We start from the raw sequence: 144,179 nt of genomic DNA on the forward strand, positions 1-144,179 counted from the left end.
GTAGATAATGGAATGATGGATGGATGGGTCATTGAATCAACGAATGCTTTGCATTGTCTTCTTGGGTATTTTGCAAAACATTTTGTAAAATTTATCGTTGTAAAGGAATCTGTATAAAACTAACATTGATTCATTGAAAATAACAATATGAAAGTGATAAATATGCATGCATAATGAAAGAAATGCAAAAAAAAGATATTATGCATTGTACACGTGAAAGAAACTAACATGTTTAAAAGAATGAGATATCATTACTAATTAGTATTGATTGGCAAAATTTGACAATGCGTTTTTTTGTAGCAAATATGCTGTGGTCTCCAGTGTCCTTGTTCGCCAAATATTTTCCTGGAAATTGGGAAATCATTTTTCCCAACACCCCAAAATGATTTTTGAAGCCAGGATGACATCAAAGAGCTGTAGTGGCCATGTGCAAAATGTGCACACATGCATATTGTAAATGTACTCCACCTCACATTTTACATCACTGCCCGATATGCTTGGCACATGCATGGTGTTAATGCATGCTCAGTTAAAAAAGAGAGATTTGCTCCCCGCATGAAATTAAAAAAAAAAAACAAAACTTGCAGGATTTTCTTTTGAGTGGTACATTAGCTGACCATAATGAAAATATTATGAGTACTGTTTGTGAATATATAATATATATATCCCTGCGCGCTTGCCGCTGTGTTTCATGCCTAATTTTCTATGCCGACCCAATTCATGCTCAGTTAGCCATGCAGCACTGCAACAAGTCAAAATAAACCTTAAATGAGCCCTTCTATTGCTCCCTCACCCTGAGTCAGAAAACACAGAAGACCCTGTGAAATAATAATAATAAAGAAAGGTTTATTACTATTTACAGGGCATTTAAATTTTTCTTGATTGAAAAAAAGTATGAAGTATCTACAGAGATAGAGAAAGAGAAGTGGAACTTCAAAAAATGCAACGTGCCAGCCCAATCAGTGTTCTGAAGATTGAAACTCTCAGAGCACAATGATATTTTTTAATTACTCATTGCCTGTTTATGACCATTTTTCATATTTTATTTGTGGTTATCGTTCCACCTGAATGTTTTGTTGTTTGAGGCACAGTGGTACAATGGTTAGCACTGCTGCCTCACACCTCAGGTTACATTTTTGGCCACAATAATTCATCCAGCATAGTTGGCAGAAAATGACATAGCCCTCAGGAACACTTTAAACACCATTGCGCCACTAAAATCCACTCAAATCTACCTCAAATTTTCCATCCCCTTCAATGCATTTTGCAGAGTTCAGAAAAGTTTCATTTGACTTTGCTAAACTTACAGCAAAGTCAACTCCTTGGGGTTCACTCATCACTACTATTACCTACTAAGAGTGATAGAGAACAATTAGTCTTAAGAAGCTGACTGGCAGTCCATACAGAGTTCATTCTTACCCTGAACCTGATGATACTGAGGTTGATCACCAGTGACTCGTTATTGCAGTGACAAGTTCAGAAAACTGGATGAAGTGATGGTTGGACTAAAATCTTAAAGGCTGAAAGTTGGACTTGGGTCCTAAAGTGAGACCCATGGCCACCAGTCCCTAGAAAAACATAAGTCTCTGAAACTGTTTTGAGATGTCTATTATCAATGAAAAACACTAGATTAAACAATAATAATAATGATTTAATAAATAATAATATAATTGGTTATAAGCAGCTTGAAAATTCAGTTGTGTCCCTTTTCAAAGGAAATAACAACACCATACTATAACTCTTAAAAATCTTGTATGCTTTGGTCAGGAAAACAAAATTATTCTGAGCCAGAAAGGTGTTGCTGAGGTTAACTCTGCTTGCTCACAGCTTAAAGTGAATGGACTCAAATTCCATCTTGGTTACTATCCTTCTGTGCCTGCTCGGATTATCCTATGGGCTTTTAGACTTTTCTCCCAGATTCTGTAGTATTAATAGTAGTAGTCGTATAATCGCATGGTCAGAGTACAGAGAAATTCTTTCTTGCATGTCTGACCAGCATGCAAAACATGTCCACTTTCTGACACCATAATAAATAATATATTCAAATACATAACATCATTCTATTTAGTAGAAAACACAAATAAGCTTAACAGATTGTTTTGTCTTGGTAGATTACTCTACTTTCCCCTTTTGTATTATTAATATGTAGCCTTTGTCAGAATGCCTCAAATCTCTCTGTTTTCATGCTTTTAATCCTTCAAGCCCCCTTCCATTTTGTGACATGCTCAGCTCAGCTTCTGCTTTCTCTACCTGAACTACAGGTTTCCATTTCCTAGCTTTAGCCTGCTTGCCTCTGCCATTCCATTGGAAGATGGCTGGCTTTAATATAAATTTAGGCATTTCTGAGTCTACAATGCTACTCTAAAACAATTTGTCAAATTCGTTATGGATTGGCCTACTTTTGCCCCTGTAAGCAAACATACACATACATATACAATGATCCTAAATGAATAAGTGCCGTATGAATGATGCATGCATGTCCCACGACTCCCTAGTACTCCAATTAGGGACTCACTACCACCAGCACTAACAAACATGCGAGTGTCCTCGTGACACACATGAAGTCTCTACATTTTGTTGGTTATATTCAAACCAATTGTAAACCAAACAATGGTTTACTTCCACTACATTTGTACACTCGGTGCCCTAACATTCACATACATAGACACACACGTACATCAAAACAGTATTTGCAAACAGGGTGCAAAACATGGTTACCCCAAAATCCTCCTGACTAAGCCAATTGTTTTGTCTTGGTTTAGGTTTAGGTTTAGGTTTCTTTATTTAGTCATGTATACACAAGAAAACATGAAATTTCCCTTCTCAGTTGCATCTAATAACAGTTAACAGACAGAATGAAATAAAACAGACAAATAGAAATAAGAAAGGCTAAGGTAAGGCAGTTAGATAAAACATATTTACACCAAAAAAAAAAAAAAAAAAAGGTAACAGGATATATATCAAAACCTTAAATATTATCTCCGATATTTCTTGTTGAAAAGTCGTATGGCACTAGGAAGAAAGGAGTTTCTGGAGTGATTTGTGTGGGTTTTCAAAGCAACTATCCTTCCTGATTTACTGGTTTAGTTCTACATGTAATGGATGTCTGTCATCAGTTGAGATGATTTCCAGTTTCTTTAGCATTGCCCTCTGATACACACTAGTCAAATCATCTACATCAGCCCCAATAACTTTAGCTGCATACTTCGTAATCTGCTGGAGCTTTTTTGAGTTTTGGTTTGTCAGACTATTAAACCAGGCAATGAAACTGAAAGTGATCACAGACTGAATCATACTGCGATAGAAGGACAACATGAGGTCCTTGTCTACTTTAAATAGTTTGAGTTTATGGAGGAGAAATAAGCGCTGGTTGCATTTAGAAAATATTTTTTTTGTATTTGTATTCCAGTTAAGATTGTTATCTAGGTAAGTTCCTAAGTATTTATATTCATTCACTATTTCTACCTCCTCTCCCAGAACTACATTAGGTGAACATACAGATTTCTGTCTCTTAAAATCAAATATCATTTCTTTGGTCTTTTTTACATTCAGAGTGAGAGAGTTTTTATTGCACCAGTTTACCATACAGTCCACTTGATTTAGATAGTGGCTTTCATCCTCCCCAGATATGCATCCTATGATCATGGTGTCATCCGCATACTTGATAATGGAGCAGTGGTCATTGTTCTGTCTCAGGTCACTTGTGTACAGAGTAAACAGTAATGGTGATAAGACACACCCCTGTGGACTTCCTGTGTTTGAATGAATGGCTATTGAAAAAGTGTCCTGAACTTTTAACTGTCTGTGAACGATTTAAAAGAAAGTTCTGAATCCATAGTGTGATAAATAGGTTTACATTCATACTGTTTAATTTCCAAATCAGTATATGAGGCTGTATAGTATTGAACGCTGAAAAAAAATCCAAAAATAGTGCTCTGACATATGAACCAGGCTGATCAAGAAAGGTATAGATTTGATGTAAGATAACAAGTAGAGCATCTTCCACACTTCTGTTTGCACAATAAGCAAATTGATTGTTGTCTTGAAAAGACTTTGTCTCTGTCATTAAAATGTTTTTCACCAAATGTTCAAAGCATTTCATTGGAATAAATGTAAGTGCCACTGGTCTGTAATCATTTAAACAGCTTGGCCTAGAAACCTTAGATACAGGGGTAATGATTGATTGTTTCCACAGATTTGGTACAATACCACAGGTCAGAGACCAGTTAAAAAGCAAATGAAAAACTGGGGAGAGCTGCTTAGAGCAAGACTTTAAGAGTCAACCTGATATGCCGTATGGTCCCACTGCACTATCTTGGTAGAGAAATATATTACTGTACTTACCCCTTTTATATTATTAATATGTATCCTTTGTCAGAATGCCTCAAATCTCACAGAATTACCACTGTTTATAAAGTACTGTACCATATAACTTCTCCCCACCTTCCCTTCTACATCTATAGCCTCTGACAATAAATAATAACAATATGCAAAGTACATTTTAATATTTGCAAACATACAACCTGATAAATGCTGATGTGTAGTTTCAGGCAGCACACAGACTTGTTAGGTACTTAAAATGTCTCAAGTTAAGGCATCATTTGTGGTCAGCTTTCTTCAGAACAGTCCGCATGCCTGTCTCAATATGGCCGCCGAGCTGTGCTCTTCATTGTGTTGTCCTTTTCAGTTCATGGTGTGTGATGGTCTTTCATAACTTGGTAAGAAAGAGAGAGCGAGGTAAAGCAAGCAAATTTTTAGGTTTTCTGTCCAACCCCTAGAGCCAATAGGTCGACATGGTACTTAAAGGCTTTTGATACAAGCCAGTTCTAAACAGCCATACTTCAGACCAATGGGGGGGACAGAATGCCCTCACACCTGCCCTCCAAACTATGTGTTAAGGTAAGGCTTGGCAGTTAGGCAGCCTGGCTTTCCTGTGGGGGTTGACTGAGAGACTTCAGCAGAGAATCACAAGCCAAACTTGTTTGAGGCACTTCCCCGACCATGTCGTAAAATTCAGAGACTCATTCCTAAAAGGGGGGTAAACATGAATGCTTCTCACTAATGTAACACTAATATTACATTGCTTTCCCTAAGTTACCAATAAAGACATACAAAATATTTATCAACTTGTATGCAAAATTTCACATCACAACATAGATGAATTCCTCTTTTTTTCCTGTGTTCCTCGTGAGATACAAATCAACAGAAATGAACACAGCAGTTAGCTGAGAGGTTCTTAGCTTTTCTCCAGATGCTGTCAAGAGTCTGCTAACATTTGAAGGGTGTAAGGCTATGGGTATGGAGGGTCACAATTCAAAATCCCAGGGATAAGAAAGCCAGAAATTGAAGTGCTACGTTGTCTTCAAGTATTCAGCAGTTGTGGGGTCTTAAATGATGGTTAGTGGAACCAAACAGTGTCTAACTAGAAGTCTTTACTCCCATTCTAAGATTGTTTCTTGGAAAAAATCTTTATCAGCATTTCTCCTGGAATAGCCCAAAAATATTTTCCAGCATTCAGATAGCACATAATAGAAACAATAAGCAAAAATGTATAATAAAAAGGAAAAGTAAGAACTGTCACATTATAACAAAATATATATAGTACATGAAAGAATAATATTTCATAAGGCAGTTAGAAAAGTGGAAATCTTGTTAAATGCACAAACCAGAGTGACATACTGAACATTATTGATCTTCATGGTGTAGTGGAAAAAAACTTTTCTCTGTTTTCAAAGAAGACATTCATAAGACCAGATGAAAATGCAGAACGGTTCTTTATTTGCACATAGATATGCACAAATGTCTCAGTCCATGGAATCAGCCATCATTAATAAAATTCATTACCTTTTATACTTTTCTATTATCATTACCTTATCTAATACATAACGTCATCTGACTCTTAATATGCCGAATTCTATCATCTTAGCCAATCGACTACGGCCATCAGTAACTTTGTATACTTGTCAATTCTTCCATTATTTAATACATTACTTTGATAACAGGGGTGTCCTACAGGCTTTCCCATTGATCTTATCACTGCTTCATGACAGGGGTGTTTGGGCTCTCTCACTAGTTTGTTCTTGCTTGTTAACAGTGTGTTCATTACACATCTACAGGTACTTCATTTTAACCTTAGCAACTATCTTGGTGGTTCCTCTAGATGAGGAAAAAGCCTCACGTGCCCAAGCTTTAACACCTTAGTTACCTTTGTCCTTTTCCTTATGCTTTTAATAATCCATTGTTATAACTTCATTTAAGTATATGCTTATATTAAATTGTAAAAATGATCATGTATTGATTAGAAATATTTGATTAAAATTCTATGAGCTGGTATTGATTTCATATCTTTATAACAATATAATGGGTATGGTTGCCTGAAATAAATTCAATTAAATACATGATGACAATCCATCTTTACTTTTCAGCTTAAGACACGCATCCTATGTGTGATGAACACTGAACCCTTACCCTAATAAAGCTCAAGAATGAAGATGAAAAATGAGCTTGAGTCAAAAAACACTTTAGGGGACTCTGCAAATTCTCCCTTGTTAAAAAAAAGGTGGCACAACTTAGTGACCCCTTAGTAGACCCATAGTAAAGTATTTTGTCTGCCTACCTGGGAGTGCCGATGAAGAAAGTGTGTATTAAGAATGGCGCCCAAAGAGGAACATGGGAAGTCATAGTGGAAATTCAGTTCTGCCTAAATGTGGACTCTCCCATAAAATTCAATTTATTTTTGTATAGCACTGTTCACTGTATGCAGGCTCAAATAAGAATTAAGTTTAGTTAAGTTTATTTGTAATGTACATTTAAAACAACTAATGTTGAATAAAGTGCTGCACATTAAATTAGATTAGATTCGATCAACTTTATTAATCCCATGGGGAAATTTAGATGCATATAGCAGCAGAAATATTTAAAAACAATGATCCAGACTCACAGGACAAATAATTCAATCAATCAATAATAAATAAATAAACAAATAGATTAAAGTATATTGTGCAAATATTTAAAAATTAACTTCACAAGTACATCAGGAGGAAGCATTGAATTGCCTGATAGCACTGCAAAGAAAAGACCTCCAGAGGCGCTTCTTAGCACACCGTGGTGGAATGAGCTTATAGCTATAAGTGTAAGAGAGCACCTCCTGGAGGGAATGGAGGGGATTTTTCATAATGGCATCCAATTTTGCCACCATCCTCCTAGGTAGATAAGAAAATAAATAAATAAACACACATACTCTGGTCTGAAAAAAAAAGTGTCACATATGAGCACATGGGAGGCAACCAGTGGGCTTGGTTTGGTGTGATATGCAGAGACAGGTGTTGGCAGGATGCGCTAATGCCTTTATCTCTCTTCCCTCCAGACCTCCCGAACAGATGCCTGCATAATTCCAGAACCTTCCCTCTCGGTGATACCACTTCAGGTTCCTGCCCCTTGGACACACCCCTTCCTCCGCAGCAGCTATAAAACATCCAATTTTTCCTTACCCCTACAGTCCCGTTTTGGACACAGTCAGCAGTGACACCTCAACCCTTCCTATTTTTTAGTGAGAGAATTTAATATACATGGTGAAACCCCCAAAGTCTTTTTCTTGTCTTTTTTGGTCTTCATACAAAAGAAAATTAAAATGTCATGGTGAGGCATTATGCAGATGTTTTGCTGTTTGTATAAAGGAGCCTTCATGGTGTTTCTTGATACACTTCTGCTCAGTAATTCATTGGCTGGAAGTCCTCAGTGTTAGTGTGTCAGATAGAAGATGTACAGCTTTGTTCATAATAGCACTGCGTTTTGTTTTAATTCTCTCCTCTCTCTTCAGGGTGTCCAGAGTACATCCCATAACTGAACTTGCCTTTTTAATTAGCTTGTTGATTTGGTGGACTCCTTTGGTACTGTGTTTTTCTGGAAAATCCTTTATACCATTGTTTTCACTTTGTGTCGAATGATGACTATGGCGGCAACCGTGCAGGCTGCGGCTTACAGAGCTCCCGAGTCCGCGGTGTTTAGTGTTAATCTTTGTTCGTCTTTGTGAACTAGTATAAGTAAAAAAGTAGATTTAAGTGATAGTAGTACACAGACATACATTTACGAGTGGCAAATCCTGCTCGATTTCCGAAGAAACTGCGCTGAAATATCCAGTGAGGTGACAGAGACGCTCCACAGCCTTTGCTTACTTCCGCAGCCTGAGAAGCTGAGCTGGCAAAAACACAAGTGCAGCGATCGGAATCAGAAACGAGGTAAACGCAGAGGTGTTAGCACAAGGCTAAAAACTAACCCAACCAGACCTGCGATACCATCTATTCTGCGTGCGAACGTCCGATCGCTGGACAACAAGCTGAATTATATAAAGCTGCAGCGGGCCAAGCAGTGGGAAATGAGAGATTGTTGCATCTTTATTTTCACTGAGACATGGCTCCAGGACAACATTGCAGACTCGGCCATCCAGCTAGATGGACTGACCATCATCCGAGCGGACAGAGACGCCTCCTTGTCTGGTAAGACCCGCGGAGGGGGACTGTGTGTTTATGTGAACAGAGAGTGGTGTACAAACGCTGCCTCAGTTGTGTGACACTGCTCCCCGCTGATAGAGGTTTTATCAGTAAGGTGTCGGCCTTTCTACCTGCCGAGGGAATACAGTTGCGTGCTGGTGGTTGCTGTCTACCTCCCACCTAGCGCAAATGCTAACCAGGCGCTAGCGGAACTCTACAAGATCATCAGCAAACTGCAAACGATGCACCCCAAGGCATTTTTCATTATTGCTGGAGACTTCAATCATGCCAACTTGAAGTCAGTTCTCCCAAAATTCTTCCAGAATGTGAACTTTGCTACTAGAGAGGGAAGCTGTCTGGACAATGTTTACACGAGCGCTGCTGATGCCTACAAGGCCCTACCCCACCCCCACCTTGGCTGTTCAGATCATATCAGCATTTTTATGGTCCCTGCATACAAGTCCCTGCTGAAGCGCACTAAACCAGCCCACAAGAGCATCAGAGTATGGCAAGATGGTGCTGTTTCACCTCTCCAAGACTGCTTCGAATTGACAGACTGAGACATTTTCAGAGAGGCTGTTATGAATGGTGACTCCATCAGTCTAGAGGAGTACACAGACTCTGTGACTGGCTACATCTCCAAATGCATAGAGGATGTTACTGTTACCAAGGATGTTACCACAAGAGCCAACCAAAAGCCCTGGATGACAAGAGAAGTGCACAAGCTGCTCAAGATCAGAAATGCAGCCTTCAGATCTGGAGACAAGGCCATCCTCAGGATGACCAGAGCCAACCTGTCTCGCACTATAAGAAGAGCTAAGTGGGCATACGCACAGAGGATCAATAAACAATTCAGCAGCACCACAGACACACATCATATGTGGCAGGGCGTTCAGACAATTACAAACTACAAGCCCAACCCACACAGCAGCGATGGTGATGCCTCCGTTCCGGATGAGCTGAACAACTTCTTTGCACGGTTTGAGGCGCAGAACAAAGAGCCTGAGAGAAAAGCAACACCTCCCTTCACTGACCAGGCACTCTGTCTCTCCATAAATGACGTGAAGAGGACTCTATCCAGAGTCAATCCACGCAAGGCTGCAGGACCTGACAACATACCTGGTTGTGTGCTCAAAGAATGTGCCAGTCAACTGGCTGGTGTCCTCACAGACATCTTCAACACATCTCTGAGCCAGTCGTCAGTCCCAGCATGCTTCAAGTCGACCACCATCATACCAGTGCCAAAGAAGTCATCAGTGACATGCCTGAATGACTACCGACCAGTTGCACTCACGCCAATCATAATGAAGTGCTTCGAAAGGTTAGTCATGTCACACATAAAGACTAATCTCCCTTGACCCTCTTCAGTTTGCATACTGCTCAAACAGGTCAAATGAGGATGCCATATGCTCTGCCCTTCACCTCTCCCTGACACATCTGGATAAAAAAGACACATATGTCAGGATGCTATTCATAGACTTTAGCTCTGCCTTCAATACAATCATCCCTCAAAAGCTGGTTGTAAAACTGAGAAGGTTGGGCCTGAACACCACCCTCTGCAATTGGATCCTGGACTTCTTGACAGAGAGGCCCCAGTCAGTTCGGATGGGCTGCAACACTTCCAGCATCATCACACTGAGCACTGGAGCACCGCAGGGCTGCGTGCTTAGTCCACTGCTGTTCACCCTGCTGACTCATGACTGCACAGCCACACACAACACCAACCACATCATCAAGTTTGCGGATGATACAACGGTGCTGGGACTGATAAGAAGGGATGATGAAACAGCATACAGAGATGAGGTGGAATGGCTGTCTGCATGGGGTGAAGACAACAATCTATCTCTCAATGTCGACAAGACAAAAGAGATAATCGTGGACTTCAGAAAATCACGTCCTGCCCACATCCCACTCAGCATCAATGGTTTAGATGTGGAGACTGTTAGGAGTACCAAGTTCCTTGGTGTGCACATAACTGAGGAACTTACGTGGACACATAACACTTCATCACTAATCAAGAAAGCTCAGCAGAGACTACACTTCCTGAGGCGGCTGAAGTGAGCAAGTCTTCCCCCTTCCATCCTCACCATGTTCTACAGAGGCACCACTGAGAGTGTTCTGACCAGCTGCATCACGGCCTAGTATGGCAACTGCAACATATCTGACCGCAAGCGCCTGCAAAGGATAGTAAAGACAGCAGAGAACATTATTGGTGTGCCTCTCCCTTCACTACAGGACATATTTTACAAACGCAGTGTCCGCAAGGCCTGCAGCATTGTGCAGGACCCCTTACACCCCTCACATGGACTTTTCACACTTCTGCCATCCAAGAGAAGATACTACAGCATCAAAGCCAGATCTGCCAGGCTGCAGGAGAGTTTTTACCCCCAAGCTGTTAGACTCCATAACACCAGGCTGCCCCCTGGGACCTTCCACATGGCCTCAACCACCTCTAAAAAACAGAACTTTTATACATGCGAGCCACTGTCCTGCAAAGACGAGTGTGTAGGTAGAAAAGAACTGAAAACCTCATATTGATCTTTAAGTATTTTGACACTCTTGTTATCCTTTTGCTGTGAAACATTCTGACCTGTCATTGTTTACACATGTCTTAAACAACTATTATCATACACTGATAATTTCTGTATTATCTATATCTATTATTTATTTATTATATTACATATCTTACACATCAATATTGCTGCTACTTCTTTGTCTTGTCTTTGCACAAGGTCTTGTCTTGTTTGTGTTTTAATTTCAAATTTAAATTTTAATTCTATTTTTAATTTATTATTTGCACGTCATGTTGTTACACTGTGGACCCTGAGCTTCGCAATTTCGTCAATCTGTATACTTGTATATGGCTGAGATGACAATAAAGTTCACTTTGACTTTGACTTTGACTTGAATGAGCAGTTGCTCATGAAGTTCCGAATGAGGCACATTACCTGCATTGTGAGGGACGTCAGTTATGGCACTACGGCCATGTGGCGTGATTCCCTGAGGGCGATCCGGCTTAGAGGATCCTCATTGCTAAGGACCCATGTGGCTGGACCAGGCCAAGGGGCCACCCACGTAACACCTGGCTGCGGCAGATAGAGGGTCATTTCCGGAGGGAGGGACTGGACCACTTGTCTGCCTGGGGGGTTGCAAACCAGGATTCCGAGTTGTTTCATTGTGTAGTGGGTGCGGCAACACACTGTACCAGTGCATGCTCCCCAGCTTGATTTGACTTGTTGATTTGGTGGGCCTCTCCTGAAGTGTTGTTACCAGCCCAGCACACTACAGCATAGAAAAACAGACAGGCCATCACTGAGCTATAGAAGATGTGAAGATGTCACTACCCACATTAAAGGAACGCAGTCCCCTAAGGAAAAAGAGTCTGCTCTGCCCTTTCTTATATAGTTCCTCTGCGTTTCAAGCCCAGTCCAGCCAGTCATTAATGTGGACCCCCATGTATACTTATATTAGTGTACCATGTCTACATTCACTCCTTATATAATTACCAGACTTAGAGGCTCTTTGGTGCTTTGAAAGTCAGTAATCACTTCCTTGGTTTTGTTGATGTTAAGATACAGACAATTCTTTTTGAACAAGAAACAAAGTTTTCCACCTGACTCTTGTACTCTGTCTCATCCCCTTTATCAATATACCCCATAAGTGCAGAATCATCAGAGAATTTCTGCATGTGACACAACCTGGTGTTATATTTATAGTCTGAGATGTACAGAGTGAGGAGTAAATGAGACAGAACTGTTCCTTGTGGTACTCCAGTGTTGCTCACAGTCGCATCAGAAACACAGTCCTTGAGTCTCACAAACTGCAGTCTGCCTGACAGATAGTTCATTATCCAGGACACCATAGGCTTATCCACCTTCATATCTCTTAGTTTACCCCTTAACAGGAATGGCTGGATGGTATTGAAGGAACTGGAGAGAAATCAAAATACATAATCCTCACAGTGCTGCCAGTTTTGTCCAGATGAGAATAAGCCTTTTGCAGCAGATAGATAATTGCATCCTCTACTTCAATCTTTGTCTGATAAACAGACGGTAGTGGGATCAGGTAGTCTGCCACAAGAGGACTCTCTCAAAGATCTTCATAAAGTGAGATGTAAATGCCACTTATCTGTACATTAAAATTGTCTTAATATTTAGTATCTGGCGAGAACAGAAATGACTGCATAAATGGAGTTCAAGTTTTACTACTACATTTTTCACTTTATACTTTTTTAGTTCATTAGCTGTTCATTATATATATGGCACTTAAATTAATTTCATCTCATTAAAAATGTGATTTAATTAAAAGGCTATAGCATAATATGTAACTCATTTCCTCTTTCTTTTAAAAGTGTATAAGTCTGATGCAGCAATAAGCAAAACAGCATGGATTTGAATTACCCCTGGCTAAGGACAGGGTGTTTCTAAATGAAGAACTGTGCAATTCTATATTGAGAAACTAAGGTTTGACAGCAGAAGTAAACGCATTTCCTCTTCAGTATGCTCCGGCTGGTGCAATCTCATATTCGTGCAATGGTGTGCTTGTCAGGTTTCAACATTAGCACTGTATGATTTATTATGGGAGCAGGATGCAAAACTAGCACTGCCTCTAACTTCCCTCGCTCTAGTGGTGACTGCAGAAGACCACGTCCAGTCTGCTCCCGTAAGGGTAGGTTGTGATTACTCTTTTCTGACTCAATCAATCTTACTTTAGCGTATTTGTATATTTTAGACAGTAAACTGTACACATGCCATGGACATGTAATATTTCTAAAATAGCGACTTGGCAGACCAGCTAGATAATAATAATCTCCAATGACTGTCTAACAATGAAACTCTATGGTTTCACATAAATATTTCCTCTTTTGGGGGGAACTGTGAACTGTTAATGTAAACTAAATAAATATAACCTTTTATCAATCAAAATTAACTGGAATGGAGAATAGCATTGCTGTACCGCAGCACTTAGTTGAGGCTTTACATCCTGGCAGAGGTGCCCCCTGTGTGGACATTACATGTTCCTTGTTTGTTTACCCAGCTTCCTTTGGTTTTCTTAAATATGGTGGGACTGAACGGGGTCTCTAAACTTGTCAACTGTGGGTGAGGGAATGTGTCATGTGCTGGACTGACATTCAAAGTGGACTAAGGTCCTGGTTAATACCCATTGCTACTGAATGGAGTTCATCAGATTTCACTCTTAGAAGAAAGTTTACTGTCGATGGGTGCATGGTATGATGAAAATGCCTACTTGATCCCAGTCATGAGACGATTAAGCACATATAAGCACTTTCTTATAAAGTGTTCTTTTTACTTTCAGAACCCCCAAGTTTTTTTCAATATATTTTCATGTTGTGTGAGAGATTTTACATTTATTTGCCTTGTCAATTTTCTTTATGTCTATTTTTTGTTAGTATAATATTTACCATTCAGGGATAACTGCGTTTAGCTTTGACCTTGAAGTTTATATTTGTTTTCTGATTTTTATTTGATGGCATGAATGCCAACACATTTGTGCTGAACAAACTGACCTCTTGCTGGTGTTTTACACACAAAGCCAAAAGGAATAGAGAGAGAGACAAGCCTTTTTTGACTTTGCATTTTGGGAGCAGAACTCTTTTTTTATTTTTAATTCACATATTGACCAGAGTCATAAGTTAAGGTAAGGCAATTAAGAACTAACGAGTAAGTCTATAATTTTTTGTTTCTTCATGAGGCCTTACATGACAGCTTGTGAAAAATTTCATAGTTAAAAACACCTACAAACAATTCTCTGTAGCTCATTTGTAACTTTAAGGTCAAGATGAACGTTACTGTTATGTATAGATAATAAAATTAAATACTCACTTGTATGTCTCCCTGAGACTAGTTATTGTAATACAATACCCACAACTGACAAAAGTAGGAAATGCATACAAGAATATGTATTTGGAACTATAAATATACTTTGGATAAAAACTGCAGCTAAATCTAGTGGTCCTGTGTAGAGGAGGGAGAAAATTGGCTCTGCGAAATGGCTGAGGTCTTTAATAATACTGTTTGACTTTCTAAGACAGGGTGTGTTATTGTATATACAGCATGTCTGGGAAAGAAGTGAATTATGTGCCAGTCATATTCTGTGCTGACGTTAGTCTCAGTAGTGCTTTGAAGCCCTGGGCTGAGCAGGTGCCCTACAAGGATGTGATGCAGCATAAAACACGATGATCTAAATACTGCGCAACACATCAAGAAGACTCACCATCCCTTTTACTGAGGACAGACTTCAATAGGAACCTGCACAAGTCTGTGAGCATACATGGAGACATCCAGGTTTTCCTCAGATATCTAAGGAAGTAAAGGTGTTGGTGAGTCTTCTTGATCATAGCAAAATGTGATATGTGCACTTTAGATTATCAGTGATGGCAGCTGCAAGAAGTTTAAAGTTGCTGACTTTGTCAACAGCATCTCCGTAGAAGGGAGTGTGACCTGAGTCTTACTTCCTGAAGTCTATGACCAGCTACTTGATTTTGCTGACATTAAAGGAAAGATTTGTGTCTTGTATCTCAGTGTCAGAATGAGCACCTCTTCTCCTTAACTCATCTCATCATTGTTGGTATTTACTATAGACCTATTCTGGTTGTGTCATCAACAAATTGAATTGAGCTCTGGCTACTTGGTCTACTCAATTTAAGTCAACTAAGCTTTAATTTTATTGTTCCATACAGGGAAATTTGTTTGGTTTTTCATCAACAATAAGCTTATATAGACATAGGTTTTTAAGTATAAAAAGACAAGGAAGGAGAATATAATATAAGGAACCACATATATCTGAACACCAATATGCATGCACATATTAAGCATAAATACACACATATGCATATGCATTGTGGCAGACGACTGGGGACCTTGCCCCAATGGGATGCCTGGAACAAGGAAGGACTGGGAGAGGGGCAATATATTCCCCTGAACGAAAGAGGGCAGTCCCCCTGGATTCCATCAGGGCCGCGGATACAGAGCTGGGAAGTTCATCCCTGTGGGTGTCCGCACCTGGGTACACCTGGATGGTTCTCAAACCATGGGCTGCAGCACTTCCACCACACCAGGAAGTGCTGCTGGGAGATCATCAAGGAGCACCAGGAGCACATCCGGGTGTGCCATAAAAGGGGCCACCTCACTCCATTCGGAGAGCCAGAGTCGGGTGGAAGAGGACGGAGCTTACGAGGAGTGGAGCAGAGGTGGCAGAGGTGATGAAAGGACTGTGAACATTGTGGCTAATTGTGCACTGTGGTATTGTGTTGAAGAATAAAAAAGTGTGTGATTTGGACATCTGGCTGTCTCAGTGTCTGTCTGTGTCAGGGGTATCTTTCACAACATATACTAAAAAACTTTACATCTATCTACACAGTGGCACCTATGAATCTGCCATATCAGTAATGAACTTGTATTCCAGTTAGATACAAATAATCTCTTATATCTAGAAGATTTTATTTGACATTGTAGTGCCGGTAATCGTTGAGAATCCCACATAACCACTACATTGCAAATTTAATTTTAGCTTTTTATCACCAAACAGGAAAAAGGAATACAGCCATGTGGCTTGGCGCTTTATCTCATTGGATGTCTGTATTGAGGATCAGCATGGAGGAAGCGATGCTGCCAGCCTGCAAATGCTAAGGTCTGCCAATTAGGAAGTTCAAAGTCCATTGGCAGATGGTTTCATCCTGAATCTAGGAGTTTAGAGATTGGTTTTGATGATACATCTGATTTAAATCTTGATCTGTAACCCATAATCATTATTCAGGCATAGAAGTTTTATTATCCAGATGTGCCAGGGTGATATGAAGTGAACGGAATATGGCATCCTCAGTGTAAAACCGCAGGTGGTCCAAACTGCTTGGAGTATTCTGTTCAGTATATTCTAGCACCAGTGTTTTAAACACTGGGATTCAGAGACATTGGTTTGTTGATTGTACTGACTTCCGCAGTTTTGAATGGAACTGAAATCAGGAGAATGTTTAAAATGCAAACCTAAAGTTTTAACCCAGAAGATGAGAATCAAATACACAAAGCTCAGAATATGTAATAAAAATCATATTCAGCAAACAGTGCAGGGAACCCATAAACCAAAAAATGAACATTTTATGATATTACCTGAAGTGTTAAGAGCAAACTATGCAACTACTGTAGGGTTTTAATGGTTAAGGTTAAGGTTTTTTGCCTTAATGAATAACATTTTTGGCCTTTTAAGCTTTCTCTTATGCCATGACAGCATTTTTTTAGTTATGGGCACTGCCAATTTGAGATGTTACCATTATCATTCACCACAACACCATAAGGAATAAAGGGAGAAGATAAAGTAAGTAAGTAAGTAAGTAAGTAAGCATATTGGTTACTGTAGTGATCTTCTCAGAAGGCCCCGGGAACATGCAATGCATGACGTCATCAAAGTGATGGCATAAAAACAGAGCTGGGGTGTGATTCTTGCAACAAAAACCTTTCCTGGTTAATGAACTTGCTATTAGTATTAAGGTCTTTGATTTTTGATATACATTTTAAAGTAGAGGACAGATTGATTAGACTTTTGCTAACAATGTTGGCTTGAGTTTTTCAACTACATCTCATCTCCTCATTTTCTGAGTCAGAACAAACACATAAACAGAGCCAAATCGTAAGTCTTAAATTGTAGTCAAAGAATAAGAATATGTTTTGTAACCAGAATATTCAAAATACAACAAAAGAACAAATACTATAGGTTTGAGTGTAATCCACAATTTTGGATGAAGTGTTCCAGCACAGAGATGGCTTATATGTGGTCATGCTGATGATGTCATAAAATGCAACTTCCAGAACACAACCCCTAACAACCGGCTGTTACACAGGACAAAAAATAAATCAAAAGTAAATGGCATCATGGAAAACCATGATTACTTTTTAAAAGAATTAAAAACACTTTGAAACACAAAATAAATATGACCAACGGATTCCTTGGTCACCATAACTCCCGAAAGCAATATCAAAAGAAAATTAAGAGACCAAGGAACAATCACAATTTGCACATCAGATCTTGACATAGTTCTGATACCATTCAGTGCTAACACCAGTAATTCAGCATGTATCAAGTAAATATGTAGTATTTTTGTTCCTCTTTTATTTTCCTGAATATTTTCTCAAAATAGCTCCCTCTGGGCCTACTCTTGTGCTCTCTCACCTCCTTCCGGCTACTTTTTTGTTAAAATTCTCCTCTTATTCCTCTTCCTTTATCTCTCAATATTGAACTCTCTCTGTGTGTGAGGATTTTTAAGGTAATACATCCAGTTTTCCTTGTATCAATTTCCAAAATCCTGCAGTGGTTAGAACCTTTACCAAGGTATAGGCTTAAAAGTGTCAAGTAAAATTTCCTGTAGTTTATACCATCTACAGCAGCCGTTCTGATGTACCTGCATATTAACTACTGTATATTTCCAGTCTTACAAAGTTCTGTTTTCTTTTTCATGGTTGTGTAGTTAATAAGATCAGAGGATGTTCAGTTTACCCACAACTGTTTGCCAAAACATCACATTGCTTTTATCAGTCCATTTCTTTTCTAAATAAGATTCTTATTAATTAAAGGACCACACAGAGCCAGAGTGTATGATGGAAGCATCTGATACAAAGCAAGAGACAACTCTGAGTGGGTGTGATGCCCCATGTCTTTGACTCCAGCATGTTTTAAACATTGAGAGACACAGACACTCCAGACAGTTTTTATAGTGCACAACAAAATGGATCTTTATTAAATTAGGTGCCTTGAAATATCAAAAGTCGATTAGCTTGTGCACTTAATAGAACCAGGCCTCAATTGCATAGGCTAAACGAAAGTGAATTGAAAAAATCAAAATACTTTTAAAGTCTAGATGGGCATCCTTCTGAGAATAAACAATAAAAATAAATTGTAAAAACAAGGTCAAAATGAACTCAGCACTCCACCCTGACTACAGTGCTTAGTTCCAAGTCTCCATTACTTCAGGATATTTAGAAGCCAATAACCAATAAACGCTGTCTGTTATCTTTACTTCCTGAAACTTCTCTCAGTTTCCTGTTCACACGATTCCCAGATCTCTCATGCACCACTGGTTCTCCTCTTCAATGTAAATTGGGAATCAGTCTGTGTTGCTCCGTCTCCAATGAGTTCATCAGGTCAGACAACGGCAAGCCGAATTAACATTTAGTCAAGCAGACGCAGACTATAACTCAAACTTCAACCACACCAAACCACATGCTGGTGTCACTCTCAGGCATTAAATACTGCCTCCAGAGAATCATCACCATCACTTTCAGCTGTTTCTGTCTGGCTTCTCTAATTACACCACACTGGTATGATAGCAGTACCATGCGCTACTCACTGGTTCCCCTCACCAGTACGCAATACTATTAATTAGAAGAAGTATCGCCATAGCTCTCTTCCATACACAAACACACACACCCACTCTCCAGTGGATCACTTTCATTCACTCTGCTGGCAATTACTTAACACCACTGAGATACATACCAGCAACGGGAAGCCACTTGTGGCACAACCCGCACCAACTCCCCTCTCTAGGTAAGTGTACATATTCAAACGTTCCAACATCACAGTAAAACTCAATCAGGCACACATAGTAACAAATATGCTGTGATTTATTTAGCCAGTTTTAGACTCACCACTGATTCTAACCTTGACATCATTGTAATGTGGGAGGGAATGTGTGAATTATGTGGCTTTGTGGGAAAGAGAGCTGACAACCAATGAATGCTAATCTGAAATTACAGTGTATATAATGCAGTGATGAGAAATAAGGAACACAGGTGTTTTGGACCTCACAAACAGCAGAGAAACTCATTAGCCTGATGTATCATGTTTTATGTGCCATGACAGAATGGAAAATAGAAAACAAGTGAAGAGATTGCGGTTAGGCTCGCTGTACCTCTTAACCCTTTACACAGCACCAGCTCTGTCAGCTATCGGCTGCTGGTAAAAGTGGCCTGCAAGACTGAGCTGGAAAATATTGGCCATGTCACGGTCTGCTTGAGGTTTACTTATTTCTTATGTATTTGCATTTTGCACTCCAAAAACATACCATGCTGTGTACAAAGCTGAGTGTTAATCAGCCCACCATGGTGTGTTGTGATACAGTGGTATCTTGGATTATTATCTGCCTTGTGTCCAAGGCAGATGAGATGACCCTGCAATATATAGATGGATGATTCTACAACTCTTCTATGTATTGTTATTTTTAAAAAAAGTCAGAATTTTTTGCTTAGGATTCCATTGTGCAAGCACTAGATACAAAACCTCAAAAATAATAACATTACAAAAGTAAATTAATTGTTTTCATACAGGACCTTTAGATAGATAGATAGATAGATAGATAGATAGATAGATAGATAGATAGATAGATAGATAGATAGATAGATAGATAGATAGATAGATAGATAGATAGATAGATAGATAGATAGATAGATAGATAGATAGATAGATAGATAGATAGATAGATTTTTTACATTTGGAAAACATGTATGTTGATTGGTATGCTCAGGGTCATACAGCACCAGTAACCTTATGTTTTAAGTCTAGTTCTACAGCCAAAACTTACTAATAAAAGAATTTCTTGATTATGACTTTTAATAAAATACGTCAACATCAGTTGCTGAAATGGATTTATCAACCAATGAAAAGTTGTAATTTAGGGTACTGTAAAAATTTCCTATAAAACATTACAAATTAAACAAACTAATTTTGCTTTCTCTGCAGCTGTATCTTCAATATGATGGCAAACATCACGTCTCCCAACGTGAGCCTCTCCAGCACAACCAGCAGTGGCCTTGGAACTGGCAATATCATTGGTATCACCATACTGGTTGTGGCCTTCGTATTTGGCTTCCCCGGCAACCTATTTGTGGTATGGACAATTATGTGCCGCATTACTCGCCGTTCAGTCACCTGCCTGATGGTTCTGAACCTGTCAATAGCTGATGCTCTGCTGCTCCTCACTGCTCCCCTTTTTATGCGATTTTTGGCAGCTGGCACTTGGGAATTTGGACCAGTTGTCTGCAAGTTGATCCATTACCTTGGTTGTGTCAATATGTACGCTTCAATTTTCCTCATTTGTATCATGAGCCTGGACCGTTATGTAGCTGTGAACTGGCCTGTAATCTCACAGCAACTCCGAACAAAGAAGTCCATGATGAAAATACTGCTGGGCCTTTGGAGTTTGGCTTTTCTCTTTGCCTTACCCATGCTATTTTATCGCAAGTAAGTTTTAAATTGGTGAAAAATAATGGATTGCAGGAACTAACGCAGATGTTTGTGTGATTTGTGTTGTAATATAGGACTGTTGTGAATCTAAACTGTTATTATAGTCTACAGTAAATGAGGTTATTGTTGAATCTTGAGTAGATGGGGTCTTAATCCTGATTAAGTCACATTATACATAGAATTTGCATTTCTCTCATATTTTCTTAGGCTTCCCTGGGAACTTTCATATCCCAAAACATGCAGCTCCAGAAGATTAAAATCCTGGCCTTGCCTCTCTGGTTAAATGTCCTGCATTATAAATTCAAGGGATTTCTGTTGACACAACATTTTAATCAATTAAGTGATGTGTAGGATTGATTAAAAAGGCATATAAAATGTTAGATTATATCATTAAAACTGTTGAGATGTTATGCTTAGACTATATGATGCACTAGTGAGACCACATCTGGAGTACTGTGTGCAGTTCTGGTCACCACACTCTTGAAACTGTGAAGAGGAGAGCAACCAAGTGCATCCCGGGACTTAACTCTTTTAGGGCTAATTATGTTTTTTCTTTTCTCGCAGCGCTGAATATTTTTTCAAAAAACTCAGTTTTCTAAAAAGCATTGGTTTCACACATAAATCAACATAAAATATTTCACTGTGTTTTATGTTCCATGAGTCTCTACAGTATGTAAATTCACATACTTATTACATATATGTTTGTCTTATCATTTTCTGAAAAAAAAAACAGCTACCTGTCTTTTGCTTTCAATTTTCAGAACGCTTGCATCAAAATCGGAGTTTGATAAGTCAGAGTCCGATTCAGCAATAATACGCAAAAAAACAAAAAAATAAATCAATAATGCGTACAGAGTATTTTGCTTTGAGCATTCGCTTCACTCTCTCGCCCAGTGTTGAAGCTATACCAGACATTGTTTTCTCTATGCTACTCACTCACACGCATGGATTCAACATCAATTCAACAAGTCCAAAAGTCCTTCTAGTAAAGAAGGTCTACCTATAATGTAACTGTGAGTTTTGTCAACATTTACAGCTGATTATCACACTCTGCCCCTGACATCTACCCTCAACCCCTGCTGTTGACAAAAGTCGACATCCGCATTAAAAGAGTTAAGGACATGTCCTACTCTGACAGACCCAGAGAGTTAAACCTGTTTAGTCTCAAGCAGAGAAGACTGCATGGGGACATAATCCAGATTTTCAAAATTGTCAAAGGCATTAATAAAGAATATCCAGCAGAATTCTTTTAACTCAACAGTGAATTACGTACCCAAGGGCACTATGAAAACTAAAGCGAAGTGCATTTAAGTCTGAAGGCAGAAAGCACATCTTTATTCAAAGAGTTGTGGAAATCTGAAACAAACTACTGAGATATGCAGTTGATGCAGCAGCCTTGACAACTTTAGGAAAGTGTTTGGATGAGATTTTGGGAAAGCTTAGCTATTAGCTAAACACATGAGCTTATTGGACTTAATGGTCTCCTCTCATTTGTCAAATTTCATATGCTTTAGTCTGAGTGAGATATTTTACAGTTTTTCTCCTGCATCCAAATGATGTGCATGTTAAGTTGACTGGCAACTCTAAATTCGGCCCAGTATGAGTAAGTGAAGGTATGTGAGTGAGTGTGCCCTGTGATTGACTGGCACATTGCCCGGGTCTGGTTTCTGATGCTGCAGGGATAGCTTCTGCCCTCTGGACTGTTTGTTTTATAGTGGATGGCTGGTTAAGCTCAAAACATGTAGGTGTAGATCAATGAGTGAAAGGAATCTGTAACAACAATTTATTTAGCCACATAATATTTCACAATTTACTGTTCAGATGGAATGTAAGATGTAAGTGCGACTCCTTGTAAGCTAATTGACATAATGCGTTATACTTTGTCTGTTTTTATTTGTAAAACATAATTTAAGAAAGGAAGAATCTAGAGGTTTTAAAGGTAATACCCACATCTGACTAGTCATACTTGGTGGTCATGCTCAGGTGGGTTACATTTTGGTCACACAGAAGTACCCTGTAGTATGTGATTCACCATTTATTTGTAAGAATTCTGATGGATTTTCTTTATTAACGCCTTTGAGAATTTTGAAGACCAGGATTAGGTCCCCACACAGCCTCCTCTGGAAACACACAAGTTAAAATTTCACTGTACCCTACATGTGTGAAAATAAATTGAACTTGGATTTGTCACAGTGTACTCATTTCTGTTTGTCTTCTCGTTTTTTTGCAGGGATCTTCAGCCATACCTAAACAAAGGCCTCACTATTTATATTTGCATGCCTTATCACCCTTCCAGCAATCACAAAATCTTCCAGTATCTGATGGAGTCCATTTCTGGTTTTTTCTTACCTTTCATCCTCATTGTATTCTGCTATACTAATGTAGGCCGCAAGCTACAAGACGCCAGATTTAAGAAGAGACAGAGGACAAGCAGACTGATTCTGATCATTGTTGTGGCTTTCACAGTTTTTTGGCTGCCCTACCACATTGTCAACATGATGCTAGTGTCGGGAATTTTGAACAACTCAACAAGGATTTTGAAAGCCGCTCAGACCATGAAGCCTAACGTGACAGCCTTTGCTTTCTTAAGCAGCAGCATTAATCCAATCCTCTACGTCTTTGCTGGGAGCTCCTTTATTCGCTCTGCTGGTGTGAACTTCATGGCGAAATTGTTTGTGGCCACTAATTCTGATGGATCATCACGGGGTTTTTCACGCACTACCAAGATCAGCCGCAATGACTCAGTTGAAATGACCAAAATACCAGATACTAATTCAATCAAAGACAAGACTTGTGGAAAACTCATGCTCTCCTAATGTCTTCAACATCCTCTTTTCAGGCAAGTTTATATTTTAGGCACATGTAGGGCATGAACAACAGAGCTGAGAAAGACAGTGAACCTGATGCTGTATTGTAGAACTAACTTTGCTACCCACCTGAGATAGGTTGAAACCTAAGTAATCAACTTATGTAGCCCTCATTGTTAATGTTTTCAGGACACCATGTAATGCATACGTCTCTGTTATATGCTATTTAGTATAAGGACACCCAGACAGACGCACAGGCTCTTATTCTATCATTAAGATGGATACCCTCCCAGTGGTAGTTTAGAAGACACAAATCTACTACTCATTTAGTTTAAGTCCAATAGATAAACATTCACCTCAGAATCCATGGGTTCTAGACTGGTGTCACTGTGTGGGGATGCGAAATGCAGAAGAAGATCATAAGTGGTTTGTGCTGGTGACATTATGTTGTCTACAAGATAAAGAAGCAGTTTGTTTTTATAGAAATAAGAGGTCCTATTTTTCATTTATGAAATAAATGTGAAGCAAAAAACCAGTCACTTTTTTGACACTTTACTTTCTCCCATTCAAATACCACATGCAATATGAAGACTTTTCTGTTTTTCTGATGTGATGTTAATTTCACACATTTTAAATTTAAATCATAAGCAGTAGGGTGGGGTTGGAACTAGTGGCGTTGCCTATCAATTCCATGTAGGGTTAGAATCCTGGCCAGTCACTCTCTCTTTGGAGTTTGCATGTTCTTCCTGTGTCTGGATGGGGTTTTCTTTCACGCACTTTCAGAAGATGGGAGGCACGATGGCACAGTGGTAGCGCTGCTGCCTCGCAGTAAGGAGGCCTGGGTTAGCTTCCCGGGTCCTCCCTGCGTGGAGTTTGCGGGTGCTCTGGTTTCCTCCCACAGTCCAAAGACATTCAGGTTAGATGCATTGGCGTTTCTAAATTGTCCTTAGTGTGTGCTGTGTGTGTGTGTGCCCTGTGGTGGGCTGGCGCCCTGCCCGGGGTTTGTTCCTGCCTTGCGCCCTGTGCTAGCTTGGGATTGGCTCCAGCAGACCCCCGTGACCTCGCAGTTAGCATATAGCGGGCTGGACAATGACTGCTTTTAGAAGATATGCATATTAGGTTTGCTGGTGACTTTAAATTGTCCCTATGCCTTCTATGGGTGAAGGAAGGTGCAGTTAATCATGCTTACTGTGAAACAGGCAAGTTTCTATACATATACAATTTTGCAAAAGTGGCTCAAAATTCATTTTGCTAGTCATTTTGCAGTAAACAGTTTTATTTTGGGGTGATAAACAAAGAATATTGTTCCTAGACACCTCCTACATACTTCCGAGTTTAGCTATGTTCCTTTCTGCGACTGTGTAAAGCATGTAATCCATACCACACTTTCTAAATAGAATCATTTCTATTTAGCTTCCCATAAACATCACTGAGTACGAGTGCATTATGTTTTTCAGAAATATGACATGCTGTGTATTTTTCACACAAAGACACATTAAAACACATCATCTTGCACATTACTGCCCAAGGAAATACTCATTAATGCATGGAAGCCTCCCCCACTCTTACCTAGTAACCTTATCCTAGTAGAGGATATGCATATTTTTGGCGATTGTGTTCACTAGAGATCTTCCTTTAAATACTATATGACACATATACATGCAGAATTAATGCATGAAAATTGCTTTCAGACAGGAGCTAAACGTCTTTCTTCTTGTATGAATAGCACAAAATTTTTTGTGAAGCATAGCATTGTTTCAAATTCAATTTTGCATCAATTGTTAAATGCTGCCTCAAAGTTCTAGGGGACAGGGTTCAAATCTAACACCTGGTGGCTGTCTGTAGGAAGTTTCTGCACAGTTTTGTTTCATGTACTCCAGCGCTCTTATGACTGTAGCCTGTGACGGGCCTCACGCCTGGACAAACTGGAGGTGGACAGCTTGACATCCATGGCAGAGAGACAGGCGCTGAGCAGGCTCCTGTCAATCATGGAGAATCCACTGCATCCAGTAAACAGTATCATCTCCAGACAGAGGAGCAGCTTCAGCGACAGACTGCTGTCACTGTCCTGCTCTACTGACAGACTGAGAAGATCGTTCCCTTCCCAAACTATGCGACTCTTCAATTCCACTCTGGGGGGGGGGTAAATGTTAAAATTATACAAAGTTATTGTCTGTCTGTATACCTGCATTGTTATTGGCATTGTTATCACTCTTTAATTTAATATTGTTCTTTATCAGTATGCTGCTGCTGGAGTATGTGAATTTCCCCTTGGGATTAATAAAGTATCTATCTATCTATCTATCTATCTATCTATCTATCTATCTATCTATCTATCTATCTATCTATCTATCTATCTATCTATCTATCTATCTATCTATCTATCTATCTATCTAACGCTTTAGAATTAGGGTGTTTAAAAAGTAAATGGTGTAAGTGCCAGGCAGGATTATTCAACATCCTGCCTACAAGAAAAGGGAGATTGTTGCATAGAAAGGATAACGGAATGGAAGCACAGCAATGAACTGGTATCCCATCTGGGATGGGTATGGGACCCTTACCCAGACAGGAGGACAAAACAAAGGAGCAAAGGGGAATTCCTATTCTGGAATATGTTTATCCCCAATCTGCTAGACGGCAGCATCTCAGGACCTTGGTAATCAGTTGGACAACTGCAAAGCATGATGGGAGTTGGAGTGGTGGGATCAGCCCTGCTGGGATCCATGGGTGCCACCAGGGGGTGCTCTGGGGATTCATAATCCATGTTTTCTGAGGCTTCAGTTTGACTTCAGTGCTTCCAGCAGGCTATATACTGGCACTAGAAGTACTCTGGGGTCTGACATAAAAGGAAGCCATCCAGCCTCCTCCAGTTGCATCATAGTCGGAGGAAGAAACCCAACACTCACTGGAGGGAGGTGGTTAGAGAGAGAAGAGAAGGAAGGAAGATGATGTTTTTGGTGTTCTGCTTCTGCAACAGTTGGAGAAACCATTGAGAGGTATTTTAAAAATAAAAACCTATGTTTTAAACCCATGACTATATTTTTGTTGGTTGTGTCAAGGGTTGGGACTTGATGGTGCCCCACATCTGTCACAAAGGACAAAAGCATACATGGACTTTTAATGATGACATGGTAGCACTAGAATACATTTTAGATCAGTGGTCTCAAACTCCAATCCTGGAGGGCTGCAGGGGCTGCAGGTTTTCATTCTAACCCTTTTCTTAATTGGTGACCAGTTTTTGCTGCTAATTAACTCCTTTTCCTTTCATTTTAAATGACTTATTTTTTAGGATTGTTGCTCTGAATTGCTTCATTTCTTTCCTTAAATGGCATCCAAACAGAAATTAAATGTGACGTGAGTGAGCCAACAGAAGACCAACTAAGTCAGGGCCTCAAACTCACACCAAGTTGACTCCAGTTGCTTAATTAGGCTCTGAGCCTTGTTGTTAATTAAACCCGTTCTTTAATTCCATGGCTTGTTGCTGCTCTCATTGTGCATTAGCAGACATTTCTGAAATTGTTAATTTTCTCTTTTCTAAGAGCACTGGTCATATGTTTTGTGGACCTGAGCAGATCAACATTCCTGAGACCTTCATCTTTCTTTATTTCCAGATATTACATGATGGTCACAGTTTGCTGGTCATGTTTTGCCTCATTTTGTATCTCGTTATTGTTTGGCTGCTAATGAAGGGAAAAGAAACAATTAAGAGGTCTGAATCTTCAAGAGCAGGTCAATTAAAATTAATGCAAAAGAAGTTAATTAGCAGCAAAAACAGGCCACTAATTAAGAAAAGGGTTCGAATGAAAACTTGCAGCCACTGCGGGCATTGAGGTCTGGAGTTTGAGACCACTGTTTCAGATGATCATTTTGTGCTATGATAACAGAAGAAGCAGCAGTAAACACTTACCTGTCATTTGCATGAACCTGGATCTGCTGTAAATTCCAGTCAAGCCACTGCCTGTGTACAGTCTGCATATAATTTCTGTGTTTGCATGTCTTTTTTTTCCTGGGGTTCTCTGATTATCTGCCATTTCCCAAAGACAAGCGTGTAAGGTGTACTGGTGACTGTCACCTGACACTTCATTATTGAACTGGTGTGTCTGTGTGTGTGTGAGAGAGTATCGCCTCCTTGGATTAAGAATGATGTCGCCTCTGACATCATAAGAAAACTCAGGAGATGGGATAAACCAGTCTGATATATAGCAGGGAGGAGAAAATAAGTGAGGATTAAGAAAAAGGCAGAGAAAAAGACACAGTCAAATAAAGCTTGTGAATGGAGGAGCCATGCCATCTGTTAGAGACTGGTAGCCATTCTGGTGGCTTCCCATTCAGGGTTCATTTCTTCTGTTAGAGACTGGTAGCCATTCTGGTGGCTTCCCATTCAGGGTTAATTTCTTCTGTTAGAGACTGGTAGCCATTCTGGTGGCTTCCCATTCAGGGTTCATTTCTTCTGTTAGAGACTGGTAGCCATTCTGGTGGCTTCCCATTCAGGGTTCATTTCTTCTGTTAGAGACTGGTAGCCATTCTGGTGGCTTCCCATTCAGGGTTCATTTCTTCTGTTAGAGACTGGTAGCCATTCTGGTGGCTTCCCATTCAGGGTTCATTTCTTCTGTTAGAGACTGGTAGCCATTCTGGTGGCTTCCCATTCAGGGTTCATTTCTTCTGTTAGAGACTGGTAGCCATTCTGGTGGCTTCCCATTCAGGGTTCATTTCTTCTGTTAGAGACTGGTAGCCATTCTGGTGGCTTCCCATTCAGGGTTCATTTCTTCTGTTAGAGACTGGTAGTCATTCTGGTGGCTTCCCATTCAGGGTTCATTTCTTCTGTTAGAGACTGGTAGCCATTCTGGGGGCTTCCCATTCAGGGTTCATTTCTGCTGTTAGAGACTGGTAGCCATTCTGGTGGCTTCCCATTCAGGGTTCATTTCTTCTGTTAGAGACTGGTAGCCATTCTGGAGGCTTCCCATTCAGGGTTCATTTCTTCTTTTGGGGTGATTCTTACCTTGAGGGTTATGAAAAGAAACAGCTGGATGTGGATACATAAATGGAGGTTTTTTAATTCATTCATGGCATCACTACAGTGAACAAATAATTATAGACCAGCGTGTTGGCCTCACAAATCCAAGCACATGTGTCTGAATTCCAAGTCATTGTTTTGATCGTCTGCATTCATTTTTTTTGAGTTCACCATTCTGATCCAATGTCCCAGAGACATACATGTTAATTGGTGAGTGTAAATTGCCTCAATACGAGAGTCATGAGCCTTGTTCTCGATGAATAAATGGAAATTAATGCTATAGGACATCCAGACAGAAAGAAGGCATAGGATCTGAACTTAGGAGACTGTGCCATCTAGAAATAACACTTAAAATAATTATTTCGTAACATTATGTAAAACACAGGCCTTTGTCACGCAACGGAACAATGTTTCAGTACAAACTGGTTTTAGAGAAGAAACCTGGGAGTCATTTGTACTCTTTGTCAATCGCATTTCCTTCTGCAATATTCTTTTCACAGAAGGAAATGTGATTAAAGTGCACTTCTTATAAGATTTATGTCTTTAAATTATGCAAGAACTTTTGCTATCAGTGAGAATAAAAAAAATAGTGCAAAAGAAATCTCTCAGCAGAGAGAAAATATTACTTTTTTACCAATTGAATCATGATCCTCTTACTTTTGATTCTTTCAGATGCCACTGAGATGTCAATTGCAGCCAGGCTGTACCTCGATTGCTCAACACTTTCAGGAAATGTTTGCCCACAGGGCACAGCTCAGTTTCACTTCACTTTCCTCAATGGAAGGAGCTGCCGGGTTTATCCTAAGGTTCAAATTGAAGCATTGTGCCAAACTGCATGTGTTAATATTTTTGAATGACTGCTCTCCACATATACAGGTGTAGAATGACTGCTAAATGACTTTGAGCAGGTCACTTGAAGTGTCTGCGCATTGATTGTAATAAATAAAAGGGAACAATTATACTCCAGTTGAAAAGTACTTCTTAAAATAAAAATTGTTTTGAAATAAACACAATCTGAATGTAATGATCAGGGATTATTAAAACAGTTAAAGTTAAAAGGGTGCTAAAATGTTTATTAAAAAAACAAAATTATAAAACATGTATTCATAATATACTGTACATAGTCTTCTAGCGACTTCACATTGCAGGCATCAACAGCAATCTGAATATTATAATACAATTAAAATACTGCCAGCTGTAGCATAATATTTGGGAGAGGACATTTTGGTAATAGAGTATATGGTTTTCACTGTAAATAGTGTAATATTGTAAATATTTCTTTCTTATTTTTTAAATGTCTGTTGCCTTTCCTCACACTGTCTGTATTTAGCTTTTTGTGTATCAAATACTCACAATTTTGTTACCTACAAATCATTGTTCTTTTTAACAACTGTAAATAAAACATGTACATTTATTAAAAGTGAGGTTGTCTGGTTATTTGTAGTCTTTCCCTTGTTTGCTCCCATTTCCTCTCATTATACGCTGTTAAAAAATCATCCTTACTGATCAGATATTAGAAGATAGGAACCTCTGGGTCAGCAGCTTGCGAGTATCTCTGAAATGGCCGCTACTTGTGCATCATGTCGGAGTATTATTACATTGTCTAATTTCATAATAATTCTGAAGAGGTGTTGTGAACAGGGAATTGAAGGCTCCAAAGCTGATGTCTTACAGGGATGTGGTTCTGCAGCAGTCCCTCATAAGGAAGGATATGTGCACTGGCTGGAACAACGTATGACGCCCTGAAGCAAAAAGAAATGACAACCCCCAGGAGGCAATATGCATTGTGGATGTACTACTTAACCCAGAAGAGCCATAGTTGATAGAAGTGCAACCTTGGGTGCAAGTATATAATCCTCCCTCAGGCCATTGCATGTACACACAGTCCAGTAAGGAGATGTATGAGACCATGCCATCCACAGTAAAAAGATCTGCCCTCAAGATCTGACCCTTTAAGTACAATGGATGGGACTCCAGAGCCTGCTGGAAGGAGCTCAACCATAATGTCTTTGGTTTAAGAATGATGTCGCCGCTGACATCATAAGAAAACTCAGGAGATGGGATAAACCAGTCTGATATACTGTATAGCACAGAGGAGAAAATTAAGGATTAAGAAAAAGGCAGAGAAAAAGACATGGTCAAATAAAGCTTGTGAATGGAGGAGCCATGCCATCTGTTAGAGACTGGTAGCCATTCTGGTGGGCCTGGGTTTGCTTTCTGTTTCCTGTTGTTTTAATATATTACAGTACTCCTTGTTTTAACCCTCCTTTGCGATTAAAAAACTGCCTTATATTGTATATGATGGCCTCTTTGGATATTATTGTGATAAGAGACTGTGATGAGAGAATTCCCTAATCACCTAAGTTGCATAATCAGATTTGTTTTCATATGACACAGCCAAAACAACAAAAAAAAATTAAAAATTAAACATATACAAGTAATAACAGCCAGAATTTTTACATACATTTCATTATTTAAATATTTGCTGCTTTTCTTCCAGTGCTTTGTCATCTGCTAATTCACAAGCGAGATTTGATAAATAAAACTTATTTGCTCTGTCTTTCCTTATACACATCCAGTTGGCCTCTTCTTTAGCCAAGATCTTCAGATTTTGCTTAAATACCCATGATGTTCTAAAAACATTCACCTACAAAAAATAACAAATAGCCATATTAACAATATTAGTTGTAATAATAGTTATACATATTACTATTAGAAACACAATTGTTATGAGCTACTGATACCAGCTTAACATGCACACATTTGGAATGGTGGAAGAAAGCACTTTGTAAAATGAGTATGATCACCAATCTCTATGCAATCAAAAAGATAAGGATAAGCAAGGAATTACACATGATAAAAAATAATATGTATTCATGATAAATAACAAAGAAAAATAGTATTATAATAGTGTGAAAGGTTCTCACCACAGCAGTCTCTTCAGTTTTGCAATATGTGTGGGTGAGCTTCACCCAACAGTATTAAAAATACGATCAGAGAAGACAACTCGAAGTGCAACACACTGAAGTAGTTGATACTGGTTGTGCCAGTTAAATCAAATAATTACAAATAATCTACAAATAAGTACAAAAAATACTAAAAAGGCAAATGAAGAATTAAAAACTCCCGCTCCCACCTTCCACATGTTTGATTGATGTACTTGGCTTGCCACAATGTGATCCCATGGCAGAAAAAAGATGTGCTTATTGCAATTTCTTGCATGTTTAGGCAGTTTGTTGGGAATCAAAAATAATGTGGCTATTATTTTCTGTTGCAATCAGTCATCAGACCCTCAGGGAAAAGTCTGTGCCCCCCCTGTTAAATTTGTCCTGACACCGATCTTGCTTCCTGGTTGAGTTATTAACGTATTGTAATTATCATAGCAATGGGCAGATGGGGCACAGATATCAAAAGAGTCCTGTTTGCTGCACATTTTTATTTTGATAATTAACTTAATTATAGGGTGGCACAGTGGTACCACTGCTGCCTTGCAGTAAGGGGACCGGTGTTCGAATCCCTGTTGGCTTGCATGTTCTCCCCGTGTTTTTGTGGGTTTCCTCTGGGTGCTCCAATTTCCTCCCACTGTTCAAAGACATGACGCTTAAATGAATTGGTGACACTAATGTGTCTCTGGTGTGTGTGTGTGTGCGTGTGTGTGTGTGTGTGTGTGTGTGTTTGCCCTGCAATGGACTAGCACCCAGGGTTTGTTCCTGCCTTTGCACCCTATGCTATATGGGATAGGATCCAACTCCCGTTTCCCTTGTGTGATAAGAGGTTAGTGGCAAAATGTGATTTTTAATAAAATAATTAGACTCTGGAGTGTGTAGGCTCCGAACGGGTGTGAGTGTTCACATGTCACTTCGGGTTGATTGGGATGCTTGGCTGATTGCACATTTACATGTAAATGTGAGCAGATCAGACAGGTGCCTCAATCACACCTCTGGGTAGGTGAAGGATGACACTTGCACCCAATTGGGCAATATACAGTATAGAGAGCCACCATGACAGAGAGGACAATGAGATCAAAGTAAAAAGTGAAATCAAAAACAAGAAGGGAATCAGATCACATCAATGAGAGAGAAAAAACAGAAGTTACTGGAGGAGAAAGTGGAAGGATGGTGTGGAGCTCGTGGGGTAAAGATTGGAAGGAGGTGATCACTGGAGTGTGTGTGGAGTTGGTGAAGGGATGCTTCAACTGAGGAACGCAGACAGGAGTAGGAGTGGCCCCATTGTACTGCGTCTCCCTGTTGACGCAGATGGACTGGCTGAGGGAGATGTGAACGGTGGGGTCTGGTGGGGAGTCCTATAGGTGCCGTAGCACTTGCAATAGAACCCCGAAACCTGGGACTTAGTGGATCACTGTACCTGTCAGCAGGCATCTCCTCATGCTGCAAGGTCCTGATTGGATAAGCTGAGGAGACGCCAGATTTTCAAAAGAGGTATTGGGGCATGTGTCTTTTTTAAAAACAAGAACCTGTCTGGGATTTTCATTTTATGGAAAACATTTATTGTTTGTTTTTCACCTCCATCTGTCACCTTTGATTTTACAGATTATTTATTTATTTATGGAAGATCTTGTACTGCACTGTTGGACACCATTTGTCTGTTGGATTTTATTAAAAGCACTTTGCACATTTACACCAACCCCTTCTGACTGTGTGTGTCCTCATTTGCCTGACTCATCTTGGTTAACAACTTTTGATGATTCAGGGGAGCATGCACCTGGGAGCATACAGCCAACCTGGATGGTCAGACCCTAGTAGCAAATGAACATGACGTAAAAATAGTAATGCAATTCTATTTCTAGTACTTTTCTTCATGACTTTAGACAGCAAGGTTTCACAGAGTATAATATCTTAAAGTAGGAAAATGCAGTGCTGAGATTAGTATTTTAGTATATAGATATACTGAGTAAAATAAACAGAAAAGTAATATGAAAATAATTATAAAAATGAAAAAGAAAAAATCAGAAATTAAATGAAAAGGAGTTTGCAAAAATAACTTTGAACATAAATATCGAACTCAAAATATGTTATTTAAGAAAATAAAGTGAACATGACATATATTAAGTAAACCATAACGTTAAAAAACTAATTGTCCAGAAGAAATAAAAGCAAAACAGCTGGTGTTAAGTGGGGATGTAAAAGCTAGATACATATAAAACAAATATATACATAAACAAATAGAGGACCAACTCAGACAGGAACTATTATCCAGGAACAACAGAGGCAAAAAAAAGGTTAAAGGGAATGCAAAGGTTATATACATTCACTTAAATACATGAAAAGTCATGTACATACACCTAGAATCTAGGTCACACATAGGACATATTTCCATTCAAATAAGGACCCAAAGAAAATGTCCCAAAATAAGATAACAAAATGACAAAATAAAAAGTAATATGTAAAGAACACTTCTGGAAAAAATCTGAACAGTCAGCATTAGCTTAAAATGTAGTCCAAAGCTTAAGTGAAAAAGTAAAATAAGTAACGCATTAAAATGGCTTAATGCTAGAAGTATCAAAAATAAAACAAGTGAGTTGGAGTTGTATGTAAAGGAACATAATAATGATATTATAGCAATAATAGAAAACTGGCTAAATAACAAAGATGGGGTGAATATAACATAGATGGGTAAACAAGTTAAGAAGGATAGACAACAGAAAAGGAGGGGGGATGCCATTTATGTCAAACAGAATTTAAATGCATCTTTTCTACAGTTGGCAGAGGAGCTACTTCTTAGTGAGGACGTCTGGATTTGACTGGAAATCATTAGCAACACAGGGTTTATTTAAGGAGTGTGCTATACAGTAGACACCCCAATGCAGACAGTAACTTCAATGTACATTTTTAAATTATTATTATTATTATTATTACATTTAAAAAGACAAGGTTAGAGAGGGATATTATAGTTATGGGGAACTTTAATTACCCAAATTTTAACTGAGCTAACTATACAAATAGAACACAAGAGTGGGTGTTTTTAGACATAATCAACGGATGTTTTTTAACACAGTCTGTTAAAGCACCAATGTGGAGAGAAGCCAGTCTAGATTTAGTATTTTTATGGAAAGGATAGAATTGACGGTACAGAGGATTTTCAGAATTGGGTCAAATTAACAGTGGTGTCACTCAAGGATTCATGCTGGAGCTGCTGCTATTTTTAATACACATATATGATCTAGATATGAATATAAACAACAAACTCTTTAAGTTTACAGATGATATCAAGATAGGTGGATTGGCAGATAATCTAGAATCCAATGAATCATTCCAGAGGGATTTGGATAGCATACAGGGCAGATTTGTGGTAGATGACATTTGATGTAAATAAATGTAAGGTATTAAATGTAGGAAGCAAAACAGCTAGATCTGAGCACAAAACTAGAGGCCTGAAAATTGAAAGTACTGTACCTCTTTTGAAAAAGACCTATGAATCATAATGGACTTATCACTATTAACCTCCAGATGCTGTTTGGAAGGGATTAAGAAGTCTTACAGAATGCTAGGTTATATAGAACCATGATGTGTAGAGTACAAGTCAAAGGAGGTCATGCTGAAGTGTTAAACTGCACTGGTATTCCCTCAACTAGAGTACTGTGTGCAGTTGTGGTCTCCATATTACAAAAATAAAATACAGCAGCTCTAGAAAATGGCCTGAGAAGAGCAACTTGGCTGATTCCAGGACTGCAAAGGATGACGTTGGACTTTTCGGTTTAAGGAAATGGAGATTAAGAGGTGACATAATTGTTTAAAATTTTGAAAGAAATTAATACAGTGGATCAAGACTTACTTTACACTGAGTTTAACAATAACATGGGGGCACACTTAGTAACTTAGTAAGAGCAAATTTTGCACAAAGTTTTTCTTAACACAGAGAACTACAGTATGGACACATGGAATAAGTAGGCCTTTAGTGACGTTCAAAACTTGACTTGATGTTGTTTTTGACGAATTTGATTAAAAGGATTGGTGGGTTTTGTTGGACTGAAAGGCCTAGCCTTGTCAAAAGCTTTTCTAATGGTCTCATGTTCTAATTATGGCCAGATCCTGACAATCACAATAGTGGTTTCAACTATTTCAGTTGTTATCACCAAGACCATTACTACAAGATGTGATTGAAAGTGAGTGTGACTAAATTAGTGAATTGGTGAGTGATATCGAATGTAGCAGAGAAATATAGCACTGCGAATGATGTGGTACTGTGTCATACAGAAATAGCCAAATAAAAGTATATGGTATAATGACCCAGATGGGTTCCAGGTGCTCCGTCTGACGAGACTTCTTGGTGTGGCGGTAGTGTCAGGAGAGCACCCAGAAGCACTCTGGGATTTCTTCTGGCAGCACTTTCTGGTGTGGTGGAAGTGCTGTCATCCAGGGTTCCATAACTGTCTGGGCGCCTCCTGGCAGTGGCCACGTCCTCCCATAGGGATGAGTTTTCCAGCTCCGTTCCAGTGGCCCCCAAGCAGACCCAGGCGGCTGCCCTCTCGTGGAACGTCCAGGCGTCCCGGCTGGGTAGGGTCCCCAGCCGTCTGGCACAATATATATATATATATATATGTGTGTGTGTGTGTAATCTCCATAAAGTAAACAACATAACACAATGAACTTCCTCATTATAAGATAACTTTAAGAATTAAATTTCTTTAATTAGTTATCCTAAGCCTTGTATTGCTTTGTAATTTTTCAGAAAAACTAGCTGGGGTTTAGCAAAGATGACTCTGTAAATTCTAAAAGTCATAAAATTGTGTTAATTTCACTGCAGGAGGTAAAGGCTGCACAACAGAAGTTTTTTCAACATTTTAGCAGATATTATAGTGGAGTTTACCAGTGCTCTCATGATAAAATCTGACCTACGGCATTATCAGAGATGCTTGTCTTTTCATAACAGGAAAGTAGCAGTTTGCCGTACTGCTTGTGCTTAAAAGCATTAAAAGACTGTGGTACAGGTGAGAAGATGTTAATATGATACAGTTTTCTAAATGGGTCAGATTAAAATTCAAAAACACATAGAGAGAGGAACTAAACACCAGAGGTGTTACTGAGCACTTAACGACTTCAAAAATAGATGGAGATTTAAATTAAAAGCAGAGCTTATGTGCAGCAAGAGGCTGGAAATCACTGTACTATACATGGCAACTGGACATAAAGGCTAAAGGAAACGCTTGTCCAAAGAGGTAGAGTTCAAGAAAGGTCTAAAGGAGATGAAGAAGCAGTTCTCATTTAACTGGACATTCATTTCAAAACATTATTTACATCAGAGCTGTATTGTAGCAGAATTTACAAAATAATATTTAGGAGATGAAAATGAGAAACAACACTTAAGGGAGCAGTGAAACCCTGGCTATTTCATTACACAAGTAAGCAGTGACAGCTTAGGTCGTCTTAAGTGCTTATTGTTAACACTTTCTATTTCAAATTCATGTGAAAGAAATGGAGATTCCCATCTGAAATGGAATATTGTGGTCCAAGGTTCAATATACAATACTATCTATAAAGAATTAATAATCTACAGTATATTCTTTCATGTCTGTCTAAAATACTTGAAATACTCTAGTCTTTATTAATAAGAGTTTAACCTTAAAAACAATATTTTCAATTTTCATCTCATCACATTTTCTGAAACCAATTTTCCTGGTGATGGTTGCAATGGCAGCATGTCAAGCAGGTCAGCCAAGACTTCCCTGTCCACAGTTACAGATTCCATCTCTTCCTGGGGAATCATGCAAGCATTCTTAAACCACTTGAGAGATTTAATCCCTCGAGAGTGTCCTGGGTCTTCTACAGGGTCTCAGCCTAAGGAGACATGGGAGATTATAGGGAGCCGCCTGATGGGGCATCCTTACAAAATGTCCAAACAACCTCAACTTGCTTCTTCCAATATGGAGAAGTGACTCTACTCTGATGCTGTTCTGAATTGCTGAACTTCTCACCCTATCACACAGTGTCAACCCAACCTCCCCGTGAAGAAACATCATTTCTGCTGCTTGTACTTGTGATATCATTCATTTTGTCATTACTCACAGCTAATGACCATAGGCGAGGACAGGGACGTAGATCGACTGCTAAACCAAGAGTTTTGTCTGCATACTTAGCACCATGAACCAATACAGCTCTCACAGGACAGCTGATGTTGCTCCAATTTGTTTGTCAATCTCACTTTCCCTTTTTTCATCATTTGTGAAAAAGATCCCAAGATGCTTGAAGTTCTCCTCTAAGGACAGTTGTTCCCAATTGACCTGGAGATTGTAAGACTCTTTTCTGAGAGAGAACCAAGACCTTAGACTTGGAGGTGCTCATCCCCATCCCTGCTGCTTCACACAGGGCAATTGCTTGACTGTGTGCCAAAGGCCACAGTCAGGAGTGGCAAACAGAACAACATTTTCTGCATAAAGTAACAATGCTACCCCTAGCCTCCCCAAATGGACACCCTCACATCCTCGCCTGCACTTGGATAAGCTGTATAACAAAGAGATTTCATAAAGCTTTTGTTTTTAGTCAAATAGATTATTTTAATGCACTCTTATGAGGGCTACCAAGAGGTCTTAAATCAGCGATAGCTTGTTCAAAATACATTAACGAGAATCTTAAGGAAAAAGAAGAATTTGAACACATTTAACTGTAATTTGCATCTATACATTTGTGGACTGTATGTTTTAGAACTGAATTTAAAATACTCTTTACTGTGTATACATTTCTGAACAAGCATGTTTATTGCTATATGTCTCAATACATTTTACAAACAAAAATACGTCAAAGTAATACTGTTGAATATTTAAAAAACATGCCAAAGGCACACTTATTTCAGTTTTGCCTTTTCATAACTAAATGTTGGTTCTCTTGTAAATAATCAAATTTAATGCTGCATCATTAGATATTTTGATTTTTGTAGGTATATCTCTTTCTTGGAGTAATATTATTGGATAATCCTTATTATTAATATGTGTCTTCAGTTACTAACCCAACCACTTCCTTTGATTTATCTTTTTGGTATCCTGCGGTGGCACTCGGCATCACTGCCTCCTGACCAAAATACTATGTGGCTTTTTTGATGGCTGAAAGAATAAAGGATGTCATTGCTAAGATGATATCTGAAGCACAGAGTTTTCTAGGACTTTTTATATGCTTAAATAATAAAGAATAATTGTGTCTTGTTTAGCAATTGCTTTTTAGTTTGAATTTGAGATTTTATATATGGTATAAGTTTTACACATGAAATTCCATTCAAACGTGAAGCCTATTTTATAAATGAAAAAATAACTAGCACACTCGTGCACTTTATAACACAGTTGAAGGGTACCGGTGTCCTATTATAAAGAAAAGCCTTAACATTTACGGAATATGACAGTTTTTTAAGCCACAAATGTTATTATGTAGAGACCCACACCTTGAGATTACATGCATATTACAAGACAGCTTGTTCATGTCATTTTAGAAGGAAAAAAGCAAACCATTGTTCTGAGATTCAGCCATTTTAAAAGGAGACTGGCTGTGCATCTCACTTCGCCAAGTTCATCTTTCTCCGCACCATAATTCAGCACCAGGAGCATTAATTCACCTCAGAAAGTCATCGCCATGTGTCAGTATTGATTTGAAATATGGATGTCCAGATGTGAATTGCTGTCTGTAGACAACTAGACAATAATAACTGAAGAAAATTACATGCTGCTGTTTTGTTATTTTTACCAGTCCCATCCATCATCCACACTGACTCTCAATCACTGTCTGCTCTTATAAGTTGAGAATTTCTTCTTTTTGGGGCCGATTGAATTCCAGAATTGTGGCAACTCCTTGCTGGTTTGTAACCATGACCACTGTCATGCCTGACTTCTTTTAGTTCAAGGTGGGTAGTGCATAGTTCTTAAATTATGAAGAAAAGCCAATAAAGCAGGAGCTAAACAACAACCCTTTGATTTGCCTTTGTGCTGCGCTGGACTTCTATTCAGGATCAAACCTCACCCAACACCCCCAATGCAAAAGTGCAGAATACCCCTTTCTATATTACAATAAATAGATAAAAGCAGCACAGCGTTGCACAGGTAAGTGATGTTAAGGTTTGGTTATTTTGTCTGCTAGCCTGGAATTCTGTTTGAATGTTTCATTTGCTCTGAGCAAGCAGGTGCAACTCAAATTTTAGGTTCCAAAGTGTTCTATCTATGGTCCTAGAGAGCAGCTAGGCAAAGTTTCTTCCATATCATTCAATAGATATATGTCAGGCACTTCGGGTTGTGAAATGGACGCTGTATAGTGCCTGACCCGACAAAAACTTGACACTGAGGCACGTGTAAAACTCAATAAAAGACTTTTATTTTCTTCAGCTTGAGTGCACGTCTTCCCCGTGAACCCCCCCCCCCCCCCCCCCCCCCCCAGCCACAACACAGTCCCAAGTACTAAGCACAACACAAACCACAACCCTTCTTCTGGCACCACCACTCCTCCCAGGCAACCTCGTCCTCTTCCTCCTGATTCTGGCCCTGAGTGGTGGTTGCCAGTCCTTTTTATAGCCCACCCGGAAGTGCTCCAGGTGCTTGATCACCTGTTCCTGATTGCACTTCCAGGTGGGGCTGTAGAGTTGTCCAGGCTGGCTCCGGGATCCATGCAGCACCCCCTGGCGGCCACCCCAGATCCCCACAGGGCTGTGGAGAACTCCATCTCCCATGGAACGCTGCGGGAAACTGAGGCACCATCGTCAGCAAGGGAGGCTGTCACCAAGTGTTCCAGGGGAGGTACTGAGGAGCCCATGGCTGCTCCCCCGGAACATAAGTAGAAGGGGCGTCCCAGCCGGGCATGGGACCCAGTCGCCCGCCACAGGGTCTAACTACGTCAAAGCACTTTGAGTAGTTAGAAAAGTGCTATATAAATGTAAAGAATGATTATTGTTTACATATCATTCATGCATTGTTGTCCGGGTGCAAACTGAGCTGATGTTCACAAAAAAGCAAAAATGACAAAGAGCTAAAAATTAATCAACCACAAAAATGTGTGTATTTTACTTGTCAAGACATGTGCAACATCTGTGACAAAAGTCTGATTGAATTCATGCATCCCTTGACTGAAAACCAGAGGCTGCGTTCTGGCCTAACTTCGTGGTTCATAAAGTGTGGGTGGAAGCAAAGTGGGATTGAGTTTGGTTTTGTTTTGATGAAAAATATAGAAACCCAGGAAAAGAGAAAACACAGCCCTCTATTTCAGAGCTAACATGGCATAAAGTAAATAAATAAATCAATACGTTCACTTGAAAACTGCGCCCTCAGGTTCTGTCATTGAAGAGCTAAAAAGACCTAAAGAGTCCCTAATCACTATTATAAGTTGGAGATAAGGCGGAAACCACAAGTGAGCAACTAGAATAGCTCCTAAAGAGTGCATACCAAAACCACAATGCTGAAAAATGTCACAACAGACAATAAAATATTAAAAATAAAATGCTAAAAAAGAGAAAAAGAAAAAACTAGAAGAGAAAGACACAGATAATTAGTGCTGCTTTTTAAAGTGAATCAGAGGAACTGACATCTTATGAGAGTTTCAGTTTTAAATCTGTTGTTAGAAAGTGACTAAAGCCACACAGGGCAAAACGCTTTTTTATCAGTAGAGGACAGTACACTGACCCAACCCAAGAATGACACCAGTTTGACCTTTTAAGTGTGAGCTCAGCTAGTTGTTGACATATTGTGAGTTATTTTTTTTGTAAGAAAGACAGTTTTGTTATCAAAGCTTCTTTTTTATTTACGTTTGGGTTATTTATTCATTTAAATATAAATTTTGTTTAATTTCTTTTATTATGGTTTTATTTTTATTCCCCCTTGTCATTTTAATAACATTAATTTTTAATAATGTTATGCTTTGTTGTGTTTGTGCAATGCACAAGTGACCATCAAGTGACCTCTTCTATCACAATGATGGCAAACCAGCAGCTTCCTATAAAAATGTCGGTCTGAACACCTAGAGTTATTTCTTGGTGTATAAAGAAAAGAAGCATTACTCGGTAGCTTGGCTTATACAACAACTACAGCAGTCCATTTCTTGTTTTATGACATAGCATCATTTAGTGAAGCTAATACATATAAAACATCAATGCAGATGTATGGAGAACAAGATTACGAACAGCACCAATCATCATTCTCCAACAACCCACAAACAGCCAGTATAACATAAACATACATAGCCATATTTGTAAGTGGATAGCTCAAGGATTCACCGGTTCCAAGGGTGGCCAGAATGGCCTAATGACCCTGAGGCATTACACAGTGACTATGAGTTAAAGCTTAAAGCCTCCTCAATCGCAGAGGTGAGTTGAGCTCATAGTTAGGAAGTGAATCAGGGCAATGGCTCAACTAGTATAAGGTAAAGAGGCCAATGATCGAGAAACAGGAGATAATCCTTGATAGTGTATTGTTTTAATTTGGTGGGCAACTGGACAAGCCATCCCACCTTGAAGATGTAGTATTACACATCTTTACAGGATTTTGAGATATATTTTATTATTTAATTTACTGTTGTACTTTGTGTAAATGCAATGCAAGTTGCATTGCATGATTATAATCCATTAATGATGTCAGAGCATCTTCCACTATAAATATAGCAACAGCAAAATGTAATGCTACCCTTCGGTTGGAAAAAACTCAAAAATATTTTGGGGTAGTTAGTTTCATTTTCAAGTAGGCCGAGTAGGTTTCATTTTTGGTTTTTGATTTCTTTTTAGGATTAAGTTCTTTTATCTGAGTTTTGCATTTTTTTCTGCATCAGTTCTGGTAAACAGGTACTCATTAATTTTTGAATCGCTGACTTTGGTTATGACATCCATTTGTGGAAATTCTCCTTCATTTTGTTGGTTAAATTATTTTTGTCTGCCATTCTGGCTTTTAGGTTTGCTGCCATTTTGAAGAGGGTGTCGTTAGGGCAAAGGCACATGACACAACGCAATGGGTTAAAAGGTCCTCCTGGAATCCACTTCCTCATATGAGCTGAGAAGTCAAAACTTTATTCTAATAACTCAAACTCTTTTTGCAAAATAAAATTTTGGTTAACAACTTCTTAACTCTTGTTTTTTGACTAAGAATTTCGTCTCTCGTTTTGTCTTTGACACTCATATATTTTTGATCTCACAGTATTCACCTTTTTTTTGTTTTGTCTATTCTCTTGGCTTGTTCCCAAACTCAGTCAGCTTGCAGACATAGCATCTTCTTTTAGACCTTAATTTTGATTTATGGTTTGTCTTTGTATTTTGTTCTCTCGACTATGTTTTTTGATTCTCTGACTTTGATTTGCCTAGCCTGACTATAATTCTCATCTCACATTGTTATAGCCTAGTTCTTTTTCTTTCTCTTACAATAATTCCTGGAGATTCTGTCTCACAACAGTAGACAGATGGCAAAAATGTTTAAGGAGAGGCAGCAGGATTGTTTAGTTGTATTAATTTGTACTTTGAATTTATCCCTTTCTGTAATTATTTTCCGTAATAAAAGAGTATTTTGAAATACTTTCTTAGTGTGCTCTTTCCATTTTGCTGGGTTAATGTCAATTAATTACTATTATGCATTTTTCAAAAAATGGCTGAATTAAGAAAAATACATTACTTACCTGTTGTTTGGTAATGGATAATAATAATTACCTAAACATTAATATGTACTAGGGGGCTCTGCCCCCTGCTCGCTTTGCATGACAACCCCCGGGCAGGTATTATTCGCAAGCCACTTCGTGGCTCTACCACTCGCTTATGGGGAAGCGGATGTACAATTTAAACAGATTGTTATTTTCATGGGAATTGTTACATATGCATAATATAACTAACTATTTTACATTACAGCAAGTAATTAACCATACTAAAAAATAGTAAAGCATAATAAATTGAAAGAAAATTATGTTTCATGTTGTGTGAGAGGTATTTGTTGCATTATACGTTTTCATTCTGTTTGGCTTTGAAATTAACATGCAAATACTTTTTAAACTTACACTTTTACTGTAAAACTTCAGTAAAAACAATATTTGGAGTTAACTTTTCGTCAATATTGCATTGAATTTTGATTCCGTGTTTGGAATTACATCGTGACAGCGCAACGTATAACTGCCTGTGAATGAATATTGTTTCTTTCTCTCTTTTTCAATTGTTTGTCCCTGTGATTTGTTAATTGACAGAGCAAAAGCTATTGTAACGGGAAACTGTAAATGTTTTGATACAAATGGCATATCAAGATCTCCTTTGGTGTCTAATGTTATCCGCAGAAGATGTGCTACATTACCTTTCTTGTCGCCTGTTAAAATTTTACATGTCAGAATTTTTCAACTAATTTTCAATACAACTAATCTTGCCCTATTGCATAGCCCATCACTCATACATAAATTATGCAATAACATTACATCCTTCTTTCAACAGTAATTCGGATGGTGTTAACGGTTGTAGATATTCTACGGGATATTGTAAGGATGTTTTCATCACATCACCAACTGTTTCAGCATAGTCTATTGATACACATTTAACTAATTTGCCAATTTGATCGTAAAAATTTATAAGAGTTGAGAGTCCAGGAACTGTGTCTAACAAAAGCATTCATATGAATGAGAGGTCAGAGAACTGTGGGCGTGGGTTGTTAACATGAAATGGTTGAGAGGAGGACAGGACTTGAAAAAATCTCTTGTCGATAGTCTCGTCTCAAGATTTTCTTTTATAATAGAGAGATGTGCAATAGCTTCCTTTCTAAATGAAGGCAACAGAGTAAATAGGACCAAGAGATGAAAATTTAGCTAGAGGACAGACAGTGGTTAAAACAGGAAGGACTGAAAATTGTTTTTGTTAATCCAAATACAAGAAACAAAAATCAAAAGCTCAGAAAAACCTAGCCAGAATGTGGTTAATCCAAAAGATAAAATGTACTCTAAAGGTTTTGTGAGTTTTATAGAAACAAAAGAAAGATATATAACACAAGATTAATTGTACTGTGTCACTGATCTCACTGATCACATTACTACTGTAATGTCGGACATGTAAACAGAGGCCTACGCCATTATAAACAGAGAAGAATGGTGATGCCTATAAAGTAAACATTGTGAAATAACGATAAAATGTGACAAAATGAAGAAACACAACAAAAGTAAAATCTAAAAGATCAGTCTCCAATACCCTAGACAAGAGTTAATAAGTCTAAAAAAATTAAAAATTCTAAGGCAACAAAAAATGATAACATGTACAAATACAAACCATCAAAACGAGTACTCTCTTCGATATCTTTACTGTCGTAGGTGCAGAGCGTCTTCAGTTCAACGATCTTCTCATTTGGCACACCATCATCTTTTGTACTGATGTTATCTTGATATTCATCTTGCTTTCCAAACTTGACTGGGAACACAGAAAGCTTTCTACTAAAAGAAACATCAGTTGAGCCACTGCGGGTAGACCGGGTAGACCTGGAGAAACGCCTGGATCCACTGCTTTCTGAGTATGTGCCTTCAAACAATTTGGTCATGAAGTTGAGACCTGCACTCCGGATATAGGAGCTTCCAGCGAACACATAAAGCATTGGATTGACACTGCTGCTAAAGAAGGCAAATGCCGTCACATTTGGCCGAGCAGTGCGTGCAGCCTTAAGAAGTTGTTCCTTCATTTGACCTTGGCTCAGCCTTCCAGCAACCTGGATTATATTGACAATGTGGTAGGGCATCCAAAACACCACAAAGGCTGCAATGATCAGCAGAATGATGCGACTGCTTTGGTTTTTGTTCTGAAACATGGCTCTCCGCAGTCTACTGAACACATTGATGTAACAGAAAATAATTATACTGAAAGGAATTATAAAACCAGTGAGGGATTCCATCAAATACTGAAACACTTCATGTCTATCATTTTCGTGGCTGAAATGGCACAGTTTCACTTTAATGTTTGGCAATGTCAATTCTCTGAAGAAAGAGAGAAAAAAGAAACAATAAGCACATTAACATCTAAAGTATCACACATACACTATTAAACATGTGGAATTTACTGTAAATGTTTTAATTATGCATTTTTATATATGTTTAACTTATGTATGTCTTGTCATGCAGGAGTGTGTTGGAAGCTCTACTCAGAAGGTAAACTGGGGGACTGCTTTGGGTGACATGCAGTTACTATCTCTTTCTCTTCCAGTCCTAGGAGGGAGGAGGAGCAGCAGTCCGAAAAGCAGTGACATCACTTCCAGTCTGTCCTAGAAGTCCATCCCCCTCTGATTGCCATTATATACATAAAATGACATAACCGTAAGTCAGCATTCATTTATCGGACTGCATCTACCATACCCAGACAGCCCCCTGCAGCACTTAAAGGGAGATTGCAGAAATAATCCCAGAATGACTGTTTACTATCGTTTTGTGTTTATTTTTACACAGCATTGTCACTATTAAACACAGATCTCCATAGAGACCCCAAAACTTCCTTTTCTCCCTTTCAAAACCTTTCACAGTCTATATAAGCTTAGGATAGTGTCTAATCATAGTAGCTCAAATAGGACAGAGAGTTCATTTTCCATTCTACAATAGATCTATCAAGTTAAAATAAACAAAACAAATATCCATCCATCCATTTTCCAACCCGCTGAATCCGAACACAGGGTCACGGGGGTCTGCTGGAGCCAATCCCAGCCAAACAGGGCACAAGGCAGGGAACCAATCCTGGGCAGGGTGCCAACCCACCGCAGGACACACACAAACACACCCACACACCAAGCACACACTAGGGCCAATTTAGAATCGCCAATCCACCTAACCTGCATGTCTTTGGACTGTGGGAGGAAACCGGAGCGCCCGGAAGAAACCCACGCAGACACGGGGAGAACATGCAAACTCCACGCAGGGAGGACCCAGGAAGCGAACACAGGTCCCCAGATCTCCCAACTGCGAGGCAGCAGCGCTACCCACTGCGCCACCGTGCCGCCCTAAAACAAATATTATATATGTTATTTTGCATACCAAACACTTTGCAGAGAGACTTCTGAACACTTATTGAACTGCTGCCAACAATTGAAGGGCAGGTTGCTTGTTACCACAACCAAAGGGGTGGAAAAGGCATTGGGTTTAGAAAATATACCGTATATAGTCACGTATAAGTCGGGTCTTGAAACCTGAAAATCGATCATAAAGTCATACCCTGAATTATACGCCTGTTCAAAAATGTGACACTTAAATTTTTTTTTTTTACATCTTCTTGCCTCCTCCAATCTTGTATCAGTTTGTCAGACACTTCAACAACGTTTAATTTAAAACCAGCTTTATATTTTCTTCTGATCGAACGCTCCATCGTAGATAAGGGATGTTTTTACACTAAAGGTGTATGAGGGTGTGAGGACACAAAAACAGTGCAAACATCGCTTCGGAATAGTTTGGGTATTACCGCGTGGTCACGTAGGCACAATACATAGAAAAAAAAGGCCATGTGCTCCGTGGTTAGCTCTCTCAGGTGGGCGTTAGCATATCATAATCACTTGGACCAATAGCGTGAGTTTTCCGCATTCAACTTATACGACCAACATTATAAAATACCGGAAATTATACGGTAAAATCAAGTCCTGGCTTATCCGTGGAAGAACTTATTCGCAAGTATATACGGTAGATGAAACTGGATTAAGCTTCACTTTGTAATATTTAAACATCTCTAAACTCTGGCAAATCTTGCAGCAATCTTTATAGCTGCTATACTTAGTCCATAGTTTTTTCCAGTATTGATGTTTAGCAAATAAAACTGCTTTTCTGAGGTCATATTTGCCTTTCTTGTATTTGTCTATATCAAAGTTTGAAAAACATTTCCTTGTCCCTTCAGTAAATGTCTGATTTCACATGTGAGCCACGGTCTGTAGTTAATGGATATGTATGTGTGTTATATGTATTGTAGCCTACAGTATATAATTCTGTATGAACAAATGCAACAAACATTAGCTTGAGATTGATTTTTAAACAAATTGTATGTTAAAGGTTTTGATTTTCTGTCCAAGTTTATTTTTTTTCTAAAAAGTCATGTTGATTTTAAATACCAGAATTGCTCGGTATAAGAAGGCAAGAGTAAGTAAGTGTGTCGTGTGATGGATTGCTGTACCATACAGAGTCCCTAACTTGTTTCTAGTGCTCCCAAGAAAGGTGGTTGACAAATATGAACTACCCCATAACTAGAAGTTGAATAATGTGGCATTGGCTTAAGAAAAAAACATTCAAAGACAATATTTAAACTGCACATAGAATATTATTAGACTTGGCTTAAAATCCAGAACTCTGAAGCTGTTAGGCAGCAATCTAGATAGATAGATAGATAGATAGATAGATAGATAGATAGATAGATAGATAGATAGATAGATAGATAGATAGATAGACAGACAGACAGACAGACAGATAGATAGATAGATAGATAGATAGATAGATAGATAGATAGATAGATAGATAGATAGATAGATAGATAGATAGATAGATAGATAGATAGATAGATAGATAGATAGATACTTTATTAATCCCAAGGGTAAATAAATTTAAATAAAATTAAAATAAATTTAAGCCCAGGACTTAGTATAAATTATAAGAGTTCTCACTTTGTCTTATGGTGCCAATCCAATTTTTCAGATTGACAGCCTCATGTTTGTTATGTCTAAAGCATATGAAGACAAGAATACCTTTACTTTTTGATACTACATAAAATAAAAATAACTAATATTTTGCAGATTCTTAAAATAGTCTATTAATTTCAGCTTATCAATGAGATATCTTACCTGCGGTAAAACGGCATTGGAATGGAAAAAAGCAATGCCAGTACCCACAATACAAGTAGTATCTTCACCAGGGATTTCCTTGTCCTTAAATGGTGTGACGCAAAAGGCCAGAACACTGCCACGTAGCGATCTAGGCTCATAACGCAAATGAGAAAGATAGAGGCATACATATTGACACAACACACGTAATGTGTGATTTTGCATACAGTATTTCCAAATTCCCAGCCTTGGCCACCTGCTAAATATCGTAGGAAAAGGGGAGCAGTGAGAAGTACAAAGGCATCAGCTAAAGCAAGGTTCAGGACCAGGAGACAGGTGATGGATCGTTTAGAGATGCGGAAAATGATAGTCCATGCCACAAACAAGTTGCCAGGAAAGCCCAGTACAAAGGCAGAGACGAGGATAAAAATGCCAACAATATGGGAGGTGCTGAGCCCAGCAGGGGCAGGTATTTTAGTGTCATTCGAAGATATCGATAAATTCATTCCAGCTGGATTCACTCTTTGAAGAATCTGTAGAAGAATAGATAACACACTGATTAACACAACATAGCTCGTTCTAAGTATTTAATTGTCCAAGGCTTACCCAGGGGAAAATGCCACCTAGAGGACTAGAGAAAAGTTCTAGGCCAGCAAGAATTCAGGTATAAAGAGTTGTTCTGTACTTGAGAAATTAAGCCTTCCAGAAGCTTCTGTAGGCAGCATTGCTGGGGCTAGTCTTGGACATTTTAAGAGAACCAGTCAAAGATGAAATACAAGAACAGTAGTTCTAGGGTTATTGCAGAAGACCTTGCTGTTGGTAGTGTGTGTTTAGGAATTGATACCAATCCATCAATTCATCTATTTTACACATTTTGTTCATCTATCACAACATCACTTCAAGCATATTCTTAAAGCACAGCTTAAATGGTACTTCAGACTCATACCACCATAACCACCACCACTCATTCTGAGACAGTTAAGAGTTTTTATTATGCCTCTAGAATGTGGGAGGAAACTGAATAAATTACTAGACAGTTTTAGAAATAAAAGCTTACAGTTATTGTATAATGTAAGCTTTCATACTTCCAGTTCAACTCCAGGTCAAGCCCATATATAAACAACTGCAAGAAGGTATAAAAACTGAAGCTTTCATAGTTTTGCTTTCAACTAAAACCTTCCACTTGTCTCAACTAAAATCTTACACGTGTTCTTGACCCAGTCCCTACAGGCTTATTTAAAGAAGTCTCAGATATGTGAATTGATAGTGTAAATGACATAGTGAACTCATCATTAGATACAGGGGTCTTTTGTCTAAAGCGGGGGTCCCCAACTCCACTCCCCTTTCATTCTCACCCTTTTCTTAATTAGAGATCTGTTTTTGATGCTAATTAACTTCTTTTGAATTAATTTTATTTGACCTCTTAATTGTTTCTTTTTCCTTAATTAACAGTCAAACAATAATGAGATACAAAATGAACCAAAATATGACCAGCAAACTGTGTCCATCATACAAAAATAAAGAAAGGTGAAGGTCTCAGGAATGCTGATCTGCTCAGGTCCACAAAACATTTTACCAGGGCTCTTAGAAAAGAGAAAATCAACAATTTCAGAAATGTCTGCTATTGCACAACGAGAGCAGCAACAAGCCATAGAATTAAAGAACGGCTTTAATTAACGACAAGAATCGAGCCTAATTAATCAACTGATTGGATTGAAATTGGATGGAGTTTGAGGCCCTGACTTAGTTTGTCTTCTGTTGGCTCACTCACTTCACATTTCATTTCTGTTTGGGTGCCGTTTAAGGAAAGAAATAAAGCAATTCAGAGAAACGATGAAGAAATTCTGGGGAACAAATCTTAAAAAACAAGTCAATTAAAATGGAAGGAAAAGGAGTTAACTATCAGCAAAACAAGTCATTAACTAAGAAAAGGGTTAGAATGAAAACCTGCTGGCATGGGGGCCCTCTAGGACCGGAGTTGGGGACCCCTGGTCTAAAGACTACACTAGGTAAACCCCTGCTCAAGAAAAATAATCTTGACTGCTCTGTACATCACAACTGTAGATCTATTTCTAACATGCATTTTTAAGCAAAATTCCAGAAAAAGCCGCCTTTCTGCAATTAAATGACTATTTAAATAACCTTTCTATTCTTGATAAGCTTCACACAGGTTTTAGAACAAATTATAATATAGAAACTGCACTGCTGAACATAGTTAATGACTTAATGTGGACGGAGGCTACACATCTGTTGTTGTTCCACTAGACCTAAGTGTCTTAAATTGGTTTCAGTCTTATTTAACAGGTAGAAAATTCTTTGTTAGTTGTAGTGATTGTAGTTCAGGGATTCATGATATTGCATGCAGTATACTGTGGAATAGAGGGTCCGTGGCTTCAAAAAAAAAAGGGAGTCTGCAGGGGACTGGCATCGTCACAATTTGGTGGCAGTGGTGGGATGAGCTGGCAGTGGGTACCAAAGAGCAGGAGACCAATGAGCCAGATGGATTGGTGACGGGTGAATTGGACCCTAATTAACCCACGGACCCAAGCTGGAGGAGGACATTTTTAAAGGACTAAGCTTTTTTAAGAGACATTTATTTATTGCTTATTTTATTGTCTTTTAAAAGTTCTTAGTCTTTTAATGTCCTGTTTTTACAGGAGGGAGCTTGGGTTGTTTTTAGTGTGGGATTGTTTTAGTGCTTTTATTATTTATTGGTGGTTTTAATGCAGTGGTAGTGTAGCTGAGCCGCAGACCTGGGCTGCCAGTTGCACTGGGTTGGTAGTGGCATAGAACCTTCCCATGCAGCTGGTGCTTAACGGGGGAGGTATGCGGTATAGCGGGTCCGCGGCTTCAAAAAAAAAATATAATGTGAACTGCCATAGCTGTGCGGATGACATGCAGCTTCACCTATCTGTAGAACATGATGACTCTGACGCTCTGAGCTTTCTGATCCAATGTCTTACTAGTATTTCCAAATAGAGGATTAGTAACTTTCTCAAACTAATTAAGGAAAAAACAGAAATCTTAGCGGTTGTCAAAAATGGAGATAATGAGGGTATTGATCCCTTAGCATTAAAAGCCAATGCAGAAGTAAGGAATTTGGCTGAAATCATGGGCTCTGACCTAAGCTTTAATTCCCATGTTAACCAGATTACTAGGACTGCATTCTTCATTTTAAGGACATTGAAAAAGTTAGACCTCTCATAATATTGCAAGATGCTGAGAAATTAATTCATGCTTTCGTTTTTACTGTAAAACACTCCTAACAGGTCCACCTGAGAAAAGCATCAATCAGCTACAGTTAGTTCAGACTGCAGCAGCAAGAATCTTAACCAGAAAATGAACATCTGAGCACATCTCACCAGTTTTAGTGTCATTATATTGGTTACTCAACTTTAAAATACAACTAATTGTGTATAAAGCTTTAAAAAATGTTGCTTCTTTCTATATTTTGGAGTGCCTGGACCTACATTCCAAGTCCTAACATTAGATCATCTAATAGTAGTCAGTTCATTATTCCAAGAGTCAAGCATATTTTTGTTGAGTCTATATTGTACTGTGAGCTTCAGTTCACAATAGTTGTGGATATTTCACATTTATATAGCACTAGCTGAAATACCCAGCGAGAAGGGGGTGGGCTAGGGTTGATTTCACTGTAAAATATTTTTAGTCAGCCAATGAGAAACATGTGTACCAAGTTTCATGAAAATCATTCCAGCCATTCGGAAGTGATGCTGGAATATACATACATACACATACGCATACATTGACTTATATATATATATAGATTAACATTTAGAAATACCGTAGAAAGTCCAATCTGTGAGGGAAAAAGACAGGTGAGAAACTGCAAGAAGGCAGGAACAAGGATGCTAAAAACAGTATAAAAGGAGTGCCTAAAAAAAGCAAACACTAGGCGGTATTTTAGGAGAAGAGATATAGTCAAAAAGTATGCAAAGATTGTTCCCCAATAATCAATCATTCCTTTACCAAACTATTTGGAAGGAAGTTCAAAAGGTTGATATCCATAAAATCAAAACTAACAAATCCATGCACACTAGTCTTTACCCTTACAAGTGAAAAATCAAACAAGAGACCTCCTTGATATCTTTTTTGTTTCTCTGAGACAACAATGAGATCAGAAAGAAATAAAATGGGGGCACTTTGTTTTTTCTAATGCTTCTCGGATTTTTTCTCCTTAGAAAAAATACTTCAATATTTGTCACATGTATCTCTCAGCAAAGTCACACAACAGGCTCAGATTTTGTGTCAACATTTTTTTTTTGTAGTTTGAAAGGATGTGCTCAGTAATATCTGCTGAAATGTATGGACAATTGATTGTGGTAATAAAACACTTGACCATAATTGCAATACTGTAGTCCTTGCTTCTGAATATTACTATTAATTGCTCTAATGTATATTGCTGTGCTCCGATTAGATCATACTCACTCAAGAAAAAAAGGCAGGCAATGTGGCATAGTGGTTAAGACCTTAGGCTGCAAACCCTGAGGTTGTAGAATCAAATCCCACTACTGACACCTGTGTGACCATGACCATTTCACTTCATCTGCCCGTGCTCCAATTGAAAAGAAAAAATAAATAAAATACATGTAGGCAGTTGTATCTCAGATGTTGTAAGTCACCTTAGATAAAGGTAACAGTCCAATAATAAGTAAAGAAATAGGAACTCTTGGACTTAAAGAGATCTCACAAAGTGTAATATGCTTTACAAACTCAATTGTCAATTTTGACTCCTTTTACCTGAGTTGTATCTCATGTCTTATACATTTCCAAAGGAATTTTAGGTGAAACATCTGTGAGAAAGTTGATTCTTAAATTACACATAATTGAGGGTATTATGAGCCATCAAAGATCAACATTGCGTGTCCCAATGATCCTAGGAGCTCTGTTGTCCGGGGCTTTATGCCCCTGGTAGGGCCACCCAAGGCAAACTGGTCCTAGGTGAGGGATGAGACAAAGTGCGGTTAAACAAAACCTCCTATGATGAAAAACAATTTTGGACGGCGTTTTCCCTTGCCCGGACGCGGGTCACCGGGGCCCCACTCTGGAGCCAGGCCTGGAGGTGGGGCTCGATCGCGAGCGCCTGGTGGCCGGGCCTGCACCCATGGGGCTCGGCCGGGCACAGCCCGAAGAGGCAACGTGGGTCCCCCTTCCCAAGGGCTCACCACCTATGGGAGGGGCCAAGGAGGTTGGGTGCAGTGTGAGTTGGGTGGTGGCCGAAGGCGGGGACCTTGGCGGTCCGATCCTCGGCTACAGAAGCTGGCTCTTGGGACGTGGAATGTCACCTCTCTGAAGGGGAAGGAGCCTGAGCTAGTGTGCGAAGTTGAGAGGTTCCAGCTAGATATAGTCGGACTCACCTCGACGCACAGCTTGGACTCTGGAACCAATCTCCTTGAGAGGGGCTGGACTCTGTACCACTCTGGAGTTGCCCCCGGTGAGAGGCGCCGAGCGGGTGTGGGTATACTTATTGCCCCCCGACTTGGAGCCTGTACATTGGGGTTTACCCCGGTGGACGAGAGGGTAGCCTCCCTTCGCCTTCGGGTGGGGGGACGGGTCCTAACTGTTGTTTGTGCGTATGCACCGAACAGCAGTTCAGAGTACCCACCCTTTTTGGAGTCCCTGGAGGGGGTGCTAGAGGGCATACCTTCTGGGGACTCCCTCGTTCTGCTGGGAGACTTCAATGCTCACGTGGGCAATGACAGTGAGACCTGAAAGGGCGTGATTGGGAGGAATGGCCCCCCCGATCTGAAACAGAGTGGTGTTTTGTTATTGGACTTCTGTGCTCGTCACGGATTGTCCATAACAAACACTATGTTCAAGCATAGGGGTGTTCATATGTGCACTTGGCACCAGGACACCCTAGGCCTCAGTTCGATGATCGACTTTGTGGTCGTGTCGTCAGACTTGCGGCCACATGTCTTGGACACTCGGGTGAAGAGAGGGGCGGAGCTGTCAACTGATCACCACCTGGTGGTGAGTTGGCTTCGATGGTGGGGGAGGATGCCGGTCAGGCGTGGTAGGCCCAAACGTGTTGTGAGGGTCTGCTGGGAACGTCTGGCAGAGCCCCCTGTCAGAAGTAGCTTCAACTTCCACCTCCGGCAGAACTTCGACCACATCCCGAGGGAGGTGGGGGACATTGAGTCCGAATGGGCCATGTTCCGTGCCTCTATTGTTGAGGCAGCTGACCGGAGCTGTGGCCGTAAGGTGGTCGGTACCTGTCGTGGCGGCAATCCCCGAACCCGTTGGTGGACACCGGCGGTGAGGGATGCCGTCAAGCTGAAGAAGGAGTCCTACAGGACCCTTTTGTCCTGTGGGACCCTGGAGGCAGCTGATAGGTACCGGCAGGCCAAGCGGAATGCGGCTTTGGTGGTTGCTGAAGCAAAAACTCGGGCGTGGGAGGAGTTTGGGGAGGCCATGGAGAACGACTTTTGGACGGCTTTGAGGAGATTCTGGTCCACCATCCGGTGTTTCAGGAAGGGGAAGCAGTGCAGTGTCAACACTGTATATGGTGGGGATGGTGCGCTGCTGACCTCGACTCGGGACATTGTGGGTCGGTGGGGGGAGTACTTTGAAGACCTCCTCAATCCCATTAACATGCCTTCCAATGAGGAAGCAGAGCCTGGGGACTCAGAGGTGGGCTCCCCCATCTCTGGGACTGAGGTCACCGAGGTGGTCAAAAAACTCCTTGGTGGCAGGGCCCCGGGGGTGGATGAGATACGCCCGGAGTTCCTCAAGGCTCTGGATGTTGTAGGACTGTCTTGGTTGACACGCCTCTGCAACATCGCATGGACATCAGGGACAGTGCCTCTGGATTGGCAGACCGGGGTGGTAGTCCCCCTCTTTAAGAAGGGGGATCGGAGGGTGTGTTCCAACTACAGAGGGATCACACTCCTCAGCCTCCCTGGAAAAGTCTATTCAGGGGTCCTGGAGAGGAGGGTCCGTCGGATAGTCGAGCCTCGGATTCAGGAGGAACAGTGTGGTTTTCGTCCTGGTCGCGGAACAGTGGACCAGCTCTATACCCTTATCAGTGTCCTGGAGGGTGCATGGGAGTTTGCCCAACCAGTCTACATGTGTTTTGTGGACTTGGAAAAGGCATTCGACCGTGTCCCTCGGGGAATCCTGTGGGGGGTACTCCGAGAGTATGGGGTACCGGCCCCCCTGATAAGGGCTGTTCGGTCCCTGTACGATCGGTGCCAGAGCCTGGTCCGCATTGCCGGCAGTAACTTGAACCCGTTTCCAGTGAGAGTTGGACTCCGCCAGGGCTGCCCTTTGTCACCGATTCTGTTCATAACTTTTATGGACAGAATTTCTAGGCGCAGCCAGGGCGTTGAGGGGGTCCGGTTTGGTGGGCTCAGGATTGGGTCACTGCTTTTTGCAGATGATGTTGTCCTGTTTGCTTCATCAGGCCGTGATCTTCAGCTCTCTCTAGATCGGTTCGCAGCCGAGTGTGAAGCGGCTGGGATGAGAATCAGCACCTCCAAATCCGAGACCATGGTCCTCTGCCGGAAAAGGGTGGAGTGCCCTCTCAGGGTTGGTAGCGAGATCCTGCCCCAAGTGGAGGAGTTCAAGTATCTCGGGGTCTTGTTCACGAGTGAGGGAAGAATGAAGCGTGAGATCGACAGGCGAATCGGTGCGGCATCCGCAGTAATGCGGGCTCTGCATTGGTCTGTCGTGGTGAAAAAGGAGCTGAGCCGCAAGGCGAAGCTCTCAATTTACCAGTCGATCTATGTTCCTACCCTCACCTATGGTCATGAGCTATGGGTAGTGACCGAAAGAACGAGATCGCGAATACAAGCGGCTGAAATGAGTTTCCTCCGCAGGGTGTCTGGGCTTTCCCTTAAAGATAGGGTGAGAAGCTCAGTCATCCGGGAGGGGCTCAGAGTAGAGCCGCTGCTCCTCCGCATCGAGAGGAGTCAGATGAGGTGGCTCGGGCATCTGATCAGGATGCCTCCTGGACGCCTCCCTGGTGAGGTGTTCCGGGCACGTCTAACCGGGAGGAGGCCCCGGGGAAGACCCAGGACACGCTGGAGGGACTATGTCTCTCGACTGGCCTGGGAACGCCTTGGGATTCTCCCGGAAGAGCTAGAAGAAGTGGCCGGGGAGAGGGAAGTCTGGGCATCTCTGCTCAAGCTGCTGCCCCCGCGACCCGACCTCGGATAAGCGGGAGACAATGGATGGATGGATGGATGGATGTTCCTGGGGCTAAGGTTTTCCATTAAATTTGGATTTTTTAAAATGACTGACCTTTATACCTTCACAGCTATGACATCAAAAACAGTGCCTCTCCAGAACTGCTATTAAAAAATGCCACTATGAGAAGGCAAAATAAAAATAATAATAATAATAATAATAATAATAATAATAATAATAATATAAACTACTATGATAAATAATTTTGAAATCCTCAGGTCAGGCTTGAAATGTTTTTTTTCCAAAAATGTACCTGAAGGTTATAAAAAAAGTATAAACAACCTGAACTGTAACAACTGCACTGAACAGCACAGTAGGTTGGACTGGAAACAAATAAAAAAAGGTACGAAGACCTTATGAAGACAGTAATTTCTCCAAGGAGGTTTAGATACTTAACTATGCATCTTCCAAGATCAACAGAGGGAGTTAGTCCAGATTCCCTCACAAATGAGCATTTTAAAGAGTCCTTACTACGGGCCCTTAACTTTGTCTTGTGTCTCTATGTAAGCCTTTCCTCCACCAGACCTTAGGTTGTTCCATTATGTCCAAGGATACAACCATATTATACTTTGCTTGATCAGAGGTTATTAATAGCATAATGAAGTATGAACTAATTAAAGAAAGATTCTGACTAATTTATTATGCTACAGTTTAGAATGGAATATTAATTGTGGTTATGAGACTGAAAGTGAAAATAAAGTCAAGTAAAGTCAAATGAAGTCAAAATAATGTTTCACTTGGGTAGTTCCAATGGCTCCATTTCAAGCAAAGTATCGCAACTCCCCTCAGAATTTTAGACACCACCACTACAGATTTTTCCCCGGTGCCAGTCCTAGTTATGGACAAGACACTGTGCTTCTGCCTCCACCAACCAAAAATAATACTAACTAGACCAAGATGCATAATTAAATATTAGCAGAAAATGTTAAGCAAAGAATAAATATAAGCAAAATATCTGCAGCCACTCTGAGTTTGAACATTTTTGGCTTTACAGGATGATGTACTGTACATTACTTCACGTCCCTCATTTACTCCGGCCAGACTCTCTTTCTTGAGTTGACCACTTGCCAACTGCTGATGTAATGGCATACATGTATTTGTGCCTTTATGTCCTTTGGCATTTATGATTTAATTATTTTTTTGTTTTTGTTTTTAGGTAAATATGCAATTTTTTTATTGTTATCTTTTTTGTGTTATTACAGTGATGGTGATCATTTCATTGCCTCTTTAAATGAATGTTTTCTATAATTATTTGAGTACTTCTTTTGTGGTTGGCACCATTTTATGAATTGGTTTAATGGGTGCCACCATATAGCTTATAGTAACAATCACCATTACTAGTCATATATGTTTTTGACCTGTGACATTGTCTTACTTTCTCTTTAACAGATGGCAACATCTTTTGATTTATGTCCAAGCTTTGGGTTGTCTCACAAATAATGATGAGTTTTCCAAGTTGAGTACAATAAAATGAGTCATTATTCATAATATTTGCTACAAACAACAATTGTTCGTGATTACGGTGTTTGGTGTTTTGCATTTCTTGTTTACTAACTCTTACCCAGGACTTAACTTGTCTCTTTCATGAACCTGCCCATCTAAACTTTTTATCTCCTGACTCAGTTTGCTGTGATATGTGATCCCGTGTCATATATCTTGAAACACAGACATAGGATTGATGAACAACAGAAATACAACGAGAAAAGTGAAATGTTTCACCTTTACTTTTTCTTAGTTGTTCATGTATTTTTGTTGTTTTGCCTCATTTGCTGATATGTTACCCATTTGCCCAAGATAGATGGGTGTATTGTGAAGCACAAAATGTCACTGCAGCCATCTTTTTTAAGGAAGAGCTACATGCACAGCGATTGTAGACATATAAAATATGGACTAAATGGAGAGAGAAAACAGTTCTTTCAAACAATGTAATTTAAGGAATAGTTTAGGTTCTCAGTTTTGTCTGTGACTATAGACTTTGTCTTGGCATCTAGTTTGGTTGCTAGTCTGTTGAGGTCCTTCTGTTGAGTGACTCCAACTATATCTTACCATCCCTCTTCATTTGCCCTGAAGAAGTTCTACCACTCTAAAAAAACAAAGCAAATCCTTAACTTATACATAGCTTCTGTGCATGGAAAGATTGAAATGGATACAACAAAAGTTGTGACACATCTTATATATAATCATCTATGTGTGGAAGTGTGTGTGTCTGTCTGTCTGACCCGGATGTGAGAGGTGTAGTCGGGGTAAGGGCTCCATCTCCGAGGAAACAGAAACTCACTTAGCTGCTAATACACAAGCGAGACAAGCACATTGGCAAAACGCTAGCCCTTTTTACTTTTCCTCCCACCACTAATACACTAGCTATGCAAGCACATTTGCAAAATAAAACCTACTACGAGGTGATACCCAGAGTAGTTCCTTTCAATTACTTGACATGTCTACATTTCAGTTTTTTTTCTGATGATTTCAATAGTTTCTAGGACCCCAGGCTTTTTACAGCACGGGCTTACACAGCTGGTGTGTATGTAATGGACGTGCTTTATCAAGTTTGATGCTTGTAAAGCTCTCCTTATCTTCCCTAGCATATATAGGAAATTCAGAATCACCACATAATGAGATTTCATGAGGCAACATTACAGGACTGGAATTCAATTCTGTGTGTTGTTAAATCCATACTTTGCATTAAATAAATACAACATTTTCAATTTTTTCTTGCTCTCTCTTCTTTCAGTCCAGCCAATGACAAGTGGTCATTCAAACCAGTGTTAATAATTACTCCCCATCGAGATTTGAAGGTCCACAAGGACTCCCATTTATTACACTACCTGATGACTTGTTCCATAGATTTATCCTTATACAGTATATACAATACAGTTTATTTTTGTATAGCTCAAAATCAAACAGGAAGTGCCGCAATAATAATAATAATAATAATAAATTTTATTTATATTGCACTTTATATTTTAGCAATCCCAAAGTGCTACAGAGTAAAAATAGAATAATAAAATAAAAAAAAAAGAACAGAAGAGTCTATAAAATACTTTAACAAAATGACTTTCTAAAAAGATGAGTTTTTAGGTTTCGCTTAAAGGCCTCAGTCGACTGTGGGGCTCTCAGGTAATCAGCGAGGGCATTCCACAGCCTCGGCGCTACAGATGAAAATGCCCTGTCACCCATGCTGCTGAGCTTAGTTCTGGGGACTTGAAGAGTGTTAGTGAGTACAGAGCGGAGGGAACGTAAGGAGTTATGGGGGGTAAGGAGTTCCTGTAGATAAAGAGGGGCATGTCCATAAATGCACTGATGGGTAAGAAGGGAGACCTTGTACTCTATTCTGAATGAAACAGGGTGCCAGTGAAGGGTTTTCAGGATTGGGGTGATGTGATCATGCTTTCGCACCCTCATCAGGATCCTGGCAGCGCTGTTCTGAATATACTGGAGTCTCTGGATACTCTTGCCAGGAATCCCAATGAGGAGCACATTACAGTAATCCAGCCTGGAAGAGACAAAGGCATGGACGAGCTTCTCTGCATCTGCCAGGGTGAGTAATGGGCGAAGTTTGGCGATGTTCTTGAGATGGAAAAAAGATGACTTACAGAGATATTTGATGTGGGTGTCAAAAGTAAGTTGGGAGTCCATTCTAACACCCAAATTAGTAACAGATGTGGAAAGAGGAATATTTTGGCCAGAGAAAGTAATACTGGTGATGGTAGAAGAGCGAAGATGATGTGATGTACCAACTAAGATGGCTTCTGTTTTGGATCTGTTCAACTAAAGAAAATTGAGCCTCATCCATGCCTCTATCTCCTCCAGGCAGGTAGACAATGTAGATGTTGGCAGAGGAGCAGTAGAGGAGGTGGGAGTAGTCCTGAGGTAAAGCTGAGTGTCATCGGCATAGCAATGGAACGATAAACCATGTCTGCCAATGACAGTTCCAAGGGGGAGCATGTAGATAGTAAAAAGGATAGGGCCCAGCACAGAGCCCTGTGGAACACCACAGGTGACGTTGTGGGTGTGGGACTTTGCGCTGCCAAGGGCGACATGCTCAGTTCTGCCAGTCAGGTATGATGTAAACCAATTTAGAACATTTCCTGAGAGTCCAATAGTATATTGCAGGCGGTGAAGAAGGATGTTATGGTCTATTGTGTCAAAAGCAGCTGTCAGGTCAAGGAGGATAAGTAGTGAAGGTGAACCAGTATCTGCCGTCATCAGAAGATCATTGGTGACCCTGACCAGGGCTGTTTCGGTGCTATGGCCAGGGCGAAAACCAGACTGAAACTTTTCAAACAGATTGTTCAGTTTGAGATGATCATGAAGTTGTGCTGCAACTATTTTTTCCAGAACTTTGGAGAGAAATGGAAGATTGGAGATGGGCCTATAATTGGAGAGAACTTCAGGATCCAAGGTGGATTTTTTCAGTAGAGGTCTGATGACAGCAGTTTTTAGTGCAGAAGGAATATGGCCAGCCAGGAGGGACTGATTTATTATCCTGGTGATAAGTGGAGAGATGGCAGAAATGTTGGCCCTCAGCAAGGGTGAGGGGAAAGGGTCCAGGGAACTAGTAGACGGTTTCATTTTCCTGATGACATCCTCCACCTCTTCCCGTGTGGCAACAGAGAAAGAGCAAAGAGGATGGACGGTCTCAGACAATGAGTCAACAGTTGGGAAGGGCAAGATATCCTTGGTAGAGAGGTGTAAACGGATATTATCAACTTTTTGTTTAAAAAAGTTGATATACATGTTGCACCTCTCATCAGTGGTCTCAGAATGGGCAGGTAAAGGAGGTTTGAGAAGATGATTTATGGTTGAAAAAAGTTTTTTGGGGTTCCTGGAGCCATTTCTGATGATGGTGGAATAAAACTTGGACCGTGCAACCTTCAGAGCTTCTGCATATGCTCTCATGTGTTCTCTGTAAGCCTGTTTATGGACAGTCAGCCCAGAGGCCTTGAGCCGCCGCTTAAGGACACGCCCAGCCGCCTTCATTTTTCGCAGCTCGCCGGTATACCAAGGTGCTGAGCACGAGAATGAGACGGACCTAGATGTTAAAGGGGCGTGGAAGTCCAGGAGACTGCTCAGGGACTGGTTGTAAAAATCCACGAGGTCAGCAACAGAGAGGGAGCTGATAAAGTCAGAGGAGAGAAATGTAAGGTCCAAGGCCAAGGCATCCACATTGATATTCTTCAGATTTCGGAAATAGATCTGTCGTTTTGTTTTGATACGGGAGGAGAAAAAGGGCAGCTCCAATGACACAACTTTGTGGTCTGAAATACCAAGATCAAATACCTGTAGATTCCTGATTGGGGCACAGTTTGAAATGACCAAGTCAAGAGTGTGACCCCTAGAATGTGTGGGAACATCAACATGTTGTTGTAGGTTGAGAGAATGTAGCAGCTCAAGGAAATCAGCAGTGAGATAACCTGTGGGATTGTCTACATGAATATTTATATCTCCTAAGATTGTGATGTTGGCAGAAGTAGCACAGAGTGTTGTGAGAAGATCAGTAATTTCCAGAATAAAGGCAGAGTTGGGTTTTGGAGGTCGATAGATAAGGAGAACAGTCATGGGAAACGGGGGCTTACATTTAAATGCAAGGCACTCACAGGAAGATATTGCAGGTATCAACAGGCCCTGCCTCTTGACAGCCCACCAGCCTTGACTCTCTAAGAAGAAAAGGAAAAACTCCAAGAAAAAACCTAGTAGGGAAAAATGGAAGAAACCTTGGGAAAGGCAGTTCAAAGAGAGACCCCTTTCCAGGTAGGTTGGGTGTGCAGTGGGTGTCAAAAGAAGGGGGTCAATACAATACAATACACAGAACAGAACAAATCCTCAATAAAAAATAAATAAAATTTTTTAGAAGTACGGAGCAGAATTTAACAGTAGATGATATCACATAATAAGATTTGGGTAATTTTAGACTCCTGGAGACCTCATCCATCAAGCTGCCTCCCCCATTTGGCCATTCCACGGCTGAAACAGTGTTGGGCCAGCCAATCCGATGAAAGGACCCCTCTTTCTCACGATTCCTGCGATCCTCCTTCAGGGATGACTTTACCTTAGGCAGGCAAAACAACTTGGCAAGTGGGCCGTGGCACCAAGTGCCACATTGTATATATATGAAGAAAAACTTTCTAGCTTTGTGCAGTTAACCTTTAACCAACTTTTATCTGTGTCCCCAAGTTCTAGTTCAGACTCTCATTTCAAAGTGACTGCTAGCAACCACACAACGTATGCACTTTATAATTTTAATCATTTGTTATGCCACTGTTTACAACCAAACTGATGACCATTGGATTGGTAGCCAATAACAGTTCTTTCTCATAATGGGATCTCAGTTCAAATAGCTCTGTCTCTTTCTTTGAATAGCATGAGAATTGCACCTCTCTAATGGGTAGTAAAATTAATGGATTTGAAACAAGGGTATCTTAAGGTCAGTGGAAATAATTATTTGAAGAACATTAGTGGAAAAACAGAAAAATCATCCAACGAGCTTATAAAAAAATGCATAGTCTGTTCACAAATGCTTGGATTGGTCAAACTAACAAATATTCAACTACTGATTAAAACAAATTCATAATGGCACCTTAAATACTGTCTTAATGGCAGTAATGCAGTTATCATCAGACATTGTCTGGTGTCCCGTGGGCTAAATCAGCCACAGGTAGTAAGAAAAAGAAGTCTGGTGGGAAAGAAAATGACTTACAGTCCCAATCGTATAAATGGCATTGCATACAGCAGGAACACTGGGAAAGGTCATTCTCTTATGTCTTGTATTATTTACTCTGTGTATGTGGGTTTGGGTATAAGATGCACGTAGTAAGAAGGACCAATTTAATCAACAATTTCTTTCGTTTTTTTCCTTACCCTATTACTATTGCTATTGGAACTTTGAAAAATAAATTACATTAATGACAGCCGAAAGCTATAGATTCTGGAAGAGAAAACTGTATACAATATTCAATTCACTTCATTTCAGTTCAATTTACGTTTTGTATAGCACAATACAAAATACATACTGTGCACACGTAAAATATAGATTAAATCAAACACTGCAAAAAAGTTCGCGGGATCACCTTGAGGTTGCTGGTTATCATGGCCAGCCTATACACTGGTACTGTAGGTGCTGTGCAGAGTGGAGGTAGAACCTCTGTGTTTTTCCCAGTTGATTCTTGGGTTTGTCAGGGGTGTGTTCTGCTCCTACTCTGTTCAATACTTGCATGGACTGGGTGTTGAGCAAGGTCGTGGGGTCCAGTGGCTGTGGGTCATCTGTTGATGAAGAAAGATTCACAGATCTTGACTTTGCTGACGATGCTGTGATCTTCGCGGAGTCATTGGAGGCTCTGATCAGGGCGCAAGAGAGACTGAGCAAGGAGTCCGAGTGTCTGGGCTTGCGAGGGTCCTGGATAAAAACCAAGATCCAGGCCTTTAATGACCTCTTGGACACGGCCATCAGCAGTGTATCTGTCTGCGGAGAGAGTGCCGACCTTGTCGAGAGGTTTACTTACCTTGGCAGTGACATTCATGTCTCTGGTGACTTTTCCTATGAAGTCAGTAGACAGATCGACAGAGCATGGGGGGGTCATGAGGTCGCTGGAAAGGGGTGTGTGGCGCCTTAGAGTCCTTGTGCTTCCTGTCTTGCTATATGGTTGCGAGACATGGACACTATCCAGTGACCTGAGACGAAGACTGGACTCCTTTAGTATTGTGTCTGTCCGGAAAATCCTTGGGTACCATTGGTTTGACTATGTGTCGAATGAGCGGTTGCTCATGGAGTCTCGAATGAGGCACATTACCTGCATTGTGAGGGAGCGTCAGTTACGGCACTACAGCCATGTGGTGCGTTTCCCCGAGGGTGATCCAGCTCATAAGATCCTCATTGTTGGGGACACGAGTGGCTGGACCAGGCCAAGGGGTCGCCCACATAACACCTGGCTGCGGAAGATAGAGGGTCATTTCCGGAGGGTGGGACTGGACCGCGTGTCTGTGTGGGGGTTGCCAACCGGGATCCCGAGCTGTTTCGTCGTGTAGTGCGTGCGGCAACACACTGTATCAATGCATGCTCCCCAACTTGACTTGATTTGACTTGACACCACAAAACAAAGTAGTTTCAAATTTATTAATATAGATGGATCCCAACAATGTTCATCATCAGAATCAGAATTTATTGGCCAAGTATATTTGCATACAAGGAATTTGACTCTGGTTTTTTGATGACTCAGCAAATATAGTTACATGAGAGACGTACACATAGTTGATGCATTCACATCTGAGATAAATACAAGACATTATTGTTGAACTATGGCCAGTTAGACTACAGAGGATAAGAAAACAGAAACCTAAAGTCAGTAGCATCTTTGGAGAAAATAAAACTCTAGGATTCCACAGTCAGCTTTAATCTGAAGTCAAGGACAAAGTCAAACATAGTCACAGTCTTGCCCAACTAGTTTCCCATCTATCCCATACCCACTCTGTTGTATTCTGCATTATCACATAAGGTCCCCATTAAAAACGTGAAGGAAGAGAAGAATGAGTGAAAGTAACTTACTTGGAACCTTGGACAACCTAGAGCAGGAGTCCACTACTCCAGTCCTGGAGGGCCCCAGTGGCTGCAGGTTTTCATTCTAACCCTTTTCTTAATTAGTGACCTGTTTTTGCTGCTAACTAACTTGTTTTGAATTAATTTTAATTGACTTGTTCTTGAAGACTTGGACTCAATAGTTGTTTCTTTTTCCTTAATTAGCAGCCACACAAAATAAGCTAAAACATGACCAGCAAACTGTGTCGATCATACAATATCTGAAAATAAAAAGGATGGAGGTCTCAAGTATGTTGATTTGCTCATGTCCCCAAAACATTGTAACAGTGCTCTTAGAAAAGTAAAGAAAAACATTGACAATTTTGAAAATGTCTGCTATTGTACGTTGACAGCAGCAACAAGCCATGGAATTAAAAAATGGGTTTCATTAATGACAAGAATCAGAGCCTAGTTAAGCAACTGGTTGTAGTGAAATTGGTTGGAGTTTGAGGGCCTGACTTAGTTTGTCTTCTGTTGGCTCACTCACTTCACATTTCATTTCTGTTTAAGGAAAGAGATGAAGCAATTCAGAGGAACGATGAAGAAATTCAGGGGAAGAAATCTTAAAAGACAAGTCAATTAAAATGAAAGGAAAAGGAGTTAATTAGCAGGAAAACAGGTCATTATCTAAGAAAAGGGTTAGAATGAAAACCTGCAGCCACTGGGGCTCTCAAGGACGAGAGTTGGGGACCCTTGACCTAGAGGTTTACCTTTACTCAATATTCTCATTGTTGAAGCAAAATATAGGCGCAAGAAAGAAGCTAACAAAAAAGTTAATTTAACTAATTAAATTAGTTAAATTAATTAATAATTAAAAATGTTTAGGAAAGAGCAGGTACATCTTACAATGCACTAGTCAGACTGCATCACTAATCCATTGTGCAGCTTTCATCATCACGCTAATAAAAAAGACATATCAGCTCTAGAAGCTTTGCAGAAAAGTACAAACAGGTGTAATGTGGGATTAGAGTTTTTACCTTTGATCACAAGCTGGTGTTAAAGGATCATTGTGAGATAAGAAAGTAACACGGTACCACAAAACAAAAATCATACGCAGAAAGGAAAATTAGGTCAGAGCCAAAAAAAAAAAAAACAATCACGCAACCAAAGCACCAGGACAAAATGTGAATCAGATATTGAGGTCAAAAGGGACATCAAAATATGAAAACAACACCTGACATTAGGGCCTACTAGTTATAGAAGACAACTATGGTATAGTTTAAAGTTTAACAAGTTTTATCAAGGGATAATGTGAAATGTGATCATCACCATATTTATAGTGTCACATCCCATGATATAGTCAAAGCAACGGTTGCAGGCACGTAATGCATCCCACCATATACAGCAATGGGGAAAACAAATCTTCCAAATCACATTGAAATGATTAAACAACCTCAAAAATAGATTCTGCCTTGTAAATTAAAGTCCATTAAAGAAACTAAAATACACAATACATATAAAATGTGTTCATTGTTACATTATCGAAGACAGGCATGTAGTAAACTTTATCAAGGTCCTCAGTATGCTCCAAGGCATTGGTAAAGTTAATCCAGCAAAATTCTATTACAACAACAACATCCATTTATTTCTTGTATAGCATCAAATCACATAAGGAAAGCCTCAGTGTGCCTTAACATGCTTTGTTTTTTGAAATCCCCCTGCCTTGACTCCCTAAGAAGACAAGAAAAAGCTCAAAACAAGAAAAAAAAAATGGAAGAAATCTTTGGAAAGGTAATTCAGAGAGAGACCCCCTTCCAGGTAGGTTGAGGCTTACATGGCTGTCAAAAAATGGGGTAAATACAACACACAATCCCCTTCTTAGAGCTAGATGCCCAATCTATAATGGCACACCTCAGAAATATAATACAACAGTACAAACTACTCTGTTATTGCACAGGGATTCTCACCAAGTGCAGGTGCAGAGTGACATGACAACTCTCAAGGGAAAATGCAAGAGCTGATTATACCACTAACTAAATACAGAACTGTCACATATGAGGATACAGATTTGTTAAAATACATCAATAAAAAAGTAGAAAGTAATTAACATAAATGAAAAACATAATGTCTGTCAAGCAGTTAAATGTAGAACCACTGCCAGATTGTAGAAAAGGAGTCAGACAAGCCAGACATAGTCAGAGCCATGAGAGCCTCAGCCAAAAAGCTGCCTCCCTACTTTTGGCCATTCTGCAGGTAAGTTGGAGCTGGGACAGCAAATCTGATGAAAGGAACCTTCTATCTGATGATTCCAGTACTCCTTTATCTAAGATGACTTTTCCATGGCAGGTAAACAACTTGGCAATGGAGCAATTATGAACCATTCTTACAAGTGGAAATTAAGAGGGTAGTGCATTCAAGCCTGGAAACACAGAGAGTCATTAAACTATGGTACAAAGTACGTAGTCATATAGTTGAAATAAAACTTTTTGCAGCTTTTAAAAAAGCAGCTGGATGATGGGACAAATTAGTTATGGAATGATTTCCTCTTGTCTTCTTGATTCCACTGTACAGTTGGGAGTAGGTGAAGCCTATCCTGGCAACATCGAGTGAAGAACAGGAAAACCAACCCTGGATAAGGAGGCACCGGTCCATAGGTACCTCACATGTTCACATCCAAATTAGAGACAATTTAGAGTTATTAAGTAAACTAAATCAAACCTCATTGGAAAGTGAGAGAAAACTGGGTATCTAGAGAAACCTTTACACAGACACATGGAGATTTTCTTCCGAGACTGCGGTTCTAACCACCATGCTGCTCTTTATTTATATACATTTTTTCTTTTTTCAGGTCATTGTTCAAAATCTTATAGATAAGGCTTTCACTTTTAGAAACTGAACGTAATGTAAAATGAATGTAACAGCATGTTGTGCTGCTTTAGACTGCTGCTGTCTCTAATAACAGACAACAGACATTTTTGTTTATCTTGTAGTTTTATTGAAATGTACATGCAGTTTTTGATATCTAACTTAAATTTTGATCCATTTTATTTTTTATTTGCATAACATAATTGACTAATGTTGAGCGACCTCACCATTGTGTTTGTGACATCATGATTGTTACATTATTAATTTGCACAGTGTCATCCCTTGGTGCTAACAACGTCTCACTTTGTGTAGAATAGACAGCCTATTTTCCACATAGGCCCTTGCAATAGGCTTGTTTTTCGGCTTTTTAACTCTCACTTTTGCCGATGACTTTGGGTTAATGCCATTCCATGTGATTCCTGGTTATTTTTTAATCTTCCAGTTTTGACCCATTTTTGTCCCTGACTTTGATAACATCTCCTGGTCCTTTTGTTCTCTCATAATAATCCTTCAACACTTACTTAGCACTGTCATTATAAGTTACTGGTCGTGTGGCCTAATATCTAAGGTGTTACAATAAAAATGTTAAATTTGCAGGTTATTGTATGATTTTCATGTGGAAGACCCTGATAAAATTCTCTTAATATTTGAGAGGCCTAATTTAAAAAAAATATGATTGGTGTTCACTGTAGAAATGGCACTCTATATCAGTGGTTCTCAGTCTGTGGGGCGGGCCCCCCTAGGGGGGCGCGAAGTTGTGAAAAAAAGAAAACAAGAATCAAAAATATGAAAAATACATCTATTGAAACCAAAACAAATTAACGTAAACTACATTCTGATACTAGAAAAATAAATATAGAGTTAGATAAATGTTGATAAAAGTTAAGTAGATATAATAAAATATGCATCTATGATATATCATTAATTAAAAAAGGACAAATTGGTATTAGTGGGCTCCTTTCAAAAAAAACGTTAGGGGGGCGCGATTAAAACTGTTATGAAAACTCGGGTCGCAAATACTTAAAGGTTGAGAAACCCTGCTCTATATAAAGTTTACTTGTTATTAGTTATCCACTGATTCAGTGGTGAATTATCATTTTCAGTCTTCTTTCTCTATTACATTCAAAATGATGACTAATTTAACTGAATATGTGACTTTTTCATCATCATTATCAAAGTCACCAATTTTATGATAATTTTTCCACCAAATCTTTTTGCTTCACTCTCTGCAGTCTTGTGCATCTTTTGTAGTGACACTCATTTTGTTTCAAATCATTCAAAACCACCACCAAACAACTTCTTTAAAAATAAATTCAGTTTAACAAGACAGGAAATGGGTAATTTATAGTCTGTGGTCGGCATGTATTTTTCATTTTTTCAGATTAAACTTGTCAAATTCTGAAAGCTAATGCACCACTCTTAAAAGAGTGAAATGCCCAAACACTTGTAATAAACAGGAAATACCACTTGTTTAAAAAGCTTTCTTTAACATATCAGTTTAATTGAGAAACATTTCATTTAACAATAAATTTCTATGCAAGGAGATTTTTTTATAAAATCCATCTGTACTAAACAAAAAGTGCAGAATAAATGTTAAATTATTCAAAAACCTGCAAAATAAATTCAATTTAGGGCAGAACAGTGGTGAAGTGGTGGCGCTACTACCTCACAATAAGGAGACCAGGGTTCATGTCCTGGGTCCTCCCTGTGTGGAGTCTGCATGGGTTTTCTCAGGGTGCTCCGGTTTCCTCCCACAGTCTAAAGACAAGCAGGTTAGGTGAATTGGCAAACCTTAATTGGCCCGTGTGTGTGTGTTCAACTTGTGACAAACTGGCACCCTGTCCAGGGTTTGATCCTACCTTGTGCCCTGTGCTAGCTGGGATAGGCTCCAGCAGAGTCCCCCGTGACCCTGTTCAGGACTAATGGGTTAGAACATGACTGAGGACTCTTTAATGTGCAAAGGAATGAAAGAAAACAAGGGTGACACATCTCTTATAAGAGCCCAATAAACTGTTTAAATATAGGTATCAGGCAAGCAACATTTTGGCATTGGTCAATTTAAGTTTGTTGTACATTTCCTGTCCATGATTGATCCTTCTCAAGACCATTATATGAACAGTGTTCTCATGGGTGCTGCTAGAGATTTTGGGCCCCATTAAAGGATATTACAGTATACACACACACACACACCCCACCTCATTGCAGGCTTTTGTTAGCTTTACTATGCAGGCTGGTATAGCTCTAGTTAAGTCTCATAATTACCAGGACTGTTAGCCAAAAAATAAGCTTTGAATTTTCTAATTAAAAATAATTAAATATTCAAATATATTCAAACTAAGATTAGGATTCTATGTGTTATTTGTTTGTTTGTGCTTTTTTAAACATTATTATTATGGTAAGTTGACTAACAGCAGCAACATCAAGAACCAAAAAATAATTATCAATTAAATATCAAAAGCCACAAGGAAGAAATAGCGATAGTCAGACAACTGTTATTTAAATATAAGAGCTATCAAAATCCCAGAGGGTGCATTCTATAGAAGATAAGTGTCTGCAACGCCATCCTATTATCAGCCAAGAATTGATGGCTTGATGAGCGACAACTTATTAGGATAGCGAGTCATTAAACCAGCCTTTACAATCTTTAAGAGCCATGCGCATTTCCACCGCATTTCACTACATTATTATTTTTTTTTTGTCTGCGAAGCATGAATCATTTATGACAACTTTGTGCAGATAGTGGAGCCTGCAAATATAAGAGACACTTGAAAACACCTTTCTCAGTGAGTCCAAAGTGACATAATCAAAAAGAAGTAAGTGTATATGTGTATTACTGCCTGTACATCACATATGAAGCTCAGACAAAATCGTTCCATGATTGCTTAAACAAACTAAATGAAGTTATCATTTTGTTTTTCCCCAGCTAAGTGGCTTTTTGTCTCTTGAAGCCAGAGGACAATCTTTTTTATATAAGTCAAGGTAGTGCTGCTGCCTCACAGTAAGGAGACCTGGGTTCGCTTCCCGGGTCATCCCTGCATGGAGTTTGCATTTTCTCCCCGTGTCTGCATGGGTTTCCTCACACAGTCCAAAGACATGCAGGTTAGGTGCATTGGCGATCATAAACTGTCCCTAGTGTGTGTGTGTGTGTGTGTGTGTGTGTGTGTGTGTGTGTGTGTGTGTGTGTGTGTGTGTGTGTGTGCCCTGCGGTGGGCTTGCGCCCTGCCCGGGGTTTGTTCCTGCTTTGCGTCCTGTGTTGACTGGGATTGGCTCCAGCAGACCCCCGTGACCCTGTGTTAGGGTATAGCGGGTTGGAAAATGACTGACTGATTCAACTGAGTAATATGATGTCTGTGTTTGTGTCTCATAAATGAAGTAACTGAATATACTAAATGTTTCATTATAATGATGTGGAAATGTTTTTTACTCATTATAAGTTTTATTTATCAGACGTTTTCAAAACAACTTTAATTTTGTAAAATGAGTTTGAGTGTTTGATGGAAAAGTACCACGTTAAAGAACGTTAAAAAGCTGTCTAGCAATAAAATCATTAGCAAGTAAACTGTATCATTTTCTATTTACTGTTATACAGCAGATTCCTTGTGGATTATTCAAAGTGACTTCTAAATAGATGTTTTTATTTTTTGGTTGTTGGATTAGACTGAACAATACTGTAAACTGGACTGTTGGTACAGCTTATGGAGAATGAACTAACACTGATAAACTCACCGAGCTTTGAGAGAAATCAAGTGACCATCTGTCATCTTCTCTTCTCTCACTCAAACTTTTCTTGCCTTTCTTTCCAGGAATTTGGCTTCGACATTTCAAATTAAGCCACACAAAAACTCATCTAAAGCTGGCTAGCAAGTGTGTAGAATAATGCTCTATGATTCAAGTTTGTGAGGACCAGGCTGAACCATTCTGACTAAAAGAGAGGGGGGAATACAATGTAGAGACTGCCTGGATTGATACCATTAGCTCCTAAGTAATAAGTAAATTATTCTTTTAAATGTAATTAAAATAACTGACCTATATAAGATGATGAAATTAAGTTCCAATGATTCTGTCAACCCTTGTCAGTCAGCGGTACTTGAAATTGTCTTAACACTCCATCCCCTTGAGTGTTGTGTGTGTGTGTGTATTACTGTATGTGTGGCAAGCTCACTTATCATTATCGTTAGTCTTGATGAAATGTTCCTGTGCTCAACCATATCTACCACTTTATTCCTTTTTCATTAACAACGGTGCTCAGATTTCCAATTTTATGTTTAAACTCTTCTTTTTTTTGTTTATTTATTTTGTGATGTTAGCGCAGAATGAAGACAAGATTTTATTATGAGGTGAACTCAGTTTCAAGTTTTTTAAACAAAATTTGTGATAAACGCTCTGGTGCGGGGACCACTAAGATTATCACTATTTTTGGATTCTTCTGTCAGGGTCAGACCACACTTATCAGCTAAGCAGTGGCAACATCCTGTTTGATTTCTAGTATCTCGGTTTTCAGTTCTGTAAAAGGAAGTTCGCAAGGAGTGGCAGAGCTTACTCTTAAGCTTTGTTTCTTAACTATAACCAGAAACTTCAATATACAGTCCAGATGTTAGCCTTGTTCTTTGCTTCTTGGATATTTTTTTAAACATCAGTTGTAATTTTTGTGTCATTGACATTTGAGTAAACCACTTAAAATCTGTCATTTTTTTATTGCTCTTGGTCTTTATATGTATTAAAATAAACGTGTTCCTCTAAAAATACGACTTGGGCACTGTAAGATTTCCTAGTTATATAAGATTCATAAATAATTCACGAGATGACAATGCATAATCTATGGGAGGTTTATAAAACCCCCATATGTTCAGTAAAATTGGTATATTCTAGCTATTTCTATCTGCTTTGACTAAACATTATTCTTCAGTTAGTGACCAGCCTTGCCATGTGTAAGGCGCAGAGGGCACAAGGTTTTAAACCGTGCCTGTGCCTATGGGCCTACGGGCCTATGGACCTTTTGAGTGTGTGAAGTAACTCTAAGAAAACAGCGCTTATTTAAGTGCCATTTAAGTGACATACGTTTAAAGCGTACAGAAAAAGAAACTAAGAATCGTTAAGTATATAAGAAGTTAAGAATCTTTAAGTATAGAAGAAGAATTAAAGAACTTTTAAGTACAGAAATCACTCAAGAAAAGCTAACTTTAGAGAAGATTATTTTTCCTTTTTTTTGCCTTTTATTCTACATGTGTAACTACATTTTTCTTTATTCTTGTGTGGATTATTTGCTTTTAATCTTCACTAAATATTTTTAAAACGAACTTTTGGACTGAGAGATTTCTTTCGGCATGCGTTTTACCCGTGCTTGATCTCGCCTTATACTTCGGTGGCTACAGGTACAAAGTGTGAAACATTTTTGCAAAGTGAAAGTCACAAACGAGATCATAGATGAGCACGCAGGACATTTTTGTTTGGCAGAAGATCCAACATTAGCCATCTGTAACAAAGGCGCTATATAGGTGCCTGACCCGACACAGATAGACACAGAGGCACATATGAAAAAACAAAAGACTTTATTTTTTCTTCACCCGTTGGCACATGTCTTCCCCGTGACCCACAGGCAATACACAGTCCCAAAACAAAACAAGAACCACAACACAACTTTTCCTCCTTTACCACCACTCCTCCTCAAGCTTAGTCCTCCTCCTTCCGACTCTGGCTTCCGAGTGGTGGTCGCTGGCTCCCTTTTATTGTGTACCCGGTGATACCAGTGCCCAAAAGGGCCCAGCCGCTTCTGTCGCAGCACCCCTTGGTGGCGCCTGGAGAACCCCAAAGAGCTGCACAGAACTCCAATCCCCATGAAGCCCTGGGGGAGTCCGAGGCACCGTTGCAACCCAGGGAGGCTGCCATCTAGCGTCCAGGGGGAGATACTGGGCTTCCCACCCTTGTCCCGCTGGCAGATGTGGTGAAGGGGCGTCCCTGCCAGGCATGTGCCCCGGCCATCCGTCATACCATCATATTTCTTCAACATCTATTTTTTTTTCCCAATATCAAACAGTTACATATGGCTTTGATCTACGTGCTAAATGATTATTTTGGAAGTATATCCTGATAATGGCCCAAAAAAACGATAAATCTGCAGCGGGACATCACCTCTTTGTGTGACACTGAACTTGCTTTTATATACAGATGGTTCTTCTTTAATTGAACTTTTATTTGCTTATTAGTTTTTTAAGAAGAAAGAAGATTGATAAAAGAATGGAGACCATTCATTCTGTCATGGTTGTTTGGCTAGCTAAGTTGTCCCAGTATCTCTATTGAAAACATCTTAAGGTTTCCTTTTCAATTATATGACTTGATAGTTTGTTACAGATTCTTAAACTTAAGTAATCTCTCCCTAAATTTCCATTAGTTCCTCAACTATATTATTCACTATTTAATTAAATTAGTTTTACTAGATTGAATACTGTAAGCTGGATGAAAAGCTGGAACAGGAGAAGAGTTGGAAATGATTTTGGTAGTATGTCAGATTTTGGCATTAAGCCCTTTATTTTTACACTAAAATTAGATCAGTAAGGAAGTGAAGAAAGAACCATCATGGCTAATGCTTTTTGCAGATGATCAATCTTAAGTTAGTAAAGGTACAACAATTTAAATAGAATTAGAGAAATAGAGAGCAAGGAATGAAGATAAGCAGATCAAAAACTCAATATATGTTTTGCAGCTCAAGTAGACAGGGTAAATAGTTAGAAGATGCTGAGGTCTTTCAGTACTTAAGATGAAAGATTCCAAGGCACAGAGGGCTTTAGACAGAAATTAGACCTACTTCGGGCATCTTTGCAGGGTACTGCACTTGTCTGCATTGCTTTATCAATATAAACCCACAGCTACACACACACTGAAAGTCAAAATAAACCTTATTATTGGTGAATAATCAAAAAAATACAGGATAACCCCAATTTTCCCATTCAAATAACCAGCAAACAAAACACGAAGACAGACTGAAAAAGAAGTCTGGTACAGAAGGAAGTCAAAAACCAAAACAAAGCCTAGCACTAGGCCTACTTGTTAAATAAACTAACTATTTTAGAAAAAAATTGTCCGCCATGGGATGAAGCCAAATTTATAGAAGAACATCTACATACATTATTGAAGCGATAGTCGTGGTCATGTGAGATGTGACTGCGTGTTAAATTTTGTTCACATTTATAACTCAAAACTTCACCAAGTGGATCCACTATAGTAAAATATTGTCACCCAGTACATAACACAAAAGAAACAATGTTTATTTATGATGCTTTGACTTCTTCTTCTTCTTTTGGCTGCTCCTGTTTGGGGGTTGCCACAGCGAATCATCTTCTTCCATATCTTTCTGTCCTCTGCATCTTGTTCTGTTACACCCACCACCTGCATGTATTCTCTCACCACATCCAATCCCTCTAATGCAGTGGTCTCCAACCTTTTTGACACCATGGACTGCTTTACTAGAAGCAAATTTTTTCAGGGACCCTGGGGGGTAGGGGTTCGGTGTGTTGGACGATTGGGGTTTGTGGGGTGATTATGGGTGGGTTTGTAGGGCTGTGTAGTTTTATACACAATTTACATTACATTTCTATTATTATTAAGTTATAATTTAGTAATAGAAATTATACAGCTTACCATAATGCAGAATCAGTGAGAGCCATGCAACCAGGCGATCCCAGAACTCTGCGGACGATGGAAGACAGTGACACGCGAAGTGTGTTGCTTATGTTCAGTCTACTCCGTAATCTCATTTTGGTTGCTGTCACTGCAGAAAATGCTGCCTCACAAAGATATTATGTTGGAAATGGAAGCAGCTTCAATAGCTTCTTTCGCGTTATTTTAATCTTCTTCTGTCTACAAGTTATGCTGACGAGAATTTTTCTTAGCAGTTCCTTGCGATAATACACTTTCAGGGTGCGAATGATGCCCAAATCCAATGGCTGAAGCACTGCCTTGCAATTGGGTGGGAGCAATCCAACGCGAACATTATCTAAATGCGGAAGCATGTTGTGGGCAGCACAGTTATCAATCAGAAGCCAAATCATTCTTTTCTTCTTCTTCATATTGTGAGGTTTCTGAACTCTTTTGGGATCCCCCACCCAATGGGAACGACACGCTGAAGTGCTTCCCAAATGCGCAATTGCCGCATCTGTGTAAGATTGTTTGTCCGTTACCGAGGCAAGGCAACAGCAGGCTCACAGTGTGTTGTCCCGTTGACAGAAGTCCCAAGAGAGTTTAAAAACCTCACATTTTCTTGAATGAGTGCCGCATTAATAGGAATGTTTCTTGAACGAGCATCACTGAACCACATAAAAACGGCTTTTTCGGCATCTTCAAATGCAGCAGTTCGCATACGTTTGTAACCCGAGATTTTTCTTCTTTTTTGCATATAACAAAGACATATTGCATATTGCATTGCATTTGTCATTCCAACAGATTGCACATCACAAACATTAACACTGTCATCGTTTATTCGTGTCTGCCGTTTCTATAGGAGGGTGACAATGAATTAAATTCCAATGGATGTTTTTCAAATGTTGACGAGCAATAAGCAAAACTTATCACTGATAACCACAGAAAACAAAAACAGCAAAAAAAAAAACAGTACGAGGAAAATTCGAAGAAAGAACATTTTTTTACAATGTTTCTGTTTGGGGATTGTTGTGCAAATGTGCACAACTGAGCTGCGACCACAGAACTAACTGCTAGGTGGATAATTCATTCAAGCATTTCAAGGTCACTTCGATGTAATGGAAGTATCTGCTGCTGAATGTAGATTTCATGTCATTTCTTGTCATATGGGGAAATTGTCAGAAACATAAAAATACTTTGTTGTAATACTCTCTCACCTCGGTCTCTCTCCTCTCTCTGTGCCGCTGAAAAGCCCCGCCCACCTAGCGTTCTGAAAAGTGTCCTCAGTGAAGGGGGCAGCCTTTTTGCTGTAGACCGGGGGTTGGGGACCCCTGCTCTAATGAACTCATTTCTAATCCTGTCCATCCTCGTCACACCCAATGCAAATCTTTTGACTGATTGACATGTTTATCATGTTTGATGAATACAAAGCCAAGTGATGGCTCAACAATACAAAAACATTTTTTCATGTATGACAATCATGTTCTCAAAATTTTCAGATGATGAATGCAGCTGTACTCACCAGTGATATTTCAGTTCTGATTATTAATTGTAGTTTTAGTTTTTATTTTATTTTATAAAATTAATTTTTATTTCATTCTAGTTTTCAGTGGAGTCAACAATTTTTATTTTTTTTAGTTCTGTGTTTAAAATTTTAGTTTTTATTTTATTTAGTTCTGTCTTTTTTACATAATATTAGTACAATTGTAGTTTTTCTCTGTTGCAAGACCACAAATGCTGGCCTACACATATTTTAATGCAAGTTATGTTTCAGTCAACAAAATACACTCACAGGTCATAATGCCGTTAAACACAGCTTGACTATCAATGATCAAACTGATCAAGGGGCCTAATGAGTATAGTCAGCAAGATCAAATGTTTCAACCCAAGAAACCAGTCTGTGCAAGTACATTGCTGTTAAGCTTTAAACAAGCATGCATAAAATGAAAAAACAATATTTTTAGTTATAGTTCTCGTTATGAAAATATCACTGGTACTCACTAATCATAATACCAGAGAGAGGCAATGTGCTGCATGTTGATTAGTACATTTACAGGTCAGTAAAAATCTCATTATAATTTATATGTGCAATTAATGACACTTTAAACATTTAAAAAGTGATAACCAAAACAATGGAATTTAGTTTCATAATTTTGTGAAATTGCCCCCAAATTCTTTTTTGCATTTGGTTTCATGAGGTTTTTAAAGTTGTGGTGGAAAGCAAATAATACTGCTAGGTAAAGGTAATTACATGGCTGACATTATTCTTTCCTTACTTGGCTACCATCCAATGCTGTAGCCACCTCTCAGTCTTCAGCAGCTCCTTACACGCAGCTCCACACACTCTCATCTACCTTAGGCACTGCCTGCCATCCAATACACACCACTGATTTTGTGGAAGAGGTAGCACCACCTGCACACACTTTTCCTAATTCCATAAGGTAATCCAAACCTAATTTCCCTATGCTTCTGCACGGGAGATAAATATATGTGAATATACTGTATATATGTGTGTAGTACTAGGGTGTTGTACTGTGTCAGCCATTATGAATGTAGTGAGAAGTCAAGCAAAATGACCCCTTTTATTGGCTAACTAAAAAGATTACAATATGCAAGCTTTCGAGGCAACTCAGGCCCCTTCTTCAGGCAAGATGGAATGATTGGATCTTGCCTGAAGAAGGGGCCTGAGTTGCCTCGAAAGCTTGCATATTGTAATCTTTTTAGTTAGCCAATAAAAGGTGTCATTTTGCTTGAACTTTCACTGTATATATGTGGTAATGCACAAATTTCACTGCTTGCAAAATACAATTTGATTTTAATTTTGTAGTTTCACTGCAAATTCAAGCTCATGTGAATCATTTTGCTCACCACTACCTATAAACATATAAAATTAATTTAGGTCCCAGTCATTAACCAACTAAATAAATATAATAATAAAATATGATGTAATCAAAATACTATAATCATCTTTAATAAGTCACCCATGATTTCAGTTTATTGTATCCATGTCAATGTATGTAGAGAATACAATATCATTATCCACTCAATTCATGAGGTTAGAGTTTTCCCAATGAATGACCATAGAGTAGCAAACATAAAGAGTCTCATCAGTCAATTCATAGATGGTATTTAAAAAAAGAGGACAGTACAGTTTCTGCCACACATTTTAACTTATGCCTGTTTGAGAAACCTGTATACATTTTGACTTTGATTGAAGTAATAACGTCAAAGACAAGGGTTACAGTCGCATTGTTATGTTGTTTTTATTATTTTATTTTCCATGTCCGTTGTTTACTACTGCTCTTCCATGGTGATTGTTATTGTTATTATCATTGCTCTTGTTTTATGAAAATTAAGCACTACAAAACCAAGTTTCAAGCAAATAATTTAAATCAATCTCATTATTATTCCAATTAGGAAAAATATTTTCTCCAAACTGAGAACAATATAAAAAAAACCCCTCCAAATTAGGGTAGAATGCTTTTCAAGGAAAATTCAAAACCTCTGCTCCTCTGCTTATCAAAGACCATAATATTCAAGTGCTTCTGAGGTTTTAATTCCACGTGTAATAAAAACATTACTACAGTTCATTGTTGCTTAATCTTTTGATATCAAATGGTGAGTCCCTAAACTTAAACAATAGGTGTTGTTAACCATAGACTTCTGAATGCAGCCAAATGTGAATTGCTGTTATTATTTATGTTGTAGACTATAATGTTTTTGCACCCCAGTGTTTTTGACAAGTCAGTGTCATGGTGGGAGCTTAAAGGTGAAATGGATAAATGGATATGGTAGAAAATGGTGATGGGGACAAGAGGAAAAATTATGTGCTAATGAGAATATTAGAGATGGGTTTGTCAGGAGTGAGAAGGAGAAGGAAACCATAACCAGATGGAAGAATTTCGTAGACAAGGATATGCAGAATACTGCACAGAAAATGGAGATCGTTGGAAATAGAATCTAATGGAAAAGAAAGATACATGTCCACTGTGGATATATCAGGTAATTGAAAAGACTGAGGGGAACAAAAAGTGTTTTGTTGAATGAGGTCTGTCAATACTTTTAAAAATCTGAATACCTGGATCAGGTTCTCATGGTGAATTCGTTGCACAGAACTCATGAGGCTTAATTCCTTAGCCATACTCTTTATCCCCATTATGTACAGTAGGTTCTAATGCTGGTATGCACTTTTTGTGTTGTGGTGACCAGAAATGCACACAGTAAAAATGGAAGATATATTGATTATCATTTAGTGATTCTTTATCTGTGAATTCATAGTTGCAGGCCCCGAGCAAATCCCATCATCATTTTGTTGGTGGTAGTCTTACACAGGATCAAATTAGAGTAACAAACTAAATTAAAACACATACCTTTGGAATGAGGGTAGTAAGCCACAGTGCCCAGACAAGATCAAACAAACACTTAGGGAGGTCGTGCAAACTCAGCACGTTCAGCGATGAGACTCAGGGATTCCACCCCAGAGCTCTCAGCTGTGAGGCAGAACTGTACCACACAAATTAGAAATGCACAGAAATGCTAGCTTCCCTTTGTCACTTCTCTATGCTTACCATACTTGGTAAACATACTTGGGTATTTTGCAATGCAAACTGAACAATATATTTTTATTACCACTTTGCGATGCATGTACTGTACACAAAGATTTCAATGCTGGGCTTGAGATTACTATTAACAAAGCAATATACAAAATAAGAATTGTCGTATTCATCAATGAACAAAGAATGCAAAAAAGATTACATTAGTTAAATGTGCAAATTACAACAGATTGTTTGTTTTATTCCATTAATCCAGCAATTTTTTGAGGCACATTATTACATTACCCTGACAACACTGGATGCAAGGAGTGAATCAGCCTTGGGTGAATGTGACGATGTGGGTTCTTGCTCCATGCTCCCACTACCTTTTTGGGAGCATATAAACCCAACACCATCGGTAAAGTCACCCGATAAGCTGGACAGTGAAGACATCAATGAAGCAAAGTGCTTTTATTTAAAATAATCCAACAAAACAGCGTTCAAATAAATAGTGCAGTGCTTCAAATAAATAATCCAATAAAACCAGTGAAAAGGTGGAGGTTAAAATAATTCCAATAAAAATGAGGTTAAAATATAGCTGGGTGGAAGCAGTCCTTTTAAAAAGAAAGCCTGGTGCATTCTTCTACTGGTGACTCCGCTGCTTCTCCCATCCAGGCTATGCACCAGGGGAGTCACCCTATCTGCAGCTGACTTTTTCTGCCTTCTGGTCTGGTGGCTTCCCAATCCCTGGCTTCGTTCTGCTATCCCCAGATCGAGACTTGGGTTCCCCAGCGACCAGGGTGCTCACGCTGGGGTATCCACTTCCCAAGCCTCCCGACTGTCTTCTGTGATGAGCCATCCTACTTCCAGTCACTCACTAAACGCTCTGGGTGCTGGCCTTAACACCCCACTAGGGCTCACTGCTCAGCTGCCTTCTGCTCTCGACAACGAGCGTGCCTTTTCTCGCTCACGCACCGACTTTCTCCTTCCTGCCTCCTTCTTCTCCCTTAACTTCTGTTCACTTTCTTTTTCTTTTTCCTTCCTCCCCTCCGCACTCACGCTCCTACTATATATAATGTGAATGAGGGTCAGGTGTGGTGATTAGCAGCTCCCGGCATCAATTACGGATGTGGACAACTCCTCACCTGTGCACTTAAGCGAGGACAGACCGCATCACGAAGCGCTCGGGAACCGCTCCGGCTACACTACCACACCCCCTCTATAAGCAACGAGTGTGGCGATTATCTATTTAAAATTAGGCTTTTTCATCTGAGCTGTGGACCTGCCATACCACAGTAAAATGCCAGTCGAGGCACACCCACCCACAATTAAATTAACAAGACAAATAAAAAGACACCAATCAACGCCATGTGACATGTTTGTATAACATTTACTGAAGCCACTTAATCCAGCTTCAGAGTTTCAGCATCAGACAATACAATACAATACATAACACAATGTATTTTTGTATAGACCAAAAAACAAGGAGTGCCGCAATGGGCTTTAACTGGCCTTGCCTTTTGACAGCCACCCTAGCCTTGACTCTCTAAGAAGACAAGTAAAAACTCCCAAAAAGAACCTTGTAGGGAAAACAAATGGAAGAATTCTCGGGAAAGGCAAATCGAACAGAGACCACTTTCCAGGTAGGCTGGGTGTGCAGCGGGTGCCAAAAAAGGGGGTAAATACAATACACAGAACAGAAGAGAACACAAACAATCCTCAATATAATATAACAGTTCAATAGAAATATTACAGTTACTGAGCAAAATACAAGTAGATGATATCACATAATACAATTCAGGTTAGTTCAGTGTCCTGGAGACCTCGGCCATCAAGCTGCCTACCTACTACTGACCATTCCACAGCTGAGTCAGTGTTGGGCCGGCCAATCTGATGAAAGGACCCTTCTACCCGATGATACAAGTGCTCCTCCATCAAAGAAGACTTTTCCTGAGGCAGGCAGACATCTTAGCAGTAAGGCAGTGGCACCAAGTGCTACATTTGAGTCACAAAGCAGGAACCCTCCCTGGACATTGTACCAGTCCTTCTCAGAGCACATCTTCATGATTTTGGCAAGAACTAGAGAACTGGAGCAAAACTCCACACTAATATTGTCAAATGATTAATTTGATAACACAGGTATCACCTTTCCTCATAATACCGTATATACAGTAGATTAGACAGGAGTTTGCATGTTCTCCCCATGTCCTCATGGGTTTTCTCTCTGCACTCCAGTTTCCTCTCACAGTACACAGACAGGTTAGGTGAAATGGCATTGCTAAATTGGCTCCTAGAGTATTTGTGTGTGTGTGCTCACCCTGTGATGTACTGACAGCCTGTACAGATGTGGTTCCTGCCGTGCACCCAATGGAAGTTAGGATAGGCTCCAGATGCCCTGTAACCCTGTCCTGGATAAACTTGTTAAGGAAATGGATGGATGGGTTTACACAATGGATAAATGGGAGCATCATGCATGCGTGTCTGAGGATTACCCTCCAAGCTCTTCCCAGGTACTGTATGTGATACCACCCGGGGCCAAGACACGGCTACTGCCACTAACTATTTTGTCATTTTCTTCCTCCACTTTTCCAAGAAACTGCCCGGTGAGGGCAACTGACTCCACCTCTTCCAGTCCCTGGGCTTTAAAAGGGCGACCACTCAGAAGAAGGCATCACTTGAACAAGAGACGACCTGAGCTAAGGAGCTCTGTGAATAACAAAGTGAGAAAACAGCCTGATTAACGGCAAACACACACCTTATGTGATGACTGTTTTTGTTTTAACTGAACGTAAATGGGGAAGGCCGGGTTGGCACCCCAAAATCCTTCTGTTGTTGGACCATCTTTTCCTCAGATGACCACAGCACATATAGCCTTTTAACATGAAAAAATTATATCACTGAAGCCAGTAAAAAATATTATTTAGGATAATAAACCTAAGAAAACATTAGCATATTGACTTTTACAAAACATGAGAAGAATCCAAGACTCATCCTTCATCCATCTATCAATTATCAAGCAGGCTTTAATCAGTTCAGAGTAAAAGGGAAGGTTGGACAGACATTTTCTTCGAGCCATAAACAGATATAGAAGAAATACTGTCCTGTTTAGTGATTTATGTCTTTCCATGATCCCTGCCGCTAACACTGTCATCTCCATTTTCCACAGTGCCAAGAAACCACCCAGTGAGTGCAGCTGACCCCGCTCCTTCTGGTTAAGCCACCATAAAAACCCAGACATCCTGGAAGGATGTGTCATTAGTGGCTCGAGTGACCCACCAGACAGAGCTCTGCTAGTGACATGACTTGGCTATCCAGTCCAACAACCTTACCTGTGTTGCCCTAATCATCCCAGATAATGGGAAGAATGCCAAAGAGTGTTTACTTTTGTGTTTGTTTAGTTTAGTCTTCGGATGACAATTGGGATGACCCAGTTGGCATCCCAAATTTTTCCAAATAGTGGAGTTGTCATTCCTGCACCCAGCCACAAGAGAAATAAACTGAGTTAAGGACTGTACAAAATGCACTTGTTTTCTGAAACTTGTTTTGTTAATGTTCTTTTTGCTTCTGTTTCATTTTTTGCTGTGTAGTTATAATATCTACATATTGTCCATACAATGCCTTTAAAATAGGGATGCACCGATACCACTTTTTTGGAAAACGAGTACGAGTACGAGTACTTGCATTTCAGTACTCGCCGATATCGAGTACTTGCCGATACCGAGTACTTAATAAAAACATGATTTAAATTTACAGGTAACAGCTTTAGTCATATAATTTAACAAAAAAAACAAGAAACTCTCGTCTATCCACTGGGAGGTTAGGCTAATTAGCGACACAGGGCTAACACTGCTTGTCCAAATATCCGTGGTGAAACTAAACGCAGAGGAGGCTTGCAGTAGGCTGTGGATATGTTTTTTCACGGAGTCGTGTAGTTTAGGCAGCTCCGTGTCAGTCATGTAGCGGCGGCTTGGGACATCATATCTGGGCTCCAGAACATGGAGGAGACGCAGGAATCCCACATTTTCTACCTCCGAGAGTGGCTGGTCACTCAATGCAATGTACTTGATAATTGCCTGTGTTATTTTCACAGCACGTGGATTGACTCTGGACATTTTCTCTCGTCTTGCAAGAGTTTGCTGCAGCGTGGGTTGTGTTGGTTTAGAAGCGTGGGTAAACTCTTTGTACTCGTTGTCGTGTTGGGATTTTAGGTGCTTGATTAAATTACTTGTGTTAAATGCGCTACCTTTTGAGCCTCCTCTGGACAATTTCGCTGAGCACAATTTGCAGTCCGCCTTTGTTTTGTCGTCTTCATTCACTTTGAAATAGTTCCACACGGCTGACATGTCTCGCCTTGCCTTCTCCCCACTCTGAGCTGCAGCCGGGGCCTGGGGGCGGGCACTCGGTGCCTGTGATTAACCCCTTACACGCCGCTCAAACATAGACATTTCTCAGACCGTGGTATCGGTCCCCGGTATCGGGGGACTTTTAACGAGTACGAGTACTTTAGAAAATGTGGTATCGAGGCCGATACCAGATACCCGTTTCAGTATCGGTGCATCCCTACTTTAAAAGATGAGTTTGAACTGAGGGCTTTAAAGAAGATAGCAGCTTTCTGACAGTAAGTACTGTATGCAACCTAATGTGAAAAGTGTAAAAAGACTGAGGCATTGTAAGACCACATTTTTTAGGAAGGTGTGGTTCGCTGATAAGAACTGCTGTGTTTTATGATTTTATAAGCTGCTTTGCTAAAACCCTCACTGGGTGGGAGGTCTACTTCAGACCAGTTTCACAAATTCTCCCATTTCTAGTAAGTGTCACTTTTGAGTGGGAGATGAGACAAGCACTTCTTCTGCCATAAGAAGCTTAGATTTCTAGCTTACGTGATCTGATTAAAGGATGCTGCTTTATGTCTTGTTTTTCGATTCCCTCAGGGGAAAAGCCTGGAGAAAAGAACAGGTAAACTTTTTGAGTCCCAGATCAAAGGCAGGTGATTATTTTCAAGGACAGAAACATAAAGAAAGTAAGCTGTATAAAGCCACATTAAGAACTGGCTAGTAAGAGAGGTAACCAGAGAGCAGACTAGAGGATGACCTGACAAGAGACGAGAGCAGACCAGAGAGCTGATCAGAGACCTGACCAGAGATGTGCAGATCAAAGAATATTGAGACTTTGTGTAACTACAAGATTAAGCGCTGCCTGAGAGACTGAGCATCTAAAACTGTGTTTGTTTATGGCACTAACTATAATATTTAACATTAAAACTTCTTAAGTCTGCTTTCCTGCTTGTATGTTTTTCTTTATTGTATCGACAAAGACTGGGAAACTAGAGTTCTTTTCTGAGCTAAGTCTGTCAATGGAGTAGAAAATAAATTACTCTTTCAGTCCTATCTGAGTGAGGTCTAAAGCAAGTGGACCGTAGTCCTGGTGGCAAGTGCCTTACAACTGTGAATTGTATATCCCTAAAGGTTAGTAAGAATAGATAAATGGCAGCAGACACAAATGTAATATATAACTGTGGTCTATAGGAAAACAATCTGTGCATTTGATGAAAGGAAATTTATTTTTCAAAGTAAGGTGTCCCCCAAAGTCTTTCCCATGATAAATTATTTGATGCTGTAAAAAAGCAAGCAGTTAGATTTCATAATACAATGAAATGCCAAAAAATTGGGTGCCTAGGCACACAAAAAAAGTTCAATATAATGGATGAAATGGTGCAAAGTGTCAGTGGGAGTGGGAGGCTGTACTGACTTCTCAAATTAAGGGAAGGTACACCATGGGTGGGGACGGTAACCCACCAATCTAGCTAGAGACTGCACTGCATGCTATGTTTGTGTGCTATGGAAGAGAGAGGAAATACAACTTTCCAGTGGGAAATTTAATGTGAACACCCATAAAAGTGATAGTCCCCAATGGGAAAATTTAGAGAAAAACAACGCTATCTGAATTTGCGATATAATGCTGACATCTCACCATATTCAACAATAGCCAGGTTTCCATCCAAGGAGTTTTTGCGAAAAAATATTTAGCGCTTCAAATTTTTTTACCGATATAGCTGATGGAAATGCTAATTATCGATAAAATGTTGTACATGTCGACATAATATTTTTCCGTTTAACTTTAGCGCATAAATTCCATATCGATACTTCAGATGTCGCAAAAACTACATTGGAAACACTTTTTGTCGGAAAAAAGAGCTTTAACGCAAATAAATGTGTCACATTTTCATCACGTGCAATCAAAACGAGAATGGCGGAGCGGTTCGCATGGTCTGATGAAGAGAGGTTTTTTTTTGATTAAACATCGTTATTTTGTATTAATTCAAATTTCAGTTTTAATTAAAAACCTTAAGGGAAGCAGGTTACAGTACTAATTCAGTTGTTATCGCACTGAGAAGGGATGTTGAAAGGTAGGCTCACCTGTACAGATCCAATGCTGCAAACACAGCTGCATCATGGGCACTTCCAGGAGTGCCAACACAAATGTCTCGTATCATGCACCTGTCATCAACAAGGGCCTGGAGAACAATAGATGGCCACCCTTTGCGATTAATGTAATCACGGTAGCCTTCCGTCAGGGGAAGAATAGGCACATGCGTGCCATCCAGCGCACCGTAAATCTGTGGCACAAGATGCACCAAGGAATTGCGGTATGCAATTTCATTGGCCTCCGCTACAGTCGGAAGTCTGATATAACGCCGCATTAATTTTTTTTTAAGTTTTACTAACCCCAAAAGTTTCTCCAACTACTGTATACTCGGCGCAGGTTGCCAGCTTGTAAAGGGCGATGGCAATCCACTTTTGGGTTGGAACCGGTGGTCGTTGGCAACCTGTGATGGGCGCAACATCAGGACTGATGAATCCACACAACATCTGAAACATCGGCCGTGTCATTATAAAATGTTGCAGCCAGAGATTTTCTGTTAAGTATCTCTCCACCACCTCCTCCCAGAAGGTCTTATTCCGTCGTCTTTCCCATACCCGTGAGTTTCATCGCACTGGGGTACTTTCTTCGAGCTCTAGGGCTATCAGACAAGCAACTGCTTCATTCTGCTGTCGTCTTCGGATATTATGTACAATTCCAATTATTTGTGAAACTGAAATAACAGTAAGCTGGCAAATTTCAAAAAACTGTCTGAATAATCTCTCCATTTCTTTGTTTCTTTGTTTAGTGGAGGGGGTGTAATGTGGAAAACAAAAGGTAGATAATTTGCGACATACACAAAATTATGTATGGAAACGGCTCAAGGGCAGATTTTTTTCGCGATACAACAAAACTTATGCGACAGTTCGTTTTGGGGGGGGGGGGGGGTGACGTCATCACGCACACCATTTTATCGGTAAAAAGCCAGTTTGATGGAAACAGGCTGGAGACAGCAAATTTCGCACATTTTTTTTACGTATATTCTGTTTGTCGATAACAAAACGTCGCAAAAAACTGGATGGAAACTTAGCTAATGTAAAAGAAAAAAAAATAATAACCAGGTAGACAGAGATTGCATTTTTATTGTCACACTTTGTTTGGAGAAATGCTATAAAAGTTGAATGTGTCTATTTTTGTTTGCACAAATAAAAATTGAAAAATATTCATTAATTACCCTTTGTGAGGACCGAGTAGCATATTAGCAATGATCTAAAACTTCTGCCAAAACACTGACTGGAAATGTATGTGAACACAAAGAAGTAAGAAGGTAAGACATTAGAAGTGGTAGTTCCCATAGCACATGAATGTAACAGTAGCTGTAGAAGTAACTCATCGAGCGAATGGCAGGCTAGATGGTGACCCGGTGCAGTGACTTTCTAAATGAAAGAAGGTTTACTCAGCAGAGTATATGATAAGTCACCCATCAAACAAAAGGCTGGAAGCCTACTGGGGATGGAAACTCACTGATCAAGCCGGTGGCTCACCAAGTGAACAAGATGCTGCACAGTGATATTGGAAGATGACTTTCTAAACTAATGATGGCATTTACTATGGCAGAAGACAGTGGCTTGTTGATGCAGCTGGCTAAGGTAAAGTTGCTTGCAAAAGGCTACACGTTTTTGATGAAATGAGGTGATTTATCACTCTGGCAAGAGACTGCACTGAGGCTGATGGCCTACTGAGTATGAGGATACACAATAAATAATAATCATATCTAACCAATCAAGACTAAACTGAAATTGGGAAGGGTGTAGGTTTTCTATCTACAGTATAATAACAACATTTATTTCTTTAGCACATTTTCATGCAAAGGATGTAGCTTTTCAAAGTGTTTTACAAGATGTCAAAGAAACAGTTACAAAAAAAGTAAAAAATTCAAATTAGATAAGAATAATAATGAATAAATAGTATATTATAAATAAGCAATGCATACTTACATAAAATAGATATATAGAATTGTGGACATAAAAAAGACTGCTCAGCCCCCACTACGTATTTTTGTATCTACAGTGTTTCCACAGATTGATTGGAAGTGACCCTAAGAGGGATTTAAAGCCATTTTAAGTCTGTAGTCAGGCGAAGAGGTCCAGGGCAAACTGCTGTAGAGATGTCATCAAGATCAAGAGAGAAAGAGAAAGGCAGTATGAAGGTGACAGAAGGTACTGTTTGGTGATACTTGGTAGCTGAGCAAGTGGGCTAACCACCCCACCAAATAAGCATGGATGCCTTCCTTGTTCATCCCTTCCAATGTGCTTTATTTGTGAATAAATATATCAATTTTGATATTTTTTCATCTTCACTAAAGTTATGCTGGCTGTGAATGGTCGAATATTTAGTACTGGGAGGAACATTGTTGTCTAAATAAGGAAGAACTGTGTGGAGCACTGACCCCCTTCTTGTTAAAGGACATGTTGTTGTAGAATAGGAAGTTAGGCTTTTAGAGGATGGTTTGTTGTAATAAGAGATATGGAGGTGGTTTCTCTAGTACTTTGTGATTTGTCAATTCATTGTGGTTTGTACTTGTTCTTGAACCCACCTTAATGAGATCAGATGAAGAACGGCTGATGTGAATGGGAATGTATAAGCATCACAGATCTGATGAATGTCTTATCTGCGTCTATACTTTCATCATAAAATTATTTATTCTTCTGGATGTACTTTCTACCTTGCACCAAAACTGCCAAGATAGATTCCAAATCCCACTGACCAGGAACTGGATTAAGCCTTTTTGAGAATGTACCGAAATGTTAAGCAAAAGAGTTAATAAGCATAATGAGCTTTAATACCTGAGCATGAAAGAAGTTTAATAGATATTTCAAACATGCAAAATCATTCTTAATTGGATATTTAGAAAAGGAACAGAAGAACCATCCATCTATTCATCTCTTATCAATGCCACCTAATGAATTTCAGAAAAACAGGGGTTGTAGGCTATCCTGTCAGAAATGACCTGACTCAAGGCACCAGGCCTTCATAAGGCTCACTCACACATACACACTTGTATTGGACTAGTTTATAGTAGTCAATTAAATTAACACACATCTTTGGGTTGTATCAGGGAACTTGAGTACCTGCAAACTCAGCCCAGAGGTTTGACTCTCAGTGACCATTGACTGGGTTAAAAATTTCTGGAAATGAACAGACTGAAGAGCAAAAGTCTACTTAAGTGAATTAGAATTTGATTAGAAGATGAGTGTGAAACTGTCTTGGTTTCATGACTGAGACTGCTGATGCTTTGTAGTCCAAATATAAATCCAGCATGCAATTCTACAAAATCTGCTGTCTCCTTAAAGGTTAGTGTTACACACAAAAGTAATTACTGTATATGACACTTTTCTAAAGCAGGTAGTTTTAGGAGGAAAGCCATACAAATGTGCTTGATGTCTTTGAACAGTGAAGAGACAGAATGCTAAATCAGACCCATTAGGTAGACTGAAAATATATTCAATATCATTCAGCAGCAAACATTATTTTTGAAGTTAACAGTTGTTGGCAAAAAGCAAAATATATGTGAGTGGAACAAAGACAAAGTAATATTATAGTTCAAGCTCCTCTGGAATCTGTGAAAGGACATCTATTTTTTTCAGTTTGTATTACTGACATTTATTTACTGAGTAAACTTGCCGAATTTTCAGTTGACAGCGAGAAGTGGTGGGGCAGAAAACATGACCAGCGTTGATGCGGTGTGTGACATCCTCAGGCCTCAGCTATAAAGTGGTGGCACCCATATTCTTCAGTATATCATGGTATAAGTGCCTGTGCTGTTAGTTAGGAATAAATTCATATGCTGGTTATTGTCCTTTTTGTTTTTTTACTTTATGTTTGCCTTTTTGTCTTTGAAGTTTATTTTGCCATTTTGATTCTGATGTTTATTTTTTTCCCCTTTTTATTTTTCTGGTTTTTGATTCATTGCATCCCTAGCACTAAAATTTTAATTCAGTCCCTTAAATACTCTTTTTTCATGTGTTGGGCAACTTGTTCTCAATAATTCAGGATTGTCATATTCTATCCTTAACATAAAAATCAGAAAATGTCAGGGTATAATGTAAGAAATGTTCATTCTACATAATAATAATCCATCCATTATCCAACCTGCTATATCCTAACTACAGGGTCACGGGGGTCTGCTGGTGCCAATCCCAGCCAACACAGGGCGCAAGGCAGGAAACAAACCCCAGGCAGGGTGCCAGCCCACCGCAGCATAATAATAATATTAATATTTTTGAAAACATGACTTTTTAGAATCTTTGGACCTCTGACCATAAAGGAACACTCTTAAGCTGACTCTGACCCCAAAAGATACCAAAAAGGCTAAAGTTTATAAAAGATATGGATTTTGTGACAGACGGCAGAGCTGAGCTGACATCCTAACCGGGATAAACTCCTTACTCTTACCTGGCAGTGAGGCCGGTGTAGTGGATGGACAGGGGGGACTAAAGGGGAGTACATGCTCCCCTAACACACTCGGTGGCAGCATTCCTGGGACAGTATACCCATTCATGTGCCTGCAGGGCATTCTGAGAGTTGCAATCCCCTGGGGCAACTCTACTGAGCTCCATGGCTGCAGATAGGGATAGCTGCTGTTGAGGGCCCCGCCTGACTGGGGAGTGTTTCCTCCCTGACAACAGAAGTATTACTGGGTCTGGCATAAAATAGGCCACCACTGTCCACTCAGGGCTTAGAGTCAGGAGAGGAGCCAGAGTAAGCTATCTTGGGAGGAGTGAGAAAACTAGCATGTTGCATATGGAAGAAAAAATTGCTAGTTTGCTTCAGAAACATGTCTGTAAGGTTGTGTCAAGGGATTAAAAATTAAATAATCAAACAAGGTTCACTGACTGAATGGTCTCACTACAGAGGTCAACCCATAATCAGTAACAACTTCACTCTGGATTAAACATCTTTTAATATGTTTGCATTCTTTCAGGGCCTTTCCCAACCCCCTCACCATCTTATCTTTAGTAACAGCTGCTTGTTAATGCTGATGGGAGCAGCCAGCGGGGTTTGATGACCCTGTATTCCACATGGTGTCTGCTCTAGCTAGCTTTGCCAGGTTAAAACTGTAAGATCATCATGCCTCAAGAACAGAATGAAATTGTTGATTAATGAAGTGAAACACTATTGGAAACATTCTTTACAGATTTTTGTCATTCCTTGCTAAATAGTGTGACACAGTTCCTGCAGAGTTTTTGATCAGACACTCATGGTATGAAAATTTGTTTCCACCTCATCCCATTGGTGCTCTATTGGATTGAGATCTATGGACTGGTTAAGTAAACAAATTAAACCATAGTTGTGTGCTTTGTGACATGGTGCATGATCCTGTTGGAAGTAACCATTTGATAGAGGGTAGTCTCTGTTCATAAATGGATACACATGGGCATCACAAATGCTTAGTACACTCTAGCATTCAAATGATATTCTGTTTGCTTTAGGGGGCCTAATACCTGCTAGGAATCCATTACACTAATACCACCGGCTGAGATTCATCAGAAAAGGCATTTTTTTTCTAGTCTCTTGGTGTCTACTTTGGTGATCACATACCCAGTATAGCTATCTGAAAAGGAGCAGAATCTGGTGCTGCTGTAGCCCATGAGTTTCAAGACACAATGTGTTGTACTATGTATTCAGTGATGTGTTTCTGCTCTCCATTAACTTGGAAATTCCTGTTCTTTTAATATTTTTGTACAGTTTGAATGACTCTGCCCATTCACTTTTGAGCAACCTCATTGACAAGGTGTTTTTGGCAATGTAGCTGGTGCTCAATATACATTTTTTGTTTATCCTGCCATTCTTAATGAACTTTAGAGACTGCAGTGTGTGAAAACTGCCCTTCAAAAGTTTTGATGTTGGGTGCTGTGTGCCGCCATCTTACTTAGGCAAAATCTGAGGATGTCACAACTCCATTATCAGTAGTCCAAATCTGACTGTGTTATGTTGGCTTATGTGTATTTTAATTTTTATTGTCGTTTTTGTTAATTTTGAATTTTTATTTCTCTTATCTTTATGCTATTCATGTTAATTTTGCTTATTATTTGCTATTTGCATTCTATGGCTTTAGATATGCTATAAGTTTCTGTGTTTTATGGGTTTAGCCCCAGGAGGCAGGGCCACCCATTTGTTATTGCTGCTGGATCCTCCTTATGTTCTTATAGTCAGTCAGAAAAGGAGAGATGCAGTACTCTAGCACTGGGTTTGTATTAGGAGTCTGTAATGTTTAGTATTTTCTTTTAATTTAATGTTTTCTGGCTTGTTATATGGACTTGCCTTTCAAATTGTGTTTTATGATTTGTTTGCCTTGCATTGCCTTTTGGGTAAATCATTTTGTGCTTGTTTAAGTATTTTTCTTAAATGCTTTATGGCTTATTTGTGAAATAAATTCTTTCATTTATAAAGATTCTTGTAAGACTTCCTTCAATAAGCCAGAGCTTGATGGTATGTTTCCCTTGTGAGGCATATTTGAGTCATATTCAGTTTATTTTCAGTTCAGTTTATTTTTGTATAATGCTCTTCACTGAGTGCAGGTCACAAGTTATCAGGTAAAATGCAAGTATATATTCAAGTCTAAAATGCAAATATAAATTTTTCAAAATTTCTAAATACAGAATTAGTACACATAAAGACACAGATTTGTTATATCATACACAAGGCAAAGTGGAAACTGATTAACATACATGGAAATTAAAGTTATCTGTCCATTAATTACTTGTTGAACTTCCCAATAGCCAGTTGACAATGGAAGAGAGGAAAACAAAGGTTTTAGTCAGCAGCATCCCTGGAGAAAAATAATTGTAATATTTTGGAAATTTCTTTATATTTTTAACTATCAAAGCCAGCTCTCCATTTTCGTACTGTGTAGGCCAAGGCCAGCAAATAGTAGTTGGGGACTGGCCTGCTTTTGGAGGCCACACAAACCCCTTTCACCATGTTTGAGTCTCAAAAGTATAACTGCCTGGAAAAATGGGCCAAAATCACTTGTGAACAGCATGCACAGCTGTGGCAAACTTATCCCAAATAACTTAAAGCTGTTTTTGCTTCAAAAGATGGATGTAAATATTTCTAAAATACTGAAGCCTTGCGACTGAATACTCTTTTACTTAAGATTGATTTCCAAAATAAAATAATGTCAATGAAAAATAAAAACTGAAATAAAAATATCACAGTGAACAGTGAATAGGACAGTTGCTCAGTTTTTTTTTTTAACTCTAGAATGATAGATTCCAGTGAGCAGATAATGTAATATTTTATCTTTACCGGTTGATATCTCTATGTCTTACATTATCATAAAATGCTGTTCACTCTTTTTCATTGATAATGAAAAATCTCTTAATATGTTTATTTGCTGCCCGGGGCCGTCACTAGAGTCATACTCATATCTGTACTGTTCAGATAAGGTTCCTTGTAGCTGTAGCAGTGCCACAGGCGCTTCAGTGCACCACATTAAAACTACTGCATTAACACTGGCAACATAATTATTACAATTGAATTTACAAAAGGTAATAAATACAATATATGGCTAGCACTCGTGTCTCAAAGCTCCAGGAGACTAGGTCTGCACCAAGACACTGTCATTTTGTGTATGTGTATACAGTTTGTACTTTCTCTGCGTGGGTTTACTCTCCTATTTCAAAGACATACTCAGCATCTGTGAGTTCATATCTGAGTTTGACCTCAGGTCGATGGTTCCTTTTTTTGCTCCAGTGCTGTCAAAACTGAATTCACCTCCTGTCAGTGCTCTAATTGATAAAGCTGGTTTACAAAAGAAATGCCTACGTCACATCTGACTTTCTAACCTGACAAAAATGTTTTCTTTCTTTCTTTCTTTCTTTCTTTCTTTCTTTCTTTCTTTCTTTCTTTCTTTCTTTCTTTCTTTCTTTCTTTCTTTCTTTCTTTCTTTCTTTCTTTCTTTCTTTCTTTCTTCAGCCATCATCCATAATTTTCAGATACACACATTAGACCACGATTTATTTATTGCACAGTAAGCACTTCTGAATGTCATTTCACAACTTTATGCAACATTATCTTTTGATTATATGTAGACCATGATTATTTTTTATTATTTTTTTGCTTTTTGAAATACTTAGTAAAAATACACATCTGACTTTTATAACAAACCAGTATTCTCACAGCATCAACTTTAAAAGGTGTCATTTGAATGAAAAAGTTTCTCTTCTCCTTTTTTTATCAGTTCAGGCATTTGTAGTTCAGTTTTAAAGCAACATAAAGAATGTGTGTCCTGGTGAGTGCAACACAAATGTAACATGATACGTGAACATTTTGATACTAACAGGTGCCCAAAACACTTTAGTCTAATCTGAAGGTAATTGAAGACAGAAACTTAAAGAAACATATTGTTCATTAAGCCTAACAACAAATCAAACAACAACAACAATAAAAGCATTGATTACACTATCAAACAATTGTGGTTGTTTTGAATTGCAAAAGACAGGAATAGAAATAAAAGGGGCTCGGCAAAGTGCAGGGATTCTCAAACTGTGGGGCTGAAGTAACACAAAAGGGGGTGCCAATGTTGCCATATGTTGCGTAATTTCGCTATTCATAAGGAAATTTTAAACTTGTAGCGGTGTATCGGCAGCAAAAAATATAGGAATAAATTTTATTAGGGTTTCAAAAAAACGTTAGGGGGGCGCGATTAAAACTGTTATGAAAACTCGGGTCACAAATACTTAAATAAAGGTTGAGAAACGCTGGCATGGTGTCTTTTTGAAATGCACTCACCACAAGGCTGTTAAGGCTGTTCTTATACATCTCATTCAGAAAAAAAAATTGTTGCTTCATGTAAACCAAATGATATCACAGCCAAAAAGCACCTTTGTCACATGGTAGGCCTGTTTTTACTGTTCATGTCTTGGACTGACATCTTTATTGTTGCTCTAGAAACAAAAGAAGCCAAGCAAAGAAACAGCCGCAGTGCAAACTGAAACTTTGCCTCCTTGTGATAAACATGCTGGGAGTATAGGGGCATCCAATGGACTGAGGGCATGAAATTGTATGTGCCTCAGGGCCTATTCTGCCCTCTTTTCAAGAAATAATTGGTAATGTGTCCCAAAGTGATGTGCTGCAGTGCAGTCTTACCCCGTAAGGTTGTAGAGAACATGAAAGCACTTCCCTTTTCAGTCACACACTCCTAGAATAATAGAGAAGGAGTCTAGTAAAAAGGAAGGGCAGTTTGCTGGAGGCCACACAAACCCCTCTCAACATGTCTGAGTCTCTAAATGTCCTTGAAGGAAAGAGAACTTTGCTTGAGAGGCTACTAGAGGCACCTACGATTATTACCAAGATTTATTCACTCTGTTAACTGGCATTGCAATGAAAGCAAGCAGCATGCTTGATTTGGAGAGACTACATTGATGTCCTGAGTTTTGGTCTGTAGAGCCGCTTTCAGTCTCATACAGTACTGATAATCCACTTCTCACTTTCAAGTTGAGAGCTAACCATGACTGTCACAAATGCACTAGATCTACTCATACTCAGGTGACCCTCAAGAAAACCCACCTACTTAGAAAATATCTTTCAACTGATTTGACTTTCGACTTCCGTTCTCCTTTAGCTGTACCAATCCAATGCAATCAAGCAACCTTGTTCAAGTTTTTCATCTGCTGCTGGGATGAACAATTATGATACACTTCTTGTAGTCTACTACAAACTTTTCTCCCTACCGCTTGCGAACTATGTCCTTTCTAATTACTGATGTTGCATGTATCTTCCTTGTAAATAGCCTTTAATTTTTTACCTGATTTTTGAACACCCTACACCTCTAACCACCTACAAAAATGGAAATAATGTGCACAATCAAGAATGACAAATGATAACAAACAGCCCAAGGACATAATGTGAACGGTTTGCTTTTCTTTGGTGGTCACGATGCTCAATCAATTATAACACTTAAATAGAGGATGAAGCCCCACATCTTTTCCTGTCTAGTTCTGAAACTTCTAAATTAGCTTCCTAAACGGACTCTTACTTTGCTTTAATGTGCTATAAAATCTTTAAACAGACTTCTGTTATCCTTGTACACAGTACCTAATTCTGTTATCTTCATTTTAGGGCTTTGATAAGTTCCTGCTGGAATCTATCAAAACATTTTTCTTATAGCGACAGCATTTTCATTTTTACTGTACACCTATGTTTTTCAGTTTCATACTGTATTATATATAGACTAGACAAAGAGCCCATTTCGACAACGTAAGTTGAAACGGGCATGAGTTTGTGTCAGCAGTGTATGAAGAACAAATGATAAGTAACAAAGAAGTTGTTTTGTAATGATTGTAGTCTGCTTTACTCATTACTGTACAGGCTTGTACTGTTAGTTGATGAATTTTCCAGGCCTATAGTATAATATTGAATGATGAATGTTCCAGTACAATATGGAATAGTAATAAGTATAAGCACCACAAACCTGATATAGGTGTATTGAATGAATGCGTAATTGAATCAGAATGTGTAATTAGGCCTCGAGCTGTAGTCGAAATCGTCTTTCAGGCCTCTAGAGCTTTAATCGAAGTCGCCTTTCTCTTTGAATTTTTGCGGCCGTAAATCCGCCGCTTGCCGTGATGTTGGGGTTGGATGTTGGTCTCGTAAGGTTTTTCGGGCAGCTGCACAGAACGCGACTGCGCATTCGGCTTTGGACGTGCGCAGAAGACGACTGCGCATTTGGCTTCGGACAGACGTAAGTGAGTGAGTGAGTGAGGAGGCAGGCGAATTATGTATTAAGATTTTTTTTTTTAATGGGCCATGTGGTGGTAATAGACAGAAAGACAGGTGTATGGACAGATCATAGATAGATAGACAGACAGACAGACAGACAGACAGACAGACAGACAGACAGACAGACAGACAGACAGACAGACAGACAGACAGACAGATAGATAGATAGATAGATAGATAGATAGATAGATAGATAGATAGATAGATAGATAGATAGATGAAAAGCACTATATAGTCGACAAAAAATGTTGCTTTAAAATTATGCAGTATGCTCAAAATTTCCATTCTCTAGTGAACTAAACCAAAAGTGTTGCAACAAGTGAATCTGCAGTTCAAAGGTATTGAAAGTTAAAAGTCAGTTACATTTCACCCAACATGACACAATATTAGGGCAACAGAGAGGCACTGTGACCTGCCTTTTGGATCCACTGTCTGTATTGGTTTTCCTCCATTTCCTCCTTTTCTTCCCACATTTACAGTACAAGGATGGTAGATCTAAATTGACCCCAGTATGGGCTTTGCAAGTGTTTGTTTACTGATGGGCTGGCGCTTTATTAAAGATTTTTCCTGCATTGAGCCTTATGCTGCTGGGACAATCTCAGTGACCCTATGACCATAAATTGGACTGAGTGGGTTTAGGAACATATGAGTGTAAAAGCAATAGAAACATCCATCCATCCATCCATTTTCCAACCCGCTGAATCCGAACACAGGGTCACGGGGGTCTGCTGGAGCCAATCCCAGCCAACACAGGGCACAAGGCAGGGAACCAATCCCGGGCAGGGTGCCAACCCACCGCAGGACACACACAAACACACCCACACACCAAGCACACACTAGGGCCAATTTAGGATCACCAATCCACCTAACCTGCATGTCTTTGGACTGTGGGAGGAAACCGGAGCACCCGGAGGAAACCCACGCAGACACGGGGAGAACATGCAAACTCCCAATAGAAACATTACTTTTAAATTTTCTATATTATTATTATTATTATTATTATTATTATTATTATTATTATTATTATAAGCTGATACCATATAACAGCATGATTATTTCTTTCATAATAGCAGGAGGTAACCCAGAAAATAAGTTTGGGCAGGACATCACTGCACACCCACACACACAAACAAGTCAGCTTAGAGTTGCTGAACAGTCTTTGAGATGTTTAACAATTTGCTGTACCTGTTGAAAACCCGTGAGAACAAAGTTAGAGATTGTACCTAGGTTTTTTTGTTCTAATCTGTGAAACACTGGTAGCGCCCCTTAACTGTCACTAGAAATAAAGTCATGAAAAACTGCACTTGTACAGATGTCATTTATAATCTATCAGCTGTGTAACCTGCACACACTTGACATTTCAATAACAGCATTTAAAAGCAAACCTTTATCATATACCATATATAGCAATTAAACAGTTGAAATAAAATGACCGCTTACCTTTCTCGGGAAATATGAAAATGTACGGAATTAACTAAAAGCATCAGGAGGTAGAAGACACCGAGTAATCGACCAGAGACCGCGCTCAGCTGCACAACCCCGACTGCGGTGAGTTTAGCCGTTCCGTTCAAAGCTCCGCCCACTTCAAACTCTGTGTTACTTTCGTGGTTTCGTTCTACGCAAATTCAAGTAAAGATTCCTCACTCAGGGTTTTGCAATGTCTTCAAGTGTCTGTCAGACATAGATAAACAGCTGTTCAAAATCTTAACTACTGCAGAAATGTTTACACGTAAAGACAGTGTGCCCTGGCTTAATTTATTACAAACTGGAAATTTGTTTGAAATTTCCCCTTTATATTCTAATCATCCTTCCATCCATTTTCTTAGCCCGCTTATCCAGGACAGTGTCACAGAGCAGGTGGAGCCTTGGACGCAAAGCGGGAACAATACCTGGACTGGGCACCAGTCCATCACAGGGCGAACACACACACACACAAATAAACACACACACACATTTAGGCCAGTTTAGCAACGCGTATTCATATAGTCTGCAATATATGGATTTTATCATCCACCTGACATGCTTTGTTGAACAAGTGACCAGTCGCTTTGCGGGTTCACGAGGGAGAGGCAGTAAGAAAATGCGCTTCTGATTCTTTCAAGCAAGTACACACATTTTAGAAACTGACAGGTAGACATTTAACTCTTAGAAACACGAAGCTTTTATCGGGGTTCATCTGCTGTGATCAGTGGTTAGTCATCTGGAATTTTTATGTATTTTTTTAAACATGCGCGATTGTGCAGAACGATGAAAGCAATAAAATGTTATAATTCGAATGCACAGTTCAAGCTTCTTTTATTTGACAGTTGCTTTTATCTCAGTTATATCGAGTTATTATCACACTAAAGAAAGACATATGAAATCTTTATTATAGGAACAAGTAAAAAAAAAAAAGTGTTTTACTCTGTCAAGCACGGATGTTGAGTAACAGATCCAAATCTTTGAGATGTTTTGACTGAAAAGAGTTGTGTTTAAATTATGTAAGGACATTCTTTATACTGAATGCTGCACTCGGCTTCAAAAATCCGTTCATTTTCCTATCAAGAGATGTGGCTATGAAGTGCCAAGACAATCTGTCATCGCCATGCCCATTTTTTTCTTCATGATTCTGAGTAGCGAAGTGGTTAAGTCTTTGGACTTCAAACCCTCAAGATGTTGGTTCAAATCCCACTACTCACACTGCGCGCCCACGAGCAACCCATTGTATCTCATAAATGTTGTAAGTCGTCTTTGAAAAAAGGCGCCAGCCAAATATGAAATAAGGGTGTGCAGAAAGGAGCAGATCAAGTAGTGCAGAACTCTTTCAATAGGAGAGTATAAATAAGGTTCCTGTGTTGGTACTTGGACAGGTTTGTCATTTACTTTAGTAGTAAAAGGAGCAGATATGGAGTTAAATTTGAAATAAAATTCTTGAAACTTGAAAATTTGAAAATTACCCTGAAGGAAAACAACACAACACATGAAAGTTTTATTTAAATTTACTGGTGCTGGTGCTTCACGGGTTCAACGCCCTAACCCTACCCCGGTCGCTGTCCGCGTTGGCAAGTTCTCACTGTGTTTACAGGGGTTTATCTTTCACATCCCCAACACCTGCGTGTCTGGACGACTGTCAAGTCCAAACTGGACCCCGTGTCAATGTGCTTGAGACTGTGTGTATGTGTGTGTGAGTGCGTGTGCGTGTGGGTGTGTAAGTGGCTTCTGTGATAAACTGCTCCGTCTCCACAGCTGTTTCCTACTTGCCGCCTAATGCTACCGCAGCCTTCTGCCGCAATAATGTTTTGATAAATATTTTTTTAATTATATTCTTACTCTAATCAATAATTTATGCCTTATGCGTAATTTTGCCCTGTGATGGAGTAACACCCTGTTATACACCTCTAATTCACTCTTCCAATTCAAATTGCAAACTCTGGAAATGTAGGTAGATAGACAGATAGATAGATAGATAGATAGATAGATAGATAGATAGATAGATAGATAGATAGATAGATAGATAGATAGATAGATAGATAGATAGATAGATAGATAGATAGATAGATACTTTATTAATCCCAAAGGGAAATTCACATACTCCAGCAGCACCTTACTGATACAAAAAACAATATTAAATTAAAGATTGATAATAATGCAGGTAAAAACAGACAATAACTTTGTATAATGTTAACGTTTACCCCCCGCCCGGGTGGAATTGAAGAATCGCATAGTTTGGGGGAGGAACGATCTCCTCAGTCTGTCAGTGGAGCTGGACAGTGACAGCAGTCTGTTGCTGAAGCTGCTCCTCTGTCTGGAGATGACACTGTTTAGTGGATGCAGTGGATTTTCCATAATTGATAAGAGCCTGCTGAGCGCCTGTTGCTCTGCCACAGATGTCAGACTGTCCAGCTCCATGCCAACAATAGAGCCTGCCTTCCTCACCAGTTTGTCCAGGTGTGAGGCGTCTTTCTTCTTAATGCTGCCTCCTCAGCACACCACCGCGTAGAAGATGTTGAAGGATGCCAGCCTTCTAAGAAAGTAAAACCGGCTCTGTCCTTTCTTACACAGAGCATCAGTATTGGCAGTCCAGTCTAATTTATCATCCAGCTGCACTCCCAGATATTTATAGGTCTGCACCCTCTGCACACAGTCACCTCTGATGATCACGGGGTCCGTGAGGGGTCTGGGCCTCCTAAAATCCACCACCAGCTCCTTGCTTTTGCTGGTGTTCAGGTGTAGGTGGTTTGAGTCGCACCATTTAACAAAGTCATTGATTAGGTCCCTATACTCCTCCTCCTGCCCACTCCTGATGCAGCCCACGATAGCAGTGTCATCAGCAAACTTTTGCATGTGGCAGGACTCCGAGTTGTGTTGGAAGTCCGATGTATATAGGCTGAACAGGACCAGAGAAAGTACAGTCAGTACAGATAGATAGATAGATAGATAGATAGATAGATAGATAGATAGATAGATAGATAGATAGATAGATAGATAGATAGATAGATAGATAGATAGATAGATAGATAGATAGATAGATAGATAGATAGATAGATAGATAGATAGATAGATAGATAGATAGATAGATAGATAGATAGATAGATAGATAGATAGATAGATAGATCGAGAGAACTTTATTTGTTCCCAGTGAGAAATTTGGTGTTGTGCCCTTCAATAAACTGGCGACCTGTCCAGGGTTTATTCCGGCGTTGTCATCTGTGACTCTGAATTGGATTAAGCAGGTGAAGTGACTTGCTCATGGTCACACAGTGTCACTAGAGGGATTTGAATGGAAAACTTCAGGGTTTAAGGTCCAAAGCCTTAACCACTATGTCATATTGCCAAATGTGAAATTTATCATCATTTACAAGTTCAGATGTATAGAGGTTATTTTAAAGATAGAATACAAACATATCCCTTTGTGAATACATTTCAATGTAGAAACCAATTAATTGTGTTCACCATCTGTAAAAGCATCATTTGGTTGAGACTTCAGTGCATTATGCCAAGCTGTGGAGTAAAAAAATCACAAGCCTTAATACCTTTAAGACTGATCGGTCACAGAGCTTTGGGTATTTTTATTGCTAGCAACAGGAGAACCTTTCCTAAGCTCATTTATTTATTTACTTTTTCATTTTTTCAAAAATGTAAATAACGTAGTCACCCTGTAACACAACTAGGTCTGTGTGTTGTTGAAGTATAAAACATGGCAACACAGAAAATTCAGAACAGCTTGAGTAAGGTAAAAAGAGAAGCTGGAAGATTGTGTAAGATAAACGGTTCTCAAATGTGTCTAAGTGGTCAGGAAATGTGGAGTGAGCTGACATTCAACTGTTAATTATTGCAGACTCATTGTGTATTAATGGTGAAGAAAAACACTGAAAAAATAGTTATTTTATTTTGTAACAGTCTATTTCATATACCAAGTCTTTTGGACTTTTGGGCAGCAAGGTGGCGCAGTAAGACCTGCGGCTTCACTCCAGGCTTTTAAATTAAGGGCATATGGGCTCTGTAAGACTGGCATTATGAGAAACTGTGCCCTGTGGTGGATTGAAGTCTCATGTTTATACTAGAAATATATTCCGGATAACAGTTGAAGAAAAAAGAAGCACTGGCACATTACATGGCTCAGTGTTCACAGATAACGCCACCATGTTTTTGTATGTTCCCTCAGCGTTCACGAGGTTTAATCCCACGACTCACAGACATGCACGTTCGCTCATCGCTGTGTGTAGATTTACCTGTGGTGGCCATATGCATGGCCTGTAACTAGCTTTAATCCCATCCAGAGTTTGGTGAAGCTGTCCGGATTTGCTTTAACTACTCCTTACTCCGTGATGGTTTAACGTATCACAGAGAGAGAATGTGATGGATGAGAAGGTGAACAGGACAACACACACTGTCATGTTTTGAGCATCTCATGCAAAGAATCAGCATCACACTTTGTATTTTATTCAGGCTTCAGAATGTATGTAGTTACACTGAATTTGAAATTTAGAACAGCAGAGGGCAAAGGTGCTATATTTTAGTGGTAGAAAAATAATTATGGTTTGAATATATAGGCAATGAATTCAGGTAATAAACAATTCATAGTCAGTTAGCCATTTTCTAACCTGCTGTCCCAGCTAGCATAGAACGGCAGGAACAAACCCCGTACAAGGCATCAATCCATCGCAGGGCAAACACACACACACACACACACACACACACACGCACACACACACACACACACACACACCCCAGCCACACACTGGGGACAATTTAGTATCACCAATCCACCTAACCTGCTTGTCTTTGGACTGTAGGAGGAAACCCACACAGACACGAGGAGAACATGCCAACTCCACGCAGGGAGGACCCGGGACATGAACCCGGGTGTCCTTACTGTGAGGTAAGCATTGTTACCATGGCGCTACTCTAAACAATTCAAAGTTAAAGTTAGTTTTCTAATATGACCTCTCCTCAGCTCACAATATCCAGAGATTTTATTTATTTATTTTTTATTAAACCCCTTTTTAGATGGAGTAGGTCATTAACCTCTGATACATTCTTAAACATAATGGTGCCAAAGTAGTTTTTCAGAGAAGCGCCACAGGGCAACAGTTCTTTGTCCCCAAAAGAACCTTACACATGAAAGATTCAGAAAGAACCTTTATCTATTTAGATCTGTAACTTCATAAATAACCATGAATAGCTAATAGAAGATTTATGAAATGACAAGTTTGGATTTTAAAAGAAATCTTTCTGCTAAGTTCAGTTTTTTTAATCTTTTCCATCCTGCTTGGTTGTCTACTGTACATTAAAGAGTTTTGTTTGATCCACATATTAGCAACCTTTTCAAAGCACACAGAACTAATTTCATAGGCAAAGAACCCTTGCTAGAATGTAATGTCTCTATGTCAAGCAATGGTTATAACTAGTAAAGTGTCATTGTAGAAACTATTATTTGTACTGAAATCTCAAAAACAGCCATAATAATTTCACATTTTATTAAGGGCGGTGCCTTTTATTCTGATGAGGATTTCTCAAACTATATTTGAAACTTACTTAATTTTTTCACATAGTTTTTCAGGAATAGACGTGTTATCCACACCTTTAAAGATCTTTGTATTGACAGTGTGCATACATCATGCCATCAAATACAGTCATATGAAAAAGTTTGGGAACCCCTCTCAGCCTGCATAATAATTTACTCTCCTTTCAACAAAAAAGATAACATTGATATGTCTTTGATTTCCTAGTAAGATCAGAGTACTGGGGTGTTTTTGAAACAAAGACTTTTAGTAAAGCAGTATTTAGTTGTATGAAATTAAATCAAATGTGAAAAACTGGCTGTGCAAAAATGTGGGTCCCCTTGAAATTTTGCTGATTTGAATGCATGTAACTGCTCAATGCTGATTACTTGCAACACCAAATTGGTTGGATTAAGCCTTGAACTTCATAAACCATCATGAGATATAAAGGTATTTAAGGTGGTCAATTGCAAATTGTGCTTCCCTTTGACTCTCCTCTGAAGAGTGACAGCATGAAATCCTCAAAGCAACTCTCTAAAGATCTGAAAACAAAGATTATTCAGTCTCATGGTTTGGGGGAAGGCTACAAAAAGCTATCTCAGAGGTTTCAACTGTCAGTTTCAACTGTAAGGAATGGAATCAGGAAATGGAAGGCCACAGGCACAGTTGCTGTTAAACCGAGCAGGTCTGGCAGGCCAAGAAAACTACAGGAGCGGCATAAATGCAGGATTGTGAGAATGGTTACAGACAACCCACAGACCACCTCCAAAGACCTGCAAGAACATCTTGATGCAGATGGTGTATCTGTGCATCATTCTACAATTCAGCACAATTTGCACAAAGAACATCTGTATGGCAGGGTAATGATAAAGAAGCCCTTTCTGTACTCACGCCACAAACAGAGTCGCTTGTTGTATGCAAATGCTTATTTAGACAAGCCAGATTAATTTTGGAACAAAGTGCTTTGGACTGATGAGACAAAAATGGAGTTATCTGGTCATAACAAAAAGCACTTTGCATGGCGGAAGAAGAACACCGCATTCCAAGAAAAACACCTGCTACCTACTGTTAAATTTGGTGGAGGTTCCATCATGCTGTGGAGCTGTGTGGCTAGTTCAGGGACTGGGGCCCTTTATAAAGTCAGGGGTCGGATAAATTCAACCCGATATCAATGAATTCTTCAGGATAATGTTCAAGCATCAGTCACAAAGTTGAGGTTACACAGGGTTGGATATTCCAACAAGACAATGACCCAAAACACAGTTCGAAATCTACAAAGGCATTCAAGCAGAGGGAGAAGTACAATGTTCTGGAATGGCTGTTACAGTCCCCTGACTTGAATATCGTCGAAAATCTATGGGATGATTTGAAGCAGGCTGTCCATGCTTGGCAGCCATCAAATTTAACTGAACTGGAGAGATTTTGTATGGAAGAATGGTCAAAAATACCTCCATCAAGAATCCAGACACTCATTAAAGGCTATAGGAGGCGTCTAGAGGCTGTTAGATTTGCAAAAGGGGGCTCAACAAAGTATTGATGTAATATCTCTGTTGGGGTGCCCAGATTTATGCACCTGTCTAATTTTGTTATGATGCATGTTTTCTGTTAATCCAATAAACTTAATGTCACTGCTGAAATACTTCTGTTTCCATAAGGCATGTCATATATTAAAAGGAAGTTGCTACTTTGAAAGCTCAGCCAATGATAAACAAAAATCCAAAGAATTAAGAGGGGTTCCCAAACTTTTTCAAATGACTGTATAGGTTTTCAGTAACAAACTATTTCTAATGTATGAGTTAGTACTAGGGTGTTGTACCGTGTTAGCCATTATGAATGTAGTGAGAACTCAAGCAAAATGACACCTTTTATTGGCTAAATAGAAATATTACGATATGCAAGCTTTCGAGGCAACTCATGCCCCTTCTTCAGGCAAGATGTATGAGTAATAAATTTGGTCTAAAGGAACTTGCCGCAAATACCCAATCTTCCATTAATATCTGCACATCAATATATTTTTCTTAAGAATGATGAATGTAGGTTTTTATTGTCACACTCTTGTGCTTAGGGGACAGCTTAAGAACTGCACTGTAATGTTAATAACCTACCGCACCGGGTGTAATAATGTCTCTTCTCTTCCTCTATCTGCAGACCAGAAGACTGATGGCTTTACTACCACTGATGTCACTTCCGGTGTCCACCCACCTAGACTCGCCTCTTAATGCTGGGAGCGCTCAAAGTTGGAAGATCCGCCATCTTTGATCAGTTCTATCCTGTGCTCATGTTTGAGAAGACCTTTCCACAATTGTCCAACTGTTTGTTGTGGTCTTGTCTTTCTCAATATATTTATAGGTTTATTGGGTCGTTATTGTCAATCTTACTATGTATGTGCTAACCCACATGCAACACTTTGCCACTTTTCAGCTCCTTGATTAGTGAACAGAACTACCTTACCTCATAACTTGTGTCTTCATAATGTATAGCACCATAAGCATGCTGATGACACTAAACTGTATTTTTATCAATAAGGATGATTAAACTACTGACAAGAATGGTTAATAGTTTATTAATCAATCACTAAACAGGTCAGTGTCTAAACAAATTAGAAAATGTGCACACGGCGTAACGTTCAGGTGTGTTCAAGGGCTGGACTGTGTTCAGTAGGTAGGCTCTAGAACATTCAGGGTTGTGGGGGCTAAAGACTATCCCACTGGGACTGGGCAAAAGTCTGAAAACATTTTGATATTCTTCAGTTATTTATTGGGATGCATGGGCTGAAATTGGGACTGTTCTTGTCACCGGGATGTCTAGTTATCCAAGAACTTCATTCATGTTTAGATATCGTTTTTTTTTCCTTACTCATATTTTATACCTTTATGGTTAGGGAGACCATTTAACTTAATTTTGTAGTTAACTTAATGGCTTTCAACTTTTTTGACGAGTGGACTTGTTTCACGTACCACGATTGATTAACATTTGATCAAAGAGTGGGTGTCACCTATGGAGTGTTGAGTGGCTTGATCAATTAACTATAGACAGAACATTGGTCTGCCAACCACCAGAAACACTAAGAAGAAGAAGAAGAAAAAGATCAGCACAAAATTTCTATGGACCAGTACCATTCCATGGAAAACACAGGCTTATAGCACTGGGAGGAGTAAAGTGCTGGTACACCGGTTCTGTTCTGTTTCTACTTACGACTTAGTAAAGTAGAAGCAACCTGCTAATGGAAAGGTTTCCGCATCCTCCCAACTGGACATGCAGATTTCTGATTGACTGCCTACTCAGATGCCAAAGCAACAAGGCAGTGACGAGTAACTCCCTACCCATGCACGCAGGCTGCTGGTGTTTCATTAACTGGTATTAACTTGTACTGGGGATCTGTTCCCCATCAGTAACAGCTATCAGAGATTGAAAAGAGGAACATATGGAAACTATACAAGTTGGTGTAACCACCATCAAGGAAAAATTTAAACAGTACATTTATTTATTTTTGTTTTAAGTTGGACGGAACATTTGTCTGTTTTAATACAGACGAGTGTGCAGATTCACCAATGCTTTTCGATGCAAGATTTTGACAACTCAAAACTTTGTGCAGCATGATTTGTTCGAGATATCTGAAAATAAATTGAACCATCTTGACAAATTTCCTCAAAGAATAAGTGTGTCACATTTCAACAAAACTGATCCACTGGATAAAGTTGTTCCATGCAGAAAGACAGACAGACAGACAGACATAGGCCATCGCAATAGGTGCTTTGTGCATTATATGCAAACACACCTAAAAACAGCAGGCAAGTCCTCTTTCTTGTGTCCTGGCAAGGCCTTGGTGTTTCATAGCAGTTAGTCAGAATCTTAAAAGTTGACAATGGCATCATTTCCAGACTCCATCAATTAATTTCACAACACAAATGAATCATCTAGACTATCTTTGAAAAGGTGGAAAAGGGACCCTACAATTAATATGTTAGACAAGTAATAGAATCTCAACATAATCTGTTCATCACAGCATAATTCAATTTACATTGGACAACTCCTGCACCATTGAAGACTAAGATAACTTAAAACCTATAAAGGAAAGTGATATTTACCATTACTTCTTATCCTTTAAAATATTTAGATAAGATTATGTATTATATCTGATGGTATAAAATTACACAGTTACAAATCTCCTACAGCAACAACATTTGATTCTATAGCACATTTTCATACAAAACATTTAGCTCAAAGTGCCTTATAGGCTGACAAAGAACAAATTACAAGAAATCCAGGAAAAAATAATAGGTTAGAAATATGAATAAAATACCAAAAATAGTTAATAATAATAAATCAATACACACTTACATAACACAAATAAACAAGTAACAGATAAAGCGGGGTCCTTAATATGGATTAAATTGATATATTCATTGTTTTTAGTGTCTAATGATTACAATGATAAGTCCAAGGCTAAGGTCATATGGCCAGGGAGGACACAAAAAATGAAAACTCCATCCAGAGAGATGCTGGAGAAAAAAAACCTGCAGGACTTCAAGACCACTCAGCCATCCACAGGGCAACACTTGCACATCATCTTATCTTCCTTAACAGAAGGAATTCTAGCCCACCTTCAATACCTTAATAGCAAAGTGATGCTTTGTGTTATTTAATACTACAAAAATGTGAATTCTCCTTACAAGGAAGAGTGGAAAACATTTCAGAATCTGGTACAAATTCATCAATGCTGTTATAAATATATCTATCATTAGAAAACATAATGTTAATTTTCACTCGAATGCAGAAGACACCCAGTTATGCCTTTCATTTAAATCAAATTAAGTTTCTCCAATGTTGTCTTTAATTAGTTGTATTAGTGAATTAAAGGAGTGGATGAATGAGAACTACTTGTCTTTAAACACCGATAAAACAGAGATGTTAATTGTTGGAGGGAATGATGCTGATCATAACAATATTTTGTCATCATTTAACACAGTTGGAATCCCCATTAATTATACTGAATCAGCCCGCAATCTAGGAGTTATCTTTGACTCTAGCATGTCATTTAAAGCGCATATTACAAAGTTGTCCAAATCATGTTTCTTCCATCTTAAAAATGTTAGGAAATTAAGGCGCTTTCTAAATAAACAGGATTCTGAGAAAATAATTCATGCATTTATTTCTAGTAGGATTGACTACTGCAATGTGGATGTTCAAACTGTTCTTTATACAGCCTCCAGTTAATAAAAAATGCTGCTGCAAGAATTATTACAAGAACAAGAAAATACGAACACATAACTCCAGTTCTTAAATCCTTACACGGTTAATAATTTAGGGCAGATTTCAAAATCCTCCTTTTAACATATAAAGCATTAAATGGCCAAGGTCCGGCTTGTCTGAACTTATCATGACTTACAAACCAGAGCGCACATTAAGATCTCAAGATGCCGGTCTGCTTATGATTCCAAGGATTAATAAAACAACAGTGGGGGGTCGAGCTTTTAGTTACAGGGCCCCTAAACTGTGAAATGGTCTGCCTGCTACTATAAGAGATGCCCCTTCGGTCTCAGCTTTTAAATCCCGGCTGAAGACTCACTACTTCAGTTTAGCATATCCTGACTAGAGCTGCTGATTAACTGTACAGACTGCATCTCTGTTGTTAGTCATTAGCACTAAAACATAAGTAACATGACAGTTATAATTGTATACTAACCCTCACCTATTCTGTTTCTCTTCTCGGTACTCAAATGTGGCACTTGGTGCCACGGCCCACCTGCCAAGTTGTTTTGCCTGCCTAAGGTAAAGTCATCCCTAATGGAGGATCACAGGAATCATGGTAAGGAGGGGTCCTTTCATCGGATTGGCTGGCCCAGCGCTGTTTCAGCCATGGAATGGCCAAATAGTGGAGGCAGCTTGATGGAGGAGGTCTCCAGGACTCTAAATATATCTAAATCTTCTTATGTGATATCATTTACTGTTAAATTCTGCTCTGTACTTCTAAAATTTTTATTTTTATACTGTATTGAGGATTTGTTCTGTTCTGTGTATTGTATTGAATTGACCCCCCTTCTTTTTGACACCCACTGCACGCCCAACCTACCTGGAAAGGGGTCTCTCTTTGAACTGCCTTTCCCAAGGTTTCTCCCATTTTTCCCTACAAGGTTTTTTTGGGAGTTTTTCCCTGTCTTCTTAGAGAGTCAAGGATGAGGGGCTGTCAAGAGGCAGGGCCTGTTAAAGCCCATTGCGGCACTTCTTGTGTGATTTTGGGCTATACAAAAATAAATTGTATTGTATCATATTGTATAAAATAAGCTTTCAGAGCCCCTGCCTCTGTTCTGTTTTAGTCTTGGTTAGTGTTAGTGTTCACATAGCTCTCTGAATTTGTATGTGTGTATATGTATATGACATACAGTATATGACTATATATATATATATATATATATATATATATATATATATACACACACAGTGCTGTGCAAAGGTTTTAGGTGTGAAAAAATGCTGCAAACAAAGAATGCTTTCAAAAATGGAAGTGTTAATCATTTATTTTCATCAATCAACAAAATGCAGTGAATGAACAAAAGAGAAATCTAAATCAAATCAATATTTGGTGTGACCACCCTTTGCCTTCAAAACAGCATCAATTCTTCTAGGTACACTTGCACACAGTTTTTGAAGGAACTCGGCTGGTAGGTTGTTCCAAACATCTTGGAGAACTAACCACAGATCTTCTGTGGATGTAGGCTTCCTCACATCCTTCTGTCTCTTCATGTAATCCCGGACACATTCGATGATGTTGAGATCAGGGCTCTGTGGGGGCCATACCATCACGTCCAGGATTTCTTGTTCTTCTTTACGCTGAAGATAGTTCTTAATGACTTTGGCTGTATGTTTGGGGTCGTTGTTCTGCTGCAGAATAAATTTGATAAGCAGCAGCCGCTGCTGGAATCCAGGAAGGCACGTCCGCGCATCAGGAGACAAGGAAACAGAGCCAAAATGGCCGCGGACCGGAAGCCGCTTCCAGAGACTGGCTCGGGATTGGGCGGTGTGTCTGACGTGTCCGCCAATGATTGGATGGAGGCGGGCACACAGAATGTCAATCCCGGGCTGAGAAAGGACCCGACGGGGCCGGTGGGAAGGCCCCTCAGAGAGCAGCCGGCGGATATGCCTGACAGAAAGGTAAGGCAACTGCCGACTGACTCTCTGTGCTTGCCAGCGGCTCTGCGTGAGCTGGAGGAATGCCTGCAGCCCGCAGAGTCACTTTTACAGGTGATGCGCGTCCTCCGTAGAGGATTGAAGGAGCTGGAGGTGAAAGCGGCCGCGTCCGTGATGACGCTGCGACAGTAGGCGGATCGGCACGGCGCTGGAGGCTTCAGTCGGAGGGACGCGGCGGGGACGGTAAGTAGGACCGCCCCCGTACAAAGAAAGGGAGATCCCACTGATGGGGACCGTGATTTCAGTGATCGGGACCATGTCGGTAAGTCTCCGACAGCGGATGCCGCGGTACAGGCTGCTTGCGTGGTGAGGGGAGTAACAGTAAGGGAGCAGGGCGGAAAGGGGCTGACAAGTGCCCTGGGTCCTAGTGCCCGACGCCCCGAGCCAGCGGCAGTCTCCCGTCGCTCTGCATGGACGCAGACGGGAATGGGGATGAGCGTTTGTCATGCCCAGACTCAAACCGTCAGGGCATCCAAGAGGGAAAGGAGAGATCGAGGGCTGAGTGCCGATTCATCCAACAGGAAAGGACGTGCTGCTGGGTGCGCACGTCCAGTGAAGGGCCACTCCCCTGAGCCAGTGGAAGGGAGAGAAAAGCAGGCGGTCCCATCAGCCAGAGGGACACGCAACCCGCGGAAAAGGTTCTGAACAGGCAAGTTCCGGGGTCCTTGTAAAAGGGGGGAGCGCTGCCAGTGCGTGGCACACAGGGACGCCAGGGAAGGGTGTCCAGGCAGCGGCTGTGCCCCTGTGTTTCTGTGTGTTGCAGGATTGGGCCCGGGATGAGCAGTAGGACCTGCTTCGTGGGAAGCCGACCCTCATCAGATGGACCGTCTGGCCGGACGACATTTCGCTAGCGATGGGGCAGCCTCTCAACCAGCGGAGGCTGCGAAGGCACGAGCGGCACTAAACAGCAGGGCGAGGAGATCTCGGATGGGGTGCCAAAGAAGAGAGTTCCAGGGTCCCGGATTGGACCCTGGACGGAGAGTAGGACCCACTTCGGGTTTGAGCCGCCCTAACGGGGTGTGTCGCTCGGACCAACGGGTCTTCGCTGGCGATGGGGCACTGTGGTGTCCGGCGGGCATCCATGCCCGGCCGGGACGCCTAGGAGGAGTGGAGGAGTGCGTGTGCCTCCTCCAGGACACGAGGGGGCGTCCTCCCTGGTGGCTTTGGGGACCATGGGTACGGAGCTTGGAAGCTCAACCCTGTAAGGGCCTGTGGTCACCGCCAGGGGGTGTCCCAATGCCTTGGGAGTGTTGGCCCTCAGTACTTCCGCCACACCGGGAAGTACTGGGGGGAAGAGACTTGAGAGCACCCGGTGGACTTCCGGCTTCACCTTGGGAGCTTCCGCCACACAGGGGTGTGGCTACGGAGGCCCTGACGATGCACCTGGAGCACATCCGGGGCACATAAAAGGGGCCGCCTCCCTCCAGTCGGGGCGAGAGTCGGGAGGAAGAAGATGAAGCGGGTTGGAGAGGACAGGAGGCGGACCAAAAGACTGTGAAAGGCATTGTGTTGTGGCCAAAGACTTGAAAGGGTGATTGGTGCTTCGGCACTGGGTTAGTGCACACGTATTGTAAATATAATGTATAATAAACGTGTAGTGGACTTTAATACGGTGTCCATCTGTCTGTGTCCGGGCAGCATATCACACCAAATATTTCAAATTTTGACTCATCAGTCCAGAGCACCTGCTGCCATTTTTCTGCACCCCAGTTCCTATGTTTTCATGCATACTTGAGTCGCTTGGCCTTGTTTCCACGTCGGAGGTATGGCTTTTTGACTGCAACTCTTCCATGAAGACCACTTCTGGCCAGACTTCTCCGGACAGTAGATGGGTGTACCTGGGTCCCACTGGTTTCTGCCAGTTCTGAGCTGATGGCACTGCTGGACATCTTCCGATTTCGAAGGGTAATAAGCTTGATGTGTCTTTCATCTGCTGCACTAAGTTTCCTTGGCCGACCACTGCGTCTACGATCCTCAACGTTGCCCGTTTCTTTGTGCTTCTTCAAAAGAGCTTGAACAGCACATCTTGAAACCCCAGTCTGCTTTGAAATCTTTGTCTGGGAGAGACCTTGCTGATGCAGTATAACTACCTTGTGTCTTGTTGCTGTGCTCAATCTTGCCATGACATGAAACTGTCTTCCATAACCTCACCTTGGTAGCAGAGTTTGGCTGTTCCTCACCCAGTTTTAAGCCTCCTACACAGCTGTTTCTGTTTCAGTTAATGACTGTGTTTCGACCTACGTGTGGCATTGATGATTCATTAGCACCTGTTTGGTATAATTGGTTGATCATACACCTGACTATAATCCTACAAAATCCCTGACTTTGTGCAAGTGTATCTATAAGAATTGATGCTGGTTTGAAGGCAAAAGGTAGTAACACCAAATATTGATTTGATTTAGATTTTTCTTTTGTTCGCTCACTTTGCATTTTGTAAATTGATAACAATAAACAATCATTATTTATATTTCTGAAAGCATTCTTTGTTTACAGCATTTTTTTCACACCTGCCTAAAATGTTTGCACAGTATTGTATATATTGTGAAAGGTGCTATATAGGAGCCCAACCCGACACAGACTGACAATGGAGGCACATGTAAAAATCAAAGAAAAAAGGACTTTTATTTTTTTTCGTCTGTGGGCTATGTCTTCCCCATACTCACAGGCAGAACACAGTCCAGCACAAGCACACCAAAGTGAAACAAAAACACAACAAAATACTCTTCTTCCACTCCTCCCAGTCAGCTTTGTCCTCCTCCTCCCGACTCTGGCGCCTCGAGTAGTGGCTGCAGGCTCCTTTTATAGCACCCCCAGAAGTGCTCCAGGTGCTTGTTGACCTACTTCAGGCTGCACTTCCGGGTGTGGCTGCAGTCCAGCCCACATGGGCTCATTAAGCCATGCAGCTCCCCCTGGCAGTGGCCACAGAGCCCAACAGGGATGAGCCCCAGTGTTCCACTATTGTGGCCCGATGCAACCCAGGGGGGCTGCCACCAAGTGTTCCGGGGGACGTAGGGTGTAGCTAATGGGTGTTCCCCCGCCACAATATATATATATATATATATATATAGTTTTTTTAGAAAAACTTTATTTGTGATTAGCAAATTCTCTTTGCCTCAAGTTCAGATAAAATATGGAAGTATTCAGAATTTCAGAGAACTTTGTGAAATGCATTAAAGTCAAGGGAGAAGGTGAAATTGAGCTAGATTTGAGTAGACTGGAGTGCAAAGGTCTTTTAAGTTTTCCTGAATGCTAAACGAGCATCTGCCAATTATGTTGGACTCATTATTATGGCCAAAAATATGACCTGAGCTGTGTTGCAGCAGATCTAAACACGATACCACCATGCCTCCCTGAGATAAAATCAGTTCTTCATCTCCCTCTCTCTCTGCATCTTGGAAACTCCTATAACTAAAACTAACTAACCCCCACAGAGCCTGTGATGCAAGAGATCAGCGTTACCCAATCTACCTGATCTGTGTCACATAGTTAGGAGCATAACTTGCTTAATCCAGCAGTGAAGACGCAATGTACAATTTATCTATTCAGAGCAACTAAGTCCATCCATCCATCCAATTTTTCTGCCCTTATCAGGGTCTGGGTTGAAGGGGCAGCAATCTTAAACCACACCCCTTTTACCAACAACCTCCTTCAACTCATCCAAGTGTTCCCAGTCCTGCCGAGAGATATAATCTCTCTAGTGTCCTGGGTCTGCCCTGAGGTCTCCTCCCAGTTTGACATGCCCAAAACAACTTCCCAGGGAGGTGTTCAGGAGGTACTCTAACCAGAGGCTCGAACTATAACTGAGCACAGACACAATGCAATGGAAACTCATCTCTGCCACTTTATATCCACAATCTAGTTCTTCCTGTCACTACTCACAATTATTGACCATATGTGAGGATAGGACTGTAGATGAACAAGTAAATCTCTTTACTTGTTAACCATAACTGACGAGAAGAACATCTGCATGACTTCAGATGCTGCTCCAAATCACCCGTTGATCTCCTGTTCCCTTCTTCCATCACTCGTGTTAAGATTTCAAGATGCTTAAACTCCTCAGGTTGAGGCAGTACCTCATCCCAAACCTGGAAAGGGCACTCCACCCTTTTCCTGTTGAGAATCATGACCTTGGACTTGGAGGTGATGATCCTTACCCCAGCCAGTTTACACTTGTCTGCAAACTGCCCCAGTGTGTGCCTAAGGTCACAACATGCTGAACCCAGCAGGACCACATCATTCACAAAAAGCAAAGATGCAATCCTGATACCATCGAACTGGACACTCTCCACTCCTTGTCTGCACCTAGAAATTCTGCCCATAAAAATTACAAAGAGAATTGGTAACAAAGTGCAGCCCTGGTGGATTTGCACAATTTGAGTGAGTTTGACTTACCGCTGGCAAACTGAATGCAGTTTCTAGCCTGCAACAGGTGGTTTTGTACCCAATACTCCCAAAGCACTCACCACAGGACACCCCGAGTGACACGGCCATATTCCTTTTCCAAGTTCACAAAACACGTGTAGACTGGTTTGGCATATTCCCATTAAAAACTTATGGAGGGCAAAATCTGAATTGTTTCTCATGAACCAAAGGCTCAACCAACAGCTGGATTATTCTTTCCAAAACTCTGGCATAGGCCTTCCAAGAGAGGTTGAGGAGTGTGATCCTCCTAAAGTTGGAGCACAATACCCTGTCCCCATTCTTAAAGATGGAGACCACCACCTAATGTTTGCAATCCAGAGACACTGTAACTGACCTCCGTGCAATGTTGAAGAGGCATGTCAGCCAAGACAGGTCAACGACATCCAGAGCCCATAAGAACTCAGTGAATATCATCCACCTCCGGAGCCTTGCCACTGAGAAGTTTTTTAACAACCTTAGCGACTATAGCTCAGCGATGGGCGAGTCCTCCTGACTTTGCTGCCTCAATGAAATGTCTCAATGGAAGGTTTTCAAAGTGTTTCATCTACAGCCCATCTATATCCCCAGGTGAGTTGAGCAACAATCTATTCCTGCTCTAAACCACATGGGGAAAGCACTGCTTTTCCCTCCTGAGTTACATGTTTCTCAGAATCACTTTCAGGCTGACATGGAGTCATTTTCCATGCCCTCACTGAACTTCCATACCTCAGCTTTTGCTTCCACCTCTGCCACTGCCACAATCCCCTTGGCCTGCTGGCACCTGTCAGCTGCCTCTGGTGTCCTACAAAGCTAACCAAGTTTAAAAGACTTCCTTCTTCAGTCTGATGGCTCCCTTTACCACTGGCATTCACCACCATGTTAGGGGATTACTGCCACGATAGGCCCCAATGACCTTAAGTCTATGGCACTGTGCAGCCACGTCAGAAATGGAGTTCATGGAACATGGTCTGTTAGGGCTCAATGTCCCAAAACTCCCTTGGAATGCAAAATAAATTAATCCAGCGCTTGCAAGTAGAACGTCTCCCATCTTCCAAATGTTCACCCTCACTACATGTTTAGGACTGCTTAGTCTGTCCAACATATTCCCCGCCATCTGTTCCAACTCACAACCAGGTAGCAATCAGTTGACACCTTAGCTTCTCTCTACATCCAGGTTTCCAGGACATACAGTTGTAGATATGATTACACGACTATGAAACTGATCATCAAACTATGGTCTAGGGTGCTCTGGTGCATTTAGGAATACCCTTATACTTAAACATTTTTTTCATAATATTCTCATTATGGTAAGATAACATATTCCTCATATGAAAAAACTGTGAGTTTTGTGGGGTGCAAATCCTGCTGGAGTATCGACCGAGTAGTAACATCATGCACTACCATAAATTTATACACACAAAGGCCAGATTATACAGTGCCATAAAGTGTTAGAAGCACTCTTACAATATGTGTTAAAGTTCTGTGCATGTGTGATGCAAATCCTCATCCAACATGGCTACTACAGCTCTGTGATATCACACTGGCCTCATAAAGTATCATGGAGCTCTGGGAAAAAACAAAAAGTTGGCTGACCCACACGTCAAATTTTCAGGGAGAACAAGTTTGCTATGCTTTGGCAAATTTCTCCATTCAACATTATGCTGTACCCATTGTATTTTTGATTGAATTGTTTTTTATTTATTGTAATGTAATCTTTATGTTCAATAAAACTCTCCAAAAATGTATGTGTATTATATATTCTGATAAATTACACTTTTACAATTTTCTTGCTCTCATATAAATGACATTCATTGAAAATAATGTCACTATTAAATAATTATTAAATCTCAATACAGAAATCTGGTGGGGAATTCTTTTCTTCACAATTAGATGTAGTCTTTGTCATGTTGGCGTGACAGCTATGGCAGAGCAGATTTGACACTTCTCTACCACTCCTGGTATTGTTTCACATATGATTCTCACACAGTTTAGTTAATAGCTCTTATTTCGGTGAGAATTTAAATGGATTTCTCAAACATACATTTTCAATTACAAGACATTAAAGTGTACATTGCATGCAAACCGTCTCAGAAGAATATAGCCCACTGGTAGCAATAAATAATTATGGCCTATATAAATACTTTTTAATTAGAAAATGGAGCTTTGGAATGAGGTACTGCTGAGAGTATCAATTCTGAGATGAGGTTCACACGGCAGCTCCCCCTTAAAAGGGGAGTGCTGGATCCTGAGACTGTACTCATTTTTCTGTTGATGGGGAGCTTGAAAGTGCTGTTTATCTGAATTTATAAACCTAGGCAAAGTTTTTATCTGTGAGCAATGACTTACTTTTTACACATAGTGTTAACAATCATGTTATTTTGTGTGTCTTTTTAGGGAACTGTTTTTGCTTTTTCACATCTGAGTGTAAGTTGGCTTTTATGCATACTCAGTTATTCCTTCCAAATCCCAAATGCATGCAGGACTGTAAATTAATGCATGATGTTAGTGAGGATGGATGTTCGAGAGATTCTACTCTGTAATGGTCTACTGTTGTGTTCTTTCTGGGGCTTGTTTCCCAAATTGCTACTGGGGTAGGCACTGGACCCGTCACAGACCCATACAGGCTTTGCAGACTCTGTCTCTACTGCGCTACCCTGATGCATCTGTATGTTTTAATCCTATAGACATGTGTACTTCTATTCCATTCAGAATTTATTTTTAACAAGTTGGGCACTTTTGTTTTAGATATTTCTTAAATAACCTTTTATCTTTTGATAGCCGGCTTGATCTTTCGGATGGTTGTCTTCATCTATGATTTTAATTGTGTATTATTTGCTGCTATTTGTTTGGTGAGTATTACAAGGAGCCTTACAGTAGATACTGAATTTAATTTGCACAAAAATTAGGTTTGATTTGACGGTGTGGTATGTTTAAAATGTGACTACTTTTTTTTTGTGTGTGTACAATGTACTTTTGATTTAACATTTCAAGTGATTCTTGTGAGATTACCCCAGTAAGCCAATAATATGGTAATTAATGGTTCACCATTAAATTTGAAACTGTTATTACCCATACTTTACAAAAGAGCATTGTCTGTAACTGCATTGGTCATATTAATAGAAATGCAATTGTATAATAGGACTTCCAGTTACAGTACATCTTATGAAGGTTGTGTAAATTGAGTGTAATTGAAAGAGGTGGATGTAAAGAAGCATGAAGTTTCTTGCAGTGCTTTATTACGTGATGGAGTTTGCCTTTTCTCTCCATATTTGTGTAGGTGTTTTCTGACATCTCCAAGATCCTTCAAAATGTATTCTGTCATGGACTTGAGTCCCACTTGATGCTGCTTGAAAAAGTTTCAGCCAGTGTATTGTCAGTGCAGAAGCCATAAACTTGGGTTAAAGCCACTGTCCAAGTGGAACTTGTGTGCTCTCTGAATTCATACACCATTATTCTTAGCAAATTTGTGTTTCTTTACACATATGAATACAATGTATTACTATTATTATTATTTTTATCCATCCATCCATTTTCCAACCCGCTGAATCCAAACACAGGGTCACGGGGGTCTGCTGGAGCCAATCCCAGCCAACACAGGGCACAAGGCAGGAAACAATCCTGGGCAGGGTGCCAACCCACCACAGGACACACACAAACACACACTAGGGCCAATTTAGAATCGCCAGTCCACCTAACCTGCATGTCTTTGGACTGTGGGAGGAAACCGGAGCGCCTGGAGGAAACCCACGCAGACACGGGGAGAACATGCAAACTCCACGCAGGGAGGACCCGGGAAGTGAACCCAGGTCCCCAGATCACCCAACTGCGAGGCAGCAGCGCTACCCACTGCGCCACCGTGCCGCCCATTATTATTATTATTATTATTATTATTATGAATAGCAGGTCAATAGCTGTGGTGGGTTGGCACCCTGCCTGGGATTGGTTCCCTGCCTTGTGCCCTGTGTTGGCTGGGATTGGCTCCAGCAGACCCCCGTGACCCTGTTTGGATTCAGCGGGTTGGAAAATGGATGGATGGATGGAGGTCAATAGCTGTAAATTAAGTGTGCAGTAAATCAGTTTGAATGTGCCACGTGATGCCCTGCTTTCCTATTCACAGGTGGAACCCGCCTCATTCCAAATATTGTCAGCATTGACACTGGTGCTCCATAAACATATGATGAACAATTTCCATGTCTTCAACAAATTTACAAATAAATGGAAAATGACAAAATAATGAAACACTTCATTGTAAGTCTGAGGAATGATAAAATTAGTGTGGCTATGCAAGATGTCAAACAAAATTAAAATGTAACCTAAACAGAAGAGCTCTTAAGGAGTAGGACCTCTATTATCCAGTTGTCATCAACATGAAAAAATGTACACAGAATAGTTGCTCAATCTGTTAGCTCTTCCATATGGAGGAATTTTAAATCAGTGATATGCAATTCAAATGATCTCAAATATGGACTAACACAAAAAGTTCATCCAAATGATGCTGGCATTAGAGAGTGGCAGGTTCAAAGTTTGACTTTCTCTATTTGAATTACAACTTGAACTAATTAGCCACTGTGGTGGGCTGGCACCTTGTCCGGGGTTTGCTCCAGCCTTGCACCCTGTGCTGGCTGGGATTGGCTCCAGCAGACCCCCGTAACCCTGTGTTAGGATATAGCGGGTTGGACAATGACTGACTGACTGACTGACTGACTAATTATCCATCGCTTACAATGGCTCACCTCTGGTCAAAGCCACAGATATGAAGATGATCTTCACTCAACAGGTGCACTGCAGGTCCTTTGTCACCAGTCAGCTTTTGATCATGTCTGGGCTGTGGAAGGAGATCCATGTCAAGAACAAACAGAAGACAAGTCATCACACAGACTGAGAGGTTGCACCACTATAAAGTAACCTCTCTTTCCTGGACCATGTAATGAACTGCAGTAATCTTTGTGTGTGCCACTGTTTGTTTCGTCAGTAGATAGCTCGGATCCTGAGCTGAGTGGCACACTTGTGTTTTGGGCACGGTATACTATAAGAAGGTAATTCATCAAATGTTTGGCTTACCCATGTAAGGAATGGATAATTTGCATAATTTATTGTATATTTTTCTGACTTTTATCCAAAGTGAATTGAGAACTCTATTTTTCCATGCTCACATATTTATAATACAACAAGCAGATTAGGTAACTTGCTGAGGGTCACTTAGCCATTTAGAGGTGACAAATGAAATCTTTTGGATTTGTGTTTTTTATTGAACCCTCCTATGGGGTTCATTAACAGTCATGTTTCTTTATGATTTAGAGTCTCCTGAACTCTGAGATAGTCATATGATGTTGCCTGATGCCATAACCCTTGATAACATCTATTAAAAGTGACAGCCTTGCACTGATATCTGAAACTCAGTTAAACTCCATCTTGCAACCAGATGTCCCTGCTTTCTTGAATGCAAAGTGCCCAAGGCTTTCATTTAAAGTGCAGATGCCCTCCAATCTTTGTACCTTAATGGTGTTTCTGATTAACTGTACAGACTGCATCTCTGTTGTTAGTCATTAGCACTAAAACATAAGTAACATGATAGTTATAATTGGATACTAACCCTCACCTATTCTGTATCTCTTCTCAGTACTCAAATGTGGCACTTGGTGCCACGGCCCACCTGCCAAGTTGTTTTGCCTGCCTAAGGTAAAGTCATCCCTGATGGAGGATCGTGGGAAAAAGGGGTCCTTTCATCGATTAGCGCTATTTTAGCTGTGGAATGGGCAAATGGGGGAGGCAGCTTGATGAATGAGGTCTCCAGGACTCTAAACAAATCCAAATCATATTATGTGATATCATCTACTGTTAAATTCTACTCCGTACGTCTACAATTTTGATTTTTATACTGCATTGAGGATTTGTTCTGTTCTGTGTATTTTATTGTATTGACCCCCGTCTTTTTGACACCCACTGCATGCCCAGCCTACCTGGAAAGGGGTCTCTCTTTGAACTGCCTTTCTCAAGGTTTCTTCCATTTTTTCCCTACAAGGGTTTTTTTTGGGAGTCTTCCTTGTCTTCTTCGAGAGTCAAGGCTGGGGGGCTGTCAAGAGGCAGGGCCTGTTAAAGCCCATTGTGGCACTTCTTGTGTGAGTTTGGGCTATACAAAAAACAAATTGTATTGTATTGTATTGTGTTTCTTGTGTTCTGCCACACAGTACTTTCCTAAACCCATATCCCATTTTATGAAATCCTCTGACTAATACTGTAGCCGGTTACAGATTCCTTGTAAACTTCTTAAGACCAGCATAGATTTGTTTGTACTATTGCCTGTTTTTAAATCCAAAAAAAAAAAATCATTTACTCCATGGCACTCCTAGCAGAACAATAATTTAATAAAAACTGAAAGCTAGAAACAACCATCCAGCCTGAACACTGAAGTCAAAATCCTAAGAGTCAGTTTGCTCCCTAAACTTCTCAAGCCTATTCAAGTTAGTTGGGTCTGTAGGCATAATGTGGTGTTGCATGCACACGTTCACCCAGTCAGTTACTTTGGCCAGATTAAAGTTGCCGTTTCACACAAATGTGTTTGGATATGTTGAATGAAATCTAACACAGACACAGATAGAAAATGAAAATACTACACTGTCAATAACCAGGTGGAAGACTTGAACACAAGATGCTAAGCAGAATGAAAATGACAGCTCCCATATGGATGATTTGAACAGTTTTAATCAAGGATGACTAGTAAGGTCTGTGCAAAAGGCAAAAGATAGGAGAAGGTTACTTCCATGTTGAAAAATGAAGGTTAGCAGTGCAAACATTGTGACTATTCATTAGCTGTGTCTTTTAGAAGGAGCAAAGTTTAGGTGGTAAAGGGATAAAGAAGTGGATTAGAGAGAATTGGAGAGATGAACGGGTGAAGTTACTCACTTAAGCATGCAACCCCTCTTGGGGCATAGGCTGCGAACAAGAATTCTCTGTGCATCTCCATCGTAAGATTTCTTTCAAGTTGGCTCCAAGTGAGCCCCATCATCCTATGTGTCTGCCTCAAGGGTGTGGTGTCAGGTGTTTCTTGGCTACCTTTTATTCACTTCTCTAGTAGTGTTTGTAGAGGAATTGCGGAATGTGTGACCAAACAACCTGCAACGTTGTTCATAATTTCAACATCTACCATCATCTGATTGGTTCTCTGGCAGAAACCATTGTTGCTGATGGTGATGAGCCAACTCATCTGAAAGATCTTTTGTAGACTGGTGTTGCTGAATGTCTGTACTTTCCTGCTTAAGGAAATGAAAGAGGAAGTTAAAACTTCAGTAGATGTTGAATACTGGAGGAAACATATGGTAGAAATTTGAGAATGAGCTCAGGTGTTTGTGTTTTCTTTTAAAAGATCCCAGTCCTAAAGTATGCAGTCCTAAGTTACACAAACAGAAAGATCAGCCTGTCTTTGATCAAGAGACATAATTCTCTCCCAAAGCTTTATTATTCTATGTCTATGTTCATTAAAACATCAACAAGCCATTTCCTTGTTTTACCTGGGTAGAACTGCAAGAGACTTTATAAGAAAAGGGATTTTTAGTTTTCTGTACAGTGGGGTAGCCCATTGTTTTATATTATTTAACCAGAGTACAAATATGGCTGTTACTAGAGACATATTTATTTGCAAGTGGGGCAGTGACTCATGCTGCAGAAAGCATCTATGGATTGGGGGACCTGTGGGCAAAGCTTTTATTTAAGACAATGATAAAAGATCATAGGTGGATTGATTGGTATAGAATTGTTAGAATAAAAGGATGAATGGAATGTGTGTTTAATTCCAGCTATTCTTGCTTTGAATACATTTTGTAGGCTCTGTTCCTGGTATAGCTGAGGAAGCTGTCCACAATTTCTAAAACAGACTTTCCAAGGAACACAAAACTGCTTTTAAATTAAAATGGGATGGTGTAGCACGGTAGTTACATTCTTGAAAGTGAAGAGGCTTCTATCATGAAGACATACTGTACAGTGATTGCTGTCCTCACAAGTTTTCACACCATACAGCTCCCCCTTAGAAAAGACTCACACTTGTCACACGTGGAGACACTACAGAAACTTAAAAGTTATAAAACATGGCAAAGCAGTGAATGTTATCACACGTGACTTTGGCAAGTCCCACTCTATGATAATGACAGTTTTGAAAAAGAAGAAGGTTTTTGAAAATATGGATGGTTTTATTGTATCTTATGCTGTACATCATATTTATTGAGATACAGTCATCCCTCACCTATTGCGGGGGTTACGTTCCAGAGCCCCCCACGATAGGTGAAAATCCGCGAAGTAGCGACCTATATTTATTTTATTATTTATACATATTTTAAGGCTTTATAAACCCTTCCCACACTCTTATAAACCTTTCTCACTCTCTTGTTAACCTTTCCCACACTCTTATAAACACTTCCTATGCTCTTAAACACTTTCTACATTCTTAAACACCGCAGACCAACACTGCACACTGCACGCAGCGATCAGACGTCAATGTGTCTGCACTCGCTTTGTGAAGGGGGGCAGCTGAACTCACGCTGAGCAGAAATGGACTTTGTGCTGCTTCTGCCAAAATGGCTGCTTGTCGCTCTGCGCGTTCGGAAGGAGGAGGAGTGGAGGGTGTGAGGGCTGAACGCACGTTCGCTCAAACCCCCCTCCCCGGAGGCGCAGTTCGCATTGTCAAGGGGGTGGGCAGCTGAATGAACGCTAAGGAGAAGTGGACTTTGTGCTGGCTTTGCGCTGCTTGTCCCTCTGCGTGTCAATAATTTTAAAGCCTTGTATTTTTCTGTCTCACTGCCTTGTCTTGCATGAAGTTAAAATGTTTTATAATAGTGAGATGTTACTCATATCCTTAGCCCGACATCCACATATCATATGTGTTAACAAAGTGTGTTTTATAAGTTTACATGTGTTTAAAGCATGTGGGATGGGTATTTTAAGGCTTAAACTATAAAAATGTTTATTTATATGGTCTTTCTATATCGCGGATTTTCTCCTGTTGCTGATGGGTCTGGAACATAACTTCCGCGATAGGCAGCCAATCACTTGTATTTAAAAACCCGCGAAGTCGTGAATCCGCGAAAAGTGAATCGCGAAGTAGCGAGGGATTACTGTACACACATATTGATTTGTGTCTCTAGTACCGAAATGTAATCTGTGTTCAAGTCGATGAATACATTGTAGAAGAATAGCCCGGCTACAGACAGACACTGAGACACAATATCCAAAAACATGCACATGCATAAACCCCAATAAAGCTCAGTCCTTTCTTCTTTTCTCCAACCGCCTCTACTCCTCTCCCACAAGCTCTGTCTTCGTCCTCCTAACTCCAGCTCCCTGAGTGGAGTGAGGCGGCCTTTTTTATGCTACACCCAGAAGTGCTCCAGGTGTTTTATGGTCAAGCACTTCTGGGTGTGTCGGAAGTGCTGCATGGGAATCCGGCTCCTCTTCTGGCATCACTTCCGGGTGTGGCGGATAATAATAATAATAGTTAGCTAATGTACCCGTTAAATTAATTTTATTTTTTTTAAAGCATGCTGTGTGGGTCACAACATCACACATGCCCAAAGCAGAGTAACACGTGAAAGTTCTGTGCATGGGTCATCCAGCTCTGTGATATCACACTGGCCATGCAAAACATTATCAGGCACTCAAAAAACAACGTTTGTATAAGTTGACTGAATGACGAATTTCTAGGTAAATATTTGGTGAAGAAGGTTAATGATGAATACAGAATATTCACTGTGAAAAATGCTTTGATTTTGCCGATCAACACACTGGTATCATATTGTATCTTATTAACTTGAAAAAGCCAAGGCAATGGGGATTCATTACTAAACTTAGATGAATTCTCAGGGGCACAATATTTATACTGGGTATGTGAGTAGCATGTTAGTGGTTAACACACGCTGAAAAAATCAAGAATTCTGCTAAGAAGGCATGTTTTCTCCTTTGCTTCTAGTGAATATCTCTCTCTTTGATGTGCCATGGAGTTTGAAACACTAAGTTTGAATTGCATGGCTTTGGGCTGATATTACAAATCCCATTACTGTTTAGACAGCTGCAGGAAGGTGACGTTGTCAGCCTACACTGCCCATAGTGACTGTACCATTTCACATGGTCCAATGATCTTACAAGTTATTTTTTAATTTCCACCTTTGGACACTTTTTAAAATTCTTGAATTTATTAAGTTCTCTTTCTGTAAATCCTACAGGTTAATATGTTTACTATTTTTTGTAGAACTTCTGCAGACACAGAAATGAATCAAACAAGGCCATCATGGTAGCCTAGCAGTAAGTGCTGATGCCCCAACTCTAGAGATCTGTGTGTAAAGTTTAAACAGTACTACATTTTTTCTTGTTTTCTGGATACTCATTTTCCCCCTACCTCCAAAAAGTTTGCACATCAGGTTAACTGGCATCTCTAAGCTGATCTCTGTGTGACTGGCATTATGTGCAGAGTTCATTGCCCAGCACTTCTGAAACAGAGAAAATGAGACACTAGTGGGGAAAAGTGGTTTTAGAAGATGGATGAATTAATGGAACTACACTGTCTTGTTTTTCACACAATGTTCAAATTACTTTTCCTGCTTTTGCTGTAATTTATTAGCATAACGTTGGCAGAGTTATAGTGGTCAAACTACACTGAGTACTGCAATGATGTTTTTTACACAGAAGAATGATTGAATGACATTGTAGATTCAGTTTTGGGAAGATACTGACCTCTAGCAGAATTGGCCTGACCTTTATACAATACTTCTCTAAATAGGGTACTGCTGCTCATGCAGACTTAGCATGTACAACATAATGGTGCACAAGCTCCTGTGCACACAATGTGCTCCATTTCATGAAGTGAACTTTGCATTTGAATATTAAACATGGAACAGATTAAGTGGTGAGTTTGAAAGGAATGATTCAAGCGGCCAGAGTCTAGGCAATGTAGATGAGGCCAAAAATAACACAGTAAAGACACATGTCAAAAAGTGTAGCAACAACACAATATAGATAATTATCTGAAATGTTAAACTCCTTGATAAGAACAAACATGTGGTGGAACAGTTAGTCACGTGTGGCTGATTTTTTAATTGCAGTTTTTTTGCTCACAACCACAAACTATATAATGTACTCTTAAGATTGTATATGGAGTATTGTGTGGAGTTCTGGTCACCATGGGTATACAAGAAAGACATAGCAACTTTGCAAAGAAGAGATAACCAAATGCATCCCAGGACTTAAGGATGTCTCCTACTGTGATAGACTCACAGAATTAAACCTGTTTAGTCATGAGCAGTGGAGACTACGTGGGGACCTAATCCAAGTATTTGAAATCCTCAAAGGCATTTATAAAGTAGATTCAGCAACATAGTTTCAGCTTTAGAGTGATTCACATACCTGAGGACATCAGTGGAAATTACTGGGAAGTGCATTTAAAACTTAAGCCAGGAAGCACTTCTTTACACAAAGAGTTGTGGGACTCTGGAACAAACTACCGAGACATGGAGGTGGAACAGGAAACCTTGATAACTTTTAACAAAAATCTAGATAAGACAATGGGACAGCTTAGCAACTAGCTAAATAAACAATCTCAATGGAGTGAATGGTGTCCTCTTGTTTGTCAAATTTCTTATGTTGTAATAGCTAATGTGTGGTGAGCATACTGGTGGAATAATGGCTGCCATTGCATCATCCAGGTGAGTGACAAGTGATGAGTTATGAATTACAATTAGTTAGTGATGCATGACAAAGGATACTTAACTGAGTGACAAACGAGTAGTGATGCACTGAGGAGCGATTAGTGAAGACTTACTAGTGGGAAGTGACAAATGATAAACAATACAGATTAATACTGATGCTTGATGACGGGACAAGTGAAAAATGACATTATCCTAAAATGGACACTGCAATGGCTATGTTTTAGTTTATTAAATTAGAAGATTTTTAGGAGTGGGACATTCCCTTAGTATAAGCTATCACATTTCCAGACCAAGGCTATAGTGGTGGGGGTTCATAATTATTTACAAACAGAACAAACAGCCAGTTTCAATTGAAAAGAAGTTTACTAGTTGAAAAGTAGTCTACTAGATGCTGTCTCTTCACAATTTCATTCACCTTCACGCAAACAGAAATATAGCCCACCACCTCTAGAGCTGACCAATCACAGATGAGCTTTGCATGCAATATTGACTTGGTTTCAGATACCACAAGGGGTAAATCAAGTAAACTGATTTGTGATTTTGTTTAAATAAAACAAACGTATGTGCATTCTTGTTTATAATTGTGGGGGTGCATGCATGTTGGTTGGACAAGAAGGAAAGAGTTTCATTGTACGTGTAAAAATAAAACTACTATTTCCGCAACTACTATGGTGAGTGCAATAGCTCTTGCCACATTGTGTTCTCCTGTATCTTCTGCAGTTTGCTTTACTACACTTATTACACTGAACTATTGACAAGAATTTTATACTTGTGTTCTGAAGATGTTTCATCAAAATTGCTCAGCACACAGATATACTTCATGGAGACAGTATTTGCCCCACTAGTGGATGGTGTATTTTTGTAGAGCACAAGTCACATTAAAAGTTGGGGGCTGGGTTGGAGGTTGATGGGAACATTTCTTCATTTGTTCAGATCTGAAAATGTATAGCATTTTAGTTTCTAGAACTTCCTAGAAAAGTGTCAAATGTATCTTATGGGGAGCTACAATGCCTGTCTAATTTTTTTGTAATCAAAGGCAGATGCTTGCTTACTAATAACAGAACCTCATTAAATTAGAACCTGACCTCATCTCTGAGGTATTAGAAGTTGGATGGATGGACCAAAACACCTACTAAATTATATTATATAGTTCAGGGTCATGAGAGCAGAAGAATACAATACAACAGGGAATCAACCCAGGAAGGGGATGCCATTTACACAGAGAGCACATTCACACCCACATGACCAATTTAGAGCTACAAATTAACTTAACAAGTATGTTTTCAGGATGTGGAAGGAAGATGTATCTTGAGGGAAAAAAAAAGTTTAATTCTATATGAATTTAAGAAAAATACCCATTAAGACTACATATTTTAGTGTGTAGGAGTTACATTAAGATTGTCCCTTGAGACCTTTATAAATAGTGTGCCAGGCATGGCCCACTGGAAGAAGACCAAAAGGAACATCAAGAACATGCTGGAGCGATTGCCTACCACTTGACTAGTGCGGACTGACAGTAGACTGCCAGGGGAGTTGTGTGATAAACTAAACAAAGAGACACCAACAGTTTATTGTACTGGGATGCAGAGTGACACTGATGTTTAAAGACTCTTTCTCTTTCTGGAGTGTTGAGAGCAGTTTTCAGAATATGAACTGCTCACCTACAGTATTTTTACACACTTCTCTGGGGAGTGATTGGAAGTAGTGGACAATTGCCTTCATGGGCCACAGTCAGTTCCTTACACCTCTGGCTTCCACCCAGAGAAGGGCTGCCAGGCCCTGAACTTTCAGCTTCTTCCTGCACAAAGAGAACAGGCAGTGAGTCGTCTGAGGATGAACCTCAGTGTGGCAATGGATAAAATAAAACCACTAAGTACATAAGTTTTTTTTTTATAATTTTCCATTTAACTTCACAGAGACAAATTCAAATTTGTTTTCCGTTGCATTTTAGAGAATGTCTTGTGTGTATCTGTTTTAAATGCTTCATTGCAATACCAAGCTTTTGAGGTTTGTTTGTAAAAGAGGATGTAGCATAAAATTAAAAATAAAGTAAAATACATAAAGTTAAAAATAATCAGACATCTTTTTTTCCTGGTAAAATTCTGATTCATTAATCTTAGGCGTAATGTGATGACAGATTGTAATTTTAAGGTCTTGTATCATGATTTAGAGTAAGAATCAAATAGTTCTAATTTAACACAAATATGAAACTTGATGGTGCCTTAATTTAGTTGCAATGCTGGATTACATTTTTTAATCCTCATAGAATTGGCTTGATGTTAAAAATAAACTGTCTGGAAAAAGTTATTTATAAGTAAACGTTTGATTAAATTAATCAGTCTACAAAGTAAGGCACTTTCAGTAAACTACAGCACAGGTAATAGTAATCAATAATCTACCAATCAATTTTGACTGTTTTCTGCTCTAATATTATTAGTGAAGTAATCTGGATGTAGATAAATTAAACAAACTTGGCATCAGAATAAAAAATGAGAAGCATTAAGCATGAAAATTATACCAAACTGCATGCATAGGCCTCTTAGATAGTTGGAGGGTAATGATTAGGAGCTAAAGGCTGAAATTTAACACAATATCTCCCACAAGTAGGAAGGAAACTCTGCTAGAAAAAAGTATTTAACTGGAGGCAGAGGGGAGTATTGTAGATGAAAATATTATACGTTGCAAAGATATGGTAGTAGGATATTATCAATCAAGGGGTATAAGGTGAAGATGCAATTACTGCTCCAAATATTTGAGGGTTAGAAAAAGATTTAATATGAACATAACTCTTTAGATGTGGAAGTCTTGGAATGGTATTGTTTGAATTTTTGATGGTATGTAGTTAACGACCCTTAGCCAGTTTTGGGTGTCGGGGATTAAAAAATTAAGCTCTGTTGTATAAAGAGTCAACAGTTATAAGAATTTTTAACACCATGTTGTAAAAAAACTGCCTAAAATAAGGTTTTTTGAGATTCAGATAAATGGGTATTCAGAATTGGATGCTGGCACCTAGATCAGGTATAGGGTAGTAGCTAATTCATTACCCTGAATTTTATTAATTCATCCATTTTATAACCACTCTTTGTTTATCAGAGTGGTGGTAAGACACAATTTATTTAATCAGCAGCAGGAATAAGGCAAGAGCCAGGCCAAAGCTGTGAGGTAGCAATGCTAACCACTTTGTCCCACTTATAAATAAAACTGATAGATTCCATCAATTTATAAACACTTTTTCATTTACAAGCAAGATTAGGGATCCTAAAACTGTCTAGGCAGCATACAGCACAAAGAAGAAAGCCAGTTCTGAATAGACATTAACGTGAGTTTCTTAAGGTCAAATATTGGACACATAATTTACAATGAAATAATCAGAATTAGATGCCCGTTCTGAGGAAAATGAAAATTCCAGTCAAGTCAAGTTAAGTAACAATATTGTCATACCATTCATACATAGTACTGCAGCAAGCAGTGGTATCAAATAACATTCCTCTGTACTGCAGTGTAACATATACATAAACTGGAAAAATACAAAAATATACAATAAATAAACAAATAGATAGATAGATAGATAGATAGGTAGATAGATAGATAGATAGATAGATAGATAGATAGATAGATAGATAGATAGATAGATAGATAGATAGATAGATAGATAGATAGATAGATAGATAGATAGATAGATAGATAGATAGATAGATAGATAAAAAGTAAGTGAACAGAGCAACAAAGAGTTCAGAGTCCAAACAGCCAAGTGGAAGAAGCAGTTTCAGAACCCGTCAGAACTGGTTTGGATGCTACAGTACCTTCTGCCAGATGGAAATGGAACAAAGAGACCATAGGAGGGGTGGGAGTGGTCCTTCACAATGCTAACAGCTTGAAGGATGCAATGCTTCATAAAGATGTTTTTAAGGGAGGGTAGAGAGGTCCCAGTTATATTTTTACCATTTGTATTATCTGCTGTAAGATCTTACAGTCAAAAATATTGCAGCTACCAAAACCAAACAGTGATGCAATGGGTTCAGAACACACTTAATGGTATCAGTGTAGAATGTGGTGAGAATGGGGGGAGGTAAACTTGCCTGCATTAGCTTCCAAAGGAAGCGGAGATGCTGCTGCATCTTCTTGGCAGTGGAGATTGTGTTAATTGACCAAGTAAGGTCAGCTGCCAGGTAAACACCAAGGAATTTCATGCTCTTGACCAATTCCAACATAAAGCCCTCAGAACGCAATGAAGTATGGACTGCATGGGCCTGAAGTTAACAATTATCTCTTTCATCTTGTCAGCATTAAGAGACAGATTGTTGCACTTGCACCAGTCCCATGACTATTGTATCCCCATTCTGTAAGATGACCCATTCCCATTACTGATGAGATCCACCACTGGCGTGTCATCTGCAAACTTAATGATGGTGTTAGAGGTGTAGACAGCTGTACAATTGTGAGTCAGCAGACTGAACAGAAGTGTGCTAAAGTACACAGCCCTGGGGGGCACTAGTGCGCAGTATGATGGTACTGGAGATAGTTTATTTAACATGGAATATCTGGGGTCTTTCTCTGTCAGGAAGTCTAGGATTCAGTTGCATAGGGAAATGCTGTAGCCTAACAGAACCATTGAGCTTCTGAGGGATTATGATGTTGAAAGCTGAGCTGAGGTCAATGAAAAGCACTGTAGCATATGTGTCTCTTTTATCCAGATGGGAGAGGACCACATGAAGAGGAAATGATGTGGCATCCACAAAGGAACATTTTGGGAGATAGGCAAACTGAAGAGGGTCATGTGATGTAGGAAGGCTTGATTTCAAGTGGCCCAAGACTAGCACTTCATGATGATAGGTATGAATGCTATGGGGTGATGAATCATTGAGGCAAGAGACAGAGAGCTTTTTCAGCACAGGTATGATCATGGTGATTTTGAAGCACTTGAGAACGGCTGCCTGAATCAGGGAAATGTTGAAGATTGTTTGCAAATTTCCTGAGCACTACGGTCCAGGTATGTTGTCTGGGATTACATTCAATGAAGTTTTTCTCACATCAGCAGAGGACAAGCACAGTACCTGTTCTTCCTGAGGAAGCATGGGCTTTCTTGCAGATACAGTTATGCCCATACATATTTGGACAGTGATACAATTTTCATAGTTTTGGCTCTGTACACCACCACAATGGATTTGAAATCATTCAACTTTAATTTAAGGGGTTTACCAAAAATATCATATGAGCCAAAAATAAGTAAGTAAGATTTTGCTTTGACAAAAAATTTAGTTAATTTCAGAGTTACTGTCATGTGTACATAGGGCAATGAAATTCCTATCTGCATGTTTGAGCAAAATAGAGTAGGCCACCAGTGTCATTTTCTGGTGGCTTGAGCTTTGCTCCTGTACAGTATAATATCCATTCATCCATCCACCCACCCATCCATCCATTTCCTAAATCCCTTTCTGATATAACATCACAAAATAGGCATCCCTATTATAGTCTCCAACCTTGCATTTAGAACTAACATTCCTTTTGTAATATTAATGTAAAATGTAAAAATTGCACACTTTGTACTTTACTTGACTTTTCTACATTAAATTTAATTTATGTTCACCTTATGTTTGTCCAAAGAATGGTGATAGCACAGGCCACAAGGGCGAGGGAAAAAGGGGCTTGGAGATAAACAACAAAAATACTAACCAAAATTGAAACATAAGGATCCATAATATCTAATGTAGACTGAAACTCACAGTCAGAAACTATTATTAGAAAACCAAAGAGCTAAGATTAATACACAAATTGATTTACTATTTTATCCACAATGTTTAACTTCATCTGAAGCACAATTTCGACTTAAACACAATTGTGCTGATGTTGTTAAACAAAATGACTTTCAGGGCACACTCCTGTAAGGAAACTGCAGTATCAACATGACTGAAAAGGTGAACGGGAATCCAAATGACAAAGCCCCGACTAAAACATCAGAGTTTGATCTCCAAAGACAGATCTTACCCCAGGCAGCCTTGCTCCAAATTCAAGAAAGCAGGCTTCAAGGCCCAAAATGTGTTATGATTGTTACGCAGTTTTTCTTTTATTTTTTTGTGCCTTTTGAGGGGTGTTTTCTAAAATATATGCGTATAGTTAGGTGTTTTTAAATCCAAGAATTCTGAACTTGATATTAGTTTGCACCCAGAAGGTACTTGTTAAATAGCTGGTAGGTGCCACTATTTTGTGGAGAAGTTGTTGCTGTATTGTTAGGTTCTCGACCCAGAAGTTGTTGACATCATGGGGTTGTGGTAATAAAGATCATGATGAACACTCCCTGTTTATTTGAGTTTGCGAAGTAAAAGCAAACATATTTGTGCAAGATTCTTTTGATAGTTTTCCTAGCAAACATTCTTGCTGATGTATTTTAGCAAGACTTTATGTAAATTCTGAGTTTTTGGCTTGATGACTGTGTTTCCCAGTTATGAATCTTGCCTGCTTTCTGGTTTATGTTTATTCTTTTGGTATCTTACCATCTGTAGCCAGTCTGGGGGGCACTAGTGCTCAGTATGATGGTACTAGAGATAATTTAACATAGAATATCTGGGGTCGAGCGGCATGGTGGGGCAGTGGGTAGAGCTGCTGCCTCGCAGTTAGGAGACCCGGGTTTGCTTCCCAGGTACCCCCTGCATGGAGTTTGCATGTTCTCTCCGTGTCTGCGTGGGTTTCCTCCGGGTACTCTGGTTTCCTCCCACAGTCCAAAGACATGCAGGTTAGGTGCATTGGTGATTCTAAATGGTCCCTAGTGCATGCTTGGTGTGTGGGTGTGTGTGTGCCCGCCCTGCCCGGGGTTTGTTTCCTGCTTTGCACCCTGTGTTGGCTGGGATTGGCTCCAGCAGACCCCCATGACCCTGTAGTTAGGATATAGCAGGTTGGAAAATGGATGGATGGATGGATATCCAGGGTCAGGAAGTCTGTCTGGCAAAACAAAATGGGGCCCAGGTGAACATGAAACAAAGTCACACAGTGCCAACACAAGGTCTCTGAGTTCTGCTCTGTGTGAAACAAATATGAGTAAAGTTGTAGAAATCAATTGTAGTTCATCATAGCTCATCTGAGCAAAACATGCAGAAAAAGCAAAAAGATAAAAAAAGTGCTATAGCGCTGCCTAAATTTCCACATTTAGATAATGAGAAGTATGGAACAGTCACATGGGCTAGTCAACCACAAGGTGACATTTCAGTGAAATGCAAAAGTAAAATAGATCCAGGCTTTCTAGACCAAAGTAATAAAAAACAGGTTGATGATTTCCTTGTAGTGGAACCCTTATGACTTTTATATCAAAATAAGGATAAAAGCAGCATTCGGTATTCCCTCACAAAATTCTAAAAAGAGTCATTCTCTGTAATAGCATCAAATTCCAGTAGGTACAAATAAATCCTCTTTAATAAAACCCCTGTCTGCATCCAGTGTGTCCATGTGTGTGTGTGTCTTCTGGTGAAGTGCACATGCGCAGGGCCGCACATCGCACGGTGCCGTGCGCAATGGTTATGCACTACTGTTCTAGCATCCGTTATTGTAACGGGCTTAATGTCTAGTATAATATAAACCGATTTCATGATCTTTTGGCATCCAGAGAGCACAAACTTTTTCTTAAATTTCCATTATCTTCTATATGAGATAGAGTCCTACTCCAATTTCTACAAGGCACAATTTGCCCTGGACTCTGCCCACAGGCCCTTCTTTCACCTATGCCTAACGTTGTACCTTCTAAGATTTATTCATCTGATGTCTAATAAGGTGGTTGATATCATGAAAAAAATGAAATGTATGTTAAATTCACAAGAGGACATAAAAAAAATTTAGAAGCAAAAAAAATTAATAATAAAACAGAATACTATATTATAAAGAAAACAAAACAAGGTTTTAATTAACATTTGAATAGCGCATGCCCAGCTTGTAGTGTCCACAAATAGAACATGCTGATGTAAGGTTGTTTTCTTGTTTGAAGTCATCAGCATTCAGAATGATTCATCATTAAGTTATTGGTAACAGATTTAATCATTCCTGTTGCTAAGTCAGTCAGGATGATGTAGTTTATTTCCTTAGGCAGTAACGTGGATAAATTTGGTCTGCATTTCAATGTCGGGATTACACATTTAGCTTTAATTATACTATGCTCCCTTTTTTACCACTGCTCATTCACATAAATCTCCATTCACTCTCCTGCTTTTTCCACTCTATCTGATGAAACCCATCTAGTGTTAAAATAGTGTCTGAAATAAGAGGTACAAGCCCATTCTCTGCACTACCCAACATGTCACAGTACCTGAACTGATTGTGACTCGTCTTGAAGTTGTAAAGGTCATACAACTTATATAAAAGTAACTGAACATTTCTTATTACAGATTTGAATGCTTTCCACCTTACTTTTATCCTCATTCTGGATCTTCGGCCTCTCTATCTTTGGAGGAGCAGTAACAGGACTTCTTAGATGTCAATTGTAGTACAAGATACACGATACAAGAAGTTTATTATTATATACACAGTAAAAACACGTTAAAACCATGTAATGAAATTCTTACTTTGCTTGCTCACCTTCATATACAAAGACGGAAAGACGAAAGAAGTATAAAAACAAATAGCAATTACAATTATAAGATTACAAAATAAGGTGCACAGTGCCTGATGACATACTGCAGCAGTCAGTACCATTTATGAGGCTATGAGTTGTGGCTTGGATTGACTTTAACTTTTAGCATTGTTGAGGAGTCTGATTGCTTGTGATTTCACACTCCTGTAGCACCTCTCTGAGGGAAGCAGCATGAAAAGTGTGTGTTGAGGATGAGTATTGTCTTTAATTATGTTGCTCGCCATCCTGATGACCCTACTAGTGTTGATGTAATGTAGGGAGGAGAACGTTGCTCCAGAGATGTGCTGTGCAGTTTTAATTACAGACTGGGGTGCCTTCTTTTCCTGCAAGGACAGTTACTGTGCCATACAATAATACAGCAGGCGATAACACTCTCTATTGTACCCCTGTAGAAATTGGTGAGAATTTTGGTTGGCACGGTTTGGTTGGCATACTACCAGCTGAATATGGGAATATTTAATATATCCCTCTCTACATTCCTCAGAGTCTCTTACATTCTTACAGTAGGTGTTATAGACGCAGGTAACCATCAGATCCTTTTCGCCCTGCAACATATCTCAAGTTTGCAGGTTGTCCAAAAAGCAGCTGAGAAAAGCCAGTGGACTGATCTGCAATGAAAGTAGCATTTCTGTATTTTAATTTAAAAATACATTAAAAAGTGAATAGTAACAAGCCAGAGGGTAAATCTTAACATTAATAATTAATAACATTACAAACACTAATAACTGTAAAAAAATTAAGGCAAGAGCTTCTGTTAAGGCTAAAGCAGTGCAAGTAGTTAATGAAGAGGTGTCAACAAGTTGTAGAACTGGTAACCTTTTAGTAATAAATTATCTACAGAACATACACATAACCAAATGCACACCCAAGTCCTGATCGCCACACCATAGACAGCATGCATATGTTGGTGTGTCTGTACATAAAGGACTAAGACAAATGCACAACAACAAGTTACTATCCGCTCTACATGCCCCTCTTTTAGTTGTAATGCTTTTCTTAAAATGCAAAACACCTTCCTGAGTAACTTTAAATTTCCCCATGAACATTAGCTTAACGTGAGTCATAAAAACATCCTTTCATTATTCAAATAACATATTTGGGATTAGGCTTAACTACTATCCAATATGTAGTGTGATAAAGTGATTGTTGAAAAGTAGGCAAAGTAGCAGGGAAATGCTTACCAATGGTTGTTTCCTCAAGAACATTTGAACATTATTGAGCTTAGGTACTGAAATTGAGGGTAGACTCTCTGCCTCCCCTTATGACTGAAATGGCTCAGGTTTAGACACAAACAAAAGATGCTGATGATTCCTCCTGCACATTGTTCCTTCAGACTTTACAATGCAGGATTGGGGCTCATCAAAAATTCTTTTCCACAACTTTGTAATGTCCTTTGCAATCAAGAAAGTGCTTTATCATAATACACTTTCTGCAGTTTTCTATTCTTTGTTAATTGGGCTTTGACTGTAGCACTGCTCTTTGATTTTGGTTTCAGCATGCATTGACTGATGACTAATGTGTTATACTAGACATGAGCCTTTGTGCAGATGAAATCAGTTTGGTCTCCCAAGGAATGTTCCAGATGCACAGGTTCAGAAACAAATCAGATCTCTCTTGTCCATTGTATCCAACAAACACTTGGTGCTTCGGACTGCCCTTTCAGCAAGGTTATTTAATTGACTACCAGTAATATGAGAGAAGTCCCATGATTTTACAAAAGTATAAAAAGCCTCATTTGCAAACTGAGAGTCATCTAGTATTAACTTGTAGAGTATGTCCTATACAGATAAATGTCTTTTTAACTTGTTGATTACCGTCTGTGATGATAGATTTTTCAGAGAATCAACCTCAGACCAACCTCAGTAGGAATCAGTCAATACCAGATAATGTTGATTGTTCCACTCAAACATGTCAATGACAACAATGAACCGGAAAAAGTACTAAGAGAATAATGGTACTCAAAAGTTAGCTCTCAAACAACTTAGGGTGAATTACATTCCTTTGGCATTTAAATATATTGTGACAATCATAAAGGTTTGGGGCAGCCACCTGTATATTGTTTTTCCCAGCTGCAAAAGGGTTTGAAATAAGTAGCACGATGCGCATATCACAGAGTCCAAAACAGAACTGACTATAGTAGCCCAAGATGGAGGCTTTAAAGGCCTGTAGAGGAAGTGATGTCAACAAAATGGCAGGAACCAGAAGTGACGTCAGCAAAAGGCCCGGCTTTGGGAGTGATGTCAGCAAAGCGGCCGGTTTCGGAAGTGATATCTTCTGAGGCACCGGAACCTTGCAGGATTTCCTGGGAAAGGTCTGTAGGAAACTGGGAAAGACAGTCAGCACACTCTGCCGCTTCCTGGTTGGATGTTTTATTACACTTACTCAGACCCTTTAGCTGCCTCCTACTCGCACATGTGTGACAATATGTTTAATGATGACACTGTGAGCTCAGTATGCCATACAGCCAACTGTTTCTGAAAACAGGAAACAGTAAAGTGCTAACTACTGCTTTTTTGTAAAACCTTTATAATAATCAGAGCGAAAATAAATGTAAAGCTCTGAAATTAATTGCAGATTTGAAGCTGAAACTGATAGTGTTCCCACTACTGTTGAAGTTCTCATATCCTCTCATATTTGCCTTTTACACATTTCTGTCCAGGGTGTTGTAGGAAAAAATTGGGCTTTATGTGATAAACAAGAACAGAATTAAAGGGGATTCAAAAAGTCAGCTGCTGCCCCATCACAATCCAGATTCTGGAATGAAGTCTATATTGAATGACTAAATGATAACTATAACCAATATTTTGGTTAGTTTTATAGTTCATCTGAAAACAAGGCTGAAAATCAAGGATGAGTTGAGATGCCTACAGAGACTCCTTCGGATGACATGGTGCCCAAAAGTATATTTCTTTTAGGCGTGTAACCACAAGCTGAACTCTGGAGGACTAAATAAATCACCTTTAGTGTTGTTTGGTGAAATTTACCTAAGTATCTTTGCAACTAATTTGCTGTATTAGCAAGTGACCTTGTTTTCAGAATATCTTCCTGTAAATCTGCCTTAAATACAGAGGGTTGTTAAGTAATCAACAGAAGTTGGGACACTTGTGCAAATTGTTTCCTTCAACTTTGTAAGACTTAATTTACTTTAATTACTGCTGGACATCTATAGGATGTAACCTATTAGTTGCTCCCTAAAGAAAACCCATTTGTAATATTTTGAAATTTCCCCGTTTTTTAGTTTTTGCTAACCTAAACTTTAAATTTAAACCTCTGGAAATTTACTGCAGTTTATATTTCAATTGATTAAATGTGAAGAAAAACTGAGATGTTCTAAAATTTTTGACTGGTACTGTATATTACGCTGATCCCTGTGAGTTGGCAGCACAGCAGCACATGGCTAATTTCTATGCATAATTAGCCATGTGCTAGAACTAGGATCCAAAAAATGAGAAAGAAAATAATGCAACAATAAAAACAATAAAAAAAAAAAATAATAATAATAATGAAAGATTTATTACTGTTTACAAGGCATTTTTACCTTCCTACTGGAAGAAAAATGTGTAAAGCATCTGACAGCGATCAGAAGCTTTCCAGCTGCAACATTGGAATGGAATGAGCCAGTCCCAGTCCACCGCTTCATTGCAGGGCTTACGTGTGCCCCAAGATAGAACCCTGTGAGTATGTGTGTGTATCACATATCTACAGTATGATCTGCTTCTCGCAACTGAGAGGACGTGGCAGATGTTTGCCGACTGGATGACCAACCACAGGCATTACCACAAGCGTTACCTTTTAAGTAACCACCCAAATAATCAGATTGTGACTCAGGCCTAAGAATGTAATACTCTGATCTTCACCCTACCAAATAAGCAAACCAGCCACCATGGTGCAACATCAGAGGCTTGGCCTTAGGCGCTGATGTCCAAGGTTTAATCCCTGTAAAGGAATGCAAAAGTGCGTACACCTGATGAGCCCTAAAAAGGGCGAAACATGTGTCGTGTACTTTTTGTATTGTTTGGTAGATAGCGTATCATATATATATTTGTTTTACTTATTGCTAGTTTTGTTATCATTCCATCTATGTCTTTTGTTGTTTGAGGCAGAGTGCCACAGTGGTTCATACTGCTGCTTCATTGCTCAAATCACATTTTTGGTCACAATAATCAGTCTAGTATACTTGACAGATGCTTCTCCAACCCTCAAATACAATTAAAGCATTGCACCATTGTGAGCTGCTCAAAACTAGTTCAATTCCTCCTTTCTCATTGACATCAATGCATTTTGCAGAGTTTGAGGAAGTTCTTGAACGTTTCCGCAATTTTGCCGAACTCCCACTATTGCTAATCACTTTTAATCATAGACTGAATTCACAATTGGAAGGTACCTTGATCCAATCTCCAGCAGCTAGTTCTTCCCTTTAAAACATGTTTCTTTTAGAGCAGGAATCCACCCACTATGTGCAGAACAAAAAGCTCACAAACTTCCTTTTGACTTGGAAGCTGGTCTCCATAGAGCTTTGAAGTTGGGAACTCTGAAGAATCATCTTAGTCAAGCTCTGTGCCTTGTGACTGAGCTCAGTCTGGGAAGATTGAGCAGGATCCTTACTTCAAGAAGGGAACTTCAGTGCTTAATATTTTGTGCCAGAAAGAGCCTCACTTTTCTCTGTGAAGTTGCAGAGGACACAGCCAAAAAGCATAACAGTGAGCTGAGGAAGATTAACCACACCATGGACAAAGGAACACATATCAAAATAAAACAATGCACTCAACTATATGCAAAGTTCAATCTGATACTGAATGTCGAAAAAACAAAAGAACTGGTGATCGACTTCAGGAAGAAACAGCTGATACACATCCCGGTCTACATTAAGAACACTGCTGTGGAAATTGTGCAGTCTACTAAGTTCCTGGGAGTTAATGTGACGAACAACCTCACCTGGTCCCTGCACACCTCCTCCGTTATCAAGAAAGCTCACCAGCGCTTGATCTTTCTGCGGAGGCTAAAGAGGGACCATCTCAGTAAGTCAGTCCTCACCACTTTTTTACAGAGGGACCATAGAGAGCGTGCTAACCAGCAGCAGCTCTCTGTGGCAGGAGAGCTGCAGCGCTTCGGACTGGAAAGCACTGAGGAAAGTGGTGAGGGCTGCGGAGAGGATCATTGGAGCCCCGTTGCCAAATGTACAAGATTTGGCAAAACAACGCTGTCTGGCCAGAGCTGTGCGGATTTCTAGAGACCCTACTTATCCTGCCTCTGAACTCTTTTCCCTCATGCCCTCAAGCAGAAGGTACCGCAGCCTGAAATGTAGAACTACCAGGTTTAAAAACAGTTTTTTTCCTACTGCCGTTCGTCTTTTAAATGAAGCATTTTAGTATTTTATTGTAGGCTGATTTTAACTATGTGTTTTTATTAATGTCTTGTGCATTGTATTTTCGTTCTGCAGCACATCTTGGATGTTCTGCTGAATGACAAATAAAATTGAATTGAATTGAATTGAATTGAAGTTCCCTTTGAACCCAGAGACATAACATGCAATAACACAGAACATCATCCTTAATATACAGCAAAATGGCATATCTGTGTGAAGAAAAATTAGAGCTAGTAAACAGCCAGCTACAGATCCCCGTTCTGAAGTTTGAGCATCGCTGTAATAAGTTTAAAAAAGTGTGTCAGGAAAACCAGAAGCTTTTATAAAATTTCTACAAATTTAAAGACAAAATAAAAATCTCTGCATCCTAACACAACAGGTTATCCTTCTTTCACTCAAGGTTGTGCATTAGTATAAGAGTGAGCAGATGGTAACATCATATTAAAAGTCCAAAAATAAAACAGTAAACTAAAAAGCTTGGAAAATCAGGAAACTCTAAAACCCATAAATGAAATAAGAAACCTCTTCCATGTGATATGTATCTCTTATTTTCATAATCCTCCTCTATATCAATGTGTTGCATTTTTCTATTTTTTAAGATTGTCACTCACTTACCTTGATATAAACCAACAAAGCCAACCTAGATTGAAAAGTAAGGAAATTAAAGTAGCAGCCTTACCAGATTATCTTATTAATTACTAACATTGCTAAGCTGATCATTTATCGATTGATTTTCTTCACACCCACACAATTCTTACAGTGTTAACTAGAGTCATGGCTGCTGTATTGCTGTGTGTAGACAGACACATATTTAGCAGCTTCCAAAAATGACTGTGAAGTTATTCCACTTGATAACTACACAGAGAAGGAATTCTGTCTGAAGCCTTTATTAGTTTTGTATAACAAAGGACACTTCCTGAATGAGATTCTAGGTCATCTCAGGATACACTAACACACATCCCTCATGTTTTCTTCTTGTTTATTTAGGTCAGCAATCTAAACAGCATGTTCTTGGTATGTGTAAAGAAAATGTCCTTTAGGACGCAGGAAGAAATTCTAAACACACTGTGACTGGGCCAAGACTCCAAATGCCCCTGGAGCTACAAAGTAACAGTGTTGTTCTTCATTCCGATATGTAAAGCTAACAATTTAAACTGAAACTTTTTTGCTTTTAATGAGAAGCAGTGTTGTTACAGAATTTAACAGACAGAAACAAAAGCAAAATTATCCAACACACAATAAACAGTTGGGTATTCTGCTCAAAGGCTAATAAACATAGGAATAAATTAGATAGAATCAAAGGCCATGAATTGCAGACAAAGTGCCAGAAATGGGTTAAAACCAGAAGGACATTACTTCTAAATAAAAGCAAATACAATAGAACAAAAAGAAAACAAAGGTATTTCAAAAACTAGAATTCAACTAGTAACATGCAAAGCTCTTTATGTTTGTACCCTTAATGACAGATACCAAATGATCCATCACACCAGTATTTAAAGGGTCACATTGATGCAATGACATTAAAAACCATGCCACCGGAAAATGGGAGCAGTGTCCTGATGACAGGACTCCTAATATTTGCAAAACCAAGTGGTGCCTTGGTAATAGTAAAGAAAAAATATTAGTATTAATTTCCAGTAGTGCTTTAATTAATAAAAATGGCAAACAAAAATTGTTCCTGAATATGAAAAATACCAGAACCCATATAAACGTTTTTGCAAGAAAAATGTATTCCACTCATAATTAATTTTCTAAAGTATAATGCTTATAATAATGGGATTTTTTACTTCCAAGAATGAGACACTGGACTAAAACATACAGTCTAAGCCACAATACCATTAAAGACACAGGTGGGAACCTCATAAAACCGAAGACACGTGATGCTTGCTATTTGCATAGTAAGGTAAAACACCATGAATTTTAAATCAAACATGTTAACAGCACCACTATGGAAATTTTTCAGGAAGTTTTTTTCAATGCAGGTTTCACCTTGTCACTGTTGTTTATATTTGTCCAAACTCATCAGATCAAACACCAAATACGACAGCCTCACAAGTAATTTGGGTAATTTTGCAAACCTATTTATTCACATACAGTACATATATTACAGACATTACAAAGTACAGGACTGACCAGCAAAAGAAGAAGTTTCTACTCACCTCTGCAGTCTATACATAGTTCTTCCAATGCCTTTGTAAAGGATTCTGATAAAGATTTATTTGGATTTCATTTTTTTCAAACTCTCTGTTATACCTAAATCTCTTACATTTTTCATTCATAGTGTGTTTTCAGATTGTGTTAGTTTATTCCAAAGAGACTAATGGTTCTTTTCCAAGGTGTCCACAATCAATAATGCATGCTAAAGTATAACTTTGAACACAAGGTATGAGTAAACTCATATCTCACTGAGTCTGTCAAGACACAATACGTATTAGAACACTCATATCTCAGTAAACAGCCACTATACAGTAGAAGCAGCCAGCTTGTTGCTGATCTCTGTTCCCGTCTCTGTTACTTACTACAGTTCTGCCATCTAATGGAGAGCCATAGAATTTTATTTGGAAGCAACAGCTTCCAGAAAATAGTTTAATAAATAGCCAGTCTATTGTTATGTCATCTCATCTGTTTTGAAACAACTAATATTGTTGCAAGATAAATATTTCATTATAATGACAGTCGATATTATGACAATCAATTGGTACTAATCCTGCTGAATCCAAACACAGGGTCACAGGGGTCTGCTGGAGCCAATCCCAGCCAACACAGGGCACAAGGCAAGAACCAATCCCGGGCAGGGTGCC

The 144,179-nt window shown here is 39.6% G+C and overlaps 2 protein-coding genes across 3 annotated transcripts; one reads left to right on the plus strand and one right to left on the minus strand.

Annotated features, from left to right (window-relative positions):
- Positions 1–12,973: 12,973 nt before the first annotated feature.
- Positions 12,974–24,351, plus strand: LOC114645757 (leukotriene B4 receptor 1-like). Its single transcript, XM_028793586.2, has 3 exons — positions 12,974–13,157; positions 20,235–20,735; positions 22,969–24,351. The coding sequence occupies exons 2-3, from the start codon at positions 20,248–20,250 to the stop codon at positions 23,552–23,554; spliced, it is 1,074 nt and encodes a 357-aa protein (XP_028649419.1). The 5' UTR covers positions 12,974–13,157; positions 20,235–20,247; the 3' UTR covers positions 23,555–24,351.
- Positions 24,352–29,605: 5,254 nt separating this feature from the next.
- On the minus strand, positions 29,606–98,708 carry LOC114645758 (leukotriene B4 receptor 1-like). Of its 2 annotated transcripts, none has more exons than XM_028793587.2 (4): positions 98,584–98,708; positions 48,271–48,782; positions 44,751–45,445; positions 29,606–31,206 (listed from the first exon to the last, which is right to left on the minus strand). In XM_028793587.2, the coding sequence occupies exons 2-4, from the start codon at positions 48,753–48,755 to the stop codon at positions 31,193–31,195; spliced, it is 1,194 nt and encodes a 397-aa protein (XP_028649420.1). In that variant the 5' UTR covers positions 48,756–48,782; positions 98,584–98,708; the 3' UTR covers positions 29,606–31,192. The 2 variants fall into 2 exon arrangements, with proteins under 2 accessions (XP_028649420.1, XP_051779124.1); XM_051923164.1 differs by lacking the exon at positions 98,584–98,708 and adding an exon at positions 71,561–71,682.
- Positions 98,709–144,179: the final 45,471 nt, after the last annotated feature.

The sequence above is a fragment of the Erpetoichthys calabaricus genome, chromosome 2 (genome assembly GCF_900747795.2).
Source record: "Erpetoichthys calabaricus chromosome 2, fErpCal1.3, whole genome shotgun sequence".
NCBI lineage: Eukaryota > Metazoa > Chordata > Cladistia > Polypteriformes > Polypteridae > Erpetoichthys > Erpetoichthys calabaricus.

Bases quoted from the DNA above. Each gene is read 5' to 3' on its own strand.
- LOC114645757 (XM_028793586.2), top strand. From the start codon at position 20,248: ATGATGGCAAACATCACGTCTCCCAACGTGAGCCTCTCCAGCACAACC. The intron at 20,736-22,968 runs GTAAGTTTTAAA...GTTTTTTTGCAG, and splicing joins CCCATGCTATTTTATCGCAA to GGATCTTCAGCCATACCTAA.
- LOC114645758 (XM_028793587.2), bottom strand. From the start codon at position 48,755: ATGAATTTATCGATATCTTCGAATGACACTAAAATACCTGCCCCTGCT. The intron at 45,446-48,270 runs GTAAGATATCTC...CTCTTTCTTCAG, and splicing joins CCAATGCCGTTTTACCGCAG to AGAATTGACATTGCCAAACA.